This window comes from Corvus moneduloides, chromosome 5 (genome assembly GCF_009650955.1).
Source record: "Corvus moneduloides isolate bCorMon1 chromosome 5, bCorMon1.pri, whole genome shotgun sequence".
NCBI classification, from domain to species: Eukaryota; Metazoa; Chordata; class Aves; order Passeriformes; family Corvidae; genus Corvus; species Corvus moneduloides.
In genome coordinates, this window is record NC_045480.1 from 42191907 (window position 1) to 42317630 (window position 125724).

A 125724-nucleotide genomic window follows, 5' to 3' on the forward strand; every position below is an offset into this window, starting at 1 on the left:
TTTTGTTCAGCACTTCGTTATTTTGCACTTTTTTAGCTTCATAGTGACAATATAATTTCCTTTCAGTTAAAGAAGATTTTTCTCTTCTCTTGAAATCCTTCCAGAAAATAAGAGCTATTTTACAAGAATAAACGTATGACAACATAAAATTCTTTATGCTGTTTTCACAGACCTAAGCAACAGGATCTCTGAAAATCACTACAGGTAATTTATTAGTATGCACACAGAGTATTCCTTTTTTTTCCCCCGCAAAACTACCATTTGATCTAGATGAAAAATACATCCTTGTCAAGTCACCAGCAGTTTTTGTCAACAAGAATGTTCATTTTCTGTGCTGATTCAGCTCTATGGATATTGAAGCATGAAAGTCAGATGAGCATGTGCATGGTGTAATTATGATGCCAAATTTGAAAACCGAAATTTTTTGTTGTCGGGCAGTTACTAACTACCTCTGTTTCCTTCTTTTGTATGAATTCTTTACATGCCTGAATAAACACACATAATATAAACATACATAGCAAAATAACAGCTTACAATAGGGGTATGAAGGGCTAAGCAATTAGCCACTGTTGCTAAACTAAGGTAACACAGGCTGAATTCTGTGGGCAAAACCCCTCTCTGGAGCAACTCAGGAGTTTTATCAGTTTCAGGAGGCCAGGCTACAACAGTTGAGACCTCGTCAAAAAGGTGTTTAATGGTGACCTACTTTACCCTATCCCTTTGGAGGTGGTTGCTTTTCCCTGTTACACCTGTTTTTTGTCCCCTCAGGCTGCCTTCAGACTGCAAGCTAAGTCTGTATGGGTTCACTGTTACCGAAAATGACCAAGCTCTTAACACCAGTTTTCAGCAGTATGTAATTTGACCTATTGTGTTTATTAAAGGAGACATCAAAGGAGTCTCTGGAGCGCTTTCAAGATATGTCTATTTTTATCACTTTGATGTAATTGATTACTAGTCAGATTTGGACCATCCTAATTCAGTTGCTACTCCAGTGCTTGTTCCAGGATGTAAATGTACTAAGCAAACCACAACCTTTGAGAAGTGTTTGGGTTTAACAAAGGATCTGACCAGTGTGCCTAATAGGCTTTGAAAGTTGCTAGTTCAGATAAAATGTTAATGCCTAAAGGTAATTACTCAAACAGGCCAGTTAAGGTGTTTCACAGGCTCCCCAGTATGGGCACGGCTGTTCAGGGGTCACAACATACTGTGTTGATTGAAGTGCAGGCTTTCATTCACCTGCCCAGCTACACGCGAAGTACAGTTTTCACTCTTGGAGTAGAGGTACGGGGAATTAGTTAGCCTGAGCTAATCAGGACACTGATGGTGTACTTCATACACTGAAGTATAAATCGCCTTTTATCTCAGTAGGTTTCCCTGCAGAGTTCAGCCAGTGTTTCCAGAAGACCTGGGGCAGAGACCCTCACTGAGCAAGGAGCCCTGATACCATTGATGTCACAAATGGCCTGCAGCAAACTACCTCTCCTGGCCTTCCTCCTTCTGAGGCAATCCTGCTGGTGAATTGTTCGCATATTTATAGTTAAATGAACATTACACTTCAGCAGAGGCAGCAGGTTGACTTTCTGTCATTTAGAGGGATTTTTCTTTCTTGAACATTCTTTCTCTCTTTTTTTCTTTTCTCTCATTGTGTTTTATACAGAATAATGCTGTATTTCTCTGGGGAAATTACTACAGTCTTGTAGAGTGCTGTGTTTTAATTGTTTGACGGTGTATTGACTTAATTTAATGATTTAAGAAAATAAGAAAGTCCACAGAAATACTTCAGGGTTTTTTGGTTGGTTGGTTGGTTTGTCTTTGAACTGTCAGGAGTATATGCTGTTTATTTAGACAAGGGATTTAACTAGCCAACTATCACTGGAACTAGGAGTCATTTTACTTTTCTTTCTGTCCTTTTGAGCAATCTCATCTTTAAAGATTTGCCTGATCTTTTCTTTGGTATGTTCCAGTTAACCACAAGGTATCCAAGAGCTTATTTACACCTCAAATATCCAGGTAATTACAGCCATATATATCTCTTAGAAGGATGGCATGTTATTCTTGTTTGCTGTCTTATTGTAATTCGGTAAATATTGTTGATGACTCTAAGTCTCCAATACTAAAATTAGCCAGTTATTTCATAATTAAGTTTAGGGGGATGGACCAGGGCAGTATTTCTGAGAAGATGAGTTGTGACACACACAGTAGTAACGAAATACGGCCACGTGTTGGCAAGTTGCTGGAAGTTTTGCAAATCATAAAGCAAAGGCAACCTGACTTCTGTTCTCCTGTGATTTTTATTCTTCAAGGTCAAGCATGCTTTCAGTTTTTCAAGAAATTTTACATAGATTTGTCACTTTTCCAAGAAATAGATGTGAATTTGCTTTTATAAAGACAATGAGGACTGCAAAGTTTGTGGTTTATTTTGCTTTGCTTTGGAAAATGGGACATCATCTTGTTAAAAAAATATCCCCTGAAAAATACTCACTTAAGGAGTTGGTAGTGGAATCCAAGATACTAATTTTCTCAGTCATAGCAATTTAAATTCAATATAACAGCAAGAAAGATAATTTCTTTCCTGACTACTTGGTAGCTTATCTTAAATGATTTTATGATCTCCATTTAGCTCCCATATTAGAAAAGCACTGCTACAACAGAAATGGAGGACTCAGGTACCTGGAGACTAAATGATACCCTTACCCATACATCATTCAGGATATTTGACAGTATCAAATCATGTTAGACAGGCAATTTGAGGGACTATGTGCATCGTTGGAATAATCAAAACATTTCTGTCCCTGAAACTGTCAAAATAACTCACACAAAAGTAAAAAAAAATACTAAACAAAAATAATTTAATTCCTCTTGGGAAAGCAATTTAAAACATTCTCAAGTGTTTTAATAAATTAACTATAGACACTATCACAAAATTAACTTTCAATAAAAGACTTTCTGTTCTACTAAAAAGGGACACTGGGATCTTTTCCTAGTTTCCAAAAGCACTGTCCTAACATGTTGTTCAACATGAATGCCTCTTAATTATCATGTATCTTTCACAGCCATTAGGATTACATTTCCTGTAAAGTTAAGTTTTGTAAATTTTGGGGTCATACGTTTATATCCTACATTTTGTGTTAGTTACTTTTTTCCCCTTTGAATCAGCAGAGAAAGCAGCTTATTAAAAAAAATATTTACAGACCTTACATCTTTGTGTGCTGGGGGGGGGTGGGTGGTACAGAATTTATATACATTTCTGGCAATATCTTGAAAAGTAAGTGAGGAAGTAACTTACAAATCTAGGGAATGGCCAGCTATGTAGATCTAGAAGTGCACTGTGCTATAACTGAGTTATGGTCCAGAGGATGGGGAATGTCTGGAAAAAATAGAAAAGAAAAAGCATTAGTAAGATAGGCATAAGTGAGGCTGTATTAATCATATTTACCAGCTGTAATACTATTCCATGTCATTGCCTTGGAATCAAGATAGCCACTTTTTTCTTGCTTTCATCTCCATCTGTTGGACATACACTTGTCTAAATTGAAGAGCCATGGTGTTTTGGGGTTGGGGTTTTTCTTTTGCTCCTCTTTATTCTTGTGAGATGACAGAGAATGAGTATGGGTTACTGTCAGTACCAGACCTGGCTAACCTTGAAAACAGGAGCCAGGCTCAGAAATCTCAGCACTGTTGTTCACAGCAGCCTGAGAAGGAATGACAAACTGCTGTTTCACTGCAGTGTCAGTGGGCATGGTGACACAGGAAGAACTTAAGAGCAGAGTGCAGTCCTACAGCAGAGATCATCTACTCTGTCCTCAGCAGGGGAAGCTGGTAATTTTTCTGTGCTATAATTAGCCACTGCCAATGAATGCACATTGCGTCACAGGAATTAGTCCTGTGGCATTCTCACCTTTGCCTTCCAAAATGAAGGAAATATCTTTCAGTGACAGCTTTTATGCCAAGGGAGTAAAGTACTAAGGGAAAAAATACACCCTCAGATACCTGGTCAAGAATAAACAGTCTTCACTGATAAATGCAGTTTAAAAAGGAAAGGTGAGTGGTCTGCTGCTGAGAATATATTGACATATATATAGCTTCTTGTCCCCAGAATTCCCATCTTGAGCACAGCCTGTAGTGTTTTGGTAGTGGTTTTACTTCACATCTGTTCATTTAACAGTGTGTACTTCCCAGATTGTCAGCTTTGTCCTCTGTAGGTCCTTTAGTGAAGGGGAGGATGTATCTGTTTTCCATCACTGCAGCTTCCTCCCAGGGGACAACCTGGGGATTTTGCAGTCTGGTGTATTGCAACAAACGAGGTAAAACCTGCCACAAATCAATAACATATCTGGTCTCTTATGAATGTATTAGTGAATCCTAAGGATACTTGTTCTGATTTGAGTAAAACTTGAGAAATAGCAGCTCCCTGGAAGACAGTGAAGTTCCAAATCCATGCAAGTCTGTATGTGACCAGCAATCAGATCATTCTGGATCCTCAGGAGCAGTACATACTGGATCAGCTACCTAGTGTGGATGGAGAAACTGGGTGATTCATGTAACGGGTCAAAATTTAAAACTCATTGCAATATTAAATTTATTATGTACTTTCTTGTGCATTGTTAGTGTCACTTGACTGATGTTTCTTACAATAGTTTTATGTCATACAACTCATTGCTTTCTCTGCTTTAAATAAATGCAGTTTCAAGTTAAGGTAATTGAGTGGATATTCATAGTTTCATCTTATGCTATTTCTGCAACTGCTAGAGTAGCTGCAGAAACCACTACCAGTAATAACTACTTCATAAAAAGACAGCTCCAGCTTGGAAAAACCCATACAACGTAAGTAGAAAGTACCTGAACTTCGGCTGGGGATATCTGGGAAGTTAGCACTGAATACACTTATTTTTTCTTGAACTGGGGATTTGTTCAACTTTGTTTTATACACAACTCATGGGTAACATTTCCCACTCCCCAGCAGCAGCAATCAGAGAAAGGAAAAAGTGTTAAACCCATGGCTGAGAGATCAAAGCATGGCATTTTTCTTGAATAAATAAAAACAGTGTCTACTGTTCTGTTCTCTCATGCACAAAGTTGCCATGTTGGAACCTGCTGCAATTCTTAGAAATCTTGCCATTTTTCTTTACATTCTTGTTTTCATTCTTTTCAAAATTAATTCCCTACAATCTCCAACAGTAAGTGCCATTCTAAGCTGCAGGGAATTTTAAAATTCAACAATAATACACGCTGTTAGTAGGACACTGCAGTTACTTAGGCAATTATGATTGCACCTGCTTTCAAAACAGTTATTGGTTTCAAAATGGTTCCTGGTTTCAAACTGGTTACATTGTAAAATTCTTGGACATTAGCTCGATTAGAAAGTAATACCATGCTCATTTAGCAGTAATTTTGTAATATGAACATTATGCTATCATAAGATTACCTCACTGATTTTGTTATAAATGTGATTTGTTTCCTTAACTTCTTTTTCTCTTGAACATTTTGCCCACCATGGACAGGTAGATATTTTCAATAAACACAAGCAGAAGCCACTTAAGGTGCCAGGTCTCAGAGTCAAGTAAGAAAGCACAACACTCTCAGCTTTCTTCTCTAGGCAACTCAACCTCTGGATGTAAAAATATGAAATAAAAACCTAACCTGCATGCAGTGCAATTGCAACTTGCTTGCAATGTTCTTAAGCATAAAATACAGGAAAGTAACTGTATATACGTGGTCCTATATCCAATTTGAAGCTGCCAGTCTGCTTAGTTTTCGAGATTTGATTATTTAATAGCTGGATGTTGACAGTGCTGCATAACTAGCTGATGGAGACATCGCATGAAATGAATCACAGTTCCTACAGCTTTTCTGGGGTGTAATGATTTTGCTTGCTTTTGGGGAAGTGGAAGAGAGAGAGATCTTTGCATACAGCAGGAACAGCAGCTAATCACACCCCATTGGGAAAGATCTAGCTTCCTCCTGGACTGGAGACTTGTGTTTGCTGATCTCAGAAGCCAGTCCTTCAGTGGCAATGTAGTTATAGTTGGCAGTAGTACTTTAGCCTGCTGCAGAGATTATTCCAGGTGGTCAGTTTGGAAAATGGCAATACCAATTCCAAGAAAATGGTTGAAACAACACCAGACATCCTCTTGATAGAAAAGCTCATTACCATGAAAGAGTACTGAGCAAATTACTGTGCTACTTAGGCTTGTTTTATAGATGTAAGAACTGTATGCCTGCTGCCTCAGAACCTTTTGGTTTTTATCCTTACTGTTGTGTACTTGGTAAAAAAAAAAAAAATCTATGTAATTTATAAATGTTCTTCTCCTTTGCAAATCTCACATGTTCTAGACAGACCAGTAAATATTATCTCATGTTACAGCTGAATTAAGGGCAGAGGGAAATGGAGCAATTTTCGAAGGGTAACATAAGGAGGAACACAAACAGATTATTTTAATCTATCCTCAGTATGTTGGACCAGGACTAACCAGCCTGTGGATGCTGAAGGCAGCTCTTATTTCTGCTGTGAGCTGGACCAATGAAGCTATGTTGTACTAACAAGAACAAATTCTGCCAAACATCATCTGCACCTCTAAATTTTCTACCATTCTTATCAAAGCATGGGCTGGTTCTCATTTGGGCGTTGTCTGGGGAGTCCCATGTCAAAGACCTGAGCTAGCCCTAACAATGGAGATCTCGTCCTGTGGGTTCCATGCTCCATTTTATCTGTAAAGTTCTTGCTAGATGAAAAATCCCAGTGATAGAGGATACCTAGTGCTGAAAGCAATAATCATCTTTCCATACAGGTGACCTAGGTTCTGTCCAAGTATCTATGTTTGGGCTTTTTGTGCTGCTCTTTTATTACAGCAACTTCTATATATCCTCCCAACACCAGAGTTTCTGTGGCCAAATTTAGCATGAAACACACAAGCAGAGGCAATCTCTACTTTTTAACAGTTCACAAACTGAAACTAAATATACAAGAATGCATTGTTGCATGCTACTCTCCCCACAAAAAAGCGAGAAAATTTTCCTACCAAACAATATTGATACTTGAGTTGAAAAATATGCTGATAAAATCCTGAAGAAGCAATCTGCCTCTGGAATAAGAATGTCTGCATAGGGTGTTAAACATGTGTAACAGAAGGAAGATGTCACACCTGCCTGCTAAACCTCCTGATGTTGACTAATCTTAAGTTCTGACCCCATAATGTGGTCCCTGAAGATGGATTACTGTATAAAACACTGTTCTTTCCTGCAGGACTGAGCAAGCATGAAGCTCACATTTTTCACCTTAAAGCAAACAAGAAGTCTGCAGTCAAATTGCAGGGTGAACATGCATCTCCTGGGCTCTGGTTCAAACAGGATTTCTAAAGACCACTTTTCACTTCCACTTTGGTTAAGAATCTCATTCAGGTTTCATTTTCTTTATAGGTTTGCCGCAATCTATGACTTTCAGACTTTGATATCCCAAACCCATCCATGACTCATGTCAGCTGATCCCTACGCAACAGGCAGGGCACAGGGAGAGCAATTCCTCTCTGCAACGTGTGCAGGTGGACTCGCAGTGTGCTGAGTGCAGCACTGATCAAAGGCAGCATGGTGGGGCTGGGGAGCTTCCCTGAAATGTCAGCTGTGCTCCCAGTACCACAGCCAGCATCCAAAGAAGGCCGGAAGAGCAGAAGAATGTGAGGAGGAGGAGGGTAGGATAGAGGGTCTCAACTTCAGTGTGGAGTTGTTTGATTGAGGACTGGAGGATTTAGCTTGTGTATTCTTGCCTCGAAAAGTCTCACAAAGGAGGTTACATCACAACATCTGATGTATAATCTTTACAGGAATAACCAAGAGTTTTACTCTTTCATTATCTCGTCTAAGAGACGGCATCTGCCTAGACAAGAAGGAATCATCTTAGGACATCCTACACAGTCATTACATGGATAAATTTAGGTGAGGTAAGGAACTTAGACACTCTGAGATCACAGGAATTTTCCCACTAGCTAAAGGTGATGATTCATCAGGAAATGTTAATGTAGGGTCACAGGTAGAAAAGTAATAGGCCAGAAGCACAAATAAGTTGGATTTATCTTAAACTTAGCTTCCAGTATTTTCCAGCAGGAAAAGTGCACAGTTGATTTGGGCACGTATGGTGGGATTTCAGTACGCTGAGGGAGGAGAGAGAACTGTGCTTCAGTCAGGATCATGTAAGGAAGGAGATAGGTCTTGTAGGATTGTGCTGCTTCAGCTTTCTTGCTCATGCTCTGTGCTATATGCTACTAGCACTTGATAGATTCTCGCACGGTAGCAAAGCACCTTGAACCAAAAGGTGTTGTCATGACCAAGGGATTAATGTTAGAGTCTCCAGGTCTGGACGGATTGTCTAAATTGACCCAGAATGGCTGCATGCTTCCCACTTTTTCATCTGCCTATACAGGGAGGATTTTCTATGCCAAAAAATGACCAGTCTCCTAGACATAAAAATAAAATAAAATGAAAAAAAAAAAAAAAAAAGGACACGTGATAGGTCTGGTTCTGTGCAAATTATTGCCAAACACGAGGTGGATGGGCCTCTCCCTGTAACATTAAGCCTCTCAGCACCCATGTTACCCTACCTTATTCACATGAAGAAAAACTTTCAATCTTTTTACTTCCATATTTATAAGACCATCAGCATGGAATACAACTTGAATGCAGCAGGGTGATGACAGGTAATCATATACAACCTGTAAAGCATAAGCCACATATTACTAAAGCCACGCTCCCTCACCTCCCCAGTCCCCAGTTCCCAGTCCCCAGTTCCCAGTGCCCAGTGCCCTGTTCCCAGTGCCCAGTCCCCAGTGCCCAGTCCCCAGTGCCCAGTTCCCAGTGCCCAGTCCCCAGTGCCCAGTGCCCTGTTCCCAGTGCCCAGTCCCCAGTGCCCAGTCCCCAGTTCCCAGTCCCCAGTGCCCTGTTCCCAGTGCCCAGTCCCCAGTGCTCAGTGCCCAGTCCCCAGTGCCCTGTTCCCAGTGCCCAGTCCCCAGTGCCCAGTCCCCAGTGCCCTGTTCCCAGTCCCCAGTCCCCAGTGCCCAGTCCCCAGTGCCCAGTTCCCTGTTCCCAGTGCCCTGTTCCCAGTGCCCAGTCCCCAGTGCCCAGTCCCCAGTCCCCAGTGCCCAGTCCCCAGTGCCCAGTTCCCTGTTCCCAGTGCCCTGTTCCCAGTGCCCAGTCCCCAGTCCCCAGTGCCCAGTTCCCTGTTCCCAGTGCCCTGTTCCCAGTGCCCTGTTCCCAGTGCCCAGTGCCCAGTTCCCAGTCCCTCCCTTCCTCTTCCCTTCCCCGCCCGCGCGCCCCCTGGCGGCGGGAGCACTCCCGACCCCCCGCGCCGGCGGCAGCGCCCCCTGGCGGCGCCGGTGGGAAGTGCGGCGCGCGCGGGAGGGACGGGCCCGGCTACCGGGGCGCGTGCGCGGCCCCGCCCCGCAGCGCGTGCGCGGCCGGAGCATCTCGGGTCGGCGCGCGGGGGGACGGCGGGACAGTGTGGCAATGGTGCTGGAGACTCTGGCTCGCATCGTCAAGGTCCAGCTGCCCGCGTACCTCAAGCGCCTGCCCCTGCCTGAGAGCGTCGGCGGCTTCATCCGCCTCACAGGTAGGCGAGGGGAGCGGGACCCCCTTCCCGCCCGGCGGCGCCGTCGGTCCTGCCTGGGATCCGGCTCCCAGCCTTCGCTCCAGGCATCGCTCGCTGTCTCCCGGCCGCGTCACATAACGGGGAACCCCAAAACCCTAAACGGTTGCAGCAGGACGGTGATCCTACGGGAGGTGTAGGTGCCGTGTGGGGCAGGGGGAGCTGTCAGGATGAAGTGCAGGGACAGAGTAAAACATTCGCGTCTGAAATTCCTCTGGGAACCAACGCCGGCGAGCCAGAGGCCGTGCGCGGAGATGGATTGGGATTTACCCAGAGGCATAAAGCACGGCCTCTTCCTCTTCCTCACAGGTCAAAGACAGCATCTCTACCGAGTTAAAACAAAAAAAATCTCTTTCTGGGAGCCCGTCGCATACATAATGTTAGGCTATTGATTTAATTTCGTAATTTTTGTAAGTATTTTCTGGGTGAGGGAGTAAAAATGCCAGTTCGTTGATTGTAGCCCTGTCACAGAGTGAACAAGAAAGAAAAGCGAGTAGTGGCGAATTCTGTGGGTGCTCAGTGCTTTGCACACTGAGGCTCGGGGTGCCCAGGCTCGGCTGTGATAACACAGGCAGGCCCTCAAGCAGTGTCAAGTGACAGGATTAGTTCGGTGATAAGAAAGAAGGAATACGCTCCACAGAAAGCAGAACTAGAAAAAGTTCTCAAAGTGTAGAATCAACCTTATATCTTGCAGCACTAACACTGTGACTGTAATAGTGTTGGAAAATCGTTACATTTAGAACAGGCACAGTTTATTTAAAGCGGGGTTTGAGTACTTCTTTCTTTCCAGCATGTTTATGCTGCTTGTGAACTGCAAGTCCCATTATCAAACCTCTTTTAAATTAACGGTTGTCTTCCACAACTACTCTCCTATATGAAAAAGCTGTTAATTACATTTACCAAATGGAGAAATTCAGCTGCTATAAAGTTGTGAGTTAGGGGATAAAACAAACTATAGAACAATGCACCTTCTTCTGTTTGTAGTATTTGGCAGTTTCCTAATGAAGTCATTGCCCTTATAGCCACAAGTTGACTTAAAATTTGTTAAGCTTAGTAATATTTTAGTGACTTATTGCTTCTAAGCATTTTAGTGACTTATTGCTGTCTAACCATGTTTTTCTGTAACAGGATTATTTGTGCAGTCTCTGTATTCACAACGTGTAAAAACCACCACAAGTAGTAATACAATTTATTCTGAAAACCTCTGAAAGGTTTGGTCTGTAGACCAGAATCAGGACTTTGGGGTTTTTACATAGTGTGATCAGTGAGGGAGAATTGTTTTGTTGTCACATTGTTTACCCCATTGACTTTCAGGTACTTCCTTGAATTTGGAGGGAGGGCAAGAAGCAAACAACCGATTTCTTAAGTGTAGACCAAACATGTGAAATGTCAGTCCCAAAATATTAAACAAAAGTAAAAGGAGCTGAGTCAGAAACTGCTTTGAGAACTGGTAGTACTTAATGAGCATACCTGAAAAATCCATTGCCTCTAGTTCTTAGTGATTTTTTTTGATTGGACTCTAAAAATGGGAGACAAAGGTATATTTAAAAATACATGGCTACAGAGAGAACACTTTTACAGTTTAAAACTTTTTTTTTCAATAGTAAGCTAGACTAGTATCTGCTGCCATGCTTATACATCTTCTCAGGGTGAATATGAGTGAAAATGGAGGGGACAAAAGCAAAACAGTACAGGGTGCTTCAAGTTATGGCATAGGGTAAATGCAACACAGTGAGACTTTTGAGAAAGATACTGTAGGACACTGCATCCTAGGCACCTAAATTAAAACATTATCATCTCTTAGTGCCTAAAGGTTATTGAAAGTCATTGAAACATCATTGCCCATTGAAGAGTCGTGTGCTTACTTGCATGCAGAGCTGCTGTCAGTCTAAAGTTTCATCTGAGAAAATGATTGCTTGAGCAAGTGCTGCATCTTCTGTGTTGTGGTCTTTGTCCTGTCCTAAAGTTACAATCCTTTAGGAGCAGGGGATTCCCAATCCTGGGGTTATTTTTGCAGTGAATTACCATTAGGGGAAGACTATTAGACAATAGAGAAAATTAGATTAGTTTTCCATTTTGTGTTTGCTACTGTTACAAATTACAGAGTATATTCTTTGGAAAATGGCATACTTTGCTTCTTTTTGGAAAGTGAGAATTGATCTAAAAACATTTAAAGCGCATTAATATTTGGTGGCATCTATTGAACTTATTCAGGGACCAGCACTTTGAAACACTCGCCAGCATAGACCTTGTTTGCAAATGCAGGCCAGAATCCAGATTTGGAACACTGCAGTCTTTTCTTAACTCTTTCATTGCTTCTGTAAACTCTCATTAGCTTGCAGGCAGATGCAACTTCAGTTCCTGTAGTGCATCAGTTGTAGAAACAACAGACCAAAAGTATATGGAGCACCTTGGTTTTTTTATAGGATGTTATATAGTGTGCTGATTAAAGATCTGGCTACGTGTTGTTTGTTGTGACCTTAGCAAACCAGAATGAAAAACTGCTTGTTTGAAGAGAAAGACTGTTATCATCCAGTGCAGGTAAAAGCACTCCTGAGGGTAAAAGCAGTGAGGGAGAAAGGAAAGAATGTTTGACCTTAGGTTTGAAAGTGGATATCTAAATTATCATGCTGTGCTGCTCAGAAGCCTCTTTCAGTGTCTTGTCATAGCTGCTTTAGCCTTCATGTCTCAAGTTCAGTGAAATGGACAGTGTTGTCTCATGCCAGCATTGCTTTTTGTCCTGGAAGATGTCACTAAAATGGCCATAGACATTCACATAGCAAACAACCAAAACCAGTCAGGATAGATCTGCTTATTAGTTCTGAAAAGAATGTAATTACTAAGTACTTTCAATTTGCATGAAGAACATCATCAGTTCAGAGAATATACAAGCACAGTTCAAATATTCCTTTTGACTCGTAGTTAATGCTTGTTAAAATTTTGGTTTGCAGTTGAGCTGTTACTGTAAGAAGCTGCTTTTGGGTCTGCATAGGGTTATTTCCACAAAAACTAGCTGAAGCATAAGTCAAAGATGACAAAGGAGTAGCTAATGGAAGACAAGCAGGGAACACCTGCTTTGATTTTACTCTCAGGCTGGTCTGTACCTTTGTTCACAGTGTATGTGTTTCTTTTGTTTTTGGATGGGTTACTGTTGGACTAAAAATTAAGGCAGCCTCTCCTTGAAAATATCCATGGCCTCAGCTTCTTGGAATTCTCTGGTTTCTGATACTTTCCAGGATTTATCTTTGGGATTGGTCTCTATCTAACACAAGTCTGAAGACTAGCCTGTTTGATACACTACTCTTCATTTCTGGCTCCAAAGTCTGCCTCTCCCCATGCAGCAGAACTGATAAGGAATCTCCAGAATCAATGTAATGGCTGAATTCTGAGTTGTCAGCTGTGAAAATAAACAGTCTTGTGAATTGCCCTACATCTGCTTCAGGAAGGTATGAATGGCTTCAAAACCAGAGCAGTCTACACTTGTGGGAAGACATCATTGCATTAGTTTGGGTGAAGAGTTTTTCCCATCCCTGCTCACCCTGCCTAAAGTTCTCTGACAGTGTCTTGTATCTCTTGCCTTAGAACATGATCACGTTGATTTTTCAGTTTAAACATAGGAGCTTCAGGCAGTCTTTTGGCAATAACCAGGCAGTTTATGATTAGTGTACACATGAATGTAATTGGGGGCTTTCTAGAGACTCCCAGATCAGAAGTAAGTACAGAATGTACTGGCTAGTGAGGACAAAACTACTTATCAGCAGTTAGCTTGATACAATTATTAAAGAATAACCATCCTAAATAATAGCCTTGTGCATCCTATTCATGTTTATTTCTAATTTCCTTTCTCAGAGGTTACAGCTATCATGTTCCTCTTTCACTTGAATGAACCCAGCTGGCTGTGAGTCATCCATAGACATGACTACTGTTCTGATTTTGATGCTGTATCAGAGTGTGAGACGTGTCCTTTTTGTGTGTCAATCTTAGCCCAGTTAAATTCATCACACACTTGATAGATGCCCTGGTCCTGGTGTGCCTCCTGGAATGTCTGTTCTGTCTTGGAGTTCAGAGGAGTAGCTTTGTAGAGATCCACATTTTTGCCAACAGTTAGGTTAAGTACACATTTTTTTTCAGTGACCAAATATTTTTCCTCTCTTTTGAAATACATTCCAAGTCAGTCCTTCAGGTCAGAAAGTGCATTTGGATTCCGGATGGAATTGATGGAGCATTCTGGAAAAGTAATGATAGAAAAGGCAAACGGGCACTGCTGTCCAGGAAGCTCAGGATTCTGTAGCTGAAAACATTTGAGTATCTCAGTGTTAATTAATATTTAGGGCTTGCAGCTTGTTGGAGGAACTAAGAAAAGAGCACCAGAGATTAATGTATTGCAGTGACTTAGTGAATGTTGTGAACTGTGGTGCGTAGGGACTGCTGCAAGTGCAGTTGGGAAATGAATACTGAGGCTTCTTGCAGTGCCTTTAGCATTTATGCAGCTGTGATGTGTTTCCAGATAAATGCACTAAATGTGGCTGTCACATGAAAGGCAACAAAGAACAAAAAATTAGTCCCACAAATTATTTTCATTACATAGTCTAGTTCCAGAAAATTCAAATCCTTAAGAAAAATCCACTGGATACTAACTGGAAAAGTATTAGCATAAACGTGTGTTTTACTAGTACAAATAAAATCAATCTATACAGAATAATGTATTTTCTGAGAGCTACAACCCACCTGCTCTGTGTTTTCTTTCTTGTACATCTTCATTTCAAAAAACAAATTGTAGAACAAAATTTTTCTATGTTCTTATCCTAAATAATTTAGAAGAGTAACTTGATTACAGTGACTTGTCTTAAAAAGTGCTTGTGCAGCTATTTGTGCTCCAGCTCATTATTTTTCTTTCAACTTTTTTCTTTCTCTTCTAAAGTATTTTTAAACTCCCTTCTATGTGAGTATTTAGATTTAATATATTCTCCAGAAATTTAGAAAAATGTTCTCAACCTTTAGTGCACCATGGTATTCAAATTGGAGTGGAGTATTGTCACAGCATGTTTTGCTAGAAAAGTGGATTCACCTTATATATATATATATATATGTATAAAAATATCTTCTATCTATATTTTTATATATATATGTATAAAGGCCAATTATTGATGCATTTCTTGAAAAGTCCAGTAAGTCTTCTCTCACCAGTATGCCTAGAAGATTTATAATGATGTAGCAGGGCAGCCAGATCTGCAGTGCATACTTGTATCTTTTACCTGTACTTGAAAGAAGTTCCTTACCTTGGTAAAAAGCAATTTTCTGTGACTTGACCTACTGATCTTAGGTCTCTTTCTTTCTCTATATTGCAAAAACTTGTTGCAGATCCCTGAGCAAACACAGGTCTGAAAAATAAACGAAGAAGATTGGTGAAGGTTTTGCCAGTGCCTTAGGGTTGCCCAATTTAAAAATCTTTTATTTGTTTTGTATTTATTATCTTCTATTGAATCATCTTGCAGAGTGATAAAATTCAATTTCAGAAAAAATTCTAGGAGTCGGAACTTTACTTTGGCTACAGTAAATCCCAAGACTTAATCTGTGTCTTTTTTTTTTCCCCTTGAGACTTACCAGTGGAATTTTGTTTGCCCTGAGGGCCCTGCTGACTGAGCAGCCCCATTCCATACCCTCAGCCTAAGCCATCTGAAAGTAGCTGATGCTGCACCATCCTGGAGTGGTGTCAAAGCCACCCTAAACCTCACCTTATCTTTAGTTTCAGAATGGCTGCGGTTACTGCCTTTCCTGGGCGTGCTGGCCTTGCTCGGTTACCTTGCTGTTCGTCCCTTCCTCCCCAAGAAGAAACAGCAGAAGGATAGCTTGATTAACCTCAAGATCCAGAAGGAAAATCCAAAAGTAGTGAACGAGATAAACATTGAAGATCTGTGCCTCACTAAAGCTTACTGCAGGTGTTGGCGTTCAAAGACGGTAAGACATTGTGCTGGTGTAGGATTAGAGATTGAAACTTGCCTGTTTTTATCAGTGCTTTGGTGTGGATTGCTCCTGTGCTGAGCTGTTGCTTTTGTCTGAAGGTGGAACATGTTCCTGAATTTTGTAGAATGGCACAGACCTCTCTACATGCAGAAAGCAACTGTAGAAACTCCAAAGAGACAGAGTAGGGTTTTTGTAGAAATGTTTAGAGAGTGACCACATGTGAGTAGAATAAAACCAAGCAAACTTGTTTTACTGTTTGAAAATACATTGCAACTAAATAAAAGATAACTACTCTTATTTCACAAAAAGACAATGCTTAGAAAGTTGTTCATATTACAATGAAAATAAGGCTGGGCCTCTGTTGATGAGGGAGATTCCCATCTTGTCCAGAGCAGTGAGGTGACTGGTTTGGATAGTCCATATCCCCCAAATCAACTAGATGTAAATGAATGTATTTCATCTAGCCTCAATTTTAATTTCCTGATTCAGTTTTGAATGTCCTAACCACACTCCGGTTTTGTTCTCTCTGGACTGAATGCTTTCCTTTTTTAATTTAAAATAAAGTCTGCCCTGAACTGAAGAAGCTCACTCAGCTGTTATCACTTTGGACTAATCACTTCAGCCAAGTCTTTCAGCTTTTCTTAAAAAAGTACTTTCTGGTTGCAAATTACTAAATCTATTGAGCACTCTTGTTAGTTCCACAATAAATCTTAATGCATTTGTAGCTGTGATGGCTACTTTGTTTGCTGTTCTTTCATGGAAAAGGCTTTGTCCCTGACTTTGTGTCTAAGAACAGCTATTTTAGGGTCTCACAAACTTAGTTACCCATTAACAGTGTTTGTTTTCCTTAGTGTCATGTGTCCTGTGTCTGATAGGAGGCAAGGAGTTTGACGTTGAAGCAGGACATCACAGGAGGAACTAGCAACATTATCAAAGTGCTCAGGGCATAGGAGGAAATACAGAAATCACCATGCAGTTACTGTACAGAGTTATGCTAATTCCCCGTGTATGTTTTCTTTCAGTTCCCTGTCTGTGACGGCTCCCACAACAAGCACAATGAATTAACAGGAGATAATGTAGGTCCACTAATACTCAAGAAGAAAGAAGTATAGCAGATGTTTAATCTAGATCATTATTGATAAAAAGTCTTTTATACCGTTGTAGTTGCAAGGGACAGCGTTTTATGTGATTAGTATGATTTAGTTTCATGATTGCTATAGATTTCTTTTTGGAATAAACTGCATTTAGACAGTGATGAATTTGTCACTGTTTTGGTACCTTATTCTGAGAAGAATTTTGTCTGCTTTGGAAAACTGTAAAGTACCTATCTTTGTAAATAAGTCGTTTATTTCAAGAATAAATTGACTTTCTACAACTAAGCCTTTTTTGTATGAACATACAATTATAAAACTGTCACTATTTCAAGTGATGTAAGTGCACTTTTCTGTTGATTTTGTTCTGCTGAGAAATCATGTTTTATTTTGTTTTTCAGGAACAAATTTAACTGTACTTAAGTGGGAGAGAAAAAGATACCAAATTCCTCCTTTGTGAATATATATTCAGGCAGGCAGCAGATCAGTATTAGGTCATGCACGCTGAAGGTGTGGCCTGCCTGGTGCCCAAGTGGGCAGTTTGTTGGTCTTACACAAAGCAGCCCAGCTCAGACAAAACCCACACCACTGGAAAGTTTCATACAGCATCCCAGGTGGAGTGCTGGCAGTTCCAGGCCATATGTAAACTAAATTATTGAGCTGGTCAGCCATCAATGTTAGCCCTTTATTTTGGGCCCTCTGTTGATGGTAAGGAAACAAAATTTTGCCTCCTGGAAGGTCACTTGCACTACAGTCACTACTTTTTGTAACAGGAATTTTCAAGGGATGAATGGGTTAAACGACAACTGAGGATGCAGAGCTGAGCTGTTCTCTTGGCTTGTTACCCATTCAGAATTATTATTTAGGCAAGTCAGAACGTTACTGTGGTGAGGCTTAATTTCAGATGCAGATAATTACTGCTTACCTAACTGCTAGATTCCTAATTAATTATTCTAAAGTGCTTAATTCTCCCATGAAATACTGTATCCATCAGTTTAAAAATAAAAATTTGATCCATGCTACAGTTTTAGACAATGGTATGAAGACAGATTGCACCCATTCCTTAACAGCATTTCATTTGACCCATTGTTAGGTGGGAAGCCCTAGAGCCGTTGCCAAAGCTGATCACCAGAGTGCTGAAACAGAAAGCAAGTCAGAAAGCTGTTCTCACCTAAGGGCTCTTGCAGCAGCAGCAGAATTAAGGTAGTCATTCCTCCACCATTTGTGACAGTTGTAGTTCTAGGTACCAAAACCTCTTGCCTTGCAGCAGAAGATGACAGGTTAGGATGTGACTGTGTGTTAAATACCTGCTTTTACAAAGTATGTAATAGAACCATCGTATAGTGTTTATTGTTTAAATGCTTCATGGTGGTCTTACCTTAATGGATGAGCAAACCATATTAGGATATAACATTTATAATAGAAAAAAAATATAAAGGTGAGTGTCTCATACTCAGTGTTCACTTACAGATATATATAGAATACCAAGGCCCAGTTCTTGGGTTTGGTGAAGAAATTACCATGACATGTAAAGCCCTGTCTTTGACATTTTTTTTCAGGCTTTAAAATCCAGAGTCTACTGTAGCAGACTTAGTAGACACAGGCCTGTATGTGCTTCCAGCTTTTATCAGGATACTTTTGTATTCAAATAGTTTAGTTTCCTCTGAAATCAAAACCAAACCTGTTAAATTAAGACAAGCCTTGTTAAAGTGAGTAGTACAGCAATGTGGTTTTGTTTCTCCCAAAAAGCTCCTTGAAGAGAAGGACAATGTAAGGTTTAACCTCTTGACTCCATCTTTAACACAGCTTGATAATGTAATTTTTTTTTTCTCCCTACTTGCTATTAGATGAGATAGTTCAACAGCAATCTACAAACATGGCTATAGGATAAACAGGGACAGTTTTTTTGTTTGTGGTTACGTCTGTAAGGGAATGGAACAGATTTGTAGTGTTGCAAGAGCAAGTCACAGTTCCCTTGTTCAAAGGACATTTTAGTAATTTCCACAAGATAATAATATAATGAGAACCACAAGCAAGATAAATCATTATTTCCTTACATTTCAAAATCTGTCAAGGTAATACTGTCTCATGTCCATGGAACTTTCTATAGAAAGAAAATCTCAAAGAATTTACTAATCCATTCTATCTGAAGTCCACAGAGATAGATAGCTAAAAGTGGAAGTGCCTGTACAGCACTGTCTCTCACCAGCAACTGAGCAAGTTGAACCAATTACCTGACTTATCTAATCTAATTGGGAAGTTCCACACAAAGGAATAAATTTGCCCTAAATACTAATAAAGACCAGAACTGAGGTAGTAGGACCAGGTCTTCAGTCTTGATGCAAAATCTGGGGAAACTGAAATCAGCATGTTGTGATACCTATTTACAAGAACAGCAATGTTTACCTGTCTTTTCATTATTTATTTGAACAGAGTTATAATGAACTACAAATAAACTTGTAAAACAGGTTTAGAGGAAGGTGTCTGGCTTGGGGCAACTACTAGACAAAGTGAATGTAATTGAAGTGCAATTGACCAAAAATTTGATCTCCTACACTCTTTATTTAAAAAGCAAGATGCAGAAACTATCATCTGTTTCACGGCTGTATTACACCATGACTTTCACAGTTAATTTTAGACTTCAGTTTAAATTCCGTAAAAAGCTCCATTTGGCTGAAAAAGGGAGAGTAAGCAGTGATTATAATCATATTATCATCACATCCCCTGGCCTGTGCGACTCCCTGCTTCCAGATGGCCAATTTCTGTCTTTTCCCATATGCTGCCTGCTGTAACTGCTGGATGCTGGGAACACTTTCTGCTGTCAGATCTTTCTGCTGCAGAGGTTCTTGTGAACCTTGTGGAACAGCATGCTCGGAGTTCCCCCACACTACGCCTGTGATTATGCCTGCTTGACAGCGGGACTCTCTGGTTATCAGTTACAACACATTGTGCTCTAATTTTATTTTCTGCAAATAAGAGACTACCATGCTGTAATGATTTTATTGGCCTGAATTTATGCCTTATTCAGTAACGATTTCCATGGCATTTTGTTGAAAGGGAGGTGGTCTTCAGTGTCATGATTCATCTGCACTAGCTGTGATAAAAAGTGAAATCAAACCTTTCAAAGTTAGCTGCTATTTAAAAGCAGCTGGAATTGTCATGATACTTACTAAAAAAACCCAGTCTCTTAGGTTCCTAGTATATTCCTGATAGACTATATCCTTTAATGAAAAGATGGAAGTGTTTTCTTCCTTTCTGGAAGACAAGGAGAGGAACATTATAAAGCATTAAAGCTTTTAATTTTAGATCTGCAGGTCTATGTAGTAGGTTCAACCTGATTCTTTTTGGAGATTTAATAAAAGCTGGGGGAAAGGGGTCTTGTGAGAAATACCCGCATAAAATGGCAGGGAAAGAAAAATTGATTAAATCTTATTTAGATAAGCAAAAAAGACGACAGGTTTCATTGGTATAGCTTATTCAGGCACTCAGAATGGTGGAAGTGATCTAATGTGTAATTGAGAGTGCACTGAGGTTAAGGGAACATGGTAAATCCCATTTATGAGATGCTGTTATGCTGGTGAGGAAGTATTAAGAGACTATCACGAACAAGAGCTCTTTATCAGAGGTTTGCTTTCATACTTAAGTTTGTGTCCAAATTTAAAGGGCTGTAATTCTTACAACATCACACTTCTGTTATTGAACACATTCCAAATTTGGCATAGTGATCCCTGTGGGAGGATTCTACTTTTTATAAAACTTTACAGAAAAATGAACTCCTTTTACTTAAGTAGAACTATTTTATAGACAGTCACTGATGACTGAACACTGTATTCCCTCATCTTGTCAGTTAGGTTTACCAACATTACAATTTCCAAATACTTAACCTCCTGTTAAAACTACACCTATTTCACAGAATTGTAGAATCAATGAGGTTGGAAAAGACCTCTGAGATCATCGAGTCCAACCTATGACCACCATGTCAACTAGACCACGGCTCTAAGTGCCATGTCCAGTCTTTCCTTAAACACCTTCAGGGAAGATGATTCCACCACCTTCCTGGGCAGTCCATGCCACTGTTTAGCAACGCTTTCTGTGAAGAAATTCCTGGTAATGTCCAACTTAAACCTCCCCTGGTAAAGCTTAAGACTCTGTCCTCTCATCCTGTCACTGGTTGTCTGGGAGAAGAGGCCGACCCCCACCTGGTTACACCCTCCTATCAGGGAGTTGTAGAGCGGTAAGGTGCCCCCTGAGCCTCCTCTTCTCCAGGCTGAACACCCCCAGCTCCCTCAGCTGCTCCTCATAGGACTTGTGCTCCAGACCCTTCCCTGGCTGTGTTGTCCTTCTCTGGACTCTCTCCAGTACCTCCATGTCCTTCCTGTAGTGAGTGGCCCAGAACTGGACAGAGCTCTTGAGGGGTGGCCTCATCAGTGTTGAGTACAGGGGGACAATCACTGCCCTGGTCCTGCTGGCCACACTACTGCTGATCCAGGCCAGGAAGCCACTGGCCTTCTTGGCCACCTGGGTACACACTGGCTCATGTTCAACCACTGCTGACCAGCACCTCAGGTCCTTTTCCACTGGGCAGCTTCCCAGCCACTCTGTCCCCAGCCTGTGGCACTGCCCGGGGTTGCTGTGACCCAAGGACAGGACTCGGCCCTCAGCCTTGTTGAACCTCATTCCGTTGGTCTCAGCCCATTGATCCAGCCTGTCCAGATCCCCTGCAGAGCCTTCCTATCCTCCAGCACATCAACAGTGCCACCCAACTTGGTGTTGTCCATGGATTTACTGTGGGTGCACTCAATCCCCTCATCCAGATCATCAGTAAAGATACCGAACAGGACTGGGCCCGGAGGACACCAGGAGTGCATGTGAAGTAGACAGAACAGGCACAGAAGTCCAGGGATGACACAATAATGACCAAGCACAGCACCCTTAACCATTGCTCCAGCTTCAAACCCATCGGGTGCAGTTTGAAAGCATCTTCCTTTGAGGTCAGGAGACTGAAACTAAAAAGGGATTGAACTGAAGATGGTACATTCCTGAGGAAGCAGAGAGAACAGCAGTGTGCACAGTTAGAAAAATAAAATGTACTTGACAACTGTTAGGGGAAAACTTACCACAGAATTTCCTGGTATTTTTATCATTGTGCTGGAACTGCAGGCTATGAAATTTAAGTACTTCTCAGGAAGCTTGCTTTTTGCATGGAGAGGAGGGCTTATACAAAGGCATGCATACTGAGCTGTGTACAGCTCATCTGTATACAGAGGCATATACTCTGCAAGTAGTACAGTGTCAACATTAGAAGTATTTAAGTAGTTAAAAGTATTTTTGTAGATTTTTTGTTTTGCATATTAAAAATTTAGAAGCTAAAAAAGAAATGATTGGTTCTTACTAATGCCAAAATCTAGACACATCAAATGTATTCTACACAGTGTCCTGTAAAACGAGTTCAGTGAACTGTAGTGTAGAAATCTGCCAGGAGGGTGTTGTCCACCTCAGTTACAGGCACAATCCAATAGCCTTAAAAAAAATAACAAAGTAACTTCCAGTTTCTGAGGGATGCTGTGCAAATCCCATGCCTCAGAATGGAGTTACTAACAACTTACTTGGAGCTAGTTACTTGTACAAAATGTAGCAGAGGAAGACAGATTTGCTGGTATTTGTCACGTGGTACCAAACCTAAAAAGGCAAGAGCAGGATTTTGATCAACAGAGGTTACTCCTGGCTGTAGGACAGCATCTCTCCCTCGACATCATGTTGTGTGAAGGCCGAGGTACACAGGTGAAGAAGCAGCATATACAATCCATACAACCCTCTCCCAGTCCTTATAGGCATCCCACAACCATCATCCCATTTTCAAGCTCTGTCCTTTTTTCTGCCAGCACCAACATCTTTATTACCACAGTCCATGATGGCCCCCAGCTGTCCCTTTGAGCATGTAAGTACCACTTGCTGTTCCTTGCTATGACCAGAGCTGACAGTCCCTTGAAGGCACAAAGGAATGCATCAGCTGTGAGGAAGAACAGCAATAGGGAAAGGCAAGTTGTGGAACACAAATGACGAAGGAGAGGGAATCACCAACCCACAGCAGGACTTGTTCACTATGTGTCAGCAGTCTCTTACTTGGAAGTTGCTTTCTTTGAGTTGTAGAACTTGTCATCTCACAGCCCAGTTTCAACCATCAAGAAGTTATTCACATTAGTCTCCATTTTCTTCTGTTTGTATTCCACCTCATGACTCCACTCCATGCCTGAAAAATTCTGACCCTCTCCCTGGCCTCACCACCCACACATTTCAAGTAACTGTTGACTTCTAACTTCTCAGTGACTCATTGCCCAGTCATCTTATTCACTGTATGTTCAGCTATTTCGTCTCAAGGCACCATCATCACATAAAAATATTTTATAGAACTCCACCAGGGCTTATTTAAAAATAGCAGGGGTGACTAATAGTTTTAGTTTCCTCCAGCAAGATTAGAGACACGCCATCTTTACTCAACAAAAGTGTCAGGGCTGAAGGACCAGACTGCTGTAGTTGTCTTAGGAAGGTTCACAGGCCTCTGCCTCTTCTCCAACCTCAGCACTTTCCTCATCCTCCTTGCTATTTGTCTGAGCCTTCTGCAAAAGTCTGGGCCCTGCCAAGCCAATAACCAGGGCTCCAATTGGAGCAGTGATCAAGATAGCTAAGAAAGCTACTGTCAGTACATCCATTCCATACTTTTCCAGTTGCTCATCTTGATGTCGTCTTGCTGTATCCAGGGCAAGAGAACCTATTGCAGCCTGCAGGGAAGAAAACATTGCTGAGATGGAGCAAGTAATCTTTAGCACTGAATGAGGGGGAAAAAGGGACCTATCATCAGTCAACAGTTCACATAAATTTGACATTTTTAGTACATTCAACCCGTTCGTTTCTAGGCCACACATAGCAAAGTAAGCATTGTATTACACCTATGAGAACCATTTTCACTTGGCTACGCTTGGAATTTCCTAAGCTAATGAGTTTATCTGGGTGGTTTCCTCCTGTGAAGAACATTATTTAGCTGCCATTTTATCCACATTTCTGGAGAATGTGTGATTAATGAAATGGGCCAGTATATTGTGTATTGCAGCTGTTAAAATACCACACTTTGAGAATGTATCCTGACAATAGTCAAGTAGTAGCAGCTTCTGAAAATTTAATTCACTAATGTAATAAGCCTTGCCTGTTTTATTAACTTTTGTTTGCAAGTAATCATGCTGTTGAGGCAATGTCTAAATGACTTGACAATCACTGAAATAAAGGACCAGGAATGTAGCCAGCCTGAGGCATCTCTATTAATATGGCTCTCACACTACTCCTTACCAAAATAATCACAAACTGAAACCCATTTTGAGTCTCATGTGACTGTCCTTGCAGACACTTCATGTGTAAGAGGGAAATGCTTTTACCTTTGTTTTGAGAATTCTCAGAATCTGTATGTGAAGGCACAATAATCAGCAATGGCTGAGAAACTGTTAAACTTCCTGTGGTGTATGTAAAATTCACTGTCATTATCAAGAGCAAATCCAGGATGCAAGCAAAACACCTGCACATAAAATGTTCTCCACCCATTTTTCAAGCAGATTTAGAGTATTTTAGAATATGAACTGTCACTCTGCTGTCATTGAGCCTGAACCCTTCCCTGCTTACTGCTGTGCTAGTTAGAGGGAGCTTTACTAAGGAAAATAGATTTAGCCTGGAATGAAAGTGATGTTGGACTGTTTACCTGGACAGTGGCTTTGGGAATCCATGCCAGTGAGACAAATACCTTCTCCTTGAAATTAAACCCAGCGAAAGACACCATCAGGAACGTTGCTATGATTCGCACAACTAGGGCAATGCCTAATATAGCAACACAGAGCCCTGCAACAGACAAACACTTCTCAGTACTTTTGGGCATAGGTGCTTCTGGTTTTTTGAGTTTTTGGGGTCAGCCATAGTTTGCTTTGTTTTAGATTTCTTTACAGAGATTCTTTCAAATCCAGTAATGAAAGCTGAGTAATTTGTGAATGATCTTACCAACGGTTTCAGGCCTAAGAGATGTAACAGATACTTCTGCTCCAATTAAACCAAAAAGAAAAGGTTGAAAGATATTCCATGCAACTGCCACAATTTTTTCTATTTCCCTCTGCAATAAGAACAAAAATAATCTGTAAGTTCACAAAAAGATGGCCAAGTAGACACGACAGTAAGTAATCATAGGACAAAATGAAAATGTTTCATAAAGATTGTCCAGAATTGCTCCTCCTTCTTTGAGCTAATACTAAAAGATTCAAAATCAGTTACACACCTTTTGAAGGTCAGACTGTGTCTAGCTCTCCTAGTAAAGAAATGTTTGATGTCTTGAGAGGAGAAATAAAAAGCACTCGTGTTTGAACAGTAACAGAGCAGTTTGCAGACAAGAGGAAGAAAATAAAGCACTGTTGATTTTCAGTACTTAGAAAGATGTAATTTCAACAGCTTTGCCATGAAGTTTCTCAGCCTTTGGGAACGGCATGCTTCAACATGTTCTTCCATTTGTAGCTGAGCAGAGTCAGACTCTGCTCATGCTGCACTCAGTCAGAGGCCTCTCTCCATGTCGGCAGGAGCAAAGTTAGTCTGAGCAAGTCTGAAATCACATACCAGGAACAAGCGCAGAACTTTCCACTGAGCTATAGTGTATAAAGGCAAAACCATCTCTTCTTCTCATGTTTGAACTTTACACAATTTTCCTAAAACGACTGTGGCCAGGATAAACAAGAATCTTCCACTTATATGAAAAGGTACAGACAGCATATGAAATAGCACTTGTCTTTTAATTAAGTGGGTTCTACACTAGCAAATGAACCTTCAGGCTGGAGCGTGTGGAAAATATAAGTGCAGTGCTCTGTCACTTAATAATCAATCCAGGGCCTAGACATGTCCCGTCCTTGGTATTCTCTTTAGGACTGATCCTGCCACACCTCTTGCTCTTCAGTCAATGGAATGGTAGGTTACAGTAATACAAAAACTTCTGTAACGTTAAAGAGAATGAGGTGGAAATATATAAATATATATAAATATTTTTTGCCTCATTTCTCCTTGTTATTTCACCCTTTTCAGTTCTGGCAAAATAAAACAGAACCAAACCAAACCAAGCCCCCAGAAATCCCCTCTTTGCAGATTTCAGTCTGTTTACTGCCCATTTAACTGTTCCAGGAATAGGTTCAATGTTCATTGTTTTCTGTAGACAGTGTTGGTCAAGTGCCTTCCACCACAGACAGTGGGAGAGTGTGGCCTTTGAGATGCTCAGCAGGAAAACCTTGGTAATGTACTGAGTACACAGTATGCAGATATCTCTGGCTCCATCTGAGAAAAACGAGCTAAGGCATTTGACATCATTAAGGCCAAGAAGCTAAATGCACAGATCAAAAGAATTTAAACTAAGCCTTCATAGACTACATATACTCTTTTAAGGTCCTTCCTCCTGAAATGGTTTAAAAGCTTTTCATTAGAGAGCTTGATCAGTTGTAATGTCTTTAACTAGTTAAGTCCCAAGAAGAGTTTTTCATCATTTAAAGTTGGGCAATCATAGTTTCTTTTCACTGTTATAACAAACCTTGAGATCTTAGTGAAGTCAGGGTCTAGATGGGGATAGTAACATGGACTCTGCTATATCTGAGCCTTCCCCTTTTCCCACAGCTGCGGAGAGAAAGATCCCCTCAAAACATTAAATGTAGATGGTATCAAGCAAAAGAGGCAGTAAGACATAGCAAGGTACAGAAATGCAGTGAGACAGCTGCAGTAAGAGGAAGTATGCTTAGTACCTCAAAGAAAGTGACTAAAAAGCAGTCTTTTTATGGTTTTTGTATGGCCTTATGTCACCATTTATTGTGTGCACCCTGCTCTCTAAGTTACCCAAATTACACTGGCTGGGATTTGGGAAAGATGAGAGAGGATAGTTAATCACTGCTTTTCATTTCACCCCCTCCAAATCACAGGGAATGAACCCTCAGGGTATTCAGGCCATGTCCACAGCTGTATCTTGGACACCCATTTGTAAGTTTTACCATAAAGTGACTGTGTACATACACTCACAGAGCTGGGAATTAAAAGTTTGGATTGCTACTGTCAAGTGTCTTCACAACTAAGTCTCCTTCATACAGCTTAAGATGTCTAAGGAAAGCTGAGCTTTTCTCAGTCAGTATGCCAGGCTCTGTACTGGCATACATATTGCTCTACCAACATACATGGTAACTTTCTGGCAAGGGAAATGCTAAAGACTTCCAAAATAAGTGTAGAATGTTCTGCTTGGTTTGGTGGGGTTTTTTTTTGCTTGTTTGTTTGTTTTTTAAATCTGTACACCCCCTAACACTTCACAAATACAGCATTACCACTCCTGACAGAAATTCAAGCTCCTGTCAGGCTGTACATTCACCAGGCTTTGGATATGGTATCCTTCTTATGTAAACGTTCACCTTTTCATCAGACCATCCCACACCTGCGACAAAAGCCAAGACTAATGTGCAGAGCCCTCCTGATCCAGGGAAGCCAAAGTAGATGCTGCCAAAAACAGCAAACATGGACAGTCCAAGTACAAAATATGATCTCTTCCATGCCAAAGATGCCTGCAGCCAAGGAAAGAGAGAAACAAAAAAGTAAATTCCTTTCAGAAATGGAGGAAAAAAATTACTCCTGTTAATTTTGAAAATAAGAACTTGAAAAGAAAAATACAAATTAATAATTTTGAAGGAATCAAAGCTTTCAAGTGAGACTTGAACTGCTCAGTTGGATTAAGGATTTTTTTTGGACATCAATTCCTAAGAATACAAATTTGGAAAAGGTAATTTTTTTTTCCTCTGCCCATCCAAAATCTTACTGCCAATAGGCTATTTTTATCACAAGGAACATGATGCTCTCTTCCAGCAGCTCTGCCTCAACTCTGCGATAGCAGGATTTTCTACCTGTGCAGTCAAGTACTACAACAGTTAATCCAAGGAAAGGTGAAATCTTGGCCACCAGATGTTTTTAAGAGCAACTCAAACATTTGCCAGGAACAATCTAGTTTTATTTCATTCAGTCTCACAGCAGGCAGTTATCTACCATTGTTCCTCATTTCTATCTAACTGTTTAGCTCTGGTATCACACTTCTTACATTATTTAATAAGAAAATTTGGTGCCACTGAGGGCAATAGATGCTCTGAATACTGACTTCAGTAGTCCAGAGCATATCTACATTCTTCCACAATTTTCTGTACGTTTAATTACCCCTCAATAGAAAATTCATCTACCACTTTCTGTACATGTCATTTTAACAGAAAGGAACACATTCTACTTAATACTAATGATATGATCAAATCACTTAAAACCTCCAATACATCTGCTTTATTAATTTTTAATCTTAGGCCTACTGGATACATCTTAAAGAAGTAAATGTGTCCTGCATCAATCAAATAAATTATTATTTTACTGTCTGCCATGGGTATCAGACCCTTCCCCCTTTACATATTGGTGCAGTAAATAAATAATCACCTTTAAAACACATCCTCACTTGATAGGTTTTGCAATCTGGAAGCTGCTAGCACTGTAAAAAGCCTTCTCCCAAACCAGCTTCACAGGAGGCTTGGAAATTAATAGGTAAACAAAATAATCCCTTAGCAAAGAATCTATTTATTATAATTTTTTTTTTTTTTACTGGGTTTTCACCTGATCATGGCTTGGGAAATATCGAATAAACATTCCCAGAATTCCCCCAGCTGCTATGCCAACAGCAACCTCCAGGACTCCACGGAGCACATTGTACAGAGTAGAACCTATTTAGCAAAAGAAAAACGTGTTCAGTAAGCCATACATAGACCCTTCAGTCAAACCACGCTCTAGACCTGTGAGGGTGATTCCAGGACAGTGTCTGCTCTAAATTACTTGGGGCAAAGGAGTTCAGGAGGGAACCTATGGGCCTGAAGGGACTGGATGGTGCAACTTTCTTTCTCTGAAAGCTCATGCCAAGAAAAGTGTGCAAGAGAAGTCAGAGAAAGAGCCACTGTAAGAACATTGCCAAACCCACTGAAATTTCAAAGCATTATGTTGGGCATGCAGGGACCAGACTTGGCAGCTAAGGAAGCAGTCAGGGAAAAATGTTCTCTGAAAGTTGCTGTGACCCACAACTCAGAGCTGACAATGTTACACTAACTTTTGAACACGGGCAATTTCAATCTCCGTATTTAAGGCTATACATGAATTTTATAAGGAGGTGCCATTAAATTACAAACCAGTCAGCCATAACAGAGCACACATTCTTCAAAATATCAGCATTCTGCATTTCCTCATGTACAGATTAACCAGCATACCAGAGGAGAAAGCCATCCCAAGGCAAGTGTTGAAGCCTGTGATAGCCAGAATGTCATCAATGCTGCCAGCTGCCATTAGCAAAGTTGGGACACCCTTCTCCACCCCGTATCCCCCAGCTTGTAAAATCAGCATGGAGGGAACCACCACAGCAGGGGAGACTGCACCTAGAACAAAACTGAAAACACACAGGGTTCAGCATATCAAAAAGAAAGTACTGAACTAAAAAAACTTCAGAATGTTCTGACCTTAATTCTTTTGAAGTATAAATAAGCAGACCTTTATGTAAGGTATTTTCCTAACCTTTCCCTTCTAATTACAAGCAGGGATATTTCTATGCAGATCTGCAATCAGCTCTTACTTTCTGCCCAACTCAGTAACATTAAAAGTAAAGGGCTCCACAGACTAAAACTGGAGTCTCCACTGCAGGCCAGTTGTGCTCCCTGACAGACACCTTGATTGTCCCATTTAGAAACCTGGTCTAGACATGCTTATGACTCAGTAGCCCAGTTCCTTCTCATAAAATTCAGCATGTGTCAGAGAAGGAGTTCACCCATCTTGTTCTAGTGTATGGGTCTGGACCAAGTCCACCAATTTAGATAGAACTAGATGGAAAAAGTCTTCTCTTCAAGGATGTTACTCTAGAACATACCATGCCTTATCCTTATCCTTGAGTTGTGACAGGAAGGCTATCCTATGTGCATCTCTCTGTGTGGAAGTTCTGAATTCCAGTATGAAAATTCTCCAAATTGTGGTATAATTTTCTGTCCCTAAAAGCCCCCTGTATTGTGGTTCAAGACTCAGGGATTGCACCATCCTTCTTCCTTCTTCAAGTGCTCAGGTCACAAACACAGAAGAGTAATGATGCAAGTACTCCTCCGCAGCCTGAAAATATGACCTTTAAATTAGCCACAGAGCCAGACATAAATGGGAAGCTAAAGACCACAGGGGCTAAGCACAGCTTCCCAACTGAACTGAACTGAGGTCTCTGCTTGGCACAGAGAATTAACCACACTTGGATCATTTAGCTGCAGGCCGAAAACAGGCACTTTTGTCATACAGGAGAAAAGGCAGTACGTTACCCTAATATAAATCCCCACTGCCATGGCAAATGCAGGAACAAGTAGGCAAGGACAGCAGCTGTGCATGTTTCTGAGAGGCACGGTCCGAAAGCAAGCCGTAAACAGACGGCTTTGAGCTTCTGAAGAGCCTGCAACCATACGGGCACAATAGTGTCAGTACCCTTGGCTTTACAGAGAGGAAAAACATTACAATCTGATATGGCTTATTAAAGAATTGTGTCTGAGCTGCCCTATAGGACATGACATGGCCTAAACTAGAGATAGGCCCAAGACCAAATGGTTTGGATATAAAATTTTCAAGTGTGGCAGTGAATCCAGGCTTGACAAGGTTCCTGAATGTCACTGGAAGGAGTGACATAAAATTCTGTTTGGCTTTTTGTCATTTGCTACATCCACAAAAAGATTTTGCTATAATCCCAGAAGTTGCATGAGCACCCCCAAAAATTATCCCAAAATCTATGAACAAATCATGAAAAGTTGTAGAACTACATAAACTTGGCACAAGGAGCCAAGCATCTTTCAGCTCTCTCTCACTTGACATTCACAGCTTAAGCTCCTTTTGGCTCAGCAACTTAAAAATTTTTTTTCTGAACTGGCAAATTTGCTTGTAACAGCTGTCTTTAATAGTTAGTCATAAACATGAGTCTGCTAGGACAGGTCCCTAATTTTGACATGGAATAAAAAAGCCCAAACAGTGAGTTCCACTTTTTACCAGTCCAGTTTATCCCAGCATAATCAGGGCTAAGCAGAGAAGCTGACTTTTTTGTGTTTACAGTTTCAATTACATGAGGAACAATTTTAACTGCATCAAAGCATTTGCCACACACAGAGTCCAAATGACACTTTCATTACCACATGGAATTAAAATGAGCCATAAATGAGTTCCCTCAGCAAAAAAAGTTGTCATGAAATAGAAAGAAACGCAATCTCACAGAACTGGGCATCCAAGCTGTGTCTTAACAACACACAGTTTATGCTCATACAAGCTTCGGTATTGGAAAATAAGATGATGATAATTTAGGAAAACAGACATTTTTCAATATTGGCAACACCATACCTTCCTAAATAACAGAAGCATTGGCAACTCTACTTCTTCTTGTTAAAGAAAAATCAATTTAGATGTTCTAAACTACCCATACTTTACCTAAGTTTTATAAACTCTAAGTGGTTGCTTAAACAGGTAGGGGCCAATATGGTACAGCTTTACATCAGCCAGCTTGTTTTGAATAAGCAAAACCTTGCCTTCATCAATTTATGAAATATCATATTTCTTAGGGTGCAGAAACTCTTTTGTGTTCACAGGACTGTTATGGACTTCATTGTGATGTGAATCATTGTTTCAGTAGTGCAGCAGGATTCATCTTTGCAATTAACATATTTGCAATAAAATGGCAATGATTAAAAAAAACAGTAAAAAAAGTCACACAGGGTTTACACTTTTGTGGTTGATTGCGTTTTTTGGATTTCTGTCCACACAAAAACATTCTCTTTCAAGGACTGGGGATCCCTTCCATTACTTTAGTTTTTCAGCATAAACTAACAGGGAGTTTGTCAGGCAGTGTAAACTCTTCCTGACAGACCATGATGCTGCACACGTCCTCAATTTGTTCTGCTCACAAAATTCAGGAAATGAAAATAATCATAAAATCAGTTTTTGTCAGGTATTTTTTGGATTGCTTACCTACTGTACAAATCCAACTGCCAGTATTAACATACACATAATTATACAACAAAAATTATGCTTCTGTAATGATCGAATTTGCAGATGCTCCAAGACTGAGCAGTTCAGTATTTTTAATGTAACCAATTATTCAAATTTTTTTGATAGCTGTTGTATACTCTGCCTCACACAAACGGCTGGTGCCATACCTTTGGATCCAGGCCAAGTCCTGCTCGGGTCAAGATAATGGAAAGAGCAATATTCCTCAGTGCTGCAGACCAGCGTAGGTTTATCTGGACAAAGTCACTGATGAATGGAGTATTTTGGATTAGGAAACCAGCAAGCAGCATCCCTTAAGTCAAAACAAATATGCTCCTGTCAAATGAATTTTTTTTTTTATTGCACAAGGAAAGCTTGCATAGCACTCTTAAAAACAGACATCATACCACGTTTTTATGAGAGAAAAGGAAACAATTTGTATTCTGAATTATTAGCCATGTTTTAACAATGGGACTGAGGCATGAAAAGAGATAAACACATTTAAAGCAGTAAAAGTGGCCTAAAAACACAGCAGGTCACCAATGAATAAATCAGCAGGATGCTGATACACAGCTTTAGTCTGAGTCAAAAGAATTTGGCTTTGTTCACCAGGTGCAGGTCATACTTACCATAAGCAAAGACATCTCTGCATTCTTAAAGGTTTTTTTCTTGTTAGCTTGTTTTAACACAAAAATAGGAAGATCATCTAATATTGTGTATTTATCTCAGAAGCTTGGAATTGTTAAAAATCCTCTTAGGTGTAAGAAATGCAGGTATCGCATGAACCGGAATGCTGCTTTCATTTGGGAAGTATAATCTAAACCAGCTCATCATGGACTAATTGAGACATTTTAAAGTGCTCTGGCAATGAGACTCTTACACAAAGAGGGCACAAAAAGGGGATGGGAAATCAGAAACTCTGTCTTATCCTCTATTTGAGTTACTTGCATGATACAACCTTTTGCAAATATTAGTAAAACTGTCAAATCAGAGACTTCCTGCAAAGCTATTGAAGCCATTGCTCTGGAAGGATATGGAAAAGTACAGGAAAAGTTGACTTTAAACTTTCCATTGTGAGTCCTGATGATTCAAAGATACATTTTTGTGGCATTAATTTTATATTAGTCATGTTTAGAAACAGGAAACAAAAACAAAAAAAAAGACAAAAAGTAAACAAATCACTGTGCTCAGGTTGGTCCCAGCTCACTGTGAGCCTTGACTGTGAACTTGATTTGTCCTGGGACACTCTAAACTTTCAGACATTGTTCTTTCCACCACCTCTCAGAGAAAAACAGTGTCATAATTAATCTGTGGTACCTCATGACAATTATAGCAGGCTGGCAATGTGACCACATGCTCTTTGCAACGTTTGCATGAGGTCCAAGTCACTGGAACTACCCTGATCCAGGAATCTACTTAACAAAGCAAAAATGTCCAGCTCAAGGGATATCTTCACTGATCTGCTCCATGCTTCCTGCTGCATAAACCTCACTGCAATGTGCACCTAAAATATATTAGGTGGTTGTTTCAGTACCAATTTCACTCATTTTTTCTTGAGACAGAGGCTCAAAATAAGGTGCTTAAGTGTTCAGCCAGCCACCTTACACTCTACTGGACCTAGCAAGAATAGGTTAAAGGCATGTAAGAGCACAAGGTTTTTATCTTTAACGTAAAAAGAGAATATTCACAGACATTGTCTATCTCATCTTCAGAGTCATAGATTTCTCCGAATTTCCTCAAAGACTGGGGATCAGAACAATGAACTCTGTCCTAGACAACTCAACAGACATGTGGTGTCATGCTGAAGTTTCTGTTGTCCAGTATTACCTGTCTGACAAGCAGTTTCAAGCTCAACTCATAACTTTTAGATACAGATGTAATTAAAATCTCCCAAACAAACAGAATCCAAATGGTCAGAAATACTTTTATTTGTTTAAAAGGGGTGTTTACCTAGAAAGGGCAGACTCCCTGCATGTGACATTCTGTGTTCATATTGTTGCAGGCATGCATGCCATATGCAAAACCTTCCTCCCTCTCATTTGAATTTTTTCTCTCTGGTGAAACTGAGCAGTGCAAGAACGCACACGCTGCCTGGACAGGGCCGTGTGTGGAGCTCCTGTGTGAGGCACAACACCAGCTATGCAGGCTACAGCATCACACCTTTGCACTGCAGGCCCACTCTGCCATGGAGTTTCACTGCCTGTCAACAGCTTTACTCATTTATGCAGTGAACTTAGCAAGGGGACAGGATACAGCTGGTGAGAAGAACCTGGAGCTTCATTTCCAACTTCACTGACATCACAGCACATCACAATATTGTACTGATCTAAGCAAATATAAAAACTCCTCTAGGAAAGAAACCCGAAAAGATTCTGAAGATGTCAGAATTAACATTATTTTCATCTCCCATTTCTATTTTGCATTTCTATGTAAAATAAAATAGGATGCTGGTGTGAAAAAAAAATGTTATGATTGAATCAGAACAACTCTGCAGAAGAATTATTCCTTGTTGTGAATTTACTTTCTCAGGTTTCAATTATCTTGAGATAAAGGAAGGAGAAGAAAGAAATCCTTTGGACTACCAGCAGTAGGGAATTCCTGTAATGTTTTGTTTGGAAAACATTTTCATTGTGTGAGATACCAAGAAACAGCTCAGAAATAATTTTGCAAAGAGATTACTACTGTACTGTAAGATGATGTCTGGATTAGGATTCCTGTTTGGTGTTATTAAACCCAAATTTTAAGTAACTGTGACAGAAGGGTCTGAAGGACAATAAACTTTGAGTCTGTAATCATACAGTTCTCTGACTCATGAAGAATTAAGAAGAGAGCCTTAGTTAGAATTTCACCGAGCCAGTCTGGGGAGTTTTGCACCTTTTCAGAGAGGACCAGAAAAAGTCACTTGGAAAAGCTACAGATTTTGAATGTGACACAGTTTATTTGTTCCCAATCCAAACATGTCTACCATACAGGTCCTACTGGATGGTTTCAACAACACAAAATATATAGGAAGAAAAGAAGGAAGGATATCTTACCCAGAAGAGCAGGGAGAGGGGGCAGTGTTCGTATTTTAATGAATCCAAAAATTTTACCTCCAATGACAGCAAAGAAATAAAGAAACAGAATTCCAAACAGATTTCCACCTGGGAGACACTCAGCCCCAGTTATGGACCAAACCACAGCCCAAACCAGGACCACGAATGCAACTGGAACAAAACAAAAAATAAATAGTATTTAATCATCTCTCAGAAACAACTTTGTTGTTAGATCACATTTGTTTTTCGATTAAGCAGTTAACCATGACTTTTAAAAATAAAATTACTTACCTTAAAAATTAGTTTAATCATAATAATGCAATTAATCTTTGATGATCCCTAAACTGATGCTAAAATACTTTAAATATCAAAATGAATTTAGTGAGCCTTGGTCCGCTGTGAAAAACACTTCACAGGTTTCAAACTTAAAGCAAACACTTTCACTAACTTATCTTGCATTTGATTATCTTCCTTCAGCTTCAGAACCCCAGTAAAACCTGCTGCTGAACAGTCTGGCGTATCTTCAAACTGACGACTGCAGCTCCAGTCTAATTTTTAAAATAATTGAAGCGTAATTTTTTGGCTGAATGTGTTTGTGCAGTACATTGTTATCCCTGGGGAAAAAATTCTGAAGATGGTCATGTCTCTAGACATTTGGAGTATAGATACTTCTCTTGATACAAGAATCAAAGCAGGATAATACAGAGGGGGAAAACATCCTGAAAAGTATAATGAGAACAGTGTGTGAAAATATTATAAAATATGTAAAAACATTATGCTCTTTCAAGGTTCACAAATCTGTTCCTACAGTTGTCCAACGAGAACAGGCATGCTTACATATAAAAGAAGAAGACTAAAGGAGAGGAAATGTATTGCATTTTCAGATTGGATTTTTGTTAATCTTACTTGAAGGTGACAGGTGGCAAAGGGAAGACCAGTAGATTTCCAAACATAAAAGCCTAAGAATTCCAAGTAGCTGTGGAAGCAGTCAAAGACACATGAAGTGTCTTTTGTTAAGAAAAATCTTAAATAACTAGTTAGCCAGGCGTCTCTTTTGTGAGCTTTCAGTTTAGGACAAATTCTAAACAAAATGGGTCAGTTTGCCTTGTAGTGAGGACTCTTGGCTTTGCAAGCCTGGGGTATTAAGGGTAAACTATCAAGGCAAAAATTGGGAGGTCTTTCTTCTGATGAAAACAGTGTGCAGTGCAAAAACATACCTACCATGGTAAACACATAAGAGAGACTGGAGAAATAAAAACTGTACATTCAAATCTTTGTTTCATCTTTTTTTTATCCTCTGGTTAAAACTTTCAAACAATGGATAACTAAAACACAGCTGTTCCCATTCATTATTTTCAAGGACAATGGACAGGTATCATCCCATTTAGAGAAACAAGTACTTCATTTGCCATTTCTTATTTTAATTAGCTGTGTCCCTTACCTACCATTTGTCACTGTTTGGGCAAGTAAACCCTGAGGAGGACAAGCAAATATTTGCCTCCATGTTCTTGCAGGTATTGAAGACCCTGCTGTTGGTTCTGGAGGTTGCTGAATGCAGTGGTTCAAGAGAGCAGTTTCTTCTGTTTGTATATTCCCATTAGTACCTTTGGCATCTGCTGTTGGTCCCTGCTGAATGAAAACATGGAGACTCCCTCAGAAGTGGCACGGTATGTATCTGAAGTAGTGTGCAAGACCTGAAGTCAGCTGAGATGCACTGCATTCCCACAGGCTACAGATGACTGTGTTAACTAAACAACCATTCTAGGAATGTCCAGCTTTGACGTATTTTTGGCATTTTTGGCTCTGTGTTTGTTTTTTGCATGGCACAAAGAATTGCATGTGAGAAACTGCATGACATTTGCCTTTTTATCTGCAACTGACAAGGCTCCTGTCCCAAGAGATATAGCACCTGTGCAGTACCAATATTTGCATATTTGATGAAGGAACAATAATAGCAGGCCAGGCTCAGCTTGTCTTGTGTACAAAACTAAGCATTTATTAATATTTTCTACAATTTGATAATTGTTACCAGACTGGATTTCACAATACAGTTAATGATTAGCATCATTCCAGTGAGATAGCGATTTTAATACAACTATCTGTTCTATTAAATAACAGATACTTACATTAAACTAATAACTTAATAACTTCTGTTGTAAAGCCTTGAACCAAAATAACAAAACAAAGATGAAAGAAACAACACAACTGGCCAGTACAAGCTTTACTCACACAATCCATTGCTGGAAGGCTCAAGTTGGTAAGTCAAAGTAGAGATGGAGAAATGCTACCCTGGGAGTTATTTCCATGAAGTTCCTTGAAGCTATTCTCTTATAGTGGTACACCTACTTATCCATATTCATAGCCAAAGCACTTTTTGACCATTTTTGGACATGTGTCTCACTTCATTTTAGCATTATTTTTGACAAGTTAATCATCTACCTTCCCATATGATTAATCATGTCAGCATATTGTCATACTGTAGACATGGAATTCTGCCAATAATGTGGTTTGGCCCTTCTCCAGTAATAGTTCCACATTTCTGATTATTTTTCTCTCTTCCCTCTCTCTCTCCATATATATATTCCTTACTCAAGAATCATGATTGGAACACAAACCTCGTGAGCTTTCAGCATGGAGTTACTTGTTCACCCCGTGATTCTGTGATCACCGTGTGCATCAAGATGTGCCATAGAGACATCTATATGAGATACACTCAATACTATATGCTTACTTTTAAGTGCCTTTTACGTTAAGAAGTTTATTCTTAACAAATGAAAAAGGAAAGGAAAAGGAGGGTTCTCTCTGACTAGAACAATTCTTTGAGATTCTAGTTAATTACCTCACTTAGCTCATGCATGGGAATCATGCCATTTCTCTCACATACTGATGGTTCAGAATCTTCACGGTCATTTACATCTTCCTTTATCATTGCTGCAAACCTAAAGAAAGAAATAAAGGTGGAAAAGTTAAAGAGAAGAAAATAATCACAGTTTTCCAAATGGATGACTTCTCAATGATGTTGTCTTTTCCCCACTGATCAGGTGAAAATATCCTCACAGCCCAATTACAAATTCAATGGGTTTTGTGTGCCTATGCTGTACATAAGAACAAGAGACAGAAACTAACAGAAGAAGAGTATTAAGCTTACGAATTCAAGCACTAAAATAATTAAAAAAAAAATCTGAGTTTTAGAATCACAATAATCTGTGCTAACTTCTTCATTCCTCCTTTAAAGTATGGCTGTAATACATCTTTATCTATTTGTGCCTTCTTTTAGCACATAATAAAGGTTATTTGCTGTCAGCACCACTTAGCAGGACCATTAGTTCTGAAAGTGTCACAAGGCCCTGTGTACATGGCAGTGAAAGCAACCATTTAATAAAGTTAGAACAATTGTAGTTTCTAAACGTCTAATTTTTAGGTTTCTAAAGCTTCAGGAGGGGACACTTTTCTCCTAACTTAAGCCTGACTGATCCAGGTTGATTTGCAGAGGAATTTTAAGAACTTGTTTCTGTTAGATGCCACTAGCTACAAACACATTGACCGAGTATCTAAGGAGGTGAAGATGCCTGTTTGAATAAAGATTAAGACTTTTCACAGCTTGCAGTCTGATTAAATATGGCTCTTTTTTACTGATTATATCCCATGGAGATACTTCTCAGAGTGGGAAATAAGACCCAAGTCATTTGTGGGTAATTATCACTGTTTTTGCTCACTCTTAACTAGTCCACTTTTTGTCCTGTAGATTCTAACACAAGATATTGCAGTGCACTGTTTTGTATGTCAGATATTTTCTTGGTGCACCTACTTACTGTAGTTTCACAAGTGTGAGAGCTGGAGACAAGGCTTGATAGTGTTCTCTGTTACAGCAGAGGTTGGCATATATTCTCCATCAGCTCAGTTTCTTCAAGTCTTTTACATTGCTCTGGCCATATAAAACACCAGTGAAGTTAAGCCAGAACTTTTGAGCCAAGAAATTCCTTCCCTGCTAGATTGCTGGAAGTAAGTCAGAGGTGATTCTCAAATTATCAAGACTCAAGTTTAAAATGAAGTATTTGATACTTGGGAATGACTGGTGCCATAAACAAAGCCAAGGGCTGCTCTAACACCTATGAGGTTATGTTTGAGCTGTTCTGATATGAAACTGGCCTGAGGCATGGCCAAGGCATAGAAGAAGAATACAGAGCCATAGGCAAACACTTTCAGTGTGTTCTAAGTTAATAGTTAATAGTTTTCCTTTTTAAAGGTAAAGTGTCTATTTATTCAAATTCCAGTACTTTTCTGTATTTTTAATTAGTACTTGCAGAACCAAATAGTTGTGTTCTTAGGGGTTTTTTTAATGACATCAGTGATACTTTTGGTTCAGTTTTTTTCATCCTTTCATTGGGGCTGGGAATCCACAAATGCCAGTCCTCCCAACTGGAATAGAAAGTATCAGCAACCTACCAGTGCCTCCCTCCTTCCCTTCACTGATCACTTTCCCAGGGTGGATTTATGTACTTAATTTTGCACTTGGCTTGCGTGTGAGTAAAGGACAAAAGAATATTGTTCTCCATCCAGCTTTGCATGGGCAACATCCCAGATCTTGGAGTCACGTAGCTGTTGACACAAAATACATTAAGACTTCTGACAAAGGCAAGTCCGCCTCGCCACAGTTTCAGCTCCTGAAAGCGCTGTTCATGGCAGTGTGTGGGACAGGAAAGACTGACTACGCAGGGATATTGAATGTTCTGGTTAACAGGAATGGTTTCAAGGAGTAAATGAGGAGTCTAATAGTGCTGTCCTTATCTGTTTTGTGGCAGGTCTTCACCATGTTAGCAGGATTGAGAATCTACTTTCAAGAACCATCCTTTTGGATCAATGGGACCAAAGTGAGTAGTTAGTGTACTTAAGTCAGTGCGGGTCTTCTGGAAGTTCACAGGTTTGGGGGTTTTTTTTTGGAGGGGGGCTTGTTTTAGTTTTTAAATTTCACCTTCAATGCAAACAAAATCAGTGACTGAGAAATCACTGAGCGGAATTTATACCTCAGGGTTAAGGCCTGTCCCATGGAAACCAGCCAGTAACAGACCTATTTTAGCACATCCCTGTAAAATACAATTTCCTTGTTTTGAAAGGAGAAAGGCTTTTATTAGATCCTCTCATTTTAGTTATTTCTAATGGGTAGTGAGGGAGAGCTGACTGACAGGGACAGCACATGTGTGCCTATGGCATGAGCTCTGCCGCCTCGGAGACTCCCAGCATTCTGCTTTGCACAGAGAAAGTACAGAAAGGAATGCAAATGAAATACCACAAACACCATCGGAGCAACTGGCACTCAGAATAAATAATGATTAAAACACCCAATCCCAAACCGTCATTATCCACAAAAAGGCGCTAAGTAAACCCGAGTGCAGCCTCCTGCCTGCCAAGCCTGCTATCAGTTCCCCACCGTCACCCCTCCTATTGCAGGGGATGGGGATGTAACGAGACAGAGGGGCAGAAAACTCACCTGGGGCACGGCGGGGACCAGAGCGAGGGACCCGCTCCCTGCGCAGCCTCTCCCGGCGCGACGCCGAGCGCGGGGACCGGGAGGGGACAACCCGCTCCCGGCGCGCGCAGCAGCGGCTCCGCTGGAACGGCTCCGGCTCCTCCCGCCGCCGCTCCTGCTGCTGCAACAGGCCCTCCTCCACAGTCACAGCTTCCCCAGGCCAGCAGCTGGAGCTGGGGATGCCCCAAAGGGCTTCTCGGATGCTTTGTTGAATGGGGCACCGCGGGAAGGGCGGCAGGAGACTGGCCATGATCCGAGCTGTCAGGTCGGTGTGAGCGATGGGCCAGAGTGAGCCCGTCCACCGCTTTGGACACGTATCGGGGCGCCCAGGAGGAAGATTTTTATATCCTTCATAGCCAGTCCTCCATGACATTCATTGCATCCTGTACACATGAAAAAGGCTTTCTGTGCTGCCTTTCCCATGGCTGTGGAAGACGCATGGGGAAGCTACACGCGATCCTTTAACCCAGACTACAGCACTGGAGGAGTTGGAGGTTTGGTGCAAGGAAAGGGTAAGGAGCTCTTGCTGATTCTGCTCTGCGTGCACACAGAAGAAATTCAGGAGCAGGCAAGAGAATTAAAAAAAAACCAACCAACAAACCAACCCCCAAAACCACCCCAAACAAAACCAGCTTGCATATATATATTGTTACCATCACGGCATTTCGACTTCTTAAAGCAAATTCATCTACCTCATCTGTAAGTGCACATGAGGGAATGAGACACGCCCTCTCTTTTTCTCAACTCTAAATATGCAAGCTGCACTGAGTGCATCTGAAAGCAGAGTCAAGTGCTTCATGTTGCTACTTTGCTCCTGGTATCATCGCACAGAACTAAGCTGACTACAAATCCAAAAGCGTTTTTTGATCAAATTAAATTTTCCAGAAGGATTCTGAATCAGGGAAGTTTATTCCTCCCCCCCCACAAGAGAAAATTTTGACCTAGAATCTGAAACGTCAAAAAGCCTCTTTATATTATCAGTGAGGTGGAAGAAAAACAAAGAGAATTACCAGTTCCATTAAAAACAGACCAGGGAATTAAGAGGTCATGAGAGCATTAAGAAGCATTTTCCTTTAATAATGCCAGCAAGTCTGCTGAAAAACCTCATGACATTAGAACACATTTTAGGGTTGCAACTGTTAACACCCCCATGAAAAGCACTGCTAATAAGGCCAGAGGCAGCAAGCTCTGCTGATTTTTATTTTTCTGGTGCATCAGATTCTTGGCCTACCACTAAAAAAGCCCTTTGTGCCTTTAGTGCAATTTAAAGGCAGGTGGTACTTATTCTCTTGCACAAGTGCTTTGACAACAACAGCAGCAGCCATTTTGGAGCAGCCTCTGTATACTACAATCAGCTACAATCACATCTAAGTGAGCTTAGAAATGTTAAGTAATGATGTCCAGTATGCAGTAAATATAATGAATTTTGTCTCAGATTCTTAATTATATTTTCAGAATACACAGTACAAGCTCCCTGTGTTACTGCAGTGGGGAAGTTTTCCCTTTTCAAGGTAAGCCTTCTGCACCTGCTGCAAAAGAAGGACTTTGGCCTTCGTATTAAACTCTGAAACCATTGAAACTGTGTCCTGCCAGCCTTAACTTTCAATGTTTGAATTTATGTCAGTGAACATTTGTGGAACCATTTTGGATAACTTTGGATTTGTGCCCTAATTTGATCCTGCCTGGCTGCCAGGGTCACTTGATTGAAATACTAGATTCTCTAAAACCCCATAAACGAACCACACAAGGTCAGAATGCTCCAGCCATGATTAAAGGTAAACGTTAAACCCATAATGAGCCCAAGGAAGTCAACATCCACAATACTTTTCTCATTTGTAAAATTTACATTTACATACAGTTATTTTAAAATAAGAGGCCGGATTTTAGCTAGATGTTTCATTATCTTTGAAACAAAAGAATTTATATTAATGCTTCAGCTGATATTGAAAAGCTTAATAATAATTTTATAAACATGGCAGCTGTTGTTACAGAAACACACACACACAATATTGTACATTGTTCCTGTGCTTTGATTACTGATGAATCATACTCAGTAGCATTTCTTCTGTAATTCCTGCCTCACATATATATAATCTATATGAATATATGTATGAAATTACACAGAGTTTCATTTATGAAGTAGATAAATGGAACTATGTGCAATTGTTAAAGGTGACCATATTTACAGGCAGTCGGACCATCTCATTCATGTTGGTTTTAAGCAGTATGTTAGCAGAACAAATGCTTTATGAATTCAGGGTATTCATTGTCTTAGATCTCTGGGTTTTTCCCCAGAGTGTGAAACTTGACAATAACAGGTTTCTATTTCATGAATCAAAGCTACCATGTGCTATCACAATAAAAACATCAATACATACTCTTGTAGAAACAGCCCTTTTCAGAGAAATTTTGCCTTGTGCTTTAGAGTGAGCTGTATTGGTACTTGAGACTAAGGCATAGAGCACCAAAGTGTAGCACCTAGCAACAGATTTTACAGAATTTGTCCAATATCAGTACATAATTTTGGAGAGGAATATATTGACTCTCTAGAGTGGTGAAATCCACTCCTTTTGCTTTTGTGCTGCAAGTCAAGCATATTCATGAAGATCAAACTATGTATTTAAGAATACTTCTCTCACATATACCCCCCATCCATGCCTGCTAGAATAATGGCCTTGCATAGTGGTTCCTGTACATGAAAATCTAATTGTGAGTATTTAATTTCCAAATACCTTGTAAGATGAGAATAAAGATAATTCTTAATTCCTTTCACTCAGATTTGCTTAAAACACAACTCAGATTTTGTACCTTGAATAGTATTTTTAGCCCCCTGAACTCTTAAACATTAAACTGCTGTTCTTTCATGTTTTTGGAGTTGCCATAAATTGAAGCCACATGAAGTGTATTTTACTCCAGTGTTTCTCTATTTAAGGAAAAGTTAATGAGTAAGATCAATCTAGAAAGAGCTTGCAGCAAATTTGTTTGGAAAGACATCACATGCATGATCTCAGTCTTTGCAAGAAACACCGTCCTCATTTTTTGCCCATCATAGTATGAATTTCCATTTGTAGGTAGAGTCAATCACAAGCTCCATCCTCCATCGATGATTAGTTCATTACCAGTCACATAGGCAGACTGCAATTACATAAAATAAACAATGATTTGAAGTAATTTTTTCATGGCTATTAATTATAGGGAAACACTTTTTCTTTAAATTAAAAAATCTGCTTTCTTTTTACACACCTTATTTTTTGTTTTACAGAAATACCTGAATAAGTAATATAAGATCTAAATATAAACAAACATGGAAATTGAAGCCTTTTACTTAATTCAAGGAAGTGTGGCAAAAATAGTATTAGAGGCATTAAGATGAGAATGCATCCTGAGAATAGAAATTTACAAAAGCTAGACTTCAGGTATCTTACCTGCAGGAAAAAATACCTCACACTATGCTGTTATAAGCTCCGTCCAGCTGAGCAGAGTCTGACCAGGTCAGCCAATAATTATAATGGGACCTAATTGAAAACTTGGACTATACAGATAGTGGGGTAAGCAACTGAGCTGTTGAGATTCTTCCCTATGTTAGTGCTGAAACACACTGAATATATTGAAAAAATGGAATTCTTTTTACATATGGTTGAAAACTCTGTGAGCAGACAGGAAGCAGCAGACTGGAAAAAATTATTAGTGTTATGGAAATACTAAAACCAAGATGAAGTTGAGAAACAGATTACTGATAGATAGCAACATTAATACTGAACTAAATCCATTGGAGTATTTTGACATGGACATTAGGACTGCTGGACACATCCAGACAAATCCAGTCCAGTTTTTTAGTCTCAGTAAATTTATAGCAGCTGAAATAACGTTGGTGTGTGCTCATTAGCGTTGATGCTGTTTGCAGCGGTCATCAAGAGTCTCGTGTGTGACAACCACAGTGGGTCTGTTGTTTTCCTTATGCTGGAATGGCAGATTCACCCTGAGCATTAGCTAAAATCTCCAGCAGCTCTACACAATTACTTGCCCTTGAGTAGCAAAGGTACGGGATGACTTCTAATTCTACCTCCTTAAAACATGATCTAGCCATGGTGCAAGCTTAGTAAAGCTGACAAGCTCATTTCTCTTACCATTCAGGATGATTGGGGTCAGTCAATTTCCTCAGGTGACATGAAACCACCAGGCTACCCTACTGAACACCCAATGCCTTGCAATCAACATCAACATTCAGAGTACTTTTTGTATTGCAGGTTGAACTCAGTAGAAGAACATAATTTTTTATTTTTGTAAAAATACAGCTCAAAGACAATATAAATCATCCTGAAACAAATACCCTCTCTACTGTGAGGCAGCAAAGTAGCATGGGATTCTGTGACAGGACATTTTATTGTCTATACTTACTTCATCAGAGGCCAAGTAGACAAAGAGATGGGCCACTTCTTCAGCAGTAGCCATCCTGCCAGTCTTTTGTCTAGCCAGAAAGTCTTTCAGTGCCTGGATGTACAAAAGCATTTGGTATATCAAAAATAAAAAAGCAATTATTTTAATCTGTTGACATGTACAAAGCAATATTGGAAACAGGCCTCTAATCATAACTTTCTTTAGTGCACCAAGTAGGGATGTAATGCTAGAAAAAATATAAAATCAACAGCAGTGTTAATTTCAGGCTGAAAAAAAGTAGGAGGCTTTTAGACAGCACCTAAATCTCTGGTTCCAGAATAAAGCCAACAAAAAATCCTTCTTCCTTTGGTGGTAGATATTCCCATGTCTGTTGTGGTGGCTAAATCCACTTTACACGCCCCAAGTTACCCTAAAAGTGATCTCTCCCTACAACGCTGTGCTAGAAGGTTCTTTGTCTAGATTCTGCTGGTCACTGGCCCTCTCCCCCCTCCCATCCCTTTTCCCATTGGCCCTGTTATGTCACTCAACCTTGCCTCTGTCCCCTAGCCCTCAGACTATTGGTGTTGGATGCTCTGCCCACCTTTGGGAGCTCTCGGGATAAAACCCGCACGGGCTTTCAGTTCTGGGTTCTTCTCGCCTCTGCCCCCGTCAGGTGTGTTGTGATTAAACGCCTCAGAATCGCATGCAGAGAACCCCTCTCGCCTCCATCTCTGGTTCCTGCATAAACTGTGGGTGTGAGCGGCTGTTCGCGACTGCTTGCGAAGGTGAGATTGTGTGCACGTGTAGGTGCTGGCAGAGTGCCGCTGCCTGAGCGTCTCCACGAGGGACCCAGTAGGGACAAACGCGGCACCAATCCACCGAAACCCTCTTCCATACATGTCCTTCAAATGAGAACTTGCAACTACCTACTAAGCATCCCAAATAATGTTGAAATGCATAAGCCAGAATGCTCTGTCTGTCATGTTTTTGCACTACCTTGTGGCTGACACATGCCACAATAGAAAAAGTCCTCTGGTTTTGCACTGGATACTGTAACCTACACTTGGAGTAGCTTTCATGGACGAGAGACCCTCTGCATTCACTAAGCAATATTATCCTTCTGAGGCTTCAGTTCTGTCTGGCCTTAAGGCTTCTGTTGCAAGTACAAGCTGACCACGCTTTAAAAGGAGACAGTAATGTTAAGTTATCCACAGTTCTCTGAAATTGAGGACATTTTAGAATATGGACAGAAGTGCAGCTAAATTTTTTTTTTTAAAAGAGAGTTAAATATATATACACACGTGACCAAGCTAATAAATTGCTTTCTCACCTGTTCTGGGTTAGGCCGGGCTTGGATTCTTTCCTGTAAAGATGGTGTGTCAACAGTTCCTAAGCAAAATTTTAAGTTCAGTGTTAAAACTCAACTGCAACAGCAATCATGACAAAAGTTTATTTTTTCTATTTGTTCTATTTCTAGGTGTAACTTCATAATATAATTCAGGAGAAAGACTGCAAAGCTACCAATACAGCACAGAATTTTAAATTTCAGTAGAAGGCAAGAGTTTGGAGAATTAGATTCAATACTTTTTGGATGGTTAAACAACGGTCAGACTGTTAGCAAGCTCTTGCCCGCTTCTAACTTCCTAGACTGGATCTTTGAAAACAACCATTCAAATACTGTGTAATGTATCTATAAAGTGCAAATACCAGGTTAATCAGACTAAACATACAGAATAACAACTTTTCTATATTAAGCCTTTCAAGCATGCTCTGTTCTTTTAGACTGCTGGTAACTTCAGTTGGCACTTGCAAGTCTATTCTTTGTTAAAAAAGCCAAACTAAACCTGGCCCTCTAGCATCTACTCCTAGTTTACAGAATAATGTCAGAACACTTACCAGGACATATGCAGTTGCATCTGATGCCTTGTTCAATGAAATCAGCAGCCACAGCCTTTGTGAGCCCAATAACTGCTGCCTTTGAAGTACTATAGACACACCTGCTCACAACCCCTAACAGAAGGTCCGTGTTAAGGCAGCACAGGAACATAGTTAAAAAGGAAAAAAAGAAAAAAGGAAGAGCCAACTTTGTTCAATATGCACCTGCTTCTGGACTCCAGCATTTCCTGTAGCAACTGTAGCCTCTCTATCAAGGCAGGCTAGCTAGAATGCCGACTGCTGGAATTCTACTCAGGTATACACCAGAGGAAAGCACACAATCTTTCAATAGTGTAAATCTGGGAAGTAGTCTAGAAAATGTAGCAAGCAGCAAAGATTGAAGAACAGCAGAAACCCATCTGTTAGTCATGATCAGGCTTCCTTTGAAAGCATAGTTACAGCACTTATGTAATTGTCATTTCTTCATTTTATCTCTGAAGAACACATGTAGCAAGATACCACTGGAAGGAATTCCTTTTTAGCTAATAAAAACTGGTAAAGAGGATGCAACAAAACATTGAAAACGCTTGGAGGTAAGGATCTTGGAGTTTCTGCAATTTTCCATCTGTGTCCTTGCATTTATGTTTGAGTTGAATGTGTTCACTTTTTTTTTCTTACTGCATCCCTCTGCAAGATTTAGAAATATCGTTGTGCAATATTTATTTTGCATATCCATCATCTTAAAGATTTATATAAGGACCTCTAGCAAGCTACTGACCTTTGATGCTGGATGCCACAGAAGACATATTTATAATATTTCCAGATTTCTCTTTAAGCATCTGCAAAAGAGTACTTATGTCACTTGAATGCAAACTATTTTGTCATCTTCAGGTTCAGCAAAATAGCCCACAGCAACTCACAGAGCAGCCCTACATGCACCTGATAATCAGGGTAACAAAGCTTAATTGGCATGGGTAGGTGCAAAGTCTGAAATTCTCACTCAGTTCCCCTGAGCCATGTCAGGATTGAAAACTACGCCAGGAAAGGATTTTTTCTTAGGTCACCACCTCTACATCATTGCTCTCTTGTCACCACAGTAAGTTACCCTACACAGACATCTGCTCATACCATCTACTAATGCAGCAACTCACTGATCCCACTCAAACTCTTCTTGTTTTGGAGAAGACTAAAGCACAACACTCTGTGAATTGCAGCTAATTTTCTTTAAGTTATGACCTTTTTAGGCATCCTAAAACCTGATATGCCTGAAGTTGTTAAAAAACCCCAAACTTTGAAAATTAAGAAAAAACCTACCCCCAAACAAATGAAAAACCAAATCAGCCAAGCAAAACGATCTGGAACAATACTGAATAGAGTAGTTGTCATCCAGTCATGGTCACAGCTTTCAAACTTGGCCTTTGCATTTACAGGAATGCAAACACCTTATTCAGTCCACCAGTTTTTGCAGACCCAAACCTAGTGATTATGTAAAACCAAAGAAGCATCCTCGAGGTGCTACAGTCATTGAATTGTTCTGCTCTAATCAGCATGTTAGCATCAGCGTCCCTGAATTTCTCCACATGGCAGTCTCCAGAGCTGTATAAAATTCATGTTAATATACATTATTTTAAAATATTTTGTAGCAGTAGTATTGTGCAGATGTGTGCTGTAGTATAATACATTAGCACTGTATTGCAATGGCTCCCTCACTGCTCTGCATAAAGTCTGAAGTATTTTAGCTAGTTTACATAGGTCAACTCCCCAGATAAATATTCTCTACCATATCCTTTAGATAAATTGTCTACTCGAAATATTATGCAGTGCAGAGAATGTTTTACAGTGGGATCACTGTAATCTAAGGGCTCCCCTATCCAAAGCTGCACACTTGTATTTTGTATATTGTCACAGGGGCAACAACTCTGGTTTCTCACACTTTAAACAATGCAGCAGAGACTAAAAGTCATGGGCAGCCAAGCCTTGCCTTTGGAAGGAACGTCTTGATCATTAGATACATGCTGCGAACATTGAGGTTCATCGTGAAGTCCCAGTCTTGCTCCTCACACTCCAGAATGGTTCCATGATGAACAAACCTAGAAATGAATGCATGAAGTGGATTACAGCCTGTCATTTACATTTCTGTGGCTTTTTATGGACCTTTTCCCACTACTATTTTGTAGAGGTTAACTTTTCCAACCTTGAAAAGGGGGGGGGGTAAGAGCTCTTTTGAAGAATGCCAAGTAGCAGTGTATTTCTTCTGATAAGTATCAAGGACACAATGCAGACTCAATATGTGCAACAAAATGATTGGCAATAGAAGAATTAAAAAAACCAAACTGGAGCACTAGCAGACTGTCATCTTTGTTTACTGTTGTGCTAAGGAGGGCCAAAGCCATCAGTACAGGGTACCCATAGAGTAGGGAAAACATACATTCCACAGCTGTTCTATCTTGGCCTGGGTTATGTGGCTGTGCACAAAAGGTCAGTTTTGATGAAAACACATGAAATTTTGTATTAAGGGTATAAAATACATTAAAACATAAGAAATAAAATGCATTGAAGTAATAGAAAGTAGCTCTGGAGGACAGAGAAAACCAGAAAAATAGTAGTAGCAAAGAGAGTCTGGTTACCCTGCAATGTTACAGAGGACGTCAATCTTTTCAATCTCCTTGGCCAGATTTTCTATCTGCTCCTTTTTGGTGACATCCAGAACCCGTATTTGAATGCCTGGAAAACACATGGTATTTGTTTCAATGTATTTGACTAAGGATAAGCTGATTATTTTTCTGATGTGCTGAGGATTGCACTTCAGTGAGAGCTATTCAGTGAGGATTCAATTCAGTGAGAGCTACACTTAATGATTAAGTTAGTGCAGTGGTTAAACTGGGACAGCATGTCATGCTATTTAAAATTTCAGGAGAGAATTAAAATGATCAACTGTTTTTAATTGTTATACAGTGTGACACAAGCAGATGAGCTAGCATAATTCACCATAAAAACATTCCAAATAAATTGGAATTCCACTATACTCTCACATGGAAGAATGACAGAACTGATATAATCATGATAAACTTTCATGCTCATTATCATAGAATAACAATTACTTGGAATTACTGTAAGACACTAGTTGCATGTGTCTTACAGTAACATGACATGCCACATTCGCATGTGTGGTTGATGATATCATCAATGAGTTTTATCTAACTTAATTCATGAGGAAAAATTATTTTGCATAAATTATTAAAATCATGAGGGCAGGCACACTGGAACAGGATCCTGCAGAGGTTATTGAGGAAATTCCATCCTTAGAGATGTTCAGAACTTGATTAAACACAGCCCTGAGCAACCTGCTCTAACCTGTGCCACTTTGAGCAGTAGATGGGACTACATGGCCTCCAGAAGTCTCACCCAGAATATATGATTCTATGAAGTACTGTAAAACTGTCTGTAAAGCATCTGAGAGATGTCTAAATTAAAGGAGAATTTGATTTGAAATGGATAAAAACCTGGTTTTTTTGAAGCCAAAGTGACAAGTCCATGAATAGGCTTTCTATGCCTTAGTTAAATGATACAGACACTTTAGAAGAGATTTGTGTATTCAATCAAACTGAAGACTAGTGATTAATATCACATTGGAATTACCTCTCCTGAATAAAATTCAAAGACCACAACATGCCAATTCTTGATGAACTATAGGTTGACTAATCTTATGTCTAAAGGATGGAAATGGCGCTGAGTATATGGAAAATTATTTCTTTCCTTGTGATCGTACTAGCAGAGGGAAAAAATGTAACATGTTCCCAAACACCCTCAGAAGGAACCTGAAAAGCCCTGAAGTTCCCAGAGAATTACAAAGGGATTTCTTGTGGTGAACTCCACTTGGCAAAGACTGATAGGCTAAAAGCTGTGCCAGCTGTGGTTTTGTGTATTTTACTTTCACCCTGTAGTAGGAATTCATTAAATCCACTTTCTTCTCTCAAATCAAGTTAGAAGCATTTTCAGCTGTAAAATATATTCAAGTCTTATTTTTTTATTTCAATATTGAAAAAATACTTTTAAATGTAGTGCCCCACTTGTGTCACTTAAAATTAGAAACATCTGTGCAAAACCTGCTCCTTGAAGCATGTTCCTGTGGTGCCAGTAGAAAAGCACCTTTCATGTCTGAACATTTGTACAAACAGAATAGGTGTATCCAGTGTTGCTAGAATTAAATTTCTGAAGATATATGATCCTACAAGTCAGTAAGGAATGCAGTAGAAGGATAGTTAAATATGGACCATAGAAATACAAGACACTAGGTCTACCTTCCTGTATGTGGGGTGTTCTCCTGATCAGAGAAAAGCATTCCATGCCTTCCAGAGTGATGCACTTGACAATTAGCCTAGTGATGCCAAAAGGTAACTGAAATGGGTGCTGTTCTGGCAAACAAATACCAACTTCTTCTGTGGCACAAGAAAATCAGTTATTCCACATGCTTGGAATAGTGGTCTGTCTGATACGCTGATGTTGCAATATTTTACATGCTAAATCTCTGCTACTTCACACCAGAATAAAGCCATGCCAACATCTAAAGAATTAGTCTGGATATTTTCCTATTTTCTGGCTTTTTGAAGTTTCCTGTCCTCAATATGTATCTCAGCCAGCCTACACAAAACTTGTAAGAGCTGAACCAATGCCTGCTGTAGGGCCATTTACCTGGATATTTTCCCAGTTCCTGCAGTTTAGACTCATTGATGTCTGTAGCAATGACTTTGGCTCCTTCTTTAGCAAAAGCCTGGACAATACAAGAGAAGCAGTTTATATTTAGATATTCCAGATCGTACCAGAAATAAAATCTGTTTTCTTCTCAGGTCCTTTTTGGCTTGAAATAGAAGGTGGCTGACGGCAGCTGATCTCTTGTTTTCATTCTGGGCATATCAGGGAGTTGCACAGATCCTGTGATATAGTTATAACTATGTAACTTTGTATGATAAGACAGATTTAAGGTGTTTTACCTAAAGTAAAATCCATAAATAAAGAACAGTAACTAGACTAAGATAATGGATATTATTATTGTCCTTATTAGCTGCACTAGTAAGCACATTATAAATATAGGGCTAGAATTGTCTGTATTGTTAGATTCAAATGAAGTTAGGATATTTGACAGGCAAAGGCAGAAGTCATAAACCAGGAATTTTTTATTTTTAACAACATCCTTTGTATCCAAATCATTGGCATAGAACAATATTAAAAGCAGCATGACCTCTGATATTTAACCAGAGACATTGGTTCATTCTTGATGGTCTCCTCCAAAGCCTCTTTCTTTGTATTGCAATTACTGATAAATCAACAGCTAAGAAAGTGAACTCTCTCAAAAGTATTCTGACATCTTGGACTGTAGCCCCTCATCTTCAGCATAAATGTCTCAAGGGCAGCTTAAGAGGATAGTGACATTAAATGTACCAGCCTTCCATGGCTTGCTGGGTATTTACAAAGTGAAACCATCAGGAAGATTATCTGCTCCTTGGACTGAATGATTTATGTAAGAGTCTTCTCTTACATAAAGATCACCAGTCTTCTGTGTTCTTAACCACATGTGTGAGAAACCAACTAGTCTGGCAAAAATCCTACAGGAGCTTTTCTTGAGTTGTTGATTACATTACAGAGAGAACAAGATAACTCTACTGGGTTTTTTATTTGTCATGGAAAAGGGAAGTAGCAGGAGAAGAACTGGTCAAAAGGAGTTACAGGCTAACTGGAAAGTTAATACATACCTTGAATTTTGTTTAACAGTAGTCGAACTTACTTTGTAAAGGGTTTCTTACAGTTGCTCATTGTGAACAATGCTGTGTTGTTAGTATCATGTAGACTTGGTTATGTCAATCATGAATATAGGTAAAATATCTTGGCTTTACTGTAGGGGATCCTCACAGTATCCAGCCTTAGAGCAGGAAATACTCCCTCTGTGTCATCTCTATTTTCTCCCAGAACAAAGCAACAGAGATATTAGATAAAAGGTACAGACAGTACCAACCATATATTGTTAGAAAAGCAGTTGCAGCTGTCCTCAAGTCTTGCTCTTATCATTATCTAACATCTCCACTCAGAGTTGAAGATCTTCATAAATTCAAACAGCATGAAGCCTCCATGATACAGCAGAGTGGCTACATTATTCCCTGATTTTTTCACTGCGTAGTTCTGGCTTCATCTATGGTTTATTCATTCAAGAACTGGTGCAGGTGTCATTGGACAAGCTAGAATGAGAGACCTTGCAAAGGCACAGCAGAACAAGCATTTTCCAACTTACAATAGCAGCTGCTCGGCCAATGCCCTGTGCTGCTGCAGACAACAGGATGATCTTCCCATCCAGCCGCCCCATGGTGCTCACCTGTGTAGGCATGGGATGGCACAGAAATTTAACAAAAACATAAGCCAACGCCACCCTCAGGAATCAGATGCAAACATTTTCCCAAAACTAGACATCATCAATCCAGGGTCTACCTCTGCCATCACAACTGTCCTGTTTGGCTGCAGTATGACCCTTAGTGATCCCGGGTTCTGAGGGGCAGGGCTGCCCCAACCTTTTTTTTTTGTTATATGTAAGGACCTCAAGAAATCAAATGGCATTTGAGCTCAGAAGTTAAGCTTCGTTATAACAGAAATTGGATTTTATATTTTTTTAAACAGGCAAAAGAAAAAGCCAGGATGAAACAGCAATAATTCGTGCTCTACTGTTTCCAGTAGATGAAACAGCAATAATTCGTGCTCTACTGTTTCCAGTAGATGTTTCCATGGTGTTCTTAAAAAGCAGGTCTGTCTTCTGTTTCTCTCATACTCCAAACTCTTCAACTTCCTGGACTGCAATAAATTCCACACAATACCCTGGGCTTTGGTATCTGCTCTCAGTTGTCTTAGGAATCTTTCAGCACAGCAGATTCCCAGCCTTAATGAAGCAAGAGAGTGTGGGGGGGTGAAGCTGCCAGTCTTGCCTCTTGTTCCTTGTTGTCAGGGAACACTGAGCATACCTGAGGCAGTTGGGAACCTTTAGGAGCTGCTACCTTAGTCTGTATGGAGCAGCTGAAAGGCGAAATACAGCCCTGTTCTGCCCCAGCACACAAGTTCAAGTGCTGTGTTAGGTTTAATGAAGTACAGCATACAAAAACGCAGGCAAACAAGTAAAAACAAACACCATCCTCTCACTCCTGTAGATTTTTGGTTATTTAAGGAGAAAATTACTTAATAGGATGCTCCAAAGAGCTTCCTAAAAAGTGAAGTCGCTGTGTTCCAGTCACAGTGCAGTATCTGGAGTTTGTTAACCAAGTTCCCCATAAGCAGAACTCCTGCATTTACACAATCCTCTGAGCAACTTCGTCTGTGTAGATACGGATGTGGAAAGGTGTCATAAGAACACAAAGACTTTAAATATACACATAAGTCCAACACACCAAGTACTTCACTGGGAAATTAAGATAAAGGTGCCATAATCTTCCCTATGTTAGCAGCCAATGCTGTCCTCTAGAGATGCTCAGATCCGTGCTGTGACTCAGATTAGTAAATCGAATTTAGTGCCCTACATTTTGAATAAATTACTGATTTCTCTTATTTTGATCAGAAATTCTGTTTTGTTAGGTGTTTTTCCTGACAAAAATTGCAGCGAAACTATTTTCCTGAAGGTTACAGATTCAACAAATCAGACTTCTGAAGCAGTTAATGGAAAAATTCTTTCCTTTCCAAAAGCCACCTGGATCAGTTCAAGTGCTTCCCCAAATCACCTTAACATGTGGGAAGCAAAATGCATTATAAATACATTTTTCAATCTAACCATCAGGTTTTATAAACATTTGCCATGCTGATTCTATGAAGCATTTACAAAGAATTATTAATACAGTCACTCACCGAAAGATCTCAAACAACTTTGTTATATTTACTGACCCTTGTACAAAGGAAGTGCTAGAGGTTTGTGGTTTTTTTTACTGTGCTTGTTGGGAGTTGTAGTCCAAATGCTGAGTTTCTCTATACGAACGTAATTTCCTGTTGAAACACTGAGATGCTGCCATCTAGTGAAACTCGGGATTTTAAAAAAAGTGTTATTTTTCTCCTGCACAGGCAAGGACACAAAAGGATCACTAGCATTAGCTATGGGAATTCAAGACATCAGTAGGATTCCCACCAAAAAAAGGCCACAAACATCTTTTCCAAGCAATGTCTTTTTGCAATATGAACTATCAAATTCCAAACCAGGACAATACTTACAGGACTATTTTTTGTTGTTGTTAAACTGGTGATTTACCAATGTATCTTTTGTTTCTAGTGGTTTAACTTGCATATCTTAAAGCAGAATTAATAGCATTAGACTGAAAAATTCTAGGACAAACGAATTTAACTATAAGCTCAAACCAGACTGAAAGCTACCTGATAGTATTATTAAGGAATTTGGTGTCCTAAACTTTGGTTAGTTTGTCCTCAGAAAAAACACTTCTGTGGATAAACTGGGACACACATACACAAAAGTTCAGTTTATCCTGTCATTCTGCTAAACTGTGATAGCCTTTAAGGCTTTCTACATCAGCTCCCCAGTTAACAAAGTCTTTAACGACTTAATTTGCTAAAAGCATTTATCCTTCTGACCCTAAGCTTTTGCCACTCGAATTCAGATACAGACCTGTTGCAATAAGTTTTTGCTTTTTTAGTTCAATCACCAGAAAAATCACCAAATCTAGAAATGTTCCAAGCCAGCAATAATTAACAAAAAAACCCACTGGAAATTGTATATGAAAGAGGTAGATCTGTATATACACCTCCTTTCCCCCCCTTCTGAAAGAAAAGTCAGTCTAATTAATTTATTAGAACACCAAAATGCTGGTAGCCAAAGGAAATCCCTTTCACGATAGTAGGAAACTAAAAAAGTAACAAACCAAACCAAACAAAAACCAACCCAGAACAAACCCACAAATCTTCCAACCAATCTCAAAAAAAAAGAAGCCACCACAAATACACCAGCACTTCGCATTTATCCCTGTCAGAAAATAAATACCTATGGCTCTGATCAGAAAGAAGACCGTGCTCAACTCTGTAGCAGTATTTAAAACTTGTATATTTCTGGCTCTTGGCTCGTCATGCCTTTAAAAGCTTCCCAAAACACATTCCAGGTCAGAGATTGAGATAAATGCTTGCAACTTCCTAGTAGGTAGAGTAGTTGGCAGTTTGCAGCTATTCAAGGTAAATAGAAGGTTGGTTTTTTACTAAAGAAGTACCTCTATCAGGTAAATAATCCTCGTGTGACTCTCCCAATTCCAGTAACTGCTGAATGCTCAGGAATACGTCAGTGTAGCCATTTGCTTGTCAGTTTGGGTGACCCAAACAGGACCTAGCATCCCTGAAAGCTTTATTCCTCTAAAATAAGGAGGATGCTTTTGATGTAGGTAACTTTCTTAGGTATGACTTTCTCATCTCATGATGACAATTTCATCCTTAATGGAGTTGATTTCAGGTTCCGAGTGCCCAATTCCTGTTTAGTTAGCAATGGAGGGCATGGGGGAGAGGAAAGGGAGGAGGATATATGTTTTACACTTCAGCCATTTTCTGACAGACTCAAAAGAATTAAGTAAAACTCTGACAACAGACTTGTGTAACAGTAAACTTTGCACAAGTAATTGCTGTGGAAGGTTATAGGGCACAGAGGCAAGAAGCATAATAATGATGGAAGTGATGAAATCAGTATTAAAGATAGTAATTTGGTAACATTTAGACACTGAATGTTGTAATCAACATCCTTGGATCATAGCACAAGTGAACAGCAAAAACATTTTTACACATTTAACACAAGAATTTATTGTCAAATTAAAATTTCTTACATAAAACATACAAGATGTAGGTCTCAGAATACAGATAAGTAGGTTAATAAGGGAGTCCATCTTGCCCCAATGTTCTGGTTTGTTTTCCATTCACTAGAGAAGCAGAAAAGTGTTAAGTCCATTACTTATTATTAAAAAAACTCCAATACACAACTCCTGACAGGTATATTGAAAAATGATGCAAAATTCAAAGTTACTCATGGTACCATAACTGCCTGAGCTGCAGAAACTTTAAAGGAGTTTAAGAGGAACCCTTGATTGTTTGCTCTACAAACAGAAGATCAGTAACTTTGGGTACAGTGTCCAAAGAGGTCAAGATTGTGGTGAAAATGCAGTTTCTGTTGTGCCATGCTTTTTTTAAGCCAAAAACCACATGCTAAGAAACAAAAAGAATATTTCTTGCCAAGCAACAGCACTCTGAAGATACAAATATCAACACCCCAGAAAATGGCTGTTTTAGTAATGAGAGAATGACAAGTGTGAGACTGAGGAGTTTCACAGTAGATTAGTTTGTGATCCATTCCTTTTCCCATTTTTTTCTTCAATACATTAGCTTCTCTTTGCCAACAAAAAAATCCACATCAAAACATGAAAGTAGAACATCAGCAGAGCAGCAGGTTGTGGGGCAACAGGTCTGGTTTTCCATTTTTGTCCTCACATTCTAGCTTTCCCAGTTGTGGGAAGTAGCAACTCCCAAGACAGCAAAGATGGAAGAGGCTGATGGCTTTTAACCTGCAGCAATTTTCTTCTGTATATGCAGATCCTGGCTGTAGCCACTGCAAGGGCAGCTTACAACAGAGCATCTTTACTGGGTGCTGCAATCAGGGGCTGTATCTTTGTCTGAAGTCCCAAACCAGTGCTTAAGATGTTCTTCTGTGGACTCTGTGCCCGCAGGTCGTGTATCTGTACAGAAGACAAGAATATTGAAGCCTTTCTCAGTTAGACAAGCAACAGGAATACAGTGATTTAATCTTGACTAGTGTTTTATATATTAGCTATCAAAGCTTCCCTCTGAGGAGCTTTGTGTTTTGAGGAAAGCTGTCCTATTACCAAGTGGGCCATCACAAAACCAGCAATGAGTCATGTTCTTTCTGGAAGTCTGCTATTAATACCTCAAAAACTGGCTAACTCTTCAACTTGTCTGCTGGGGCCTTCTGAGACCTGTGAGAAGCATGAGGGCAGGTCACCAAAAGTCAGCAGGCCAGATATAAGAAATTTGAAGTGGGGCTGAGAAACAGGAGTTCTCATCAAAACAGCTATTATGGCAGCTGGAGCCAGGCAGCGTAGCAGATGGAACATCAAAGACTAAAGCCTACCATTGAAAAACTTCAGAAAGAAGTTAACCAGCAGTTAATTTTATATACTTTTACCAGAAGTCTGTGCTTAACCAATGTACAGTTAAAAAGCAGAACATTTTAGACCACCAGCTATCTAATAACAATATTTTGGTGATTCACTTTAAAAAGTCACTCATCAACACTTCCACTGCAGAAAAGGAAAAAATTGCATATCCTTCAGGGGCTGAAGAATTCATTTTGGTATTTTGATTCTGTAGAGCATACAGAAGCTTCACAGCTCAGATGGTCAGTTTTTCAACAGTCAGATGAAAAACCATGCAGGAAAACTTATTCACATTTCAGGTCTGAATATGTAAGTACAGCATTTACTCTCAACTCAGGCCATCCCCTACAGTTTGCATCTTCAGAATGTTATAGGACACTGTGTTACCTGTTAGCATACCCAAGTTGGAATTATCGAAGAAATTTGTTGGACAAGTCAGAGGCAGAGGCTTTGATAGGTCCTGAGTCACTATTTCCTGAGAAACAGTTTCCTTGGAGGGTGAAGGCATTTGCTCTTTAAAGAAATATGACACTGTCTTCTTAGGAGACTTTGGTGTTGTCTCTCGAGTAGTTTCTCTTAAGGATCGTTCTCTCCATTTTATTGCTCTCTCTTTCCATTTCTTAAGTTCCTCTTTCAGTTGAAGTTCACCACTGCAAAGAAAAAAAACCAGCATTTAAGTAAGAAAAAGTTAGTTTACTCTAAGGAAAAATTCCTGGAGAACAGACAATTTCTATATTTTCAGATGACACATCACAGACATGGCAATACAGTAGCTGTGTATCTTGGTTTCAGGGGAATTTTTTTTAAGCTAAAATTTCTTCCAACATACAGTTCAAGTGTATCTTCCAGCATTTAACAGATTCTTAGGAAAGTAATCAATTAAAGTTCAAAAGGCCTTTATAAGCCATAAAACACTAGCTTTGAGTAAAACTTTATGATGTGAAATCTAAAATTAATGGTTACTCACTTCTATAGGTCTCCCAGAAAGAAACACTAATGATGTAAATAGTTAAATACAACAAATGATTTGACATGTTGCTAGTCAGCTTTCCACTTACTTTAGTAGAAGGTCATTTTGTTTCTTCAGGTGCAAGTTCTCTTTCTGTAGCTTAGCTTGTTCAGATTTTAGAACAAGTATTTGTGTGCTCTGCACAATACCACTGCCACCACCACATGTAAGGGGTATTTGGGATTGCTGAGGATCTGCTTCTTTCAGCACTGGAAAACAGATTTATACATGTGTGTGTGCATTATTTGGAGAGTGCTTAAAACTAACCAATGCATTTTTTAGCCTATTCCTTCTTTTGGTCTTACATGTGAAACCTCACTGGGTTACAAGTGTCATTACAACAGTTACTCTTTTTCTGCACAAAACACACCTGCAAGTACTCACACTGCCAGGGAGATACTAAGAAACATAAAAGATTCTTCACTGGGCCACTTAGAGGTGAAATAGTTATTGTTTCAGGTATGTCATAGCTTTGATTAGAACTAGGTATTCATATGTCAAGGAAAAAGTGGCAGCATGAGCTACCAACACTGCAAGCTTATCCCTCCACAAGGGCAAACATGGCTTGAGAAAAACTCAAGAACTGCTGTGATTCTAATGCAGTTTATGTGCAGCTAATGTAGTCTGCTTTCCATCTCAACTTCCAACACACCCAATTCTCCTCATACCCTTTGAGGTACAAGGCTGCATCTCGATCTGGTCTTTAGCCATTTAACCTCAAAGTTTTAACATGAAAGAGTCCCTTATATTTATCTTGAATTTACCAGTAACATCTTGCTCTTGGTGTGCTCTTCTCAGTTCTTCTTTTAGCTTTGTTAGCTGTTGTTCTTGGTGTTCTGCAAGGGCTTTGTAATTAGCAAGTCTATATGAGGCAGGAAGGGAGGAAAAAAAGATCCAGAAAACCTTAGTTTAATAGTTATTACAGTTTCAGTTGAATTCCAATGAGCTATCAAATACAAGACACACCCAAGTTATACAAGAAAAACTACATAAACCTGATTGTCAGTTATATTTTATGTAAAGTGCACAAAGATTTTAGGTAAAGGGAACCCAAAAGTTGGACTAATTATTTTTGGTGTACCCCTTCTCTCCAGTGAAGTAGAGAATGCTTTCAATTATTGCTTTCCCCTTGACTTCTTTTGTCAGAACAGTTATTTCATTTATGGCTGGACATGGTTAGCTGAGAAATTTTGGTGGGTGTATAGGGAAGGAGTTTTGGAAGCAACCCAAGGTGCACATAGATTTTACTTTCTCTAATGACAATAAAATCTTACAGCACCTCAAGCTGAATGCTTACTACTTATTATGTGGGAAAAATGAAGAGGGAAGTAGAAGCTAAGAATAAAGTAGTTGAGAATTGTAAGAAGATAAAATTTGAACTTACTTCACTTCAAAGGAGTTGGATTGTTTCATTCTTTCCAGATCACATTTTACCAACTGTGTTTTGAGACGGTCAATTTCTTCTTTGTACAGCTCACCACCTTTATCTAATTTTGCCTGAAAACAAAATATTTTCAAATACAAGTACAAATAAGGGCTTGTTACTTAACAATGAAAGTAAGGGTTGTTTACCTTGTATCTTTACTATGATTTAGACTGCTAGATTTTGCGGGACAAGACTAGGAGTGGGAAGTTATTTTTCACTAAGGTGGCTCACCTTAGCAACCAGCACTATAGTAGCAGTTGGTATCCTACTCTGCTGTATACATGCAGTCATATTTTAGCAAGTTTTGCTGACTTCCATGCAGATAAAAATCTGGGAATTTTAAAGTAGCGTGCAAATATATCACATGGAATAAACAGTTCATGCTCCCATTTAACATGTTTTAAAATGTTTAACATGTTTCAGAAATGCATCACATACAAGTGACACATTTAGTTTCTAGTATTGTAATATGGGTTCTAAATGTTGTCACTGAAGGTTGCACTGGTGGAATGTGAAACTGACAGGTAGAATGTTAAACAGCCAGGCAGAGTGTTTTACTCTGGGAATGCCATACACAACAAATACATTGACTATACACAGCTACATTTCACCTACAACTGTTGTCAAGCATGCTGTGTGTCTTTCATCAGAGGGGAGAGAGAAGAGTGAAGTATTTTGCTCATACCTGAAGACTCTGCTTCTCTGTTAAGGCAGTCCTGAGGCAATTATCCATCTCATTCAGTTTGGCTTGCAGTTGGGTGAACTCGCTCGTCTCTGTTCTTACTTTTAACTGTGCTTGTAACTTGTTTATCCTGTCATCTTTCTCTTTGACACTTTTTCCTACTTCATTAATTACATTTTCTAACTTCTGAATTTTTACTTCCATAACCTATTGAGATATATCAATCAATTAGTTATGAGCAGTTATGTCAACAGATAGTAACAGTAACAGCACATGGTCATATTCTTAGCAAAAACAAGGAAAAACCCAAACCATACAAAAAATCCAACACTACAGGCTCTATGGCAATTCTTCATGTCCAGGTTACTGTTTTGTGTCACCTTTTAATAGTCTAGAACACTCAAGTCTAAGAAAAGAAAAAGTGCTTTGGAGAAGGGTAACTGTGACATAAAAAATAGGAGGGAGAAAATGAGTCCTCAATTCCTGTGATTAAATAGAGAATTCTTCTCCAGCTTCATGTCTGACAGAGCGAATACCATATACTTACAGGAAGCATCAAGAGTATCACCCTATTAAAGTCAATACTTCAAAAGCAAACGAAAACACTTCATATGAGTTTCTAAACTGAACATCTATCTCTTTGTGTACAGAAATCAGGCAATTAAAATTATCACATTACAGGCAAGAGCTCAAAGTTCCACTTTGGAAATAAAAGAGCTACTAAAATAAAGTGTACGCTATTTGTATTGTGGTGGCATAGATTTACAGTTGCCATCAATCCTTATTTTCAGTTTGGACTAATCTCACTTAGAAAGCAAGCATCAAAGAAGTATTCCTTAGAAACAAGAATTGGTACCTTTTTATCTTGTTCTGCAACCTTTAATTTATTATGAAGCCTATAATTTTCTTCTTCTAACGCCAGGCTGGCAGAACCACCGGGGGCCAGTTTTTCTTTTAGAGTGTTTAGATCCTGAAGCAACTCTTCATTTTTCTCTTTTCTCTGTTTTAATTCAACATCAGCATTTTTACTATAATCTGCAGTTCTGGCATCCAGCTCTGAAGCAAGTTCAAGGAGTATCTGAAAATCAGTAGCATCATACAGAATAATTTAAAATAATTTTTTAATTTGCTAGAAATAAGGCAAGTGAAGAAACAGGAAGTATTTGCTGTATTATTTTCACATTCTTGTTTCAGTGCCCCATTTGAAAATGCCTTCTGTCAGAAATGGTATCAGTAACACTCAAAAGAACTGTTTCATTTCTGAGAGAGAGGGAGGCAGGAAGGGGCACAAGAGAAGATGATAGTGTATTGCAGGTTTACCAGTATTTTTGCATTAACAAGTATATTAGAGAAACGAAGGAAGTATATTGGAAAGACTTCTTGAATGTCAGTAACAGAAAACCATAATTATTCACAGATTTTTTAACTAGAATGTATTCAGTGACTAAAGGAAACTAAACCTACACATTGGGCTATTCTAGAAACCCACATGTTTAACACGTCAGTTAAATAAAAACTTCACAATCGTCAGGAAATGACCATGTTTACTAGATTTTTGTTTGTTTGTTAAAAGCTTTGACCCACATAATATTAGGGTCAGGAAGTTCCTCCAAAGACCTTACCAACACTGCAAAATCCCAAAGAAGTCAAGACTGGCTATTGACTCTATAGAAGAAACTTTTTAAAATAGAGTAAACTTAAGATTTAATCAGAAAGATGAAATCTTGTGAAATCCTGTTCATGATTCACTAAACCCTGAAAAATGCTACCCAGGTTTCCAAAAGAGACAAGAGATAAGCAGATGAAAGAAAGGAGCGTGAATATAAATTTCAGCTGAGTTTTAAAACTGGCTAAGGTAGTTTTTGATAAAGTTTAGCAAGAAAAGCAACATTTTCCAGAATTCAGACTAATAAAACCCCAAATAAACAATTCCACATCCCCTCCCATTTATTACCTAGAAAGTCTTTCAGAAAGCAAGTTTCCAAGTTCAGATGCTCAAGGAATCTTTAAAAGTCTTTTAAGTATTCCTACAGCTTACAGTTGAAGTATGAGTAAGTGCTGATAATAAATGAATGATCATTTAAGAGCCTTTTTTGTGTTTTGTTTTCAATCACAGGCATTTGCAGAGTGCTTACACAAAATACATATCTGATTCTATAACATTTAATTTTACCTTTACTTTAGGACTCCAGAATTTAAAGACTTGCAAAAGCCTTTCATTATCTTTCTCTAGTTCTTCTTTCAGTTCCTCTGCATCCCAGTGAGTTCCTGAACAAGCTTCCCAGAACTGTATTGTTTCTTTTCTAGCACTTTCTTCCTGCTGTAACTCAGCTTCTATGCAGAGAAGTTCACATTCCATTTCTGATACATCTTTGAGAATGCTCTTAAAAAAAAAAAAAAGGGAATTAAAATTTAAGTACTGGTTTGATTATCACATTGTCTAAATATACTTTCTGTCCTCTCAGCTATCAGTATAGCAAGAAGTCTGTTTTAGTATCTAATTATCATATAAAAGGAGATTTGCTATACTTAAAATTACACCCTGTTGGGAAAGCAAGAAGACAATCTACATTCTGGAGCAGGCTGGAAGGGGAAAAAAAAAAAAAAAAAAGTGATTTTTAGCAAAAATTTCATTGTTTTAGAACAAGTCCTCTTGGTATTGGCAAGTATGTATTTTATAGGGCAAATAAGTAAATAACATTCCCACTATTTTCTAACCTATTAGTTTTACTTTCAACCCCTTTACTAAGCAAAATCCTCATATTATAGAGCTAGTAGCATAAAAAAATAGCTCTATTCCTTTACCCCCTTAAGTTTTAACAGATAGGCCCATTATCTGTTAAAATGCCATTAGATTCCCACCACCACATGACCCCATGCCTTGAAATGAGTCTTCATGTCTATTTTTTTTTTTCCCCCCAAATATTACCTCTGCATCCAAGTGAAAACTCTGCAGCCCTTCACTGCTGTTTAACTCTTGAGATGATACTTCATTCTGCTTCAAATAAATCTTCCTGAGACATTGAATCTGGGATTGTAGGTGATCTTGTTTTCTCTTTTCCTTAAGCAATTCCGTTTCATACTTGTGAACAGTAGCGTGATATTCTCTTTTCTTTGAGCAAACAGCATTGAACAGAACCTGTTGCAGAAGCACAGGATGTATCAGTGTGCATGCTTTAAATGGTGCCCTGCATCCAGCTAAAACTGTATTTTATAATTCCATCTATTTACTCTGAACCTGTAAATGTCCCAGATAACTAACACATGACTAAGAAAATTAATTTCACATGTGCATTATAGCAATGGCATATAAGCCTTTTAGCTGAGACAGTACTTTTCCAGTACACTTTTTTTTTTTAAGCTTCAAAAATAGCCAAAAAGTCTAAAAGGCTCTAGACAGCCTTCCACAAATCTAGACTTTGAAAAGCAAAGTATTCTTTGTTATATTTATTTTCTCTTAAGAGCTGTGAAAGGTGGAGATGATCTACAAGAATAATATCACTGTGCAGATTTAAGACTTTATTCTAGCAGAGATCACTAGTTGAATCTTGAACATCTTTAACCATGAAAGTTAAAAGCCATCTATGGAAAAAAATAAACCTAACATGGCTGAGTTAGGTTATAAAATGAGGCTCTTTGGAATATTAGGTCAATGTCTAAGTTAATGGATATTTATAGACATGACTGACTCTTAAGAACCTCACCCCCTCTCTCCAGGCCTGTGCATGTTTCCCCCCACTGCTCCAACAAAAAAAAAAAAAAACCCATCCCTTAATATCTCATGGTAAATAAAGAAACAGAAAAAAACTTTATCATTTACTGTACTTCTGCATGTGTTTACAGGAATTCTTTCCCAACTACCCTTAACCTTTTTGCTGATAATTTTAGTCCAATGGAGAAACTGATTCCAAATTGGGGAAGATCTGCAAGGCTGTAGAATCATCAAACTACTTGGGTAGTCTTACAGAGCAAGCATGCATCTCCAAGCAAGCTTGCATGTCTCTTTCTCCCACAAAGAAATACATACTTAGTCATCTATAATTTGATTTATAGAGTACAGAAAGAAAATTTTATTTCCCAATTAAAACGGAATAATATTGAAATAATACTGTGCAAAGCAGCTGAACTACAATTAAAAACTAAGTTTGATTTACATAACTAAGTAGTTCCAGTTATCTAAGATTGTAAAGCAATTACTATCAACTTATTTTCTCCAATGTATGGATTCTTAATAACCAAAGCTTGAATATATAAAATCCTAGCTGTTACCATTGAGAGCTTATTAAAAAAACCCCCCAAAACCCAAACCCAAGCGATATGAAGCATCCACATATCCAGCATTTTAAGTTGGTACCTTCAATTTGGTCAATAACTTCTGGAGACGACTGTTCATTTCCTCATTTCTAGTTTGAAGTGTTTTGACTTGTTTACTCTGCTCCAATGGAAGCTGAGGCAATATCACAGCCATCAGTGCTTTCTGACTATTCAGTTCACTCTTCAGCTTAAGAGACATTGTAGAGAGACATTCATATCTCTTCCCCATATTTGGGAATTTCTCAAGAAGCTCCTAAACGCAAGAGAAACAAATAAGTTTGATCACAATAAGGAAAAGTGTGATTAGCTATAAACAGAAATGTAAAATAAATGACCCGACTCCAGGACTAGCTCCTACAGTAGGTATTGGTTTTACAACAGGAAGTATTAGGATTAAGACTTCAGTTTTGACTTGCCACAGGGATATGACAAGAACACTAATCTAGGAACAAAACCAGGTATTTTCTTAGTTTTCCAGCAAGTCATTTCACAAGCTCAAATGGTTTTTGTGGTTTAGATTGCCTGGCCACCTCAAGACTTGTAGATCAGGCATTAAAATAAATTATTGCCTGTTCACAAGTTTGCCAACTAGCCTTCCCTCAGGATGGACTCCCAAGTTTATCTACTTTTCCTTTCTTGAAGGAAAGGGCTCATGAAGTGGGTCCTAGCATTGTGCCATGGAAAGGAAGGTGTGAACAAGCAGTGAGCAGGCTCAGTAGTGCTACAGGCTTGAAGACCCAGTATCACCTTTAGTCATGTCTATGTTACACATTTTAACATAAGTATAACACTCCCTTGGCATACTCCCTCCATTGTTAGTTCTTAGTTGAAAGAACCACGATTCACCAGTTTTCTTAACTCTTCACCTCACAGTAAAAACATTGGAACATTGGGAAGAGGCAGACAAGATCCCACCTATCACAGAAGTCAGAAGGGGAGAGTGCTCTTAAAAGGGATCAGCTGATGTTAACTTCCCTCATTATAATCTCCCTGCTGCTGATGTAGGATAGAAATACAGCAAGAATGGAGAAAGCTACAAGTGACTGATTTTTGCAGTTTGGTTCCTTACCACTTTGGTATTAACTGAAGAAGCACTCTGGGCTTCTTTGCCCCATGTAGAGTGATATCTAAATCTCCTGCACCTGCAGATTTCATCTGTAGACTGCAGTACAATGATAGTGCGCTTTAAAGCGTGTCATACACATTCATAAGTCCTGGTTTATTCTGGCTTTTGGTAGGTTACTAGCACTTCTCATATCTCTGTGAAAATATACTCAGGATAGTTAACTAGCAAAAGGTCTGAGGAATTCCTGCTTTGAGGGCAGAAGCACTTTAATGGAATTAATTTATTTGATACCAATTTATTATTTAATGGGGAATAATGGAAGGGAGGATTTGGGGGGATTTTACAAAACCAGAGTGGCAAAGTGCTTCTGTTTGAGGTTCAGCAAGGTGAACTGCCGGGTCACAACTGCCCATGCCGTGCTACAGGTTCAGGGAATAGTGTCTGGAAAGCTTCCCAGCAGGAAAGAACCTGGGGGTGCTGGTCAACAGCTGGCAGAACGTGAGCCAGCATGTGCCTGGGTGACCAAGAAGGACAATGGCATCCTGGCTTGTGTCAGGAATAATGCAGCCAGCAGGACTAGCAAAGGGATTGGCACTAGCAAGGCCACACCTCAAATCCTGTGTTCAGTTTTGGGCCCCTCACTACAAGACATTGAGGTGATGGAGAGTGTCCAGAGAGGGAAAATGGAGCTGGAGAAGGGTCTGGAGCACAGGTCCTGTGAGGAGTGGCTGAGGGTGCTGGGATTGTTTAGCCTGGAGAAAGGGAGACTGCGAGAAGACTTTATTGCTCTCTACAACTGCCTGAAGGGAGGGTGTAGCCAGGTGGGGGTTGGCCTCTTCTCTCCAGTAACAAGTGATAAGCTGCATTGGGTGAGGTTTAGACTGGTTATTAGGAAAAATTTCTCAGTTGAAAAGGCTGTCAAGTATTGGAATAGGCTGAGACCACCAGGGAAGTGGTGGAATCACCATCCCTGGAGCTACTTAAAAGACGTGTACATCTGGCACTTAGGGACATGGTTTAGCAGTGATAATGGCAGTGCTGGTTTAAGGGTTGAAATCTATAACCTAAGAGGTCTTTTCCAACCTAAATGATTCTATGATCCTACACGACTAGTTATGTTCATTGGGGTGGCTGGACAGTAATGAAAGCAAGTGAGATGTTCTGTGAACATTAAACTGAACTCAGTTGACGTAAGATGTGCAATCACTGAACAGCAACAGCAAATCAACTGATCCCATGGGTATGCAGCATCTTAGCAAGATATGCAAACCATTTTATACATAATACATAAAAGACTTATGCTCCATGGCAAGTCTCAGTAAGTTCCTATATGGATCCTTAAAACAAGCAGAAAAATAAGCTTACCTTAATTTTCAAGGTTTTTTCTTTCAAGCTATCATCAGCCACCTGCTCTGCAATATCCACCGGGTTTCCCAGAACAGACATATTATTCAGGTTTCTCTGCTTTAGTTGTTCTAAAGCACGTTCCAGTTTTGCCTTTGTTTCAGCACACTAAAATAAAAGCATGCATATTTAAGTACTATTCAAGACGAGAAGTTATGAGGAACTCAGGTATGCAAACTGCAATACTAACCATCTCAGCATTTCTTTGCAATTCTGTCTTGAGCTGGTCCCGCTCAGACCTGACATCCTGAAGAAGTTTCTGTAGCTCATCTTTTTCTTGATTAACTGATGAGATTTGTTCTTTAAGTTGGAAAGAGTGACTAGTTCTTTCAGCTAATAACTGGTCCTTCTCACATGATATGCTATTTAGTGCCTCAGTTAACTGTTGAATCTACAGAAAATAGTGGAGAAAAACACAAATCACAATTTGGTGATTGTGATCTTTATACTCTATGAAGTACTCAAATCAGTTGTGTCAAATACAAAAATCATAATTTTTAATACTAAAATTCATGCTACCAGCAAGAAAAGTTTAAAAATAATTTTGGTGTTCTAGAAACTCAGAAAAAGAATTTACAAGGAAGAGGAATAGCATGACAACCAAAAAAGTCTACTTCAGTCAGCTTTCGTCTTCTGTAAAGCAAGAGGAATCAAAGGAAAAGGCAATCAACCTCTGTCCGTATCACAAGAAAATTGAAATAAATAGAAGATGAGCATAAAAAATGGACAATATCTTTATATTTCCTTTACTGAAGAGTAATACCTGCTAAACTGAAGTAATCCACAATTATACTCGTTGATCTACAAAGCAAGAATTTGGCAGGTGAAAAGCTCAAAACTAAAGACTACAAAAAGAATGAGTTGGCAAGAGCTAAGTGCAAGACTTCCAAACAACGTCTATTATTCAGAGAGTGTGCAAAGCACCAAGAATTCAAAACCCACTTCAATTCACACTGTCTACACAGTGCCAGTTAAGGTCAGAATACAGGTACAGTTGCTGATTATTACATTACATTACATGAAACCTGCACTCATCTGAAAAAGTGACATTCATTACAAAGCTGAGACCAGTTGAGGGTGCTATTAATAAACATCAATAAAGAAACTTAGACAAAATCCTTCGCCCATGTTCATTTACCAACCATAAAAGTGATGTGCTGAGAATTAAAAATTAAGTAGGATTTGTGTTGAGCAAAAGTTTGGCACATCAGGAATAAAACATCAGAATACAAAATAGTGACTAAACACCAAAAGCCCTCACCTTGCTTGTTAGGCTGTCCTCCAAAATCTGTGACCGCCTCTGAACCTTTAACAAATGTTCTTCCCTTTCTTTATATGTCTCTACCATGTGCTGTAGCTCATCTTTCTCCTTGTTAAGTGAAGTGATTCTCTCCAGCTGCTGACACACTTGCTCATTCACTGCTCTTTCAGTTTGTTCCTTTTCTGCCAGTAGCTTGCCATACTCAGCTGAGACACGAGTCAGGTTTTCAGTGACTTCAGTGAGCTGGAAAGAACAAATCAAAACCAGCATTGATATTTGTAATCACCTCTTGCATGGGCAAAAAGAATTTGATGCTTTGGAGAAAAAAACCAGTAACATTCTAGAGTTCCTAAATTTTCTTGTCCCAGCAATCAGGTTTGTGTTGAAGAGTGTTATTGGATCATCACTCAGAAGCACTGTCTGTACACGTGGGTTGTTGTGAATGGATTGTTTTGAGGAAGACATCCCCAATGGTTTCCTGGTATAGTAATTAAAAAGAGATGTAACGACTTTGCCTAAAAGCCAATCAAATGTCAGTGCTTCTGCCTCAGTGATAGGTCAGAGTAAACATGGAAAAACATGCAAGGCATTCTAAATCCATAAAAATGCCTCAATTGCTGTATCCACAGTAGATAAGAGACATTACTGTTTGCTAAAATGAAGCCTAAAATCCACACTGGCTTCAGACATGAAAATAATAAGTAGAGAACAAATTTATAGTAGTGCAACAAATTAAAAAATGAGCTAAGCTGTCTTAAAGTTGCTCAAGGATCTTTAGAATGGCACAGCTACATTATTACATTATTACATTACAGTTACATTATTAGAAGGAAAAAAGTTCAAGACTGGAAAACGCACAGAGGTCAAAGTGCATTGTTGATTCCAAACAACATTCAGTCGTTCAGCAGCAAGACATACTTAGTTATAAAGCATAGGTTTCTTTATCACATTTACTGGAGCCCTACAAACTGAAGTTTGCAGAAGACATGGGCTGCCAAACCCGACTGAACTCCTGCTTTCCTTGACAAAACTGCTTCTGACCTTCTGCTGCAGTTCATCAGTTTTTTCCTTCAATGCCTCTTGTGCCTTCGAGAGCTGATTTTCTTTCTCTGAAATGCTTCCTTTCAGCTCCACGATAGTCTCCTGGTGTTGTCCAAGAGATTCACGAGTACATCTCAACTCCTCCTGCATCTGTGAGTTCTTTGGACACAATTAAAGTACATTAACACCTGAGCAACACTTCCAAAATCTAAGGGAGAAATCCACTAAAGCTGTCCTCCTCCAGGAAGAGGACTGCTTTTATTACCTTGCTAATTGTCTCCTGTATAGTTTCTCTTAGCTGGTCTCTCTCATTCTGGAGATTCTCCAGTTGCTTTTTAAAACCATCATCAACATCATCTCTCTCTGTCTGGGTGCTCACTTCCTCATAGTCATGTGGTTTTGGAATAACATCTGTTCTCTCCATTTTTTCAGATTCTCCTTGATATTCATTGGCCTGTGCTTCCTCCATTTCATGCAATTTCCTTTGTGCCTGGCTCAGCTCTTCTCTCAGAAGAAACAACTCTTGCTCCATGGATTGTCCTTGCATCTGTGGTATCTATTTTGTAAGAGATGCAAGTCAACACATTCAGGAAGTAGCTTTAGGAGAAGTTTATCTGACACCTTTGATAGGTTGATTATGTACAACAAACAGGGCACTGCTTTAGAGAGCTTTGCAATTTTTTAGACCATTAAAATTTGACCAAATTCCACATGCAATTCAAGTTTCTTGAAAAAAGGGACATGTAAAAATAAAACTTGAAGCCAGAACTTCTTTTAGAAGTTACAGAAGCTGAATTTCACTGTCTTAGCTTAAGCATGGAGGGGAACAAGAACAAAAAAGCCCAACAACAAACCCCTCCCATCTCAAAACTAGAGACCTTATCTGTATTTCTAGTATCAGCAGTACATAATGCTAGGTAGGCCGAGACAGTTATTTACTTGAAATTTCTTTACTGCCCCTTCAATATTAAAATAGATGCACATGCTTTACTTTTCTTTTGAAGTGTATATATACATATCTTTATATATATATATACACACACACACAAGTGCAATCAGCACATGCATTTACAGAAGGTGTTACTTGCAATTTCCCTTTCACTGCCAGGAAAAAAAGTCAGTTCTACGTATACTTTAAAAAAGCAGAATTACCCTTTCCAGATGAGCAATGTTTACCTTCAGCTACTTAATTATAAAAACCACATTCAGGTACAGATCACTGCAGAACATCACCATCCTCTATCACATCAGTGTTTTCCTTAGAGAAGAACATTTGTCATATCCTGATACTAGATATCCTTATGTAACAATATGGGTGGCCTATATCTCAAGTACACAATAAATCTGCTGTTTAATGGTCGACAGTCAAGTAACACAACTTTTCTGCAGTGTCTTTTGCAATTATTTCACTCAAGTGAAAGTTTAAATAAGCAAGCTTTCCATTACAGCTTTTGCATCATTACCAGAGTTCCTTCCCCAAACTCTTCTTTTTTCAAAAGTAAAATCTCCAGCTTCTCCTGCAATGAATGGTTCTCTTGGGTAAGGAAAATGATTTGTTCCTTTTGCACCTGAAGCTGATCACTCTCTCTACAGCTGTTACTTTTGGATTTTTCCTCAGCAAGCCGATCTCTCTCTGATGTGATGATTTTCATTTCTTCTGTCATTTCTGAGATCTGTTTAAAAAAATATGTGAAGGACAGCATTTCCATCAATTCAAAACAAAATTAAATGCCAAAGTTTTGTCTAATTCATCCTCCTACAGTGTTTTTAACATCCAACCACTTTAACCAAAGTAGAAAAGCTTCCAATCCAAACCTGTTATTCAGAAAGTGTGAAAAGCATCAAGGATTCAAAACACAGTTAAGTTCATGCTGTCTACAGAGTGCCTTTTACAAAGCTGGAATCCCAGTTCAAGTACTGATTATTAAATTAAACCTGCACTCATTTGATAAATTGACGTTCATTCCAGAGTTGAACAAATCCAATGGGTTACAAAGCTGAGAAAGGTTTAGGATGTTATTAATAAACATCAATAAAGAAACTTAGACAAAATCCTTCGCCCATGTTCATTTACCAACCATAAAAATGATGTGCTGAGAATTAAAAATTAAGTAAGATTTGTGTTGAGCAAAAGTTTGGCACATCAGGAATAAAACATCAGAATACAAAATAGTGACTAAACACCAAAAGCCCTCACCTTGCTTGTTAGGCTGTCCTCCAAAATCTGTGACCGCCTCTGAACCTTTAACAAATGTTCTTCCCTTTCTTTATATGTCTCTACCATGTGCTGTAGCTCATCTTTCTCCTTGTTAAGTGAAGTGATTCTCTCCAGCTGCTGACACACTTGCTCATTCACTGCTCTTTCAGTTTGTTCCTTTTCTGCCAGTAGCTTGCCATACTCAGCTGAGACACGAGTCAGGTTTTCAGTGACTTCAGTGAGCTGGAAAGAACAAATCAAAACCAGCATTGATATTTGTAATCACCTCTTGCATGGGCAAAAAGAATTTGATGCTTTGGAGAAAAAAACCAGTAACATTCTAGAGTTCCTAAATTTTCTTGTCCCAGCAATCAGGTTTGTGTTGAAGAGTGTTATTGGATCATCACTCAGAAGCACTGTCTGTACACGTGGGTTGTTGTGAATGGATTGTTTTGAGGAAGACATCCCCAATGGTTTCCTGGTATAGTAATTAAAAAGAGATGTAACGACTTTGCCTAAAAGCCAATCAAATGTCAGTGCTTCTGCCTCAGTGATAGGTCAGAGTAAACATGGAAAAACATGCAAGGCATTCTAAATCCATAAAAATGCCTCAATTGCTGTATCCACAGTAGATAAGAGACATTACTGTTTGCTAAAATGAAGCCTAAAATCCACACTGGCTTCAGACATGAAAATAATAAGTAGAGAACAAATTTATAGTAGTGCAACAAATTAAAAAATGAGCTGTCTTAAAGTTGCTCAAGGATCTTTAGAATGGCACAGCTACATTATTACATTACAGTTACATTATTAGAAGGAAAAAAGTTCAAGACTGGAAAACGCACAGAGGTCAAAGTGCATTGTTGATTCCAAACAACATTCAGTCGTTCAGCAGCAAGACATACTTAGTTATAAAGCATAGGTTTCTTTATCACATTTACTGGAGCCCTACAAACTGAAGTTTGCAGAAGACATGGGCTGCCAAACCCGACTGAACTCCTGCTTTCCTTGACAAAACTGCTTCTGACCTTCTGCTGCAGTTCATCAGTTTTTTCCTTCAATGCCTCTTGTGCCTTCGAGAGCTGATTTTCTTTCTCTGAAATGCTTCCTTTCAGCTCCACGATAGTCTCCTGGTGTTGTCCAAGAGATTCACGAGTACATCTCAACTCCTCCTGCATCTGTGAGTTCTTTGGACACAATTAAAGTACATTAACACTTGAGCAACACTTCCAAAATCTAAGGGAGAAATCCACTAAAGCTGTCCTCCTCCAGGAAGAGGACTGCTTTTATTACCTTGCTAATTGTCTCCTGTATAGTTTCTCTTAGCTGGTCTCTCTCATTCTGGAGATTCTCCAGTTGCTTTTTAAAACCATCATCAACATCATCTCTCTCTGTCTGGGTGCTCACTTCCTCATAGTCATGTGGTTTTGGAATAACATCTGTTCTCTCCATTTTTTCAGATTCTCCTTGATATTCATTGGCCTGTGCTTCCTCCATTTCATGCAATTTCCTTTGTGCCTGGCTCAGCTCTTCTCTCAGAAGAAACAACTCTTGCTCCATGGATTGTCCTTGCATCTGTGGTATCTATTTTGTAAGAGATGCAAGTCAACACATTCAGGAAGTAGCTTTAGGAGAAGCTTATCTGACACCTTTGACAGGTTGATTATGTACTACAAACAGGGGCACTGCTGTAAACACACACACAGAGGTGTAATCAGCACATCCAGTTACAGGAAGTGTTGGTTGTGATGTCCCTTTCGCTGCCAGGAAAAAAGTCAATTCTTCCTATGCTTTAAAAAAGCAGAACCACCCTTTCTAGATGAGTAATGTTTACCTTCAGCTACTTAATTATAGAACATTCTTGTGCTGATCAGTACAGATCATTACTATCCTCTATCAAGTTAATATTCTATTTACAGTCAGTCATTCTCCTACTAGATGTCTATATATATATATAAACCAATATGGCTGGGATATATCTCAGGTAAACCACAATAAACTTGGAGGTACATAATAAACTTAATGAGGTACAGTCAAGTACCATGCCCTTTTCTGCAGTGTCTTTTGCAATTATTTCACTCAAGTGAAAGTTTAAATAAGCAAGCTTTCCATTACAGCTTTTGCATCATTACCAGAGTTCCTTCCCCAAACTCTTCTTTTTTCAAAAGTAAAATCTCCAGCTTCTCCTGCAATGAATGGTTCTCTTGGGTAAGGAAAATGATTTGTTCCTTTTGCACCTGAAGCTGATCACTCTCTCTACAGCTGTTACTTTTGGATTTTTCCTCAGCAAGCCGATCTCTCTCTGATGTGATGATTTTCATTTCTTCTGTCATTTCTGAGATCTGTTTAAAAAATATGTGAAGGACAGCATTTCCATCAATTCAAAACAAAATTAAATGCCAAAGCTTTGTCTGATTCACTCTCCTCCAGTATTTTTAACATCAAATCACTTTAACCAAAGTAGAAGAGCTCCAAAACCAAGTCTTAGGCCTTTACCACATGTTTTGTTTAAATTCTGTTTGGTAGTATCTTCTGTAATATTTGCCAGATTTTTATCTAGAAAATGTCTGAAAGGAAGAAGCCAAAGAATCAACCTACTAGATTATGTTTTATGCGTCTGTTCCAAAGCATGCAAATTCTGAATCCACCACCATTGACTTACAGGTAGCTAACACCCTTCAACAAAAATCCCATCTCCTGTACTGTGGATTCTCCCACCAGATTAACTGTGCCAGGGGAGCACCAGACGATATTCTCAGCACCCTTCTTTGCCAATTATTGAATAAATAGGCACAAAAACCATTTCAGCAGCCTTCTGTATGTTGGGATGTGAGCTGCCATTGACAATCATGTGTTGCACTTCTCATTGGGACTGTTACAAACCATTAGCCTCATTTCTACACTTAAGTAACCCTTATCTCCTCTTCCATTTCTCCATCCAATGCCACCACTCAAATCCATAACCATGGGGCACACTAGTTAAGCAGAGGTTTATTAGAGTGCACATTACATCTTGAAGCTCTCCAGAAACAGCAGCAGCTGGTAAAGACTTGGATTAGGCAGTACTATTTTCTTGCCCACTTGCTACGAAGAGCCTAGAAAGACATGCAGAAGAGACTACAAGAAGATTAACTGGGCTTCTTGTAATTATCGCATAAAGTTTTACCCGTATTTGGAGTTCTTTAATGGTTTTCCCTCGTGCCTCTTCAACACTCAGAATCTGAGATTCTTTTTCAGAAATACTTTTTTCCAACTTCTTGACAGTATTCTGAGATTCCTTCAGAGAATTTTGTGTATTTCTCAGATCTTCTTGTGCCAAGATGTTCTTAAGAATATAAGAGAAAATTGTACAAAGAAAATTTACAAAGAAAAAACAAATATTTTGTAATGTTAGTAAGCATTCCTTGATTAAAAACAACCACACAAACTCCCAATCCTATACATTTTAATATACCTTATTAAAATTATAAGCTTCTTCTTAATATGTATGATCTATTGCTAAAAATGCAAAATTCCTACCATTGAAACAGTGTCCTTTATATCCTCTCTGAGTTGCTCTGTCTCAGCTTGGAGAGACTCCCCTTTTTGCTTCAGGTCATCTCTTTGCTGGGTTAAAGTTTTTATTTCTTCCTGACATTCAGCAAGCTGCTGCAAGACTGCCTGGACCTCTGAATCCTTGGTCTCCAGTCTCAATTCACTAATCCTTTCTTGCTCTTTTAATTGCTCCATTTCATTTAACTTCTGCTGAGTTTGAATAAGATTTTCTCTTAGCTCAAGAAGTTGTTTTTGCTCTGCTGTTTTTTCTTCCAGTTCTTTCATTTTGCTGGAGAGCTTTAGGTTGCAAAGGAAAAGACCAGACACTTTCATTGTAATGCAGAACCCCATTATGTGTACGTGTTCTCACAGATCCTTTTATGAGCTTAGGAAGGATAAGAGATGCTAGCTAGCAAGTTTGTAATTTCTCTTTAAGTCACTGCTTATACTCTTGCCCACATTAAATAAGCATTTGTTTATGGAACTGTCCTGTGATTGCTCCTTAGCAGCAAAAGTCTTACTAAAACACAGCATTAACATGAAACTGTAGCATAGATTAGCAGTTATCAAAACCATAGCTGGAATATGACAACCATAGCAGTGCCCAAAGCTTTGTCAAAAATATGTATCTTTAACTTCCTTTTCTTCTTAAATATTTTAATATTTATTTTTCCTTTCTAAAGGTAAATTTCTGTGGCTATACTCTCTAGTTTGAATGAACTTCTGTTCTGAAAGGTCTCCAGTTCCTAATGAGGAAACTTTGTTTCTATGACTTTGTATAGAGTAGGTGTGAGCAGCATTGATGGGAAAAAAAAATTACGTAATAAAGATATTACTTAAGAACAGGAAAAGAAGAATTAAAAGGTTGAATACAGAATGAGAACCTGGAGCAACATGTATTTCTTTACCTGCAAAAAGAGACCATTGAGCTGTGTGGAGGACAGAGCTGCATAATCCTTCAGCATTATACCCCTGGCACAGAATAAGTAATATCCACTCATGCCAGAGGAAGTCAGTGATATTGTCATTTATACCTTTTAAGAATATTTCTCCAAAACCTCTTTTTTTTTTTTTAACACTATGAATTAATTCCTCAAGTCTCATATGTAAAAAGGAACAAGCTGACACTGACCTCTAATTTCACTTCATCCAAAGTTGTTTTAGACTCTTGTGCTTCTTTCAGCAGACATTCTATTTGGAGCTTCATTTGTTCATTGGTTTCTGATGCAGCTATGTATTTTTGTTCTATTTCTTCATGGAGCTGTTTAACTGCTACATATTGCTGATCAGACTTCACATATTTCAGTTGTGCATCTGCTAGATTGTCTTTTGATTTTTCAATTTCTTCAGTCATGTGTTTAAGTCTCATTTCATTATCAGCTACTTCAGAAAGCAACTTTTCATTTTCCAATTTTAATAAGCGTAACTCCTCACATTTTTCAAGAATCTGCCAACAGAAAAACAATATAGAGTGTTTTCTAAATCAGTATTTGTCATACCTACCTAATAAAAAACAGGTACATGTGAAGATACAGGAAATAAAGTACAGGCAAACATACACCACAATACATTGGGTTTTACTTTGTTGGGAGGGAACTGTCTAGCAAAGGATCTTTGAAAGACAAGAAAGACAGTCAAGCCCTTTCCCAAGTCTTGAAAAGTCTCTTCTAACTCTTCAGATATTCTTCAATACTTCCCATTTCCTATGTTTGAGCTAAGATTGGACTCCTAAACGGAATATTTACATGTATCAATACTTTCTTCATGATACAGAGATGAAGTTGTTAACATCTAATTATGCTTTGCTGGTTAGTGGAAGTAGGCCCCTTGAGGGTTTGGAACTTTTTGCAAAGCATTAATGAGTTTGTAGATTACTTCCCCTGAATAATTTTCACCTGCACATGCTTAGTAGCAAGGGATTCTTAGGACAAAGAAAGTTAGAAAGTGTTTGCAAACAAACCCTTTAAAACATATACAGCATACTTAGTCTACTAAGCCCTTACCTGCCAGGAAATAAAAAAGTTTCCTAACAAGTTTTCCAGAATTTGCAAGGTAAATCTCTCACTTCTCAAGCAGAATTTTTGCTAAGAGATCTTGACATTTTCTCTTTGCCCAATTAGACAAAAAACCCCAGTTTTAGAATAGTGTCCAGGATGAAACACCATTATGACTATACATTCAGGTATCAATGGTGACCATAGCAAATAAACATGCAAATGGTTGGACTAGAAAATCATGATCAATTATAGTAGACAGTGACTAAAAATATGATCTTAAACTTACTCCTAGCTACAAATATGAAATATCTGAGAAGCAACAATTTAACAAACTTAACTGTAAAATCTCAGGTTGACTTATGACAACTTTTGGCTTTAAAACTTCATATCCAATAGGCCTCCATTAGTACATTACCAGTGAAGTACAATACAAAACCAAAAAAAAAGGTTAGATTTTGTTTTACCTCTTTCTTCTGCATCTCAACAGTATTTGGTAGAGACTGAAATTCTGATAGCTCATTTACTTGTTTTTGTAGGAGTGCATTCTCTTTCAAAGCATTTTCTAGTTCTCCTTTTAAGTCAGCAGCCTTTTTTTCCAGCTCCACATGAGAGAGCAAATCTAGAGAATTAAGTTTAGACTAATTAGCAAATGCAAGAGAAAAAAGCATGTTTTAAATTAAGCAGAAGACTTATAATGTATATGGATGTCATATCGTTATAATTCCAGAAAAGTATATTTTACTGTGGCCAATAATTAAAAGACTAAGCTCCTGGTCTGAATTCTGTCAGCACTTGTTTGGTTGATATCCAGTTTATTTTAGATTCTCTCCAACAACCTCAATTAACTTGACTGTGCAAAATACAAACCCATCTGTAAACTGAAGTCTTCCAAAAAGTTCAAGGAAGCGCTCAAGTAGTTACTCCATGCCCACAATACCAGATACCCCAGTATATTTATACTGACAGAGTCTCCAAGTATTGAGGAAGACAAGAGCCAAAGCCTTGCCTATCCTCCCACCATTACAGGGAAAAGGGAGGAGAGGGGGAGCAGGGAAAAGGCACCACATGGAACAGTACCTTTTGGAACTTTACCCTCCATGAGCGAAGTCAGTCTTGTGTTTTCTTGAAATAAAGACTGCAGCTCTCTCTGCAAGTCAGCTTGCATTTTTCTGTAACTGCTTTTTCCCGCTTCTATTTGGCTTTGGTATAATTGAACATCCTTTTGCATTTGGTTGTGGTTATTTAAGAGTTCATTCTTCAGGAAAACAATACAACATGCAAGTCACACACAAAATAAAAGTCTTTGTGCTTGACATTTAAATAATGCATCTGGTACATTTTCTGTTGTCACTCTGACCAGCTTTGACCTTGATAAATATGGCAGAATAAGGCAGAATTTAACAACTGCATTCCTGTCAGAATCCTGTAACAAAACATACCTTAGAGGTCAGGGCCATAACTGCTGCTGTATTTTGTCTTTACTCTTTCAAAGCTCAAAGTAAGCTCCATACCACTTCTGAGTTCACCTCTCTTACTCTTCTGTGTTCTCTGGTAAAATTAGGTCTGAAGTCTTATGTCCTAATAATGCCTTAAAGACTGTTTCTTTGCTCACTCTCTCTCCTGGCAAACCTAAAACTAACCACCCATTCCTGTGGAAAAAGCCTTTACTTTCTTTTTATCTCTTTCCTGAAGACCCATTTTCCACAAATTGCATAATAAAACTATTACTTCAAGTATTTGGAGAAAGCTACTAACTAGTGTTCCACCACACTGGTGGCCTTCTTCACTAGTCTGGAAGCATTTGCTACAGCTATAAATGCAGTTCAACAAGTACTTGCCATCTTCTCCTTCAACTCCAAATTTTCACTTCTGAGAAAAGCAGATTCCTTTTTGGCATCCAAGGCTACAGCTTCACTGTCTAAGAGGGATTTGTTCAGCTGCTGAATTTCCTCAATTAGTTTATCAGAATCTCCCTGAAAAAGACAATACTCAAAGAAGTAAAAAACTATATAGCTATCATAAAGCAAAGGTGTTCATTTTACTGTGGTTGAAACGTAAATGCAGGCTTAGAAAACTCAGTAAGTTTACATTAAGAGGAAGAGTAGCAGGCTGTTTGAGAGATGGGATAAAGAACAGTGTTTCCCATAGCTTGACTTCCCCAGAGTACTGCTGTATGATATGTAGTAATTAGCATTTTAAGCTTTGTAAAACAAAATATCCTAACACATCTCTGGGGAAGCAGATGCTTATCATACCCAGGTTATACCTAAACTTAATTCAACTCAGGAAAACCAAAGTAATCTCTCAATCCACTAGAAAACTCAAGTTTACCACTGAGAAAGATGTCTCCTTTTGTTCCACTCTTGCTTTTTGTAATTCTTCTACACGATTCTGTAGTATTTTTATTTTGTTCTCCTTCTCTTTCAGCTGTTCCAGTTTAGAATTTATTTCTGCCTAAAAGATGGGGAGAAAAAAAAAGGGGGAAAGAAGCTTCTAGTGCTCAGTTTGGTTTTTCAGGTTAGAATTTATCAAAACCTACATGGAAAGCATTCATGATTTTTAGAGATATCCTCCTTATAGCTGGTCAGATTAACCAGAGCCCAATGATGTCCAGCTTGTCCTCAGCAGATGCGGTATTTCGAGCTAAACAGACCAGGCACATTTCATACAAGTCTTACTACCTGCAAATTCATGGAGAGGCTCACCTTAAGTTCCTCATTGTACACTTCAGCATTTGAAACAAGATTCTTTAAGTTGGTAATTTCATGCATTAGTTGAATCTGTGGAGCAAATTAAAGCAAAATTGCAGAGGATGTTAGAAAGCACCCACACCGTAGTTTTAGTTGCCAACACCATAAAAACAAGCCAGGTCTATCTTCTGTTTTCTTTTTTATTAGTGGGCAAACCGTGTACATACTCACACGTCTACTTAAACAGCTACAAAGCACGATGCTATGTATCCTTTCAAAATGGAGAGATGAGATGCAAAGCTCTGGTTTAGCTTCCCAGTAATTAGGAAGGATTCAAGTACAATTTAATCTGCAATAGTTTGACAAGCAAGAGCAATGTGATCAAAGCAATTAATGCAGAAATTGTACAGATAAGATACTTCAAATTCTAGTCATGTTAAGCAGCTTTTTATGACACAGTGCAGATATTTATGATTTAATCTATTCACTAACAGGAATGAGAAGTGAAACAAGCCATGAACACAGTCAGTGGCATTCTCTTAAAGAAGTCACAAGTAGACGACCAGATAGGAGCTTTTTCAATTTCTTTCTTTTGGTCTTTGTGAGAAAAGTTTTACAATAAGCACTCATCTACAAGTACTTATGTATAGTCACAAGCAAAGGTAAGAAAATCCAATCTGCAAGTTTAAGATCAGTGAAAGGCTTTAAAACAAGCACTCTCCTGTGAGTATTCCAATGTAGTTTACCTGTGTAAACTGATATATTTGATCTAATATTTGGTGAAGTATGTGACCTTTCAGTGTTGCTGTAATTAATCTGCTACATGGATATCAATAAATGCTTACATTTTATGGACTGTCTTCAGATATCTGAAAACAAATAATTCAAAAAGCAATGCTTGCAATGGAAACTACTTCAGACATTGCATCTGTTATTAGATACCCAAAAGCTTTGCAGGGGAAAACTGTAATTTAGGATTTGTTAAACATGGAAGATAGCACATTCAGTCTAGCATACAAATCATCTTCTAAAAAGAATCTTAAACACAAGCTAAATGATAATATTTTATAGATCAATTTTCTTTAAGATCCATAAACCATTGTAGGGAACACAATGCAAACAAGCAGTGATATTGTTAAATTGTAACCTGAAATAGCAATGCAAAAGGATGTAACAAACTTCAACATTAGTGTCATGATCAGAGAGTATTACATAGACTAATGTGCATGAGTAATGTCCAGCAAAGGTATCAGGAAAGAAATGGAATAATACATCCATGTTTCAATACCTCAAGTTGCTGCTTTTGTTTTTTTGGGGTTTTTTTAACCATAATTTATTTCACAGTCTAGCCTTTAGGCAGGTAGAACCTAATACAAGTAGTAAGTATTTTAGACTACAGAATCGGAGCATAAGCATTTGGACTAACAAGGAACATCTCCAGTAACCACACAAAGAGGTGAAAAGAACTAGAAGTCAACATTTCCTATATTCTAAGTTATCCAGTACATAACTTCACTTTTTTTTGTGACTTCCTGGCACAAAATACAATGTTTTGATTTTCCAGACATTACTGTTTTTCCTATTATTTTAAAATAATTTTATGACTAAGGTAAAAAATATGTTAAAAGTTAATGCTCACATAGCTCTGACTTTTGGTAATCCATGGACTATCTTGGGTTGTAAGACAAGACATTTCACACAAGAAATATAGGAAATATGGTTTAGCAACCATATTTTAACTTCAAACCAGTTCTAAAATGTATTTAAGCAGCAAAACAACTGCCTCAGAAGTCTAGACTGAAATTCAGATCACACATTTACAAAAATAACATAGGTACATATATACACACAAATACATGTTTAACCAGGCTTCAGTATGGAACTCTCCAAAAATTTGTCTGAATTCTACACTCCAAGTAAATCCAGTTTAAGACCTGGGTTTATTTATTCTGTTGCTGAATGGAGCTTATAACACCATCTGTTTGTGAATCAACATCCAAGGCTGAATGTTGAATAAACTGAATAAACTCTAGAAAGTATTTGAGCATAAACAATTCATATCTCTATTTCAATGCCTTACCTCATGATCTTTTTGTGTTTGCTTTTCCAGTGCTTCGAATTCATCTATTTCTGTTTTTTCCTTCAGTTTCTCTTTAATTTCATTTATTTCTGATTTCAACTGCTCATTTTCCAGCACAAGGTTATTGAAGTTAGCTTGCAGGACGTTGACCTCATTTACAGCAATATCCTGAAGAAGCAGCACAAGAAACTTTTAGAAGCTGTTGCTGCAATGTCAGCCTTATTTCTAGAAAATTCAGAACAGATCTACCTTTTCTAGTGCTAATGCTTCACAGAGTTGCACAGATTCTTCAAAGTCTTTCTGAGTCTAGAAAAAGAAGCACTCTCAGTTAGCAGATCTACAAGATCAAGCAAGTTGAGCATTATATTCCTTGTTGCTTGTCTTTTCACAGCTAGTCCTGTTTAAAGACCAAAGTTGACTGGATCATCTGCCACAAACCCATAGAAGCACAGAACCATACCACAGCTCCACAGACATGTCCAAGAGACTTTCTAACCAGTTTCAGTAATTCTGCAGACACAGAATACTGGTGTCCTACAGAAGAGTAAGGCTGATCTTACTGAGAAGCATGTTATGCATATGCATAGTATTAGAAAGTCAAAACAGATTATGATGTTACCCAATTCATGTTAGGACCAGCAATCCATTCTGCTTCTGAAATTTGATCAGGAACCATCAGGGAAGGGCTGTCATATTCCGAATTCTCTAAGGTAGCTGAAAAGAAAGATGTATTAACAAAAGTACCAGTAGGTTTTAAACAGAGCATCAACAATTTTCTCATAAAATAGTTCTACCACATTGGAAACAATCATTCAATGGCAAAAACACAGCACACTGAGTAGGACTTCTGACTCTCATGATTTTCTGTTATGAAAGGGAACACCACTGAAGTCCAGTCCCTATACTTAATGCCAACCATCTTATCACAAGTTAATGAAGTCTAAACCAAACCTAGAATATATACTTAACTACAGACTAGGAAAAGTTTGACTGTCAAGGAAAGAACCACTCAACAGTAATCTGCAAGACATAAAGAAAAAAAGCCCCAGGAAATTCATATACAAGCAAAAAAGTTTGACTGAAGGGTAGGTAATAAGGATGCAAGAAGATGTAATTCAGCAGCAATATTGCTGAATTGTCCTCTTGTCTTCAGTTCAATTTTCTTAGAAAATTTTTTTCCAATTTTCAGTTTGCTCCTCTTATGAGTCCTTGAATTTCTCTGTCTCAATCTGATATTTGAGTAATGACTTCCTTTTCTTGTTGAGGATTTTGGAATTTTACACGCAGACCCCTCTCCATTTTTTCTCCTCCTTTTTGTGGGGATAACATGGGTCAAATGGATAGTCTGAGTTAAAGAACACTTTCCACAAAAACTGGGGGCTTGGGGTAGGCTGCACAGAAGAAGTGTTTGTGTAGACCCCGCCATTTACCTCACAACTCTAACCTTTGGTTTTAAGAAATTAAAAGCTCAATATTCAGGGAAGGTGGGGTGGTAGAAGCAATTTCCTTGAGAAGCATGTACAAGAACAGTTGGAGTTTTGTTAATTTGTGCTATCAAAGAATCAACTTACTCCCTTTGGGAAATGTAATGCAATGCTTGCAAAGTTATTTATCAGGAATTTCACAGAATCATGGAATGGTCTGGGTTGGGAAGGACCTCAAAGACCATCTAGTTCCAGCCCCTCTGCCATGGGCAGGGACACTTTCCACCAGACCAGGTTCATCAAAGCCTCATCCAACCTGGCCTTGAACACTTCCTGGGATGGGGCATCCACAGCTGCTCTGGGCAACCTGTGCCTCACCACCCTCACAGTGAAGAATTTCTTCCCAATATCTAATCTAAACCTACTATCTCAGTTTAAAACCATTCCCCCCACTATCTCTGCATGTCCCTTCCAGCATGCCCCTTTCAGGTCCTGGAAGGCTGCAATTAAGTCACCCTAGAACCTTTTGTTCTTCAGGCTGAACAATCCCCATTTTCTCAGCTTTTTCTATAGGAGAGGTGTCCCAGCCCAGTGATGTCTCTGTGGTCCTCCTCTGGACTTGCTCCAACAGGTCCACGTCCTTCCTGTGCTGGGGACTCCAGAGCTGGACACAGCACTCCAGGTGCGGTCTCAGGAGAGCAGAGCAGAGAAAGGGGCAGTATCACCTCCCTTGACCTGATGGCCATGCTACACATTATTTCACCTGAAGAATAAGACTTATTCTCCCTCTTTATTTGAAAAGCCTTATTTCCAGCACAAGAACTACTGGTATTACCATGCTAAACTCACTTCCCTTCCAGGCAGCATTCTTTGCTGGCAGACAAATGAGACTTCCTTGCAGGCAGCTTTTAAAACGGAGTTCATGAAATATCATCTGATTATAGTGCCAACTAAAGTTAGTTTTTGTATTGTTAGCAAATTAATTTACTTTTTAACTTCGATTTATTAAAAAGGGATTACTTGTGATTTCAAAGGTGATTTGCAGACTTTCCTTATTTTTTCCCCAAAGTTACTTACAATCCTCCACATCTGGTACTGCTGGCAGAGACAACTTCATTTTTTTTGTTTCAGTCAGCATTGCATTTTCAAAGTCTTCAATAAAGCCCACATTTCCCTGGCTTATTTTACCAGGAGCCCAAGTAACTCTTCTTCTTCTCTTGGCCTTTAAAAAAGTATTTACAGAAGAAGTGATAAAACCAAACCACCAGGAAGAGTAAATGTTGCCTCAGACTAGTTCTGTATCAGCAGTTAACTAGACAGTATTTTTGCAGTTTCCCCAAAATTATTTGGAAAGCAAAAAAGTCCCTGGAGTCTGTTTATCACAAGGCAACATTGAATTGATACTCTGAAGTTAATTTAAAAGTTAGCCCTCTAAAAATATGAAAGAGATGTGAAAATTGCCCATCATACTTACTTTTCATTATTAATATAAACATATGTATTTAATATTACTTTTTGCAAAGTATTTCAGAGTTATCAAGTAAAATCTAGAACAGGTGCTTACTTTAACATTCTGTTTTGAGGCAAAGGAAGCAGAAGTCACCAGCATCTCAGTTAAGTTTCGTATTCTGTCTTCCTGTACTTTTTGAAGGGAATTTTTTTCTTCCAACAGTTGGGCCAATTGGTCCTTTTCCATTGCATGAATCTGAGTTTTTGAAGACACCTTCCATAAAGAGAATATTAATCAAACTGACATTTTAAGAGCAGAAACTACTCCTACAGAAGATACACAATTACTGATATTTAAAAACAACTCTACACATACACTCTTTTAAGTCTGGAAGAGGAATTTTTAAGCATTAATTATGAAACTGACAATTTAGTCTACAATTTTACTGCAGACTTCGTATTTAAAAGCGGTCAAAACTCCCAGAAACAATACGGCCTCAAATTTTTCTAGGTACAAAAAAAAAAAGAGCATTCTTTCAAATATAACTCACTACCTGCAGAATGCTGCAAATTCATCAAATTCATTATCATTAAAAAAAAAAAAAATTCTAAAAGTTTTCTCTAAGGATACTTATAATTTGCAATAAAAAAGTGTGCATAGTTTTATTTAATGCACTAGAACAGTATGTTCAGCATTGTTATTTAATTGTGCTTTATGCTTTATCATCTGTGGTCTAACAAGACTTGCAAGATTGTTCCACAGCTCCACAGGTTTTTAGAGAAAGGAAAACATGAGAGACTACATTGTTTGGTGAGAAGTTGCTATTGTTCATTTTCTAAATGCAACTTCCACCTATACATGACCTAAGTTTTTCCAGGGATATTCATGCAGTTGCAACTTCCTGCAACTCAAACTGAAGTTAGACATCAGTAAGGGAGGAGATAATATGAAGTTGGGGTCTTTAACAGACATTCAATCACTTCTTACATTATTTAATTATATTAATTGTTTCTTTTGATCAGTTAAAGTGTGCTGTAAGGCATCACAAATTTCTGTTTCTTAACGATGTTAACCTACTGATTAGGTGTAACCAACTGACAATTCTGTTAGTTGATATCATTCAGTCTTAGCTTTCACACAGAGATGTTGATTATCATTAGTTGTTCCAGACTACACATCACCCTTTCCATTTCGATTCTCTCAAAAAAAATTGCAGATATTGCTTTAATGAGTTCACCTACCCCTCCAAATTTAACTGCTTTTGGTTTAAAACAGGTGGTCTCCAAATAGCTATCAGTACTAAGGATAGATTTATTTTATTACATACTTCCTCCAGCTGCTTTTTCAAATCTAGAATTTCTTTGCGGTATCTCTTCAGGAGGGCATCATCATCAAGTACTTCATTGACTTTTGGTGTATTCTTCATTCCTTTGGCTGTATTGGCAAACTGGAAGAACATTCTTTCATGGGCAATAGTTTGAGAACAAATATACAAAAAGACTTACTCTGTCCCATATTTCCCAACAGAATTAAAGGGAGAGTTTATTAGATAAAGAGCAGCATATAATAGGACACATATTTGAATTAGCTTTTTTTAAAATGTATTCTAAGCTTTGAAAAGGTAAGTTTTCTTTGCTTGATACTAATACCTAAAACATGAAGCATAACATTTAAGTAAGAATATCCCATATTATTTTTTATTTAATAAAAAGCTTGAAAGATCATCAAAAAGGAAGACAATCTTACCTAAAGAATATATACTGATCATTAACAGTTCAATTCCTGTAGTGCCTGACATCTTGTGCTAGCAAAGGCTTCTCTAACTAGGTTTGGAAAAGGCAAATGAGATAAGAGCAGTTATCTCCTGCCTGCAAAATGAGAGAAGGAGCTTTGTTCCAACTTTCAAAAAGCTCTAGGTAGACAACCTAGCACAAGATGACTGGGAAAAGATGCTGTGTACAAAAAAAAATGTCAAGTTCTGAGTTTACAGAAGCCCTTCAGAAGATCCAAGTCATTAAAGATTCAGCAGATTACATTTTCCACTCCTCAAACCTGTCTACAATGAGTTACTAGAGAACAGGTGAGAAGCTTTACCTGAAGAGTACTGAGTGTCTCATCAAAAGAAACAGGAGTAATTGTACAAATAATAACTGTTTTAGCATTTCCTCCAAGGGAGTTCTGCAGAATTCGAGTCAGCTTGCTGTCTCTGTAATTTATGAAGCTAATAAAAAAGAGGCAACAAAAAAAAAATTCAGATATTTTGCATAGAAAAAATACAGTAAGTATATTTTCTAGAGGTAGTAGGTTATTTGAAACATTTACCTATTTAAGATTATAAATAAGAGACTTTAATCTCTTAGTTTAGCAGTGCCTTATCTTATAAGAGGCATACAAACAGTTGCTTACCCAGAAGGGTCATCACAAAGCTTTTTGATAACTTGACCCAGAATGAACAAGCTCCGATTTATATTGCATCCTTCTTTCAGTCGAACACCTAGGTACCACACATACTATTATTATTATTTTAAATTTGAAACAGTATTTAGATGCATTTTCAACCTGTCAAGCTTTTGTGCTATGCTATGCTCAAAAGGATTGTCCAAGAGTTAAATCTCAAGTGCCGCAATGTGCTGTGACTCATCAGCAGGCAGTACCCAAGCCTTTATGATAGCCAAAATGCATTGAAATAAAATAGTAATCAAAAATAAACATTTAGAACCTTTACATAGTAAGCAGCTGGGCCCATAAGAACTACAATTTTGCTGCCTGTTTAAATTTTGCAAATGCCCACATTTACACATACAACAAATCAGCCTTAGATACAAGTTTTAGGTTAGGCATTCTTTGTAAGAGAGAATATTACTTGTGTCCTTCTCAGATCGCTTTTTTCTCATCAAGGCACTTTTGTGCAGCTTCATGCTGTCACTTAACAGACAAGCTTCTTCTTAACTAAAGAGTGAGCCATCTATTCACTCTTCACCTTTACACACAAGCCCCTAAAAAGCTTCTAATGATTTTGCTATTACAGGTACATGTTCACTGAGTCATCTCCATTCTGTTAGTTCAGTGCAGGACTGTTGCTGGGCCTGCAATTCTAGAAAAGGCATATTACTACTTAATTGTTTGCATTTCACAGCATTTACAGTATTTTCCTGAGTAGATAATGCCCTACCAAGCAGAAAGGGCCTTATTTATAAACAATAAATAGCACATAGATCAAACAATTTCCTTTTTATCATAGTTTCTCATAAGGGTCAATTAACAGAAGTGGTTGTCAGAGAAGCCTCATTTAACACTCACCTTCAGATCCTGTTTGACTAGCTCTTTCACTGCCTGCCAGATCTACCAGGTTCTGTAAATTCATTAAATATTTCACAGATTAGTTCTGAGGCAGTTTACTTTAAATCCTCCTAATTCTAAGTACCTGCTAAGAATTTCATAAACTAAACTTAAAAAAAAAAAAAAAAAAGAGCTAAAAAAAAGCAAGGGGTCTGTCATTACTGGAAGTAATGCACAGCTGCTACACACAACCAATACTTCCAAGGTACATAAGGACATGGAGTAAGTTTGTAGGAACTCTGTTATACCACCCAAATAGTGTTTCAAACTCTTCAGCGCAACAACCTCTGCCCTTGGTCACATAAACACAGTTTCTCAATACAGAAGTGTTAACTACTAATTCCAGCTGTAGGAATCTTTCATGGGAAAGAGCCTAGGTGAGATTATCTAGTGTCCTGGCCTGAGTTGGCTGTATGTCTCTCCTTGCCTGTCATTGTGGAGATAAGGAAAAGAAATTAACTACCAGAGGAAAAGCCTCACTCTGAATCTGGTTCAAAGCCAGCTAGAACATTATGGCATCCCATAATGATTTGCCTGACCAAGTAGCCCTCACTTTAGTTGGTTTTTGCTTCAGAGGAGTAAAATCCTGTACTAACTCCACCAAGCAGCAACAGACCAAGAGGGCCAAAATCCCTCTCCCCTCATCCCTGTTACTCATCGTTACTCTGAAGTCAGTTGGAACTGAGATGGGACAGAGGGGGTGGTGTAGGAAGAGTGGATACCGTAAGTTGTGGTAAGCACAAAAAGCAGGTATTAGTTTCTGGAGATACTGCATGAGCAGTGTTTTGAACCAGAGCTTTCTCACATGAAGCCAGAACAGAAAGCTCTTTCCACAATGCATGTGATTAACCTGATGCTATTTCCAATTCTGAGTAAGAGTGCTCATCAGATTTCAGCAGGCTCAAATAGTTTCACACTGGTTCCATTCCCACAGTTGTTTGAGATCATTTTCTGAGAATCAAGAAAAGGCTGTAGAGAAGGCTTCTGAAACCGTAACATTTCCCTGGAGACGTCCAGTGCTATTCCCCCCAGATTATGGTATTCCATATACCAGTAATCCATTGAAGATGCTAAGTGGGGTTACTTCTGAAAAAAATGAATCTTTTGGCCATTGCAGATGTAGAACACTGCGTATGTTCTTTCAATAACAACTAAATTTGATGATAAGCAAAGTCTTAAGGTTACCCATTTTACAAGTTATTTCACTGGGCTTGTCAGTGGTCAGAAACAATTGTAGGAGAAGATACATCTAACAAAATGCAAGAGCACTCTGACATAGTTTCTTATGCTCCTGGAAGGGCATAACACTCCCCAGTCTGGCATGAATAACTCTCATGTAGAATTTCCTTTGGTGGGAAGATCTGCTCTAGATAATGCCCCAGGAGTCTCCCTCTATACTTAAGAAACATCTGTCAGAATCAACAATGAAGAGCTTTTGTAAGTCATTATGAAGTACCATTACTCTCTCAAACAAGCAGTAACAGTAAATTCTCTACCTAAGCTGTACTCCAAGAAGGTATTAAATAGACATTTACCAAGTGGGAAACCATGACTGCTCCATCACAGTTTGCATTTGCAGGGTCACTTCGTTCTCTACTTTCAATGATCTAGAAATGCAAAAAAGTGCAGTAAAGTTTTTGTCACTTTGAAAACAATAAAACCACTCCCAGCAGTGAAACAGTTTTTACCATTCTGAAGATGGTGTGAGAACGGCTGCTGTGTTCATTCATTTTTGTTTCTCCATAATGGCGATTTCCTGTCAAAAACCAGTATTAGAATACTTCTGCTTATAATCTGATAAACTGGAGTTAAACAGACAAAGACCACAATTTTAAAACTTTCTGAAAACCTCTGGTTTATGAATATAAACCTAAAAGGATTCTAAATATACCTGATTTATGGTTCTAAATATACCTAATTAACCAACATTTTTTTAAGCTATCAGCTGACATTGTTTAAATACATACTTTCTCCTTTCCTGATCCATTCCATAACTTGTTCTGGGGCAACCACCACTTCTTCAATCAGGTCTTCTACATATGTATTCCTCTATAGAATAAACAAAGTAATGAATTTTACTGAACTCCAAAACCCACTTCAATACATAAAGTTAACATTACCAGCAATTATTATGGTATTTATTCGACAGCTGAATCTCTTTTTACTCCAAACACAAGGCATGGGTAAGGTTTAGACCTTAATCAAAATTGTGGCCTAGGGGTACAAGAATCAAACAACAGAGATTTAGAAAGTTTCCTAAAAACAGAACTGCTGAGTGAAATATCCTTCTTGATATTTTTTAAGGGAATCCAGGAATATATTTCTCAGTAAATCTTATAAGGAGAGAGTTATACAACTGGTAGATTTCCCTTTTTCCTATGTTCCAAACCCAGGATCATTTAAGGCAACCAAAGAGAAAAAACATCCCAAAAACCAAACCAACAATTTTTATTATTTGCTACAAAACTTAATATAAACAAACGGAGGATAGTGTTAATATAGATTTCTCCTTCTATAGTGATCATCTTACTGAATAGTTCTAGTCTCATGGTTATTCTCTGATCACAGTAGAAGAAAAGTGTATCTACTTGGTAGATGATATGAAGATGATGTTAAAGTAACTGTATATGTCAGAAACTTGTAACACATGGAGCTTAACATCATGTTTGTACAAATGTCATTAGCTAAACAACTCTCGAGTCTTTACTGTCAAAGTTAAATAAACTATACCATCCTGGAAAACTTGAAGATTAAGTCTACTTTTATAAAGATGAACTAGCAATAGCAAGCCCAAAGTCACAGTCTTATTCTACTACAAGTGTCCTTCTGTTAATGCTGAAGATAGAATTACACAGTTTGTCCCAGAAAAGTTTTCCACTAGATCCTTCTGAAGGTGGTTTTTTTTTTTCAACTTCTTTTACTCCAAGCTGATACAATACTTACACCACATAACATCCACTTACATTAACATCCTCACGAATTCCCAGAGGCTTCTTTTTCCTACTATCGCAAAGCAAATCGGTAATTGTTTCATTGTAGATTTCCATGTAAGAAACCCTTAGCAGGAATTCTCTATCCGGAATCTAGTGTTGAAAGGAAAAAAAAAACAACCAAACAAAAACGGACGAACTCATGGACATCTTTTAATGCAAGTATTCTTAAACTGGAGATAAATGTTTGGATACTGTTCCACAGATTTCTTTCCCCTCATCCTCTCTGTACATTAGCATCTACCGATACAGAATAGTTTTTCTTCTATCCCACCTCTTTCCAGCTGCATTAATGGTATACCACTTCTAATAGGTTATAAAATTAAGATAACTGCCCTACAGAAGCATGACAATAGTTCTCCTACTTAAATGCTGTTTCCATAACCCACTTCCTCTTGCTTAGGCTCTTTCCTCTCTTATATACCTTGTCTTATCTCTTTGCTTGCTTGGATTTACTTTGCTGCTGCTTATTCCCCTGCCTCCTTGGTAGAGAACGTTGGGGTGAGGAAAGGCTGCACAATGGACTCAAGGAAAATTTTCTTGCCTTTAGTTACTTCTATAAAACCTATATGGGTACTCTGCACCTCCTTAAAGGAGCAGTGATTATTTCACTTCACTGGTAACAATTACCCGAAACCCTCAAGGCAGAAGCAAGCACTCTGCAAATCATGTTTTGGAAATCACTGCTTTAACATACACTTTCTCCTTACTTTTATTAATATTGAGCAATTAGCAATTCTTTTGTTAGCCTGAAATAAGTAAATATACTGTCATATTCTTCCCACTAAAAAAAAAAGTCTTTAGTTGTTAATTTTTTAGACTTTTATAATAGCAGAATAAACAAAAAGGTTCACATTATCTTATCTACCACACTAACAAGTGAGTACCTATTTATATTTGTAATCAATGTTTAACATATTTGGAAGGTTAAGAACCCTCCTCACTTTTGTTCTGATTTGATTTCAACTAATAGAGTCCCATTAACTTTTTATTTTAAACCCTCATCTTTGCCAGGCTGGCAAAGTAACTGCAACATATAGTCCAATATAAATGAATTTCCTTCATAAGCCCCTTGATACTAAAACTAACTTTTATGTAACCATCACAAATACTACTAGTCCTTTCAGTCATTTCAATTTAATAGAAGTGCTCACCTCACAAATAATTTTGAACACATGTTGAATTGCCTTAGGGATAATGCCCATGGAATCTTCATTTCCCATCATTGTGTAAGTCTTCCCTGAAGCAGTCTGTCCGTAAGCAAAAATTGTGCCTAGAAAGATGGTTAAATTTCACCAACTATCTCTGAAATACATTACGAAAAGGATTTAAACACAGTTTTAAAACTTACCATTATAGCCTTGCACTGCTGACTGTATAATTGGAACAGCTACACCATCATACAACTGCTGAGTGTTGTCGCTTGAGTGAAAAACACGATCTTAAAACCAAAAAAAAAAAAAAAAAAGAAAGCATGTGAATCCACTCTATTGCAAGTCCAAACCAAGCTGTCATTCAGTATTGCTGACTTCAAATCCAATAAATGGGCATCATTGTTTGTAGGGTAGTTCAAAGATAAATATCATTGTAACACTACTAATGCAAGCTTTTAAAATTTTGTTTTAAAATAAGCATTAAACACAAAATCAAGAAAGACACAATGCACAGTGATGATAGCAAGTAAAAAGAATGATGAACATAGTTAAACAGTCATCCCATTTAATCCTAAAAAGTTATGGCTAATTTATCTACAAGGATTGTAAATCTGACAGGTTAGTTGTTAAACTCCTAGCCTAGTGCATGCTTTTACTGAATCTGTATTTTGGGAGAAATCGTGGTAGTAGATACATTCATATTAACAAGTAGAGTTGATCAGTAGGAAAGGACTCAAAGGGAGCCAGTGAGTTACGAGGATCTAACATTCATGCTAGTCACTTTTGGGTTCCCCCTAAATGCTCTGGACTAGCCCTTGTTTAGTCTATTTGTAACTGGATTTCACATTAAAAAAATGTGTTCCAAAGGTCACATATTCCAAAGCCACTACAGGATGAATCTGAACAGAGAAGGCAACGTCCAGCAGGAAGCTGACTTCACAAGCACATCCCAGCACTGCCTAAGCCAGAAATCCCGTATGCCCCAATGGCACTCCTTCCGAATTACGAAACTGGGAAGGTTGGGGGACATTGCAAGAAGCTCAGGGCATTCACCACAGTCGACACGTTCAAGAGTACAGTAGCAAAGGTCCGCATAAGTATCAAAATAAAGCAATTGCTTTCACATTCTTACCGTAACTAAATATTTTGGTACCATTCACGTCGGAAACAGTATTATTCTCACTTCTCCAGTGCAGGGACACTTTATCTCCTGAAGCATTTTCTCTAAAAGAGGAGACACTCTGTTATCTTTATTGAGCGAGGACTCCGCTCCCAAAACGCGGGCCCCTTACCGCGACCCTCTCTCCCCCGGCCACTCGCTCCGCATCCCTCCGTCCGCCTCCCTGCTCCAGGTGCGGGGGCACGGCGGCACCCAGGGGTGCGGAGGGAACCTCCCTCTCCCGCCGGCACGGCGGCTCACCTGGCGATAAGCGGCCGCACACGCACACACACCGTGACGGCGCCCTCGTCCGCCATGCCTCCCTGGGACAGGAGGAGCGGAGCGGGGAGCGGAGCGGAGCGGGGAGCGAGAAGCGCTGGGAGCGCAGAACACTCGCCCCAACCGCCGCTGGTTTAAACTGCGCGCGGAGCCGCTCCCTATTGGCCCGCGAGGGACGCACGCCGTGCGTGGAGCGTACCACTCGGCAGGAGCTGGCGGGGAGGTGGGCAAGGAAAGGATGGTCAGGAACGGATGGCTGAGCAGCCCCTGAGCTCTCCTGAGACACCTTTCCCCCCCACGGCTGCCGGCAGCGCCCAGATGGCACCGGCCAGGGAACCGCTAAACCATGTCCTCACATCCGCATCTGCGGGTCTTTTAAACATCCCCAGGGATGGTGACTCCAGCACTTCCCTGGGCAGCTGTTCCAAGGCTGACAACCCTTTCCATTAAAATTTTTTTCCTAATATCCAATGTGAATCTCCCCTGGTGCAACTTGAGGCTGTTTCCTCTTGTGGAGAGACCCAATTCCCACCTGGCTACACCCTCTTGTCAGGGAGTTGTAGACAGCGATAAGGACCCCCTGAGCCACCTTTTCTCCAGGCTAAACACCCCCAGCTCCCTCAGCCGCTCCGTCTTGAGCTCCAGACCCTTCCCCAGCTCCATTGTCCTTCTCTGGATGCGTTCCAGCATCTCCATGTCTCTTGCAGTGAGGGGCCCAGAACAGCACAGGATTGAAGGTGCAGCCCCCTAGTGCCAATGACGAGCAGCACCACTGCCGTGCTCTCAGCCAGTACCTCAGTAAGCTCCCGACTGAATTTGAATAGTACGCTTTCACACATACAAGGGACACTGTCCTGTGAGTTTAAAAACCATTTATTTAAGTAAAATGTATGAATGTATTGAAGTGAGGGCTAGAAAAACAGTGTGAACATCTGGTGCATGGTAGTTCTTAGTTCAAAGCAGTATCATTTTAGGAAGCAGACAGTGTTTGCATATTCAAACAAACAGAAAAAGGCTTCATGCCAGTGCAGGTAGGTTTCAGGGGTGGGGAAGGAGAGGAAGATAGCTGCAAAGAAAAGGCTTCAGAAATCAAAAAACAAAGGCATGCTGCAAGTGCATTTCTTTTGAGGTCAGCAAATAAATGACTATGTTATGAAAATGCCGTTCATGTTCAAACTTTTAAAACAATCTGTTTTCTTCCATATTTTAATCATCCTCCACTTCCTCTTCTTCCTCTTCCTCTTCCTCTCCGGCTAAGGCTTCTTCCTGCGCAATCCTGAAAGCAATTTCCTCTTCCACAGTGGGGTCTACTGTCTCAGTGATTCCTGGCCCGCTAGGGTACTCTGCTTGCGCTGGCGGGGGCAGTGCGGGAGTGTGGCTTTCTGGACTGTATTTATGACCCCAGCCAAAGTAGATGTTGTCAAATTTCCTGAGGACAAGAAGTGAAAGATCACACATTCATCCCCTGACAAAATATTAGCAGAGATACTGTTGGGCATCCTTGCTCTGCTGCACGAAAAGTCACTGTGATGCAGATACCCTACAGCAGAAGAATTTTAAAGACAGCACCGCTTTTTAACTGCTCTCATGGTTATTAACACATCTTCTATTTAAAATGATGAAGTGTCACTGCACTGCACTGCAATACAACTCCAACTCCAACTCCACAAGGGTAACAATGTGCCAGCCAGTGCCCTTCTAAAAGCACGTGGAGGAAATGACCATGTGTAGTGGAAACCGAACATCAGAACCACAGAAGGTAGCTGGTTTTGTAAAAGGTCCCACAGACATGAGAATATGTATTTTAAATCAAGGACCTTGCTCACACACTAACTGGGCATTTACACCCAGTAACTTCATGCCAGCCTTTCCAATGATTGTTTGTTTTCAGTCTTAAATACATATTTACTGTTGCTGTGCACATTCAAGTGGCCTTCTCCATCAGTCTCTGGAATAGCTAGAATTCAGTTAATGAATTAATAATAAAGCAAGTCTGCCTGCATTAGTGAGGCACCTGCGTGTAGCACATACAGTCAGAGTGGACTCTCACCTGCCAGATGCAAAAGCATAAGCTCCAGGCCATCGGTTAGACTGCAGGATTGCAACAGAATATTGTGGGATCAGGTTTGTAGAAGCCTGAGCTGTCCAAGCAGGGATGTTTTTCATTCCTGGAGATAGTCAAACACACACTATTTATGAACAAATGGACTTAACGAGCCTCTACAAAATATTTAAGACTGAGCTACAAGAGTTGCACAGAATTCAAGCAAGGTTTATATTAAGTTGTGTGACAGAAGAGCCAGAAGTCAGAAACAGTAAGTGTAGGCACTGTTTTCAAACAGGTGGTTTGCATGTGTGGGTAGGTAGCACAGGAATGTTGATAGACTCCCCACATACAGAAAAAATTCAGTAGGAGCCCTGGTTCTTTTTTCAAGGACTTTTTATTATTTATGGATAACTTGTATAGCTATATTTCACCTTGATTAAAGAATGGAGAGCAGGAAAATAATCTAATATTGATGTAATCTAATATTCAGGCTCCCTTATTCCCATGATTTGCTGCAGTGATATGCTAAGATATCTAAATTCTTATAAAAATAATGTGTAACGGTGCATGTGTTACATATTAATTATTCTGTTTATTTACACCTACACACTTCTCTTTTTTCCTAAAAAGATGAGACAAAATAGTTGAATGTATTTCATGTAGTGAGCTGTTCTGAACTTGGAATAACCTGAGAAGTCTAAGTTACTTTTTCCTTTTAATGTCAACAAGATGGTTACCTAGTAAACCTGATTATTTCAGTTTTAATGTCAATACTGTTAACCATTTTGCTTTTGAATGATTTTGTAAAATAATGTGTTTACCCTACAGAGGCAAACTATATTGCTCCAGGAAGTGTCAAGAGTTCTACAACTTCAAATATTTACTGCTAAATGGCAACATTCCTAGTGGCTCTCTATCAAAAACTTCATATTCCATGAAGAATACCTTCATCTTCAGAGATTAGAGTAAGAAGGGGTAGTCCTCTTTCTTCCTCTTGCTCTTCTCCCTCCTCCTCTTTTTCTTCCTCCTCTTCATCTTCTTCTTCTTCATTTTCCTCTGATTTTTGAGAAGGATTAATCCAAACACAGCGACCCTATAATTGATGTGGAAAAGTAATAAATACATGCAACAATCATTGAAAGAATGCAAGTTAAAACTAGTTAAAACAATTGGCTCAGACACACACACAGTTAAGGGACGGGGAGAAGAAAAATACATATTCCATAACTAGTATATTGTTAACAGAATATTGTATCCTCTTGGCAGAACGTTCCCCTCATTGCTTCCTCATCCCTGCTTACTATTTGAGAATAACCTTATACCTCTGTCATCAGCTTTTTGTCATTTTGTATTCTTCAGTTCCTGGCCAGTTTGGTTTATATCCTTGCTACATTACCAGTTACTGCAAACTATGGACTTTACCCTTCCTTTTAAAATCTGCTTTGTTATTTAACCAGTCAGAGGAACATAACAGAATGTTCTTAAGATTCTAATGCATATAAATTTTATTTTTTACAACTATTGTTTTGCTGGTAGTAAGTTTAATTTCCTACCATTTGCTGTTATTTTACATTAGCATTCTTGAATTGGTAGACTGGCCATCAAACCATCCAGCAATGAAAATCAAATTAGTAATACCTCTTTCTAGCACTAGTCTGATAGAACATGTTTTAAAGTTTTTTCATTTGCGTATTTCATATCAGAAAGTGTAAAACAGAAAATTACCCAGAAGAAAACACCAAGCAAGTTCCATTTAGCATACAACCATAAGCTATCTGCTTTTCAGCATCCTACCCAAGAAAAGAGAATTTTAAACATTTTTGTCAAGTCAGGATCTCAAAGCAGAAAACCTAATACAGAAGACTGCAAGAAATGATTGTTATCTATCAGGGCCTAACTCCATACTGTTATTTAAAGATAGGTTTCAATCTCAAGAACACATCACTGGAAAAAGTACTAAACCTAGAAGGTTCCTAAATACATGCATACATATTTATACATATATATACTTACATTTATATATATATACACACACACATAAAAATACATGGTATTTGTAAATATGTGCAAGGTAGTTACATATTATATACCATATAAAATGTATGTTTTATATGTAAGATATTTGGGTATTACATATGATGTATTTTCTGTATAAAAATCTTCCAATGCAATACCATTTCTGGTGAGCAGTTTGCATGTGCAGGTGAGGAGTGTCACTCACATTCTGTAACCCTACGAGCACTGCAGCAGGAGTGCTCTCCAAGGCCCATGTGAGCTATGCTGGCACACACCTGCTTTAGAATGCCCTTTACATGGTGTGCCCACGTGGCGAGGGACTCCACCATTTCAATCACAGGGGGAGGCTCAAACTCGGGGTTTTCTTCATATTCATCTCCTTCTTCTTCTTCTTCATCCTCATTTGCAAACTGGTAAAATCCAGTGGGAGAGACATGGGTTCCTGCTGAGATTCGAGCTATCTGTGCACGCAGGTAATTGGCCTCATTTCCGGGAAAAGGAGGAAAGCTCACAACAGGAGCATCCAGCCGACCAGTGAAGAACTTCTTGATTTTCCTGGCACAGACAATCTGGGCTGGTGTCACTGGAGGCAACTTCACCCAGGGTTTGCCTGGCTCATTACAGACAAAGTAGATATATTTATTAGTCCCAGTCCCATTTTCTTCTTTTGGGATCTCAGGTGGGGGTTTATAGGTGGACTTCGGTGGTTCAGCTTCCTTTTCTTTCTCCTCACCTTCTTCTTCAGCCTCACCCATCTCTTTCTCTCCTTCCGCAACAGTTTCCTCTTCTTCCTCTCCTGTTTCCTCCTCCTCTCCCCCTTCCCCTTCATGTAACTGTACTTCAGCTATAATATAGTTCATTTCCAGGCCCAAAATTTTGCCCCAGAAGCGACAGGTCTGGATTGGCTGAACATTAACTAGGTTTTTAAGGGAAAGGAATATGTAATAGGATTCGTCTTTGTCCAGGCCAATTCCAGCCTGCTCAAAATAAAAGGCTGTTTCCATCACATTTGGTAGAGAGGGCTGTCCCTAGGAAAGAAGATTCAGAGTTAGAGCTAAAGAATAGTATAATTATCTATTTCAAAAATTAAACATGTTATCTACTGAACATTATACTTCACTTTCCTGTAGTGCCACTCATCATCTCAGTGCTTTGCAGACATTCATTCACTACTTTTCTTACTGTCGTTTAGAAAAATTAAGTGTCTTTTAGTGGGAAAGAAAAGAACACAGATGAACTGCAGCTCTTAGAACACAGGATTTCAAAATTCAAACTCCTAATTATTGCAAAATAAGGAAAGTCAGCATTCTTACACAAGATCTACAAACGATTCAGTGCTGGAGCATGTCAGCTAAGAGGCCTTGATGCCTGCAGTGACACTGTATTGCCTTGCTGTAGATAATACAGGTTTTATATACTTAGGCACTAGACCAGCAACATTTCTCTAGGATGGATGCTGTTCATTTGAAAACCTTGGCATACAGCTCCCCGCAGTCTTTTTTATACTGCCCCCTGCTCTTCCTGAAGTCCATTGTAAGTCCCCATCTGGCTTCAGTGGAAGCAGAACTAGGCCAATAATTAAGTATTTCCATTTGTTTTATCACCCGTCTCTCATTTAATGGGGGGTAGGTGATCATATAACACAGACAGAGTTATTACAAGTTGGACTTGACAGGATAGGGAATTTGGAAGAATTAGCACTAGTTTAATATGGAATTTCTTTGGATCTGACAGGTTTCTTGTATCAAAGCAAGATTGACAGGAGTATGAAAAATTAGTAATTCCTTTCTGAAATACCCTACCTTTATTTTCCATTTTCACCATCCTATACAGTTACTGTAAGATGCATAATAGGCTGTGGAAAAGATGACGGATTATCTCTTCTGTTGTTGGTATTTGTACTCTGCAATTGTAACATTTGAATACATACTGGTAACTTCATATGAAAATCAACATCTTGTTGATTGATTTCCCTTGGTTATTATAATTCTCATTTAAATTATAATTCTCATTATAAGAATTCTAATTTTTCCTTGGGTACAAATGCTTCTGCATATAAGCAATTGAATAATGAAAACCCATGCTTTAAGAAGTGGCTTTTCAATTGTATTAGTTCTTCATTAAAACCATATTTTGTTTCAGTTGGAGAAGGACAGACTGGAACCACAGCTGGAGCAGAAAGGATCACGAAATTCTGCATTCTCTATTTTACAGTAGCAGCTGTGCACAATATTGTCTACCTGGTATCAAGAACTATGGTCACTTTAGGTAAAGAAATGTCCCTTTTATATAAAGAAAAGAAACTTGGATGCAATATTCCGTGCTGAACTGTCATATGGGAGATGTTATAAACCTTACTTTCTGTTCATCACCTCTAGAACATCCCTGATAATAAAGGCTCAGGATATTAGATTTACTACAGGAAAAAAATCTCAACTAAGTAACCAGATGGGGTTTTTTCTTCAGAACTAGACATGGGACCAGCTCAGCTGTGAACAGGGTACACGGTGCTGTGACTGCAATTATTTATATAATTATATAACAACATAGAGAGGCAGCACTACAGAAGAGACCACAACTTCCTCCCTTTCTCCTTTCCCTTCCCACCATCCATCCACCCCTTCCCTGGTATATCCGGTATCTGTTTCACTCCGATAATAACTCACTATCTCTTCATCTAGTTCTTCACGCTCTTCTTCACCGACTTCCTTGACGAACAAAGCTTTACACTTTTCTGCAGCTTCAAATGTTGGAAGAATCAGATGTTCATCTCGAAGAGTGTCCATTTTTTTCCGAAACTGAGCCCACTTCACATCCTTGCTGATATCCTCAATTATGTCTACTGTATTTGCGGGCTGTTCATCCAGGATCTTTGTTAGTACGTTAGCAAAATGATCATATCTGTCATATAAATGTAAATATTGTTGGCTTACTATACAAAAGTCTTAGAATATTATGCTTTTAGTAACAAAAGTAAAGGCTAATCATCTGTATCTTTGGAGAAATCATAGGAATAGTTAGAAGAAAGGAGATCATGGAGCATTAAGAGAAATTAGAGCTAAAACTAGTCTGATTATACTTAGGAGCATTCCCATCTTCCATTTCTAGTATATACCCCATCTATCTATGAGCTGAAACTGAATTTAAACTTACTCTTAATCAAATCAATTTCTTTTTGAACTCTCTATAAAATTCCATTAGGAATTTTGGTTCTGAAAGATGTTGGACACACGCAAGTATCACTAGTGATGAAATATTGCATGTATAACATTATCCCATTCTATTTATACTTCCCTTTGTCCTTTTACTAATTTTCCCTCCACTCATATTTCCTACCCTTTTTGACTGTGATCCTTTTTCAGACTTACAAGTTCAGGCCAGATCTTGTGCTAGTCTTTAGTAAATAGGCTTTTGCATTCTTGACTGCCAGCATCCGGGCTTGGGGATCGGGTATCTGATCCTCATATGGGCTGTATCCGGGCTGATCAAGACCGTAACCTGGTTCGTGTGGCTGATAAGGGCCATGCCCATGTTCATAGGCATCTTTTGGTTCCTGTGAAGGCTCTAATCCCGGTGACTGGTCCATGCTGTGCCTTGCCCCCGGTGCTTTGGGAGCCTTGTCCCGGCGCGTCTCTGGCTGATGTTTAGTTGCGGCACCCGCAGCCGGTCAGCGGCTTGCGCTGCTCGCCGTGGGCGGCCGAGGTGTTGAACTGGGCTCTGTGCCTGACGCGGTGCTTGTCCGGCTGCACGGGTCGGTCTGGCCGACAGTTCCCCTTTGGTCCTGTGCTTGGTGGGGGCCCGGGTGCGGCTGAGAGATGCCTCTGCTCAGTCCTCGTGAGTGCTCAGATCCTCATATCCTGAGAATACCTTCTCTCCCGGTATTCCCAGGAGCCGGTCCCGGTTCCGACGGCTGGGGCTGATGAGGGTCTCCGAAGGCGGCTGCCCGGGGCCCCGGTGGGGAGCGTGGGCCCTGTGTCCGGCCCACAGGCGGGCTCGCTCCTGCCCTTCCCGCGGGCCGGCCTGGGGCGGGGGCTCGCTCGATGCCCGGGGTGCGGCCCGGCCCGGCCCGGGTCAGCGCGAGGCCCCTCAGCAGCAACGGCGGCGGCGGGCGGGGCGTCGCCGGGGGAACGCGGCCGCGGACAGGGAGGCACGGCAGCCCCAGTGACCCGCCCCAGCTGCCACTCCCCTTGCCAGGGGGGCTTTTGAGCCCTTCTTTACTATTTCCAGCGGTACCCACGGGGTGGCGGTGAAAGGAAAGTGTTTGGGGTTGGGCTGGGCTGGACGGCGTCCTGAACAGCCTGGTCCCGTGAAGGGCGTCCCTGCTCATGGCACCAGGTGAGAAGTAGATGATGTCTACTGTCCCTTCCAACCCAAACCAGTCCTGTTCTGTGAAACTGTGAAATGCTGTTAATGCTTTTCCTTGAACGTTTGTGGTGTGAGTCTTTCAGACATCTGCTGAGAGCAGAAGAGTGGGTCTTCAAAAGTTTAATCATGTTTTATAAGGTCTTTAATTTGCCTTCATTGCTTTCATGTTGATCTTAGTGGGGCTGTTCATAAAGTACAAAATTTTTTCTTTTAAGAGAAGAAAAATACGGTACAATATGAAATTCGCTTAAAAATATTCTATTCACAGAACAGAAAGGGGAAAAAAACCCAAGCAGATGTAAGTTAAGTTGAAATGAAGGTGCTTGAGTAGAAAGCAGTTTTATCATGCAATGCTGTCAGTGTTAATAAGAGAATTACAGAATCTGCTGAGCTGGAAGTGACCCATGAGGATCATCAAGTCCAACTCTTGGCCCTGCACAGGACACCCCAAGAGTCACACCCTGTGCCTGAGAGCATTGTCCAAATGCTTTGTGAACTCAGACAGGCTGGTGCTGTGACCACTGTCCTGGAGAGCCTGTTCCAGTGCCCATCCACCCCTCTGGGTGAAAAACCTTTTCTTGATATCTGACCTAAACCTCCCCTGACTCAGCTTCATGCTCTTTCCTCAATTCCTGTCACAGGTCGAGAAAGTGATGAATTAAGGAGACAGGTGGCCATAATGTGAGTAACTTTCCTTTGCAACAGTACTCAAACACTAAATTGTTTAAAGATGTGGTGTTATTTCCCATTATCCTACCCTGATTCCATTGGTAAAGGATTCAGTCTATTTCTCCAAGTCGAGTCTGTTTTGCCTGTGACAGTAATAGGTGAATGATCTTCCTGTTGTGTTTTTTCTCCCCCCCTCCAGTTTAAAAGAGGGAGTGATAGAAAATCAACTTTGGGAGGCACCTGGCATCCAGCCAGGGTGAAACCAGTACAGTGCTGTAAAAATCTCAGCAAAATACCTTATTAAAGTTGTAAGCTTTTTAAAATAAAATAGTGCAATACCTGAACTGTAAAACATACTTCTCTGTCATTGATGGATCAGCTAATGTAAGTTTTAAAAAGTTTATTTTGGATATTTATTAGAAGCAGCCAGAAAAAAATTATCAAATAGGTATGGCAAACTTCTGTCAAGTTCCAAGAGAGTAAATTCTGGAAGTATTATTGAGGAATCTGACCCATTCTGAAGGAGCAGCAAAATGTATGTCTCCACATCCTTAACAGGTGGAGCATTTATATAAAGAATAAAAAAGTTTCTGCATTGTGTTCCTATAATTCCAACAAGTAAGACGTTATCATAAAAAATGTTAGTTCTGCTGGGTGTCTACTTGTAGAAGTTTTTTATTGATCTTTGCAAGGATCGTGCCCAGGTTCGTTTTGCAGAACTAACACATTGACTGCAGAGGGCGATACAGTACTTGCAAATTATGTGTGGATTCCTTTTTATTTGATTTCCATATCTCATATTTGGAGGGAAAACTTGTTTAGTAATTCACTTCTATTAAAACTATTTGAACTAAGTTATCTTTCTGTTTGTGCGTTGAGTGAAGCAGCAGCTCAAGAAAGAGCGAGTGCTTTGTCTTTTCAATTTTATTCAGCAAAGAAAGAAAACTAAGGGCACTTATATTGCAGTTGTTTAAGTTAGGACACATGTAATATGTGCAGGGGCTCAGGACAGGAGGAGGTTTCAGCAAGGCGCTATGATGGCCTTTTGTTGATACAGAAAAATAGGAAATGGATATGTGCAATATTGCAGCATAATGATACTCTGATCATTGTCAGTAGCATGGGTTAATTAGCTGAACAGTAAATTAAATATTAATGTTTTCCCCTTCCAAAGGAGGTACGTTAATGGTTTGTATTGTCTCTGCTGTGGCCAGGTAGCCATGGTTTCTTGTCCTGTGGAATCAATTCTGCTTTTCAGTAGCCTTCTTTTTTTTTTAGACTGAACTCCTGCCTATTATTGACTTTGAAATGGAGATCCAAAGATGATACAAAATGTTGCACATAGAACTGGACATCTATTGCATTTCTATAGAGTTTCATTAGTAAATTTTGAGCATGTGAATTTTGCACTGGGAAGAGAGTGACAGGCAATGTGAATAAAGCTTCTCTTTTCAGCTGATAATCCTATACTCTGTTGATTTCTTTGCAAACAACTATTGAATTGGAAAGCCCAGATTCAGGCCCCAGGTGTGTCTTCCTGGAAGACAGCCTTCATGTCGAGACCAATAAGTAGCACCTGTAACTACTGAGGTGAAACTGGTCTATTCAGTGTAGCTGGCAAGGCAAATTTAACTTAATTCCAGCCTATACAATAGGAAGCAGCTGCTGTTGCTTTCTGCTCGGAGCTCGTTCCATCAAGTAGTTGCAGGTGTGCTGGCAGCTCACTTAAGAGGAGGGCATAGGTAGTAAGTTCTTGTTGGATTTCCTATGGCATAGGTTTCAAACTGCATGCCGTGGTCAAGACTTAAGTGCCTGAGTGTCAGAAGGTGATCTTTAGGTTTTCCTTTACACTATGTTTATGGATTAAATATTTACGCTTGTCCTGACTACTTCCAAATGATTTCAAGAGGAAAGGTACTTGGAAAGTGCACATTCTATCTTGTTACCTTTGTTAATTCTTGTTAAAAGACTATTAACTACATAACTACTTTTCCATCTCTTTTTTGTAAATATGTTTATTTCAGAAGCTAGTGACATTTGTTTCTCTCACAGTTCCAAAAAACCCTCATGCAATTTCTATGCTTGGTTAAACGTACAGCAAATGTGTTTAATTGTGTAAAGTTTCCTCTTTTATTCCTTTTTTTAACCCAAAGAGGATCAAGATGTATTTCTGCATCACTTTCAGGATATAGTTTTCCTTCTGATCCAAATTCTTCTTTGTATGTTACTTTTGATAGTAATTTCCTGCTAAATATCTACGGAACTTCTTGTATATATAAAAGTAAATATTATTCCCTGAATTTTAACTGTTTATTGTGCAGAGAGGAATAGATACTCATACAAGTTCTCCTTAAAATATGGCAGTCTTTTTTCTGTTGGTGCCAAGGTTTTCACTGAGTCATACTGCAGGCATGCATCTTTCTTCTCCCATAGGGAGATTGAATCTTTCCTCTTCTTTGGGCTATATGCTGAAGTCAAACTGTATTCCTCAGATGGTCATACACAATAGATCAGCATTGGTAGTCTGTGATGCTTTTCTGTATGAGGCAATATTACTGAAAAGCTGAGAGACCATCATCCTGCTGTGGGGGGCTGATAGGAAATGCATACGGTGCTCTGAAGAAAGTAATAATGATTTTTGGAAATCTAGTGCTGGCTTTTGCTCATATTGAAGTCAGCAGGAGCTTTGCTACTGAATTCTGTGAGAGTGAGATTAGGTCCTTTGTCATTTCATTTTCGTGTTTTGACATAGGCGAGGATATATGCTGGGAGACAAACTGATTTTAATTCTGACTTATGGTGGAGAGTTTCTGTGGTTAAGGCCGAGTGCGACTTTGCATCCTGATGTGTGAATTCTGTATTTTACATTCCCTGAGTTCAGAAAATCACCATGACTAACAGGTAATGGTGCAGTGGCAGCAGCGTTGGCATAGACCAGTAAAGTTTCAAGGGGGTAAAAATTTTTTTATCACCTGGTAATCTGAGTTCTAATGCTTTATCGTAAACTAAGCTTTTGTTCAAACTGTGTTATTATGGTGACATGGTGAGGATTTTTCTTAGGAGAAGTGCAGGAAACTTAAGCTGATAGTTTTTTTGACTCTGGAATATAATGTCTTTGTGTATGTGATTTCTATTAATGAAGGTGGTGGTATTTCCTTGGCTTTGGTCACTGGCTAAAAATTACACTGGACAGCACAATTAGTGCTTCCTGGGTGCTGTATCTCTAATTTATAATGATTTTCACTGATGTTGGTATACCATTTCTTACCTGCCAGTACCATCAGAGTGTGGTAGATTTTGATACTTATGGGAAGAAAGCTGAATTTTCTGGCAAAGAGGGTGTGGGTTGGGTTAGGTGAGGGGAGGTTTTTTTCATTGTGGAAATTCTTGGGGATTTTGTTTCAGTGAAGAGTCAATTAAATGACAGTTGAAATGGAGCAATGATTTATTGTCATTACAGGGAGGTTCATTTTTTACTTTGCAGATCTGGAACTTTTGCTGTATTTCTGAGAGTGATCTTTTATATTTATTAGAAAAGGTTTTATTCTTGCACAAAGCTGAGCAAGTGCAATTACTTCAAGATGATTAAAAATTTCAGTCCTTATTTTGCTTTTCCCTAGCTGTGTGTGTCCTAACACTTTCATTGTAGAGAGAATGGATTCTTTCATTTTTCCCTCTACTATGGTAAGCTCTCTAGTCTGCAGCAGTGGTGAAAAACAGGGTATAATGATTCAGCAGTATTTTACCAAAACTATCTAAATCATAAGGAAATAGAGAACCAGTTCTGACACTTTCCCCTTTTAAGTAGTTAGGAGAAGGATAGAAGCCTATTCTTTGCTATTTATCAAATATTTATAATAAATATTCTAAACCCAAAATCCTTCAGAAGTGTAGATGGAATTGTTTCCATTAGAAACTAGAATTGGCTGGGGGGCTTTCTGGAACTTAAGGATATGTAGAAGAGGTTTAAGTATTTCACTAGCATTAGTCATACATATTAGTTCAACGTAATTCTATACAAGAGGAGCTTGCTATGTTAGACTCCATGAATATGAAATTGTACTCAAAAATCCATTTTTTATATTGCAGTCCTGTCAGGAAATTCATGCTACTGAATATGACTTTAAAAAATGCAACTTTTCAGGCTGTGTTCTTTTTCAACAACACCCAATCAAGTTGTCCTGTATTATGGTGCTTTGACTGTGTAATATGTAATAATGGACATGTTTGAGGATAGCAGTCTACTCAAAATAATGTGTTTAAATTGTATCCACTGAGTTAATAATGGAACTGTGTTCTTAATTTGAAATAATACTTGAAGTGTAATGGGGAAGTAAGCCGATGAAGCTCACTTTGATTTCCAATAAAGAGAAATCCATCTCTATCCTGGAGATTTCATGAAATGCCATTAGATCAATCATTTTCTCTGGAAATAATTTCTATAAGTTCAAACACTCTTTCATTGTAAATTTGATGTCTATATTCAGTATCAGTTGTTGCAGACAATTTTCCCATTTTCTTTTTTCCAGACATGTAGAACTTCCTGTAAACAATCTTTCCCTAGTAACAAACATGCTCACTTGAAAACAGATTTTGTTTTCTTCTTTCTTTTCCTTTTTTTTATGTTGGCTAGAGCTTTTATTTTCAGTTAGTTGTTTAGTCATGTCCTTTTTCCTCCTTTATGAAAAGCATGAGATAAACAAAGCAAAAATTTGCATCAGTGTTCAAAATACTTTATTTAGGGGAAGTAAACAGGTGAAGTGTCTCAGAGATATATTTCTCCTTATTTTAGATCAACAACTTGGCAATATCTTGACTTTCCATCCTGTTTTACATATAAATAAGCTTTCTGTAGAAAATATGCTATGAATTTAGATAGTACAATGGATTCTAGTAATCTGTGGTTTTCTTGCAAAATATTTATAGAACCATTCTAAACAGTATCTTGCTCACCTCCATTTGAAACTTGCTTCCATCTATGCTTTGTTGATGAAAACAGCTACTTTAGCTATCAGTGTTAATAAGCGTTCAAAGCATTCATATTAAACTGTAAATTTTTTGCATCCCTTTGTGAAAATGTGAAAAAATATTGTTTCCATGTAAGAAAATGTAAGAGCATCTTGAAAGGTGCCCTTAAGTATGTAAAACTTCAGGGCTATAACATTTCACTTATAGCAGTCTGGAGTGAGGTTGAGAACTCTGACTCTTAGAGTTAATATGCATGGGGTAGAATGTTTGAAATTTAAAAAGACATTATAATCCATGCATTGAGCAAGGATTGCTGAAGTGAATCATCTGGTAATTCTGCCATCATGTGCTACAATTATGCATCTCTTCGGGCTTTAGTCACCTTTCTTTTAATGGAAAGGGGTCACAATTATCTGTTTCAGACTCCAAGTTTATTGGTCCTCTACTGAAGGAGAGGGCAACTTTCTGCCTTTTACTGTCCAAAGAAATAAGTAGGGCTTGTTTTCTGAAGAACGGCTGCTGGGAGCACACACCCTTTATACTGGGTAGATCTCGCTAGGGAAGAGACCTGAATTTAGCTCCCTTCAGGTTAAGACTCAAACTATATTCCTTTTGTCTGAATAAGGGAACTGGATCTGTGTTCCGGTTTGGTCAAATTTAGAGGTATCCTCTGAGAGAAGGCACAGCCACCCCTCCCCCACCAGGTTCGGGAAAAATAAATTTTCCCTGAAGGAAAGTGAAAGAGATAAAAACTATTTATTAAAAAAACACACAGGAAAGGAAAATAATGCTAAATAATAAAATCTGTTGCTGTGAAGTAAAAAACTGGGAAAGTGTTAGAGTCCTCCCTTTTGTCTCCTTGGAGCTGGGGCTTGGCCCAGGGCCAGGTCCTCTGTGCCCGGTGGAAAGTCCTCCCGATGTGTTCTGATATTGAAGCAATCCACAGAAAAAGGGAAAAAAGTCCGAAATTCCATGGAAGGAGAAAAAAAGTTCAACTCTCAGTCTCTCTCTGGAGAAAAGAAACTGAAAAACTAGCTGAAAGCTGGCTGGAAAAAAAGTTGCTACCTCTGTGTGACCTTGAACAAGTTGCAAACTGTTTTGAAACAGTTTTGCTCAGTTTTTCCTTCCTCCTCTCAGGCTCAGTTTAAAGGCATAGAAAGGCACAAGAATTAATTTCTGGGCATAGGGCAGCAATATGGGATGCACATCATAAAGTCCCCCCATGACAATCTGTCTGAGAGGCTTGGGTAAACTACAAAATTCTGCTATCCTTTTCATAGCTTAATATTCAAAGTCTTTCTTTTCATCTTTGATAAAGCAAAACCATGACCTTGGACCACAGGCGTGAGCGATTTCTTAGGAGATTCCAGTACAGTCAGTAAAAAGATGAAAACAATGATTGCTAAAACTTTACAGCTGACTGTAGTTTTCCAGGACACAGTCATACTTGTAAGGAGAAAACATGGGGAGAAAAAAGTCCAGGTGTTAATTCATAATAGAGCTGATAATTCTCTTTAAGGAGTTTAGGTCCAAGCACCATCTGTTAGTCTTGTAATGGTTTACTTCCTGAAGTGACCATTATTTCATTAGTTACCTCACTGAGACAGTTGTGTCTCAAAACCTTATCTGAAAGGAATCTGCATTACATTTTTTTCACTTTTGATGTTTCACAGGAGGACGTACTAAGTGCATGCATTAAAAAAACCCCAACTTTTTGCAGAGATATAAGTAAGTGTGAAGCAATAAGAATAATGCTTCAAGTTTAAAAGAATAAAATTCAAGCCCCTTACTTATAAGGTGGTGTATTTACAGGTGAGAATAAATCATAACAGGAAAATTTTCAGCGTCTTAACATGCTTACTACCTGTGTTGCATTTCCACTCTTCTTGACAACTCATGATAATTGGTGCTTTAGGGTGAGATTATTGTTAATAAATACTACTGAGTGTTGTGAGGTACTGCTTTACCTGCTGCTTTGAAACAAGCATCGAAACCTTTGTGAATAGGTTGAGACAGTTTGTTATTTGTATTCAAAAGAATATTATGGCTGGGGAATTCTGAGTTAACAGGTTTAATTATGCACCGTTTGACTCTGAATTTGCCTACCCAGCACCTGAAAACACAGTGTATTAATACTCTTCTTTCTGCGGAGATTAAAATAGCATCCAGTTGGTTCTGTTACCTGGCTTGTGAATGCTCTACCTGTTTTAAGAAGCACTTCTTCAGTCTGAGATCTTAGAGACTCAAAGCTTCTTTTAATATGTAATCCAGAGTTTAAAATTTATTTGAATGAGGTATAGATTTTGTATTGATCTCTGTATAATTATTAATTGCACAATTCTTGCCACATATTCTTAATCAACATTTCATTCTGTATTAAATAATTTTGTGATCAGAAAGCTAACCTTTGATAATCAAGCAGTAATTAAACTGGGTTATTTTGACATTGTGCTCTCAAAAAAAAAATCAGGTCCAGTTTTAAATTATATAGTTCATATTGCCTTTCTCTTCATTTGCTTGACACTGAAGTAATAAAAAAGGGGGGGGGAAAGACTTCTAAACAGAAGTATTAGTACTTTGAATTCTACTTCTCTAAATCTCAACATTTTTACAGGCTTTCTGGCTGTATTATGAGAAACATAGAAATCCAAATATAATAAGAATCAAGACACAGTAATGGCAGAACTTGCCATGTATCTTATTTTTGGGAAACAGTGTAATTTGTGGAATTCTGGATCTCTTTCAGAAGCTGTATTTCTTTGGAAGCCTTACCTGTTCCCTTTTTCAGTTGCGGTCCTAGGCGTTTTTTTGAAAGCTGCCTCTGTTGACCTAGGTGTATCTTCCATCTGCAGCTGATACACTGTTCAGCTCCTCTAAGCACCTGCTACAGATTTCATTTAGCTACAACCATCTTCCATTCCATCTCCTCCTCCTGACTGTGGAACTTGCCCTTGAGTGACTCTGGGAGCTCATAACTTAGGGTCTATGAGCTCTGTATGAATTAACACATTCACCTGGGGTGTGTGGGGTGAGGAATGGAAGTTTATCCCTTAATTTCCTGCTAGGGAGAACTCGGTTACTGGGTTATGGAGTTTCTTCTCTTTCATCTCCTCTTGCAGTAAGTGCAGTAAGGTCACAAATTAGCTTTTGCCCTGATTTGAGATTTTTGGTCCAGTGTTAACAGAAAAAATCATTCAGAGAGCTTACTCATTTTCATTCTAGTTTAATTATGCAGAAGTTACTGCCTGAATTATGGGGAAAAGAGAAGAGCACTTTTTAGCAAAAAAGCACTAAATGTGCCACTCTTTGAAGATATTGTAATTAAATGAACCCCATTTGAAATTGAAATTAATTTTTATATTTTATTTTGGACAAAGATAGTGAGAGGAAGAGAAGTAGTCATAATACTTTCTAAGTGGATACAATTGTAACTATAAGGCTATTTTAAACAAGTTGGAATCAGAACAGCTGTATTGCAATCCATAAAACTGCATCCCTTTGTTAGGTGAAAATCTCTTGTGGTATCTGTGGTGTTCTTAATAGTACTTTGCTATCTTTTTCCCTTCCCACTTTCTTCATCTATTTTAATTCCATAGTGAAGGATCAAGAGTGTTCTGAGATGAGCAGATAAGATTAAAGTGTCAAGCCGATGGACCTTTTTACTTATCAACAAGTTGATTAAGTCTCAGGAAAGGCAAGCAGAATTGACTAATACTATTCCAGAAGACATTGAAATGCCATGCCTAAAACTCAGCAGGTAATAAGGGTAATAGTTATTTTACTTGTAGAGGTGACATTTTTGAAAGAGGTTGGAGTTGCAGTGACAATAGCTGTATTCGTAAAATGGATTTTTGAATCAGAGCTTTCTGCATAACCAACAACTACCAGAGAAGAAGCTGAGACTTTCCTGGTGGGTTTCCCGAGATCTAGCCCAGAAAGATCAAGGCAAAATCTGGGTGAGTTTACAAAAATTGAAAAAGACCTGGTTTGGCTTTGACTCTGCAAACATTCAGTGAGTCTTTCAGTTTCAGCTGGCTAGATCCCTTCTGGTTCTGAGATTCAATGGGAGGGCAATGTTCACAATGAACAATGAAAATTTATAGGAAGCATTTCTCTCGTTGAGTGCAATGTACTTTCAGGAGCATGAGTTTTGTCTAGTAATGCGTTTGTTTCTGTAAACAGCCAGTAGAGTGAAATAATAGGGTTTAGAAGCAGTCCTTGCTTAATGAAGGAGGAATATAATTTTCTTGTTGTCAGAAACAATAAACGGTCTACTGTGTCTGGTTTATATCATTCAAACCTTGAATTACGTTAAATCAGTAGATACACAAGAGTAAAAAATAAAAAGGAAACATTCGTTTTCTTACGGTTATTTTACGTGTTGCATCTGAACACATACAAGATCTGATGTTCAAACAGTCCTTCAATCTCTCTTTAAATGCCCCAACTACTTTTTCTTCGTTATTTTAAGTATATTTATGTAAGCATCAGTTAAGCTCCCTCCTGCCTCAATTAAATGTGTTTAACAAGTAATCAATCTGAATTAACAGCAGGAGACTTCATGCCATTACATGTATTTATAACAGATGTGTTCAGATAATTCTGTTAATATATTTGGCAATGAATGGAATCTGCTGTGATTCACCAGTTTCCTGGGAGAAGACTAGAGGCACACATCATCTTAATTAAGCATTGTTGCTTTAGGTTTCTGACACTTAGGATGAAGTTAAATAATAGTTCATTAGTTTCTATGTATCAAATACTTGTCCTGATGGAGCTTTTACATCTCATCTATGAAGAAGGGCCTTTGAAAATAAAATGTTGAAAGACTTTTCTGCTAATACCTTTTAGTGAAAGAGTGGAAAATATTTTAAGAAATGAATAGTAAATAAGTTATTTGATTCCCAAAACTCAAATCCCATAGGTCAGCTTCTTGGAAGTATCCAATCTTCATTTAATATACACAGGAGTAAATATAACAGGGATTAGCTATATGTGAGAATGTTCACTTGTTAGGGATTTTATGTGAGCCTTTATTTTAGTTTTTATATACTGTTTTTATTTAGTCTAGCTTTTTAACCAATTAGAATGTTTGCCCCTTACAGTCTACTTGTGACTTCATTGTAATCACTGGTTTGTGTTTCTCTAAAATTGGGCACTGCCCATTTGCTTAATGTGAAGGAGTAGCTGGATTAGTAAATCTTGTGCCTTATCTACATGGGAGATTTGAATCCCTAAACAGAGTGAACCCTGCAGTGGATTAACTATAGTTCTAGATTTAAAAGTGTGGGCTGATTCTACTGTGACTGAATGAGTTTTGTAACTTGAAAGCAAATCTAAAACTAAATGAATGTTTTCTGTCCTTCATCAACTTGTAAATAGTGCACACCAGGGCAGCATTTACTCACTGTCTGGTTTGATGTCACAAATGTTTATGCTATAAAAACCTCACCAGTGGACAGTTCACTCAGCCTCCTGGGAAAAGTAGAAGAGATTTCCTTATATTACTTGAGACATATACTTATGGCATATAATCTATATGCCATCTGATGAGGCACAGCTGAGAAACAAAATAAGGAGAGATATCTGAGTGGTGATGCTGTTTGTAATTAAAGAATTCACTATTTAAATATTTTATTCTTTTCCAACAAGATGAATTGCACAAATTAGAAACATTTCTTTAGAGATGTACTTCTGAACTTCATGCAGAGGGCAGTCAGGAAAACTCTGTAGTTTTTGGAGAGCTACAAGAACAAACGTTATTTCTCAGATGGCTCTGTGTGCAAAATCCAGGAGCTCTTATCCTTTTGGCATTAAGTAGTTTTGTCTTGCGGTTACAGGTGTATTTGCTTTATTTTTTGGTGCTAATGTGCACATAGATGGGAACACCAGTCCACACCTTACCTGTAGAAGGTAGGAATTCATTCTTGCGACAGCTGCTGTGGCAACTGGCATTCGTGTTATTGAGGGGCATTTTCTTTCATTGTGGTTGTATAATTATGGCAGGAAGACTTTTAATATGACTCATAGATACTCTAATAAACTGAGCTTCTGTTGTAGAAGATACTTTATATATGTCTGTCACTCATCTGTTAGTTTCATGTGAAATGGCTTTAATCTTGGCAGTGGAAGATTCTCAAAATGGTAGCAAGAATTGATATATGATCAGTTGATGCTTAATGTTTCAAACATCTTCAAATCTAATTCTTGAGTCTTATGTGAAGAAGAGGTGGTATCAATGTGCTGATACTAACATTAGTCATCTGGGAGGGGCAGCTGAACTGAACTCTGTTCTCTGCTAATTGTTTTTTCCCATACCAAGTGAATTTGCAAAAAAGAATAAATGAAAAGACAGAACATAACATTGCTTTAGGCAGGTGGGCCAGGCAATAGTATAGTTTTACTGGTAAAATTACTTAAACTGGGAAACTGGTAAATGAGTTGTGGACATGATCATTCTTTAAAGCACACATGAACCCACACATATATTGTGGATGGTAATTTATCAAATTGAGCTGCTTTTAAATAGAAATGGTTCTGTGCAATTTGTGATGAACAGGGTTATTTTGTTGATATTGATATGCTTGGATCTGACATAATTGAGTAGTTCAGCTTAATTAAAATATAATTATGTATTATATAATATTTATTATTTTGTCATTATATTTTTTCCTAATTCAAAACTGAAAAGTCTTTCAAAATCAACAGTTAATGAAAATGGAATTAAATAATTTTGGACCTGTTTTATTCCTTAGCTTTTATTCTCATTAACAGGCCTTAATTCTAGAAGGTCTGCTTGCTTTCTTAGAAAAAAGCCAAAAGAATCCCAAAACACCTTTGTGTTTTCTTCCTTGAGGAAAAGCAGGGTTTAAAAAAAAAATCCTTCTTTTCATATGCTTGATTCAGTCTTGGAAAACACATTCTAGTCCTTCATTCTGACAAGAGGGATAACATTATGTTCTTGAGATGACACCATGCTCTTTCTAAATAGTAAAAATAGTGAAAATTTTGGAATACAGTTGTGCTGGGTCAATACATTTTTTTTGCCAGTCTTGACAAGGTGGTACTCTCAGTTGAATCTAATTAAATTACAAAAAAAGAATTGGACTAATACATAACTCCAAAATAAGGTGTTCAATTGGCTGTATGAGTACAAATTGTTCTTTTTATGCAATGATTAATTTTGAAGTGTTCATTGATTTTCTTGAGGGAAGAGATGCCTGCTGTTTCAGTTGGTGGGAAAGTTTCAGTTTATAGGAAAGTTATTCCAGTTTGCCGCAAGCAAATGTTTGAATAGCTCTCCATAACAAAGGCAGCCACTTAATGTCTTATTGCCAGGAATACATAAATCCTGTAAAATTTGAATCAGCTCTAAACACTAGTGGAACTTACTTAGGTTTTCATATCAATTCTGCTAAAAGATGCATATTAGTCACACAATGCAAATCTCAAATTATGTTCCAGACTCTCTCAAAATTAAGGGGAATTCTCTTGAAAATAAAATTTTACTAGAATGCTCCTTGGTATTGAAATACAGAATTGAGTTTAATGTGCTTAAGTTCTGGGCTGATATTTTTTAGGTTTTTTTTTTTTTTTTTTTTTTTTTTTTTGAGAGAGAGATGAAATTTTCATTTCCTTCCGCTTCCCCCCCATTTGTAAGTGTAAGGCCCCCTATTTTCTGCAGGTGTTTTGGTAGCTCTACTTTGCTTGTGGTACTAATCCTGTCTCACAGGCTTACCACTTAAGTCTTGCTATGTTCATCCCACAGAATTTCTTTTTCTCAGCATCAGCTAAATTTAATCACTCCCCTGAGCAGAGATGGAAGTTGAACTTGCCTCCAGCCCACTTCAGCTCAGTAAATACTGGTATGATAGGAGCAAGAAAATGGAAAAAAGCTGTGAAACCCACTGCCTTTAATCCCTTAATTCAATATTGAGGATCCTCAGTTTGTCTGTACAAATACTGAATACTGTCCCAGAACATAAAAGAAGTATTAAAAGAGATATGAACAGTATTCTTTCTGGGGAGACTATTGGGAAGGAAAATGTTTTCCAAAGTTTTTCTTCCACAAAAATTAAGAGATGTGGGTGGCCAGGCGTTATTTATTTGTACCATTATGATGTGAAAATTCATTTGATGATTCCATCCTTGTCTTCTGTTCTTTGGTCCACAGCTGTCCTCTGGTTAGGTAATATCTGCCTTCTAACATTTTCAATTGGTTTGAGTTTGAATGATGTGGTTATTTTCTGTTCTTATCTATGTTGGTTATAGTCTCTCAGCATAATTTAGAGCCCTAATTCTGCCAGGGAGGAGAGGAGGTTTTGCTGTATCTTTCTTCCATGGGTGTTTGGGGGAGTGTAGGCTGAAGTCTAAGCTTGTCCTGAAGCCTTTACACTTGAAGGCACTTAACTTCTGTTTTGCTTTTAAAATGGCAGGCCCCATTTGAGCCTATGAATCTCAGCAATGAATTTAATGTCTCCTTTACAGTCAGCTCTGGCATGGCTAAGAACTGATTCTAAATTGGTGTAGAATAAAAGAACACTGACAGAAGATCAATGTAGAAGAAAGCACCCTCTCCCTATAATTAAAAAAACCCCTATTTAATGTATCTTCTTTTTTCTCTCATACTTTTCCCCATGAGACCTCACAGAGGACTTCAGTGGCAGGAAAAAGCACAGTTATTGGTTGGGCTTGGTATAAGGTACATCTTGAACTGCTTTGCTCAGTTCTCTGCATGTATGGGGCCTTAACCTGAAAGTCACACTGAGAAATGGCACTAGCAGCATTAGGTGACTGCTGTGACTTTTTTCACCTATAGTTTAAATTCTTTCTGTGCACATTCTAGTTCTGGGCCCTTTTTTTAGATATGTTCTTTTGATATTATGGATCCTGACTTCCTTTGTGAATACACTGGATTTCTTAGAATACCAGCTGAAAGAAACCAATTCTTAAATTTTCCCAAGATTCACTAATGCAATCTTTCAGATCCTTAATTATTTAGATTAATTGTTGTATGATTTCAAGATGTTTGCTAAATTAAACCTCTTGTTGTTTATTGTGCTTTTTTTCTTTTTATGCCCAAATCTTTGCTTGCACGCATTATGTTGTCTCCTTCTTAATTCAGAGAAAATGATGTAATGGATCCTTCCAAGTTCAAATTTGCCCTAAACTACATATGCAGTTTTTTAGTGGTGTTGGATCATGGTTATTGTTTAGTCAAACTGCTCATAAGCTTATCACCCTTCTGGCTACTGTCCTTGAATATGAGATACGTACTGTTGTCTATTTCTGTTATAATGCTCCTCATAGGCATGGCAGCAATTTCTGATGGCACAGGGCAGCACTGAACATTTGTCACTCTTGTCCCCAGAGACAGCAATAATCACCACATGGAGTTCAAGCCCAGGATAAAATGGGATTATTTAATTATCACCTCATTTATATAACTTGGTTTGCAATAGAGAAATGACATTATTGGCTGCTTGACCATACACCTCCCAGAGTGATTGGCTGAATGCTACGACACCTATTTCAAAATATTTTCTGCAGTAAACTAAAACAAGACTGTGCAGGTGCAAGATAGAGAGTTAATTTACAAAACTGACTTTCACTGTTTCTCAGCTAAAGCATGAGAAAGGAAGACTTCACAAAATGCTTCAGCGGCTGGAAAATTCCTCTGCTCCTTCTTTTTAGCATCCACAAACATTGATGGATAATACAATTTTAAAAATACAATTTACAACCAAATGAACAATTAGTACTTCCAGCAAGAAAGTTGAGACCATCATGACTTTTGTCCTAGGAGTGACAGATAACTTTTCAAGGTTTTTAAGGAAGGCTTTACATCTATAAACTCTGGATGTATGTACAGTTTTGCCTGTGGGCCAAGATGCATGAAAACTAGAATTCAGATCTACTGGATCTCTGGTCTTAATCTAACATAATACTCTGTCCATGGTGTCATTTGCCTGGAGATAAAATGTCACCCCATGAGCTCTTTAAGCTGTCCGAAGCACTATCCTTCAATGAGTGTGGCTCTGAGCCTGAGCTAACAACCCTCATTCACAGCCTGTGGTTGAAAGCTGCACCCACACAGCTGCACATATCACAATTGGCTGAATGTAAGCAGAACTGTCCAGAGAGCAGGTAGGATGTCAGCTTGTGAGAGGTCAGTCAGACATCCCCTCACTAAAATTTAGGCATGAAAATAATTCCACTGAAGCAGCATGCTGCAATGAACAGATAATGTACCACCATGAATATAGGTTTTGGGTGTTTCACTAGTGTGGTCATAAAGAACACTAGACCCAATAAGGTCGTTCTCCAGTGACTGCCTCATTTTGTTTGTGTAGCTTTTACTCCTTCCTCCCCTTTTTAAAAATCCAGTCTTTTTGCTGGAGCTGCTTATTCTTCAAAAGGACAGAGAAGGTAAATATGTAATCAATACTTGGTTGCTAGTCTCCCTATCCAAATAAAGCCCCATATTTCCTATGTTACCAGGAGTCTTGCTCAATCCTTGATCATTGTTTTTGTTTCTCGTGTTGAGATGGAAAGGCTGTAGTGAGAGGGAAATTGTACTTGTTATCCACTATACGGTATACATTGTATTTAATTTTTTTACTGCAGAACAGGGAAGATAGGTCACCTCACTGCTTTTGAGTTGCATAGAATGTGTGTGTGCAGTTTACCTGGCATAGCATAGCCACCTAGCTGGGGACTTGGAAGCTTGAAGAAAACTAGCCACATAGTGTCCTTGGAAGGAGGAAGGAAAGGAAAAGATAGCCTCAATTTCCTAATTGCTAGCAAATTGGAACCTAGTGTTGACTAGAACTTATGTAGGAATAAAAAAACTTCATAATAACACACCTATCACCCAGTTTCTTCCCTACCCCACCTTCAAAGTACTCTAGTACTCTGTAAAAGCATGTTTTGTTTCCCAGGAAAAGTCTCCTGAAGAGATTTAATGGGTTTTGGTAGTTTGCAGGCAAGGAAGATACAAACTGAGTTTTCTCAGAAATGCAGTAAAATAGGAAATAATGCTGATGTGTTTTTATCTGCTGTCAGCTTTCAGGCTCTGTACTTGCCAAATCATCTTGTGTAAAGCTGGCAGGATATTTAATCAAATCTTCAAATTTAGAGATGCATTTTTATCAAAAGAACACATACAGACACAAGAGGGTTTTGGTTTTTTTGCCTGTAGACTAGAGCCTTTTTAATTTGTTAGTACTTTCTTCTCTATACATGTAGCTTAGAAAAAAACCCCATGTTGTGTTGCTTTGCTGCTTTCTCCTAGCTGTGTGGTTTTGGACTCTACACAAGGTAAAAGTGTTACTAAGTCATTAGTGGTGTCATCTTGCCTTGGAACATGGAAGTGTTGCGAGATACAGTTAGCACTGGTGATTACATACTAGTTGCCTTCTCATCCCTGCTATTAATTAATTCCTGTCCAAGGGTGGTGTCAAGTCTCTAGATCTCAATGAGACCTTTAACGGGAGCTTATAGCTGTGGTCATTCTTTATAATAATAGTGGGCAAACTGAAAAGTATAATATAAAAGAGCCTGTGAGAAAGGGTCCCAAGAATTTGGATTAAGTTGGTAAGAAAAGAGGTGTGAAGATCTCCTGCCAAGGCATGACAGCATTTCGTCATCATCGCTGGCTCAGGTTCTGGTTCTTTGTTGCATGCTACTGAAAGCGAAGAATAAGAGATGTCAGTAGTTGCGTTAAAGTGGTGTTAAACTCAGGTGTTTCTTCTCAGCCACAGAGTCTGATTTACTGTTTTCTTTTTCTCCAGTGCTGTTGTACTTGACTAACACTGACTTGGGAAAATGGCTTTATTGCTGTTTCTTGGCTTTCTAAAGATATTGCCGTGGAGTTTGTAGCGGAAGATTGTGAATGTTTAATAAACTTCGATCCAGGCTCATGAAAAGTTGGTAGCCTTTGCCTTCATGTTGTCTTTGTGAAGTTCCCTGCAGTACAAAGGGAGAGGAGAGCAGAACACTGTTTCCCAGCAGCTAAAATGCCACATGAAGCCAAGTTATTCCAAGTGCGCAGGTGTCAAACACATTTTGAAAAATCAATATAATGATGTATTTTTCTGTGCTCCTCTGGCCACATTAAAGGTATGTCAGATAAGCACTGTCAGCTTCAGATTGTATTATGCTTTGAAGCATGAACATAAAGCTAATACACAAATTTGGTTTCTGATTTTTCCAGTTTAGTTTTACTTTGTGTAAGAGATGGGAATTGCATCACCTATTTATCAGACTTATCAAGTTTTGAGCTAAATAAAAGCAACCTATATTCCTCCTAAGATGCCTCCTAAGACAGTGACTTGATTCTTGGCATGTGAAAACAGAGTGCACCTACTCTGCTGCTCAGGTTTTCTTGTGTATTTCATTTCCACGTTTGAGTGACTACCTAACACATCTTGACTTTAATAAATATGCAAGGAAAATGAAGTGTTTGAAAACGAACAGATAAGCTTTTCTGTCACATTTTTAAGCTTCAATTCAGCTTAATCAACACAGCAGTCAGATTATGCCAAATACTTGGGTGGAACTTGGCATTGATTGCTCCAGAGTATGTATTGAGTGTTGTGCATAGTGGTATATTATTGACGGTGGTGTACCAGCAGGCAGCTAGAATGCTGTATATTTGGTGTGTTTATTTGTATTTGTCCATGGATAAACCAAGGTGGAAGTTGTGTTGGTCTTTGTAAGTGATTATTTGGCAACGTTAGTACCGGATTACTTTTCAGTTACGGTTTTTGTGGCCTTGTATAATTTATTTCTCACTTGGTTTCTGAGAAAGGATGGAATTTTAAATGTTTCTGGATGTTCACACTAAGGGAGAGGTTGGATAGCAGACACACTGGAGCTGAGCATGGTTTGATCTTACTGGAATGTAAGGTATTGTAGGGATAGTTGCAAGGAGTAAATTTTAAATGCAGCAAGATCATTACAGATAACTAATTACTGCAGCTCATGGTTTTCTGTCTGCCTGGAAGAGGGGGAGGTATATTGAGAATTCAGTATTTCTAGAAAATATACATGTTATTGAGATTTTTGGATGGAATAGGGGGAGGTATATTGAGAATTCAGTATTTCTAGAAAATATACATGTTATTGAGATTTTTGGATGGAATAATTGCAAGGAGTAGAAATCTGTTCTGAACTAAACAAGGAGCTTTCTGAAACATCCAGATCTGATAGTGGTTTCTGTTTCCCTGCTAGAAAGCTCAAAAATCTGATAAAAATTGTGAGATAAATAATGATGTTCCATTAGCTGTACTTGGTAGAACTTTACTTTGCTAATCTTTTAAAACCTTTCTACTCTGTTTTGCTTTCTGACACTTTTCATCTGTAAACATATTTAATTCATAATGTTTTCAAGAATATTCTTTGGAAAAAAACTGCTGTGAATATTTTTGATGTGGTAAACTTCCTGTCTTATCAAGAGACTATACTTTTGATGCTTTGGGCTGTAATTATTTTAACATATTAAAACATAGCAACATAGCATAAGTTGTTGCTACTTAAATGCAAAAAGATTTTTTTTTTTTAACTTGAGGTTGAAGAAGCAGTGGTCTCTTCATGACTTTCTAGTCTTTTATCAACAGATCCTAACTCAGCTGCAGAGTTTTCCACACTCTAACTTTCTTTTAGAGATGTAGAACCCAATTCCTAACTAGACTTCCTCTGCTGAGCGCCCTAAAATTCAGTGCTCTGCATATGGCAATGTTTTCCTCAACATAAGCATGCTGCTAAGGAATCTGGGGGGCTGTTAGCCACAGGCACTCAAAGATCTCAGCCCTACGTCTGAGGTGAGTAAGAGAACAAACATGTCAATCCCAGCAAGGTTTGTGTAAGCACAGAATTGTGTCCCAGTAAAGCATAGACTGGATTCACTGAGCTGTAGATCATGGTGCAGCAGAAGCCACGAGAATGAACTTCAGGGAGGTTTGCCCTGAATCATTTCAGAGTCCTGAAGTCCTGGCTCTGGGGTCATTTCTACTGACCTATGCAGCCACTGCAGTGACCACACTGCACACTGATGTGGTTCTGTAGCTGTCTGTAGATTAAAATTGCCAAACAGGGAGAGGGAAAACATAGGAAAAGGAAGACCTGGTGTGTTTGTGTTGTCAAGGCACTTAACAACTCTGAAGTAAGCTGTTTACATTTAATTATTCTTATTATTTCCAAAAATGCACTCTTAAAATAGTATATTCAGGTGCATGGTGATTCTCTGTCCCTGATTCCTTATATTTCAGCAACTTTTTAATTGAAAAGAGGTAATTTGGGAAGTAAATTCTATAAAAACAGCAGCCTAATGGTCTACATGAAAAGCAGCAACGGTATGAAAAATACAAATGAAAAAATCTTCAACGGGTCATCATATACACAAACTGGTTTTATCTTGCAACAGAAGTTGATTGAGCTTGTATTTCAAAAGTATCACACTTGAAGATGGAAGTCTGGAAGCCTTATTTTTAGGGTAGCTCTTTTGTGTTCACTGGAACAAAAGAAAAAAAATGTATTTTGAGTGGATTAGGATAAAATGCTGACTGGAAAGACAGGAAGGAAAGCAAGGAAATGCCTGAATGTGACAGGTTGAGTTCGGGCTTCATGTAAACTGCATTTTGAAAAGGTAGAGAAAGTAAGGAGTATGGGGTTGATGATGAAAACCTGGGGGAAGACCACTTGAACTAACTTAAATTCAAAACCTTGTGCTTGATGACATAAACTAACCTGAAGTAAGCATCTGCACATGGATGCTGCTGGATAACTGTGTATTGTAGAATTTCTTGAGTTGTCTCTGAAACATCATCAGACACAGAACCAATATACCTAATACAGCTCCCTGAGACAAGTGCTAAAGCATCTACGCATTTAAGAAGTTATGAAAAATGACTGACCATAGTTTTTATGATGTGAACATATGTTAGTGTTAAAATGGTCTTAGTGAAAAAGCTTGCTCTGAAAATTAGGGATTGCATAATTTTTGGTGACTATAAATAGAGCAATAGTCTTATTAATGAAACTCCTAGTCTCTTTCCTCATTATGAGGTTTGATAGGCTTTGACATCTGAACATCAGTTATGGAGCATAAAGGTTATATTGGTGTCAACAAAGTGTTAGCAGACAAGTCCCCATGAAGCATTGTGTCCTGAAGAGTAGAGCTTGTCTGTGAATGAAGAGCTGGGAATGCTGTGGTTCTCCTTTCATACTCATTGGTGCAACAAGGCATCTTTCTTCCTTCATTGCTTGTGTGCAGACAGGTTCCAGGGAAATATGAATTAATTAGAACTCTTTTTGACTAGCATAGCATAAGAGTCACAATTAGCAGTATTTTGGATAATTAGTTTCTATGCTAGAGAATTCCATGATTACATTTGGGAAACTGCTAGTTAGTAGAAACCTGTTAAATCCAAGTCTGGGTGCATAGATACTTTGTAGTCTCTTGGGAAATCAAAATGAAAATGTTTTAAAGGGGATTTTATTAATGTGCTTCAGCTCAGAAATGATTCAGAAATTATTTTTCCCTGTTTGGGTGGTAATGCACTTGTTGCTTGTCATCAAATAGTTTGGGTTTGATTGCAACACTCCTTGGAATCATAAATCAGTCAATGGACTACTCATGTTCTTAGAGTTATGGCTGTGCATAAATAATAGCAGGATCAGCATCTGGCACTGTGAATTCTTTAATAGAGAACCGTATTGTTATTTGTCTGTTTAGTGTTTCCTAGTAAGGCTCTAATTGCTATTTCCTCTGCATTGGAATATGTGTAAGACTCCAAATTATATGTAATGCCTATTATTATATATAAAAATAATGCATTCACAATTATATGAATACTTCTCACTTCCTGATATATTTATTCCCTCCCAGCACTGGTGAGGTAGCAGAATGCTTAGATTACAGACAAAGAGCTGAAAAAATGAGACGCTGAAGCTGAGATTCTTTTAAATGTCTTTATTCCATTAATTTTGATTATCTAAATAATTTTATGTATCTGTTTTCAGAGTCTCTGACTTATGTGGGAGTTCTAACAAGATCTCCTGAGTTCAAAAGGAACATTTTAGTCTTTAGATGGCTATTCCTCCAAATAGCTGTAGCAATCCTTTTTCTGCAACGTTTATTTAAAGAGGTCATTTCCTAAATTGATGTGTTATGTTGAATACTATCATTTCCCAAATTGCATATATATGAATGTAGAATTTTAGACCTTTGAAGGGAAGATGTCATGATTTTATATATAGCACCTGTCACTTCTCTTCTTCCCTGAAATGCTGACTTTGTTGCCTTTTTTTTATAAAAATTATTTTGTAATAATGTACAGGGGATATAGACATATATATTCCCTATAATAATTATGGATGAGGTTCTTTCTTTCTGTACGATTAGGGAACACAGAACAAGATTCAGAGTCTTTTACTTCTCAGTCATTAATTTCTCATACCTAACCAGAAAATAAGAGTAACAGTACTCTGAACAGATTGCACCAAGCCATGTGCTACTGGAAAAACCTTGAGTTGCACAGTAGACAAATTCAATGCTCCTCTGTTCACAAATGGCAGATAGAACACTGTCATTTTGGACACTGGCTGAGAAGAGTCTCAGCTTTCTTTAGTCCTCTGAAGCATTTCAAGTTCCTGTTTGAATTTTTGCTTTTAAATATTGCAGTGAATCCTGGGTAAAATCTGAAATGACTTGCTCAAAGGCAAAAAAGAAGTCTGAAGAAGTCTAAAGCTTGGACTTGGGTCCCACCTATCCAATGGATTCATTTTTCTTTCTCAAGGTCCCATTAGCTTCTGGGTACATCACAGCCTGCCTTGATACTGAGACCACCAAATTACTGAAAACTGAAGCAAAGTGTTTTAGGTAATGATCAGAATCTTTTAAAACTTTTTGTTTTTCTCTTGGTTTGGTTAGTTCTGAATTAAATGATCTGATTTGTACTCACTTCATATGTCTTTAGTCGCTTTTAACCTGTAGTAGATGCAAGTTCTTCATGAACAGTATAAAAAAGCTGGTCAGTAGACTGAAGGACATTAAGTAAGCAAAAGAAGAATTAATCCTTTTTTGCTACTTCCCTTTAACCTCTTGACTATATGTTGGAAAGATAAAGGGATAGATTGTTTTCCACAAGCCCTGTTTCTTGGAATGAAACCCTATCTATCCCCAGCCTTTGTGTAGCAGGCCAATGGTCACTTTTCAAATTCTCTTGCTAAAAATCATATGTATCATCCTACAGACAAAGCACAGAGTCTGGCCTTAGACTGGAAGACTTGCTGCTTCGTCAGCATTTAGTGTTGCCAACTCTCCAGATGTGCCTCACAAAATACCAGGAGAAAAACTGTTGAAAACCAGCCAGGATATGAAGCAGCAA

The 125724-nt window shown here is 38.7% G+C and overlaps 5 protein-coding genes and 1 long non-coding RNA gene across 11 annotated transcripts; 1 reads left to right on the top strand and 5 right to left on the bottom strand.

Moving 5' to 3' along the window:
- Positions 1–9422: 9422 nt before the first annotated feature.
- On the top strand, positions 9423–17020 carry CISD2 (CDGSH iron sulfur domain 2). Its single transcript, XM_032108076.1, has 3 exons — positions 9423–9595; positions 15378–15589; positions 16618–17020. Exons 1-3 carry the CDS (start codon positions 9493–9495, stop codon positions 16705–16707), a joined length of 405 nt encoding a protein of 134 aa, XP_031963967.1. The 5' UTR covers positions 9423–9492; the 3' UTR covers positions 16708–17020.
- LOC116443704 lies at positions 11158–15378 on the bottom strand. Its single transcript, XR_004240032.1, has 2 exons — positions 14911–15378; positions 11158–14157 (listed from the first exon to the last, which is right to left on the bottom strand). It is a non-coding gene; the product is annotated as an uncharacterized LOC116443704 (long non-coding RNA).
- Positions 17021–22809: 5789 nt separating the features above from the next.
- SLC9B2 (solute carrier family 9 member B2) lies at positions 22810–41305 on the bottom strand. 4 transcript variants are annotated; one of them, XM_032108074.1, is made up of 12 exons: positions 40312–41305; positions 37663–37762; positions 36269–36449; positions 34824–34994; positions 31959–32101; positions 30090–30217; positions 29010–29185; positions 28369–28475; positions 27141–27290; positions 24724–24832; positions 24431–24567; positions 22810–23465 (listed from the first exon to the last, which is right to left on the bottom strand). In XM_032108074.1, the coding sequence occupies exons 2-12, from the start codon at positions 37750–37752 to the stop codon at positions 23226–23228; spliced, it is 1632 nt and encodes a 543-aa protein (XP_031963965.1). In that variant the 5' UTR covers positions 37753–37762; positions 40312–41305; the 3' UTR covers positions 22810–23225. The 4 variants fall into 4 exon arrangements, with proteins under 4 accessions (XP_031963965.1, XP_031963962.1, XP_031963963.1 ...); XM_032108071.1 differs by having other exon boundaries at positions 36269–36452; XM_032108072.1 differs by lacking the exon at positions 40312–41305 and adding an exon at positions 39270–40305 and having other exon boundaries at positions 36269–36452.
- Positions 41306–42119: 814 nt separating this feature from the next.
- On the bottom strand, positions 42120–54557 carry BDH2 (3-hydroxybutyrate dehydrogenase 2). The gene is made up of 10 exons (XM_032108075.1): positions 54475–54557; positions 52886–52966; positions 51295–51373; positions 49230–49326; positions 48584–48692; positions 47381–47441; positions 46624–46737; positions 46058–46116; positions 44749–44841; positions 42120–43485 (listed from the first exon to the last, which is right to left on the bottom strand). Exons 2-10 carry the CDS (start codon positions 52955–52957, stop codon positions 43432–43434), a joined length of 738 nt encoding a protein of 245 aa, XP_031963966.1. The 5' UTR covers positions 52958–52966; positions 54475–54557; the 3' UTR covers positions 42120–43431.
- Positions 54558–56336: 1779 nt separating this feature from the next.
- On the bottom strand, positions 56337–94393 carry CENPE (centromere protein E). Of its 3 annotated transcripts, none has more exons than XM_032108069.1 (45): positions 94252–94393; positions 93964–94055; positions 93029–93118; positions 92832–92950; positions 91651–91770; positions 90655–90736; positions 90376–90443; positions 90223–90294; positions 88649–88700; positions 87755–87842; positions 87443–87569; positions 86676–86795; positions 85463–85621; positions 84976–85120; positions 83094–83188; positions 82724–82780; positions 82475–82642; positions 80410–80484; positions 80036–80158; positions 79543–79677; positions 78782–78959; positions 78169–78323; positions 76840–77154; positions 75693–76004; positions 75340–75498; positions 74306–74515; positions 73467–73757; positions 73202–73360; positions 72174–72416; positions 71440–71649; positions 70242–70532; positions 69977–70135; positions 68936–69178; positions 67865–68065; positions 67636–67782; positions 65245–65457; positions 63820–64029; positions 63064–63273; positions 61747–61968; positions 60894–61097; positions 60167–60279; positions 59547–59644; positions 58832–58991; positions 58173–58423; positions 56342–57335 (listed from the first exon to the last, which is right to left on the bottom strand). In XM_032108069.1, the coding sequence occupies exons 1-45, from the start codon at positions 94305–94307 to the stop codon at positions 57238–57240; spliced, it is 7095 nt and encodes a 2364-aa protein (XP_031963960.1). In that variant the 5' UTR covers positions 94308–94393; the 3' UTR covers positions 56342–57237. The 3 variants fall into 3 exon arrangements, with proteins under 3 accessions (XP_031963961.1, XP_031963960.1, XP_031963958.1); XM_032108067.1 differs by having other exon boundaries at positions 56343–57335; positions 58161–58423; XM_032108070.1 differs by lacking the exons at positions 68936–69178; positions 69977–70135; positions 70242–70532; positions 71440–71649 and having other exon boundaries at positions 56337–57335; positions 58161–58423.
- A 731-nt stretch (positions 94394–95124) lies between these two features.
- LOC116444666 (radial spoke head protein 4 homolog A-like) lies at positions 95125–102357 on the bottom strand. Its single transcript, XM_032110298.1, has 6 exons — positions 101701–102357; positions 100999–101233; positions 98608–99360; positions 97262–97409; positions 96320–96437; positions 95125–95698 (listed from the first exon to the last, which is right to left on the bottom strand). Exons 1-6 carry the CDS (start codon positions 101916–101918, stop codon positions 95476–95478), a joined length of 1695 nt encoding a protein of 564 aa, XP_031966189.1. The 5' UTR covers positions 101919–102357; the 3' UTR covers positions 95125–95475.
- Positions 102358–125724: the final 23367 nt, after the last annotated feature.

Coding starts and splice junctions, on each gene's coding strand:
- CENPE (XM_032108067.1), bottom strand. CDS start 94,307: ATGGCGGACGAGGGCGCCGTCACGGTGTGTGTGCGTGTGCGGCCGCTT. Junction 80,485..82,474: donor AAACACAAAAAGATCATGAG/GTAAGGCATTGA, acceptor TTTGCTCCACAG/ATTCAACTAATGCATGAAAT. Junction 69,179..69,976: donor CTGATGAACTGCAGCAGAAG/GTCAGAAGCAGT, acceptor TGTTCTTTCCAG/CTCACTGAAGTCACTGAAAA.
- SLC9B2 (XM_032108071.1), bottom strand. CDS start 37,752: ATGATAAAGGAAGATGTAAATGACCGTGAAGATTCTGAACCATCAGTA. Junction 29,186..30,089: donor CAGTGGGGATTTATATTAGG/GTAACGTACTGC, acceptor GTGTGTTTTCAG/TTTTGTTCTAGGTGCAGTCT. Junction 24,833..27,140: donor TGGGATGGTCTGATGAAAAG/GTGAACGTTTAC, acceptor TTCTTATTGCAG/AGGGAAATAGAAAAAATTGT.
- CISD2 (XM_032108076.1), top strand. CDS start 9,493: ATGGTGCTGGAGACTCTGGCTCGCATCGTCAAGGTCCAGCTGCCCGCG. Junction 9,596..15,377: donor CGGCTTCATCCGCCTCACAG/GTAGGCGAGGGG, acceptor CCTTATCTTTAG/TTTCAGAATGGCTGCGGTTA. Junction 15,590..16,617: donor GGTGTTGGCGTTCAAAGACG/GTAAGACATTGT, acceptor GTTTTCTTTCAG/TTCCCTGTCTGTGACGGCTC.
- LOC116444666 (XM_032110298.1), bottom strand. CDS start 101,918: ATGGACCAGTCACCGGGATTAGAGCCTTCACAGGAACCAAAAGATGCC. Junction 101,234..101,700: donor ACAAGATCTGGCCTGAACTT/GTAAGTCTGAAA, acceptor TTTATATGACAG/ATATGATCATTTTGCTAACG. Junction 95,699..96,319: donor TATGCTTTTGCATCTGGCAG/GTGAGAGTCCAC, acceptor TCTTGTCCTCAG/GAAATTTGACAACATCTACT.
- BDH2 (XM_032108075.1), bottom strand. CDS start 52,957: ATGGGGCGGCTGGATGGGAAGATCATCCTGTTGTCTGCAGCAGCACAG. Junction 51,374..52,885: donor TTGGCCGAGCAGCTGCTATT/GTAAGTTGGAAA, acceptor TGTATTGTCCAG/GCTTTTGCTAAAGAAGGAGC. Junction 46,117..46,623: donor ATGCAACTGCATATGTCCTG/GTAAGTGTTCTG, acceptor AATTTTGCTTAG/GAACTGTTGACACACCATCT.